The sequence below is a fragment of the Siniperca chuatsi genome, linkage group LG24 (assembly GCF_020085105.1).
Source record: "Siniperca chuatsi isolate FFG_IHB_CAS linkage group LG24, ASM2008510v1, whole genome shotgun sequence".
NCBI lineage: Eukaryota > Metazoa > Chordata > Actinopteri > Centrarchiformes > Sinipercidae > Siniperca > Siniperca chuatsi.
This window is the reverse complement of record NC_058065.1, coordinates 10,112,558-10,234,453: the sequence shown is the minus strand read 5'-3', so window position 1 is coordinate 10,234,453 and position 121,896 is coordinate 10,112,558. Positions and strand designations below refer to the sequence as shown.

Genomic DNA, 121,896 nt, shown 5'->3' with positions numbered 1-121,896 from the left:
GACACACACACACACACACACGAACATCCACACATCTCCATTTTCACTCTTCTCTCTCACTCCTACACACCCACAATCAGCTGAACAGTTATAAACCCAAGCAGCCCCCCCCCCTTGGAGTGTTAAAATCTTTCAACACACACACACACACACACACAATTCAAGAATAACACTTGTGTTTTGTACGACAACTATGTCATGAGAAACAATTCCCTTCAATGTGCGCCGATTTCCATAAGAAAGAGATAAGTGGAAGTGATTTGTCACATATTTTTACACATTTATTAAGCAAATAGTACAATTGGATGCATGTTAAAGTGTGTCTGTGTGTGTGGAAGGTTACACAGAGGTCGTTACTGGCTGGTCGGAGGAGTTGAGATAGGAGGAGAGGATGGAGTCACTTCTTCAGGTATCGACACCTCAACCTGTGCAAAAAAAACAAACAAAGAAAAAGCCACATGTTAATGATTATGTTAACAATTATTTGAATAATTGTTAAGTCCTCTTCTCTAACCTCTTTTCTGTCTTTGGTGAAGGTTTGATAAAGTAGAAATGACCTAAAATAATCTTTAAAAGGGACATTTCTACAGAGATGTTAGAGGGGAGTGGAGGCATCAGTTTGAAGCGTGGGTGGCCGTGTTTTGAGCGCCAGCTGGAGGCAGACAGGGGACACGCTTCCCTACTGCCTGCAGCCGGCTCACAAAATGCGCCTGCCCACGCATCGCTGCTTTTATAAACCTGTTTTTGGTGAGTTCTGTTCGGTAGCACATACAGAGGGTGGACAAAATGACACAAACCTTTCAACTTTACAATATGGCATATTACAACACCACAGCCTTAAAAATATAAAGTTGAATCAATCTCTCTTTAAAAACAGTCTCTATTGTAGGGCTACTGTACAGAATTGCATTAGATTCTAAGGTGTTCCTGTTATTTTGTCCACCTGGATCTAGCCTTTCAGGGGAAACACTTTTAACGTATGTAATCCAATGCTAATAACTGCAGATGCAATACAAAATGTATCAGCTCTGAAACATCTGATCCAATTCAAGCAACAACACAGATTTTGCCAATATAGTAATACAAACCAGGTGGACTCTGACATTTCTCTCTTCCAAACGTATTCAGAAGAGAAAACAAAAGGAGAACTGTGTAATAACAACTTTGACCTACTTACCATACTTTGCAGTTTTCCTGTGCATTGAGGGATTATCAGCAACATTTAACGTCCAAATAAAGTGGTTTAAAGCATTACCAAACATTTTTTGAATGCGGTGTTTGAATACCTGATATGAAGGCAGCCTTTCCAAAAGAAATTTATTTTGTAAATTACTCCAAGTCCGAGGGTGCACAGTACAAAAATGCAGTTTTTCCAAGTTAAGAACAGATTCTAGGGGAGTTTACCAAGAATGGCTTTAAAAATGAAAAAAGGTGCTAGTGAATCTTTCTCCATTTTTGAAATGATGGCCAAAACGACAAAATTGTAATACCTGGACTATTCTTAAATGTGTAAATATTTTCAAGTGAAATACATGAGACCATGTTTCAAACTGTGTTTTCATTCCAGTCCTCGCAGCTGTTTGTTAATGTAGCTTGATAACGCTCACTTGAGGAAGCGACAAGCCAGAGTCTTGTGGTTTTATAGAAAGAATGAAAACATCCATGTGGTCTTAATTGATCTCTGTCTACCAGCATGAGCTGTTGAAGAGAGGGATATTATGTGCATTAGGCTTGGTTTGCCTACATATACTGAAAATACTGCAGTATTAATGTCCTTCAGAAGCCCTGTTTCAGTTTATAGCTCTTCTACTGATTAGTGGTAGTGCTGCTCTGTTAACAAATGGGACAAAAAAGGACAGGACGGCTGCCCTCTATACACATCATATACACACTCAAAACAGCAAACATTAGTTTGTCAGGTGATAATATGGAACAGTGTCCTCTAAGACCATAAAACGGATGTCCTGTAGCTCCTGCAGCAGCTCTGCATGCTAATCCTGTGCTTGTAAAAACTCCAGAAAGACGTGATCCAAATATCCTCCGCATTGAAAGTCAGTCCAGCTCTGACGTCCATACTTTGTCTTTAATAAAGTGATATTTCTATTCCATGAATAACCGAATCTCTGTGAAAATAAAATGTAGGCCACAGAGCACAGTATGTCATCAGTTGCCAAATCAAGTGTCTATTAACGAGTACATTTTTTTTCTTCATTACGCAACCAGTGATGCACAGAGGATGCCAGAAAGGCTGCAGCAAAATATATTTCTCCTAGATGGCTCCATCCAAAATTAACTCGTAGCCTAGTTTGAATTTGAAGAATTTATGCTTCTCCTTTAGTGCTTGAGTCAAACTTGGTTATGCTCAGACAGAGCGGATTCAACTTTGGATCCATCTGAGTGTCACGATGTACAACGTCTAGAATAAAGAGCCTTGAACCTGTAGAGATTTAAAAATACTTCTTCCTTGGATCTCGAGTTAGCGTCTGTCTTTGATGTCGAGTTCAGAAAACAGCAGTTTGTCCTTCATGAGGAGGATGAGACCTGCTTTCTCCTGAACACTACAGCCCACGCTGCGTCTCCTCTCTCTTTTTTTTTTTTTTTTTGTTGCCAAAATATAGATGCAAAGCAATAAAAATAGCAGTGTTAAATCCTATCCTCTGGCTACTTCGTGAAATCTGAAGTGGTGGCTTCAGCCAGGGAGCAAGCTGGCTGAATGTGGAACAGGCGGTAATTTGGACAAGTATCCAACATCTAGACCAGACAACTGCCCCAAAACAGCCCTCCTTCTCTGAGTTGGCCTCAGTGCTTCAGCTTTGATGTCACTGCTGTTGGATGACTGTGTGAGGTAGAAAACCTCGTATTTAGATGTAGATATTTGCTGTTCTTACCAGTTTCTCTGCCCGCTGCCTCAGTTTCCTCCAGACTGTGTGGTGAGCCTGCAGAGAGGAAGACAACGTGACTAGCAGGCACATGGGAGACAACGATAAAGTACTTTTACTGCGCCATACAATTCTGTGCTGTTATTCAGGACAAGCTTTGATATCAGAAGAAGAATTAAATGTCATATATATGATCTGTTCTATGGCAACACTGGTTTTTATTAATAATCTCTCCTCTGCAGACTACTAAAGAATCACTTTTGTAAGTCAAATAAATTGACTTTTTTCTTGGTGACACTGAAACCTGTAACTGTCTAAAGTGAAGGTGCCAATAGAGGTAGGGTGAAACTAATCAAGATTTTAAAATACAACTAATAAACTGTTTCATCCTAGTGCAATCACAAAAAAAAAAAAAAAAACCTAATGCACTTAGTCCTTAGTTAAACCCCACACACACACACGTCCCTACCTGCAGCTGCAGGGCAGGGGGAGAGGCCCTGTGCACGACGGTGGAGGCCCCAGGATCCCTGTCCCAGGCTGTGGAGGGCTGTCACCTCGTACTGGGAGCAGAGGCCTGTCCTGGCCACCAGGGGGCCCACACTCAGCAGCACATGGTCACCACATCTACAAAAAAAGAAAAAGGTAAATCATTATGGGAGGTTAGGTGGGAGACGTACAAAATATTTAGAATATAAAATATATCCTTTAGATATACATAATGTGAAATGAAAGTGAACACTGGAAACATGTAGGCAGGAAATGAAGGTTTAAACCAAAATGTGTGCATGAAAAAAATTGAATTAAATTCACCTGTAGAGCATCACTTTGCCTTTGGGATTTTGTGCTGCCTTCTGTTCCACCTCTTCCTGTTTACACCTGGAAGAGAGACAGAAAAAGCTCAACAAGTGTCATCATGTGTTTGAGTATACCTGGGAGGGACAATCCAGGGTAAGGTACAGAAACAGACGGACAGCGGTGAAAGGCGCTATGAAAGACTATACTGAGCAGGAGTCAGGAGTCAGTCTACCTGCTGTGTGAGAAGACCTCCAGCGCCACAGAGGGTGCCACCTCCAGAGGCTCCCAGGCCAGGTCCTGGTGGATCAGCTGCTGGGCCCCTCGGGTCAGAGACCGCAACGACTCCTGCAGAGGAAAAACAGCCACGTTGGTTTACAAACGCAACTCACTTACAAAGGATCAGGTACAGCAAGAGATACAGGAGTTCAAAAAATTATATGAGATACTTGAAACACCCAACAAGACTTTAATGCTCTCAGTTTTGCCAAAATATGACTAAAGACAACATTAGGCAGAGTTTAAGGGACAGTGTTAGCACAGGACACAAATAACTGCATTTAGGCCAAATGATGACTGAAGGAGTGGTCTGAGAAGTTTCTTTGTCAGTGTAAAATCTTGTCACTATTGGACTCCATTTCAAACAACATAAGTCTAGCTGACCACAGCCTCTGTTGTGAAGGACACAACTTTAAACTTTGAAGTCTACACTGGGCGAGTGTTTGATTCTGAAAAGATTTATTTTGGGAGGAATATCACTTTAAAGAGAAACTTAACATCAGCTGAAAATTGTCAGTTTTTGCTGACCTCTAATGGTTAAAAGTCTCATCTTGCTGCAGTAGTGTAGCTGCTTACAGGCGCTACAGACTTGAAACTTTCTACCAGAATAAACTGGTGAAATGACTATCAAGCAGGAAATGTTTTTATGTTAAAGATATTCTATAAAGGATGACAGAAAAACATTTCAAATACATTTACATCTTAAAACAAAGCTCATGCACCAGCTGATGGAAACCTAGATATTCTATTGTTGTCAATACTGGAAAATGTTTGCTCAGTAATGACTGCAGAGGCTTTACTGTGCTTTTTACCAAACACACACACACACACCTCGGAGGGAGTCCATGAGTCCAGCTGAGGGTCGAGCACCACATCACAGCAGAAAGCCCCTGAAGTGACTGCAGGGAAGCACATGAAAATTGTAAACTAAGTTAAACTTAGTATTTACAGAAATATAACAAACATGACTGTTTTAATTATGTTCTACTGGATGTCTGACAACACGGAAAGATCCAACACTGCATCTAACTGAGTCTTTCAATTCAGTCTCAAAAAGTTCCTGGCAGTGTAGTGCAGGACCCTCAGTGATTTCTTGACCAAAGATAAATTCTACAGGTATCTAATGGCTGATCAGGGTAAATCTGAAGACATAAAAAGAAGCTCCTCTACCTGGCACCTCTGGTGTGCTGAGCAGCTCCACAGTAAAGTCGTCCTTGAACGCAGTCTCCAGCACCTGGCCTAGCAAGGCAGCGCAGGAACGCCAATAGGCCTGAGGGGAAACAAGAGGACACGCTGTATGCCAAACTCTTTTCATGATATCGCTTTCCTACTGCCATTTACATTACTGACATGTAGTTAAAAAAGCTGACAGAAGAATTTTGGAAGCTTTGAGACTGTTGAGGTATGGATTGTGCACAAAAGGTCTTTAAGGAAGATGTTCATAATATTTTGTGTAATCAGTGTGTACAGTATATTAGTTGGGCTTGTGTGGTATTATTGAGATCCAAGACAGCTGGAAAGCACAAGCCAATGTAAAGATGCCACAGATTTCACACAGTTCCTGTTGTAGGTGATTCACATTCTGTGAATTCATAGTGCAGATGGTGGCTTTAACACCTTCAGTTGGACTCATATACATTTGGATACAGAGATATTGCATATACCACTCCAGACGGAACTACTTTAGTGTCTATTAAGCACATTTTCACAGGATACATACATTTCTCACTTTGCTGTAAACCTCCATGACTTTTCCAAGACTTTCCATAACTAAGTCAGAGCACTTTATTACCCAAAAATACAATTCCTTCCTAGTTAGTTGATGTTTAAAGGATAGGGTCACATTTTTTCAAGTCTATCATCATACAATATTCACATACCCATATGTACAGTGAAAGAGTTATTAGAAACGCATTAGGATGGCATCTCTTTATGTACACGAGGAACAATTACAGCGACCAAAAACTATTTCATATGGACACAAGAGTATTGAATTAGATTTAAAAAAAATATGAATCCTTTAAGGTCAGACATATAAAAAGAGGAGTAAAAACTCTCACTAAAGCTGGGCTTGCTGTAAAACGGCCATCCAATCTATAAATACACAACCATGTACTAAAATAAATATATGGAAGAAACTGTGAGAGACATAACAATTACCCATTCTCCCTTACTTCCCCTGAAAATGTTCCCAGACTTTCCTCATTTCTCACTTTCCTAAATCACAGGGGAAAAAGCAGGAGATGCTTAACGTCCAAAACAATCTGAAATCCTATTAAATAAAATAGAATTTCCGTTGTAACAGTACCTGGTTGACCAGTGTTGGGTCACTGTCTTTAAATGTGAGCAGAGTGAGTGAGCAGGAGTGGGTGAGGGGCTGGTGGAGAGGCCACGGTTCCCCGTTCACCAGGGCCAGTACCGAGTTGGTCACATGATGCTCTGTCAGGTCTGAGGGAAACACAGAAGAGTTCATCTGAGAGAAATACAAGTGAAATATGTAGCAATACATTATTAATACATGCAAATGAAGCTGAGGTGTTTAGTTTCTCACAGGTTGTGGATTGTGTTTTACAGGAAAGGCTGACCTGACTTTATAAATGGTTACAAGAAGGGTTAAATCTGGGGAAAATTCAATTGAAGATTCCAAGTTTTCTTTATACAGTCGTGGCAATCACACACATTTCCTAAGTCCCCACAGAGATTAATCTTGCATCCACACTCCCTTTCACTCACGTCTGGCACAGCTCAGTGGCGTGGACATTCCTCTGTTCATGATGAGCAGTGTACCATCCAGCCCCGGGCCCTGCATGGACACCTCTATCTTCTCAATGCGAGGGTACAGAGCTCTCTGCCTGGCCTGCTCTCTGGAGAAAACGGCGTTGCGCTGGCTGCGGACCTCGGCGGCCGGAGGACGCGCAGCCGCCGCGACAGATGCAAGGCCTGTCGAGAGGGAAGAGGATGGATTGATGGATTCAAGCAGAAAAAAGGGATGCAGGAGGGACAAGAGGAACCAAAAGGACAGCAGACGATTCTCTCATCACTAAACTTGGAAATTCCCACCTACAGCAGCATACTGCTGATATGTTGACACCACTTTGTTATTGGTGTGACTATTACTTAAAGGGGTCCTCCACCTATTTTACATGTTGCAGTCTTGAAGAGTAGACTCAGCTTATTAACACAGTGTATAATGTCCTCTGTGGCTCTGGAGGAGCTTTGTGAAGTCTGAGAAATGAACCCTGATGATGTCATAGAGACAGACAGATTAATTTTCATGCAGACTTAAACATTAATGTAACGCTACTTATGCAATACTGAAAATAACTGGTTTCGGAAGCAGCTTGCTAACCGAAATTACCGCATCGTATTACAGTAGTCTTCTAACTTTGAGGTACTAGAGGCTAAAAATGTGCTGATATAACAAATCTTACAACTTTTAACGAACTTCTACGCCACCTGTGTGACGCCAAAGCTAGGCAACAGACCTGTTTGACGGCAGACATCTTGACATGTTATAGCAGAAAAAGCACAGGTGTGTTTAATAAATTAATGATGGCTGCCTTCCACTTCAGGGGAGGTCCTGGTATTGTGGACTCACTGGAATAACTGAGTGGGACACCATTCATGTACACATATGCTTGTCCTGCTATGTCAAGTCAAAATGTCTGCTGTGAAAAGGTTTATTTATCCAGACTCAACTGCAATATGAAGCTACAAACTGTCATTTCAACCTAGCTAGCTCCCATGCTAATGCTACCCGGTCAACGTTAGCTAACAGTTACTCACGGCGCTGGAGAACTTGACACACGGTCCTGGTCGCCATTGTGAAAAATATTTATACATCTACATAAAAAAACAACCTAAAATAGATACAGAAGCCAAATGGATAAATGTCTGTTACTTTTGACTCTGATTGAAGGACGCCATGCCTGTTTTGAGTGCAACGAATATTTAGGTCCGGGGAGGAACTGAAGACAGTGGATGGAAAGGTCCATGTGACCTAGAGGACGAAGTGCTGTTCCAGTTTGTGACAGCAGGTGTCGCTGTTGGTAGTCATTTCAATTAGGCTTGTGTCTGCAATCATAATTGTATTCTGTAGACAGACAGAAAAAAATTATATTATCTTTCAGCACCGATTTCGTCAAGTCCCTAACAACATAATATATCTCTGTGTAATACTTCTTTGATATTCCTATAGGCATTTGTACTAAAGTTTTTATATTTATGGCGTCCCTCTACAATTTATTTCTGAATTACCTCAGTCTCTGTTTCCTAAGTGTTGAAAGGCAGTTGCTCTTATGCTGATTGGATGGAATCCAAAGTTATGGTCTTGGCTCTAAAGTCTCACATGTCCCCAATTTCATCCTCTAATGGACTTTAATGGCACTCAGAATTTGACAAACGCTTGTTGGATTTTTCAGGACCAGAATCAGCAGTAAGTGTTGGCACTTTTGGCAGCAGCAGGACGCCGGGCCAGGGAACGCAGCCGCAAGACCAAAACATCATAAATCATCTCGACGCAGGCCAAGATGGAGCCAGATAATACTAAATAGCAATGCGGAAAGGCTATTTTCACAATGAGTGCAAATCTTATGACCTCTGAAGGTTTAAGTAAAAGGAGAGAGGTAACTTCAAAGTTGTAAATGACACTCACAGGAGGAACTGCTTTTACAAATAAAGAAAAATGTAAAGAGTTTCTTTACCATTAATTTACACAAAATGAATATTCAGCAATAAATACGCATGACACATTTGTGCATAAAGATTTATTTTTTGTTGAAAATAAGTGTTTCTCACATTGAACCACTAACATATCTGATGTGACTTAAGATAAATGATCTATACACTGACACTGATGTTCACTTCATACAATGTAACAAGGCATTTGTATCATCTGTAAGGTGTTAAGACAGGTGTCCGCACATTTTTAATGACTGATTGATCAGTTGATTGATTAATACTGTCTCTTTGGGTGAGATTGATTGTACTCAATGTCAGTGTGACAGTACAACTTCATGCATACATCATCCACAGTAATGTCAACATTTGGGATCTTCTGGATGAATTTCCCCAAAGGTGCGGTTTCCTTTTTAAACATTCGTTCATTTATTCATTCATAGTTAGGCGGGCCTGCTATAAAATTAACATCCAGTATGACTCCTTCACAGTGGTGTTACTTGACATCTGTTCAGATACATGGTGATTGGTCTTGCACTGTCGAAGAGTCCCAAAAGTGCAAAAAGAAAAACACAAGCAGAAGAAAAAAGGACCAATAAAACTGCTGAGCACACTGCCATCCCTGCTTGGACCTATGGCTGGTTTCCCAAAAGCATTTAGCACTATGATCCTCTTTGTCGATGGCTTTTAAGATGGTTTTGGCACCGTGCTGCTTTTGGGAAACCCCGAAAGGAGGTCGGTGATGAATGTGGGAGGTCAAGTGTTGTTTTTTTCTTTTAAGGGAAAATCCACCCTGTGTCCGAGGAGTGATGAATGTTGAAATTAAATTTTCCCTTAATCTGCTTTGTCCACTTCTGCTTCAGTTAATGATTTCCTACATTTCCCAGAATGCCTCTCGACCAGAGCACAGGCCTAAACTGCTAGATACAGAAAGCAGGTGGAAATAGTTTAAGAAAGAGTGGATTTTTCCTTTAAATCCCTCCATCTTCAATCTATATGACATGAATTCATTTGCATTCTAATTTCTAATCATCCTCCCATCCATCACCCCTCCAGCAGACTGATCAGCTGCTACTGTATGCTGCAGGCGGGGCAGCAGGTCTCTCTCCGGTCTGGCAGAGGGCAGAAGTCCATCTGCCTCACGATCTCGGCGAAAAGCTCGTCCACCATGGTCTTGCTCTTGGCCGACGTCTCCATGAAGGGGCAGCCCCAGTCTTCAGCCAGCGCCTGCCCCTCGCTGGGGGACACTTCCCTCTCCTCTTCCAGGTCCACCTTGTTTCCTACCAGCACCACCGGCACCTGCTGATACCTGTAAATGAGAGAGAAAGTAATATCAGAGGAGTGTGCATCTGAAATTTGCTGCCTTCTCCCCCGTTGGGTTTTGGGTTCAGTGACAGCATGTGAGTATGTGTGCATTGTTGGCCTACATACTGTATTTGTTAGATGCTGAAACAATAAGGGTTTTGAACAATGCACAATGGAGCGAGAGGAGAGGGATAAACACAGCTACATTCACTTCCAGCTTCCCAGGAGGCCTCCATCACTCCCCGGGTGTCTAATACCAGCAGGCAGTCCCATCACGAAAAAATAACTGCCTCTTTTGAATGCTGTGATGCTCTTTTTATCCCTGGATACATTATATATGCGTTTACATGGCATGCAAACTGTACATTTAATGGCTTCCAATTCTTGTTTAAAATCGTTAGCTCTCCACTCTGCACCATTTCCTTCATGCACTAAGCATGTTTTAACGGATCAAAACCTTTCTTCCCCAGCGTGTGGCTGACAATCCCAGTCCTCTTCCTTCTGAGCCATCAATACAAGGAAACCAGGCTGGGGAGAGTAATGGTAAGGGTTATTGAATAATTGAATATAGCTAATGTGCTGCTCTCACATGGGGGAGGGGGACATGAGCATTGTCCTCGTACCTTAGAAACAATGAATTAAATTAATATTCAGCTTTAGCTCTTGTGTGTCCCTTCATTTAAAACTCTAGTGTAGTAGTAGTAGTAAGTTTAAAGGGTCACTTCAATCAGATGGGTGATGTGTTGTTCCACCACACGCCTAAGAAGAGCTATATAGTATCTTTCAGCTCATAGTTTTAGTTTTACGGCCTGCAACTTTTCTGTTTTGGTTCATTCTTGTTGCTCTCATAGTGTTTTTTTTTCAGCAGCAGCAGCAGCAAAGGAGTGAAAAAGGTCTACAAAAGGTCTAAAAAAAACCCCACACTGTACGCCCCAAACAGCAGACAGACAAAGTTATCGAGAAAGTTAGCGACTAGCTGGTGATCAAGGAGCCAGGTTTTTAAATCAGGAGTTGGTGGAGACAGAGCTAAAAGGAAAATGAATATTGGACTTACATTCATGATGTTACCTGAAACATGACTCCAAATGAATGCTAACATTGTTCCGTATCTGCTGGATGTGTAAATAGGCAACTGTTTGCTAACAAGTTCACCACATCAACTTAAAAGGTAATAATATGGCAGTGTTGTGGTCACTGCTTGTGTCTGTTGCCCCCAAGTGGCCAAAAAAATCTGTTACTGCAGGTTTAATGCTACAACATACAATGATATTTTAGACAATAGTGTGCTTTCACCTTGTGGCAACAGTTGTCTCAGAAACGTGTTAGTACACCAAGGTTGTTATAGTACAAAGACAGTTACTTTGTTCAGGTACTAGATATTTCATTTCAGTTAGACGCCCTTCATGTTTTCTCTGATTAAATAACTAGAGAATATCAATTACAGAGGGTATATATTCTCACAATAGGTAATGGCACAGACCACGTAATAGCACCTAAAGTGCATTCTTAGCCCGGCTTATTGATCTGCTGGTGCTATTGAGAAATGAGCTCTTATCTACAAATTGGTGGCCTGCTGCCACACTGCTCAGCTGGGAGAAGAGCTGAGGCGTGGAAAAGAGCTGGCAAACGTCTCACTGAGCTAAAGAGGGCCAGAGAGCAGGAGGAAATGAGTGCAGGCAGCAGGGTGGAGGAATTAGCACAGAGAGGTGGAGGACACCTGAAGTGTCCTTGAGCTAGACAGTGAGATCGTACAAATTTCAAGGGTGCTGCTCTGTGGCTGAGCTTGACCTCTGACCTCCCAAAGGAATTCAAAAGAGAGAAAAGCTTCCCAAAAAGTGCAAATGGGAAATTATTACAAATAATGTCAGCAATTTCTTCCTAATTGGTCACCAAACATGCTTTAAAACTGTCAAGCAGGGAAAGCTCGCTCAGAAAGGCTCAAATGCCAAAGACCTCCTGCAGCTTGACATTTCCCCCCCACAGCCACTGCACTGTACAACACACACACACACACACACACACACACACACACACACACATACACACATACATACATACATACAGAAGCTGACCTCAGCAGGACAAGCATCTTGCATCTTGTGTGTTTGGAAAGCTGGAGTCTAGAGGGTGTGAAGTGTGAACAAGGAGAGCACCACGCAGACAAATGCAATCTGACAGCTTTGCAGGAGAAACTCTATATATAACTACAAAGACACAGGGAGAGCCGCTTCTCTAGGGTGGGGTGCGATGGGTGGGGAGTTTGTATAGAGATTGTTTGTTGCAGCATCAAACTGCAGCTCCCCCCTCGCCAGATGAGGAGAAACTGAAACTGCTCAACACAGTACGAAAAAAAGTTTCCCCGTGGCTGATGTCATGTATTGTTGTACATTACGGTTTTGCTAGCTGGGGTGGTCAATATCTCAGAACTATCTCTACCTACAGTATAACTCTTAACTATGTGCTAACTATGATCTTATGACTAAAATTTAAACTTTTTTAAATTTTTTTATTTACATTTTTCACAATGTCACCTTTTGGATGTTTTTTGTGTCTGCAGAGGCTCTTCCACTTTTTTGTCAGTGTGTGCCTTTATTTCTATATGATGGCACTTTACTTTGTAGTATTTCCATTTTCTGCTACTCTGTACTTCTATTATATTACATTTCAGAAGACAATATTGTACATTTTACTCCACTATTGTACATCTATTTTGCAGCTTAAGGTTTTACATACAAAACCCCTAATGAGCTTGTAAAATGTGATGTATTGTTATAGATTAAACTACTCAACTGTACATAAAATAGATAATATTCGCTCCACCTCGACCAGCTACAACATTAAAATACTGTTTACATGTTAATGCATCAGTAAGCCAATAATATAACGCTGACAGAGGCCATTTTTTTAATCAAACAAATTACTATGTGTAATATGAAAAGAGTCACTCGTAGTGACGAACCCACTGCTCTATGCAGCTTTAAGTATTCCTTTAGCCTTTTTAAGCCCATTGTTTTGGTTTAATGGCCTGCAACGTTACCATTTTGGTAACTCTTGCTTTGGTAAGCTCTGATAAACCCATTGTACACTACCTGCCCAGCACCAAACAGCAGATAGACAAAATTAGTGACTAGCTTTTGACGAAAGTGGAGGATTTAGCAGCTAAAGATCCAGATATTTCTCTCAGTAGTTGGTGGAGACCAAAAACGAGCTAAAAGAAGAATGAATATTGGACTTAGATTAGTCAGGTAGACAGAAACACAGCTCCAAATTAATGCTATTCACGTTTAGCAGATGTGTAAAAAGCCTTTGCTAACACGTTGGCCATATTAAGTTAAAAGGTGACAATATGTCAATATTGTGTTTTCAGCTTGTTCCGCTGCCCCCAAGTGGCCAAAATCAAATTGCAGCTTTAAATACATTATGCTAATAATATAAGTAAGACCTTTCTTGTTAAGTATGTTTACACTGGGGTATTGCAACTTTTACTTTAAATTATATGAATACTTTTTCCACCATTGATAAAAAAAGTGTTTCTACTCTACATACTGTATGAATATAAAGCAGGAGAAAGTCACAAACATTTCTAACTTGTTCCTGGTCCAGCACAAGAGTTGGCAGTCATGCATTATGGGAATTATCAGCACAGTTGGAATGTGTTTGGATTGTTTAGCTGAAACTACCAGCTGTATGAAATGCAGCTTTTTGTTTTCAAACTGCAGTGGGAGAGAAGTCGTGTTGGATTTTTGGAACTGACAACAGCAGGCGGCTGTCAGCTTACGAAATTATACGGAGATATGGATGTTAAAATCTGTATTGATTTCTACACTATTTAAAAAACCTCTTTCAGAATGATACTCAGAGAAGGGTACAAAGTGAGTCCATGTACTTTCACACTGCGCTCCAGTTTTTTGAAGCCATCATCTGTACGTCCATTTGTAGAAATCCACAGGTCGAAATGCTGCTTCCTCATTAATGGATGCGGAATCTTGAATAAGTTTTACTGATACACATTTGACCTTTACAACACACAAAAACTAGTTACTGCCATTTGCCTCTGCAGGGTGTTATTGCAACTGTTAGGAAAAAGGCAAACAGAAACCCTCCCACACACAGAGAATCAGTGTTTATAACTCACAAAAAAGATCGCCTCTACATTTTCCACTTAGCCTCAGGGTACAACAACCTTATTAAGGCTACCTGCTGTGCTAAACAGTGACTTCACTTAACTGTTTTCACAAGCCCCACAGCACCAGCAAACACACATGCAAATTACAAAAGAACAGTCAGGCATCTCCAACGTGAAGCCCTCCAACCCTGCAGCCGCCTCTTTGCTCTCTGCATCTGCTGTTAATTAGCAGTTGGAGCAGCTACACTGTGTGACAGCCAGCCTAATGCATGTATCTGCTTGTAAGACTGGACAGAAAAATCACAGAACCTATAGCGCCTACACTTTGTGTTAACTCCCCAAAGGGTGTTACCGCTGGAGAACAAAGCTTCCATAGCTAATGTTTCTGTAGCGCACTGGCATCCAGGATACACGAAGAAGAAAGCAAGGAAACAAAAAAACATAACCGCAAACATTCTTGTGATAAACAGACAAAGAGAGGGCCTGCACAGCAGATGGAGAAGGTCTTTAGAGTCTGTTTTTATGATGAAACCCCAAGCTTCATTTCCATCTTTAATGGTGCAGCCCAGCTCCTCTACATAATCTTATAATCTTTACTGCAGATACAAAGACAGTATAGGCAGTATGGGAGTTACCAGACAAGTCCTCATTAGTTTTAGTATTCCCGCTGTTCTGTGCAGTTAAATGAACACAAGAATTCAAAGTGAGAAATAAATAGGTGGGTTTTGTGCTGGTTTTAAAAAACGTAACAAGCCCAAATGGGAGTGTGAGGAAACGTAAATGTCATTAACGTTCCAAATTCCCTCTTCTGGTGTGTGTGTTGAGGCTGGAAGTGGAGGTTTAAATATCTGTGAGGTTTCTCTGGATGGAGGACTCAATCCAGTCCTCAGTTTGATATGTAACTTTGACTTTATTTTGTGTTCTTTTTCCCTAAATAATAAGTAGTGAGTGACGTACCCACAACGCATAGCTAGCGGTTGCTAGGAACTGTTAACTTAAAGGCCTGTGTAGTTTTCTTGTAAACAAACAAAGTTATGATTACTTTCATTGTTTCTTCCCCAAACACATGTGTATCCTTGAAGCCTAACACACTTGTTAAGCGCATTTGCTTACTCATAAAACACGACTTTAATAATTTGAATACTGCATGGTTTAAATCCATGTTTACTAGCTGGCAGTCTCAGTGGGATAGCATGAAATTGGCAGCAGGAATGTGTATCATGTCGCTCACAAGACACAAACAAAACAGGGACCCACTCATTAAAACATCTAGTAGAGGTGTAAAACTCTGCAGGGTGCCTTTAACGTTTGATTGTTTTTCCAACCAAGTCAACGTTTTCACAACACCAGACCTATTTGATATGCTGAAAAAACTTGGACTTATGGACAGCAATTAGAGGTCTGGAACTAGGCTATAATGACTACAATGTAAGAGTGCATGCTGACGTACAGTTGTGCAGAAAATACAGCCCCTTCAGTCCTCTGTAAACCCCTGTTAGCTTCCTGTTATACCAAAATACTTACTGATTTTCTCACTCTGTAAACATTCCCTTAGGATCTGGAATCACAACCAATCTCTGTTTGTCAGTTGTTTAGTTATGGCTAAAAGTGATAATCATCTAAATGTGGGAAATCCCAAATAGAGATCAAAGCAACATACTTTTTTCCTAAGGGGTCACAAGATCAATCTGAGGGGTCGCAAAGTTCAGGACTCTGTCTGGTAAAGGAACATCCCTCTTTGGTTGAACTATTTGCAGCTCAGTGACAGATTCAACCTGTGACGAGAGGTTGCAAGTATACATCGCTTTGCTTTCAAGAACCTAAAAAGTTGTGAAGGAGTGTATATTAGATTGGACTGGAACAATGCAGAGATGTGTTTTTGATAAATGGTTGAAATGGTGAAAACTGCAAGTGTAGCGCAGTAAATATGTTAAGGCCCAGCACTTTACACAGACTAACACACCAACAATGAGCACTTTACTGGTGGCTCTCCTTAACTCATTTTAAACCGAGCTGGCTGCTTTAACAACTTTCTCCTTCATGATGGCAAACACTAAAAGCCTGAGGTCAGGAAGTTGCTTTGTACCTACACCGACGTGCCCCCTGGGATACGTAATTTTGGTCTCTCCACCCTAGTCCCACTCAGCGGCGCGTGATGCTCACCTCCTGCTATTAGACACAGCATCAGTGCAGCGTGAAAACGCAGCTCGAGTGCTTTGAACGTGCTTCCTCCTCCTGGGTTGACAGAACAATAAATCTTTACACGCAAGCGAGGAGATTATTAGATTGTGAGGAGGGCTACACCCAGATGTTGTTTTCACAGATAGCAACTGACATGGGGTTTATTTGGTTAGTCTACAGAGAGTAAAGTACATCAGAGATGGTGTGTTCTAGCTAAAATATCAATAAAATAGCAATTATAAACATACGTAATGAAAAGCACAAAATTTCATCACGGCAGAGCGTCTAATGCAGATTTCCTTACACAGTCTTTCTGCTGGAAGAAGAAATTAACCATTTGGGTAGTTGCAGTGCAAAGCTAACGTGCTAACTTATTGACTCACTTTCTTGTTGTTAATGATGATTTATTTTAGCTAGCAATGATTTTAACATGACAGTGCTGGTTCTATTAAGCTCATATTAGCTGCTCTAAACAATTAAAAGTGTTACATTAATGTTACATCAATGCTGACATGTTGAGCTAAACAGTTATTGATATTTTTTTGTGTGTGAATTCTAATTAATTTGCAGTCTTGTCACGGTAGAGTCAAAACCTGGGACAAAAGTGCTAATTTCTATGAGAAATACACAGTTTGGAGGGGAGAGAAGTGGGGTAAAATGCTAACCATTTTAAAGGAATAGTTAGAAACTGACTTTCTTGCCGAGAGTTAGATGAGAGGATGATACCACTGTCATGTCTGTATGGTAAATACTGTATGTAGCTGGAGCTAGCAGCTGCTTAGCTTAGCATAAAAAAATGGAGCCTAGATTTTAACCTAGATTGTGTTACCATTAGACAAGACCAAGCTAGCTGTTTCCCCCTGTTTAAAGTCTTAATGCTAAGCTAAACTAACCACTAGCTCCAATTAAATATTTACAATACAGACATGAGAGTGGCATCAATCTTCTCATCTAACTCTTGGCAAGAAAGTGAAAAAGTGTATTTACCAAAATGTCGATCTATTACTCTTAAGTGTGTTTCCTGCTTCTCACTGCACCTCCTCATACATGTAAGTCAACACAATGAAGGTGATACATGTGGACTGCAGGAATATGAAAGCAAGAGGCCACGGCGTCACGGCACCTGCACCACACAGAGCAGTAACATGTAGGATCTCAATTCTTTCCCATGCTTCCCCCAACAGGAGCCCTGTATAAGCATAAGAGTTTATATGACTCCCTAATGGAGGCCTGATGTCTTCTTGGCTTCCAACCCAACACAATCCCATTAAGTTCTGGTGAGTGGGCACATACTATATCTCTGTGTGGTGCTTGTTGCTGCTGCTGGCTCAGCAAGAAGTTTGGGTGGAGGGAGGCCGATGTCCTGGAGACAGCTAATGGAGACCAAGAGCTGATTGTGCTGCTTGTTTTATTAAAGATGGACACCCACTGGGTGCCTGCATATGTTTAAATGACCAACTGAGCCTATCCATACTATGAACTGATGCATGTGTCTGCACTGAGCAATGATTTGGTTCTCTGAGACAGTCATCTTTGTTAAATGAGCTGTACAAGCTCAGGTTTATCATAATATCCAGCAAAAGCTACATCAGTGTAGTTTCAAGCCTGAGTTTTTTTTTTTTTTGGTCTAGAGGACAGAATTATTGGATTTTCTCTGGAAAAAATATAAATAACTTCTGTTTACATGAATACCATAGACTGGGCCCAGGATCAGCTGATAGTGTACTAAATGATGTGCTTGTATACTGTATATGAGTGAGAGAAGTTACTACTGTGCACTTATGTGGATAATAGCAAACATGCAAATAAATGTATTGAGCACAGAATAGATTTTTGTTTGCGTGATAATAATTTCTCTACAAAATGTGATTTATGTCCATACAAAAATATTTTTCCGTGCTCCCATCGCATGCCCAGAAATGAGACACAAATATAATGCAATAAAAACACCCCTCCCAATTTCCCAGAACCCAAGGGTGACGTCTTAAAATTGCTTGTTTTGTCCAACAGTCCAAAACCCCCAAAATATTCAATTTACGATTACATAACAGAGAAAAGCAGCAAATCCTCACATTAGAGAAGCTAGAACCAACGAATGTTTAGCACTTTTAGCTTGATAAAAAAAACTGAAAATGAATTAAGAAAAATGTAAATTAATTTTCTGTCGATCAACTAATCAATTAATCAACTGTTTTAGCACTAGTTACCTCCACACCACCATTCACCCAACATCTGTATATACATTGATTTTTAGAGCATTTTACTTATTTGCAGTTTTGCACATACAGTAACAGTCCCTACTTCAAACCCAGAGCATTGTGAAATAAAAGTATGAAATATTCATAGATATACACTTGAGGACAGTGGTGGCTGGTGCAGCGTAGGCAGCTGCATTGGGTGGCGGCTGGCTAGAGGCGGCAGAGCACAGTTTTAGCCATCATTATATTTTTCATTTCAAAGGAGTTCCCTCATGCACTCGTCCCTGCTGCCACTCGGCCCGTGACGTCTGGGCCACCGGAGCATTCAGTTCACTCCAGGGATGGAGGTGAAAGGCACTGCACCAAAACTACACTGGCTAAATTATAAATTATTACTGCACAATATGCAGTTAGATTAATAAATCTACTGCATCATTTGCACTCCAGTATTATGTACTGAATACTGCAATAACTAATCCACTGTACTGTTAACTATTACCATAAACTGTACAGCTTTATATTCATTGCACTACTGTTCTGGCCTGTCCAATTCATTATTGTACATATCCATCAGTATACTTCTGTTTATAGTAATGCCATCTGTATATAATGTCCATAGTACCACTTGTAAAATATTTTCATAATACTGCTCTATCCTGCATTTATGCACACACTTTATATCCTGCACTTCCTTATTACACTTCTGGTTAGACCTAAACTGCATTTTGTTGCCTTGTACTTGTACATGTGTAATGACAATAAAGTTGAATCTAATCTAATCTAATCTAAATGTGCTACGGCCTTGTTGCGTGATGTTCTAAAATTGTCTTTTTCAATGCTATTTTACTGATGAAAAGCTGCACTGAGAAGAGTAATAGGAGTAACACAGCAAGCGAGATAAGAAAAAGAAATGTTCAGAATGAGAGGTGGTGGGGAGCTTGTGTGGACTACCTTCTTTTCCAAAATTAGAAGGGTTTTTATTGGGTCTTTTTTCTAAAAATAATGACCCAAGCTGTTCACACAAGACACTGGAATGGGTTTCATAGAATGGGGGAGGTTATGTGCTGGACTATTCCTTGGCCGGGGGCAGTGACGTCCTGGAGCTGGTTGCCCGGCTGATTAAACATTTGCAATATAACATGTTAAGTAGTGCGCTTTAGAGGTGCTGGTAGGCTGATTTTTTTTTTAACCTTTGGACAGAGCCAGGCTAGCTGTTTCCCTCTGCTTCCAGTCTTTATGCTAAGCTAAGATAACCGTCTCCTTCATAGTTAACAGAGCGATATGAGAATGGTCTCATATTCCTATTCCTTTAAATGTATTCCCAAACTGTCCATTGTTAACATCCATCACAGTTTACAGAACGACTTCTGACCTGGTTCAACTTTCAACTACTTACGCATAAAACTACTCAAATAAGACCCATGGTGTACTAAAACTAAATAATCTTTGAAAATGTTCACAAATGTGGAGAGAGTGCAGACTCTACAAGCATTAGCTGTGTACTTTGGTCATCTCGTTGTACAAAATACTAATATAATACTAATACAACTAACACTAATACTGATACATTTTATTCTAGATACTTTGAGGCCCTTTGAGTTTGGGGCCCTGTAGGTAGTCCCCCACTGTGGGGCCCAGAAGGGACTACTCATCATTGGTCATCATACTGTCATAACTGTCCTGCATGTCCTCAAACTATATCTTATAGAAAATCAAACCTTATATCTCAACATGGGCTCTTTAATACTTTCACCTTTTTTGGTGTTTTATTTGAAGTATTTTTGGCATTATTTTAGTAGCGGAGCGTAACACGGGGCCCCAGGTGGACTCAAGCCAGGGGTGTCGTGATAACGTGATCAGTGGTGTCCCCTAGGCCTCCAGAATGTCCCAGATGAACTGTTTTTAATCTTAAACATCATTAAGTAAAACTGAAATCTAGGATCACAAGTGCAAGCATGAATGTCTCAGTTGTGATAAACCACATATCCTTCAGCTACCTTTGTCAGTTGTGCGACATGGCACCAAAACTTTTAGACTTAATCTATTCAAGCCCTTTTAATGTTAAAAAAAACAGCTTTTGCTCCCTAAAACCCACCAATCACTAGATTCTTAACTTGCAGACTGTAGTCAGAGCTGTAGTCTGTCAGTGTCATTAAACAAATGAAGGGAGGCGCTGGGCCAAAAACACCAATATGTCACGACCAAAAGGAAAGATCACAGTTTTTCCTTCCACTCTCTCTCTCTCTCTCTCCCAGCCATGCGATGAGCTCAGTGGATTTGCTGAGTAATGGCCTGAACTTATCAAAGCCATCCAGAGTTAGTCATGTGTGAGAGACAGAGAATATCAACCCCAGTGAGAGTTCAGCGGGTTGATATATGACAGGTGAGCCGCAGCTGGGCTCTCTTATGAAGAACATGTGAGCTGGTTGCAGCTTCTCACGCAGCGCTGGAGGAGAGGAAGAGGAGGGCGCAGGGAGGATGCAAGTTTGAGATGATCCCTGGGCCTAATTGTGAAAAAAAAAAAAATCATACATTTTTTGGTGGTTCTTCGACTGGTATTCATGGACTCCAGAGTTTCATTTCAATATAAATCAATTAGGGAATGTTAAGGAATGATTATGGTAATTATAACTTCCCTTCCCACCGACACAACCAACCTTTGGTGTCCATATTGCCCCTGGGATGTGACTATTTAAGGGGCCTAAAACATAATTAAAAGCCTCTTGCCTATTGCATCAGAATATATTTAGAACACAGCGGTGGTTTATATAATAGACAGTGTCTCACCTTTTCACCCTGATGATCTGGTCTCTCATGGGCTTTATGTCCTGAAAACTTTGCTGGTTGACCAGACTGTAGACCAGAATGAAGCCTTGGCCGTTCCTGATGTAAAGGTCCCTCATTGAGGCGAACTGCTCGGTGCCGGCTGTGTCGAGGATCTCCAGCACGGACGGAGAGGAGTCCACCTCGATCTCCTTTCTGTAGAAATCTTCAATGGTCGGGTCGTACTTCTCTATAAATGTTCCGGTGACAAACTGGACCGTCAGCGCGGACTTCCCCACCCCGCCGCTGCCGAGCACCACCACCTTATACTCCCGCATAGCGCTCCTTTGGAGTTAAATCCGGCATGCAGAGAATAAAGTCTACAGCAGCGGATAAAAGAAACGCATCCCCATGCACAGCAGCCTGGGCTCACACTACAGCCATGACACAGTAACAGCCTACGGTAAATGAGATGCTGTTGCAGCTATAGGCGGGCAAATTGAGAAGATGCTGGAGCATTTAGCCCTGAGATGCACAGCCACAGCCTCTACTGAAATATTCCCACGCTATCTTGCAGGGACACCATTCCAGAGGCATCCATAATGCAATAAGGCGTCGGTGTGGTAAAATAAGATTGGCTATTATTAGAAACAACTAGACGGCACATCTTTTTATGTGCCGACAAAACAGAAGGCTAACACTACATAGCCCATCTCTGCACAGTGGGGTACAGTCGACTTAAAGGCAAAGAGCCTATTTATCCTTAAAAAGACTACAGTGCTGGGAATCCACGCCTCTGGAGTCGGTGCATCCACTGGATGTTGCTACTTCCTGGAGCATATGGGGGGTGATTAGTGCCACAGACAAACAGTGGAAGGGTAAATGGAAGATATGGATGTTTGTGACAAAGATGTAAATCTACTAAGAGAAGCAACCTAATCATTATGGAAATTCATTTAAAAAATTTGAAGTGTGGTACTCAATCATCTTTTTGGTAAGGGAGCTTTTAATTGTAAGCAAACTGCCATTTGCTATTTTGGAAATTAACATTAACATATTTTTGAGACAACATAGCAAACTAATCTATTAAGAATGAGTGTTGCTACAAGACAAAGCACAGTTACAACAAGTCCTCCAAATTAAACAGCATTATTTTGCAATTTCACTCATTACATTGATTAGGTTTAGGCACCAAAAGGCAAAATCACAGTCAACATTGAGTGTTTTGGTAGGAAACTGGAAGCATGCCTCTTTGTAATCACCCATCCAACCACCTCCACCTCCTGCCTCTGCAGACTGGATGCTCTATGAAGTAACACCTTGTCCCTGACATGACTCATAATTCCTACGACCGCTTGGGGGCTTGGTCACTTCACTCATGTCCTTTAGTTGTCATGGGACGTGCCTGGAAACTATGTTAAGCAAAACAGAAGAATACTTCGCACATGTATTCCTTGAGACACGCAGGAGAGGGACAAGCAGATCCAGATGCAAATAAACTCGCGCTGAAATTTTACTTTAAGTAGGCTATCATATTTTTCTCCTAATTGCTTGATCCTAAAAGGTTTAAAAACTAGAATGGTGATCTTTCAACTTTGCAACTGTGTGTCTGCAATGACGTGCTTGTAATCTGTTAGTGTGTCTCAGCTATTCAGGACATACTGTAGCATTTCTACTTACTGTGTAAAGAACAATGAGAAGAGGAGAAACAGTTTTCATTCATTTCATATAGCCTCCTTCGGCTGTCTCCGTCAGTCACGTGATCACCTTTATCATCAAAGTTAGCTAGTGTACTAACTATACTATAGCCATTAAAATAGTGGTATTAATGACCCCTCATAAGATTTTTTTTGCTCCACTGCAGTAATAGGAAATGACATACAAAACAACAAATAAGAGTTTGCTTGTCCCAGTCCAAGGCCTTATCATTATGTTTGTCATCTGTGGCAAAAGCCTATTTCTGGAAAGCTCAGACCTACTTTTCTGCTTCCCAGAGTGGACTTCAGGGACCAACAGTGGCCGTTGAGAGGACCCTGAAGACAAACTAGTCTGGGACACTCAGTCTGGGGTCTTCAAATACACATAATGCATGTTTCCTTAAAAATTGTGATTCTTCAGTTTTATACTACACAAGCAGGACCTTCACATGACACAAATAAGGGATCCAGACAAAAAATCCTTTGATTTTCTTTATTTCTTTCTTTCAATAGATTTTACACTATCTTGCTGGAACCAAAGAAACATTTGACTATAGAAACATAAAATAGCACAAAATATATGCAAAAAGAATACATTTAAAAATGATTACATTAAAACCATAAATCCGATGAGGGTCTTCTTGACAATTAATCTTTATGTCTTTACTTTGTTGGTAGGGTACACTGCAACAATGATGGCACAGGCAGTCACAATTCATAACCTGCAGTCTCCAGTGTAGTGCCCTCTGCTGGCTAAAGCTGTGAATTACAAGCTCCAAACAGTTCCATTGTAAGGCAATGGGACAAAAAATATCTCACTACAGATTTGGGAGACCAGAAGTAAAGATCAATGACTGTTCACTCAGTTGCAGTCACCCCTTTTGGCCTTGCGATGCGCTCATTAAAACCTTAAAAAATGATTTTAGATATAAAGATACATATTTGAAATGAAACTGAGAAGGGATTTGAGATGAGAGACCCGTTCAAGTCTCTTTAATAAATTTCATAAGAGCTCTTAAAAACATAAAACCTTAAGCACGATGGACTCAAGATAAGGCAAAGTGTTAGGATAAGCTGAGTCTGCTCAGTTGACCAACTGCTCAGAAAGTGCTTACATTTTTCTTTTTACCATCAGTCAATCATTGCCAACACATTTGAAAAAACATGACATCTCAAGAGGATTCCATACACAAGGGCATTGTGGGTCACCAAATGAGGACATTTTTGTGTACAGACTTTTTTTTTTTCACTAGAAACATTCAGTACGTTATCATTTAGTAAGAAAAGAAAATATTGTTTTCTCATGCAACATGTTGAATTAAAGTTATTCACCGGTAGTATCTGCTTTTGATTTATAAACAGATTTACTGTACTAGGGGGGGCAGAAACCTCTAAACCCTTAAAGGAAATGAAAAACAGATCACATCCTTAAACAATATGAAAAGTGCAGTCCTTAACTCTAGTGATACATACGCCTCGCATAAAATGTCTGTGTGGAACCTAAAGGTCCTTTGTCAGGGGAAGAGTTGTACATCTGAACTTATTAATTTATAGATTATTTAGTTCTTATATATATATATATTTATATATAATCTATGTAACATTGATGACTTTAAATCTATTTAAGTGTTACAGTCACAGCACTATAGAGGCTGTTCTTTGCTAATGAAAATATTAGGTCATTGTCATAATCTCAGTGAAGAATAAGAAATGTTCATATCTTCTTTACAATCTACCTTGTGTACAGTGTTCTAGCAAAAAGAAACAGAAAATCAACTTAACAATGTCATTTACAAAAATACCGAACTTTAGTAATTGCAACATTTGGTTGCCACAGCAACAACTTAATATTGTTATGAAATACTATTATACTAGAGTGAAAAGTACATCTTTTTTGAAATTTTCTTCTCTTTTTTTTTGGTAAAATGTCATCTATACAATAAACATTTTTTTCCAACAACACAAGCAACTCTATAACTATGCTCATTACTGCAACACTGTGATCTTTTTATCGATGAGAAGGCAAGAAAGATCCAGTAGCTTTCTATTGGTGGGTTGACTTTTAAAACCCCACCCCACAGACATGTGCGACTTCTCATTCGCTGACCTGACGGGTTAGACCTTGAAATGACCAACCGTGCAGAATGTAGCACAGCTCAATAAATTACATTCATTTCAAAATAGAATAGTTAACAACATTGTTTTTGACTAAAATTTGACCAAGAGTAACATAAGATAAATTACAACAAAATAAAACTTTTACCACCTTCCACAAATATTACATACAAATCATAATGCATGTGAAGACAATCAGAGTGAATGAAACCAAAATGTGAAACCAGAGTGAAGCACTCTTGTTCCAAGGTATGATTGTGGATTGTCAATGTTAATCAAGCACCATGAAATTACATCAGAATTTTTGAAAAATGGAAAATAAGATTTAGTATCACGAGTTAAAACGCGCTATTCATAAAATGCAAAAAATAAAGAGAGGGTTGGTCTAAAATAATAAAATAACAATTTATGATCTTGGCTAAAAGACAAATGATTGTTCTGGGTGAAGGTGGAGATGGTGGAGGATTTGGGGAGGTTCAAACATACCTTGATAAAAGACACAACACAAATTTTAAATAACTTGAATACATTTCTAGAACCATGAATATAAACTCTCAAAATAAGAGACACTTTACATACATTACACAGTTTACAATACATTTTTTTTCTCACTCACGTTCCTCATGTAAACTACTCAAACCATGGTAAGAAACGATGGTACACCATGAAAGTCACCAAACATTCTACAAAGCTATTTTTGATTTGTCATTTCTTTAACTTCTTTTGTTTCGATAAAGTCACTTGTGATGTTAATGAACTGTTACTAGAAAACTGTTTCCAGTAACGATTCGCAAAATGTGATGTCTTTCCCGAAAAGTCCATGTAGCTTCTGACAGCCAGTGTGTTGTGTCTGTAACTTTTAGTGATACACTCTGGATGCATGTGTTGTTGATGAGCATTTTTTAGGCACTTCTACAGTTTTCTAAAATGGAACAGGATTATCGGTGATAGTAGGGTTGGACAGGACAACCGACGGTCACAGATAGCCCTCCAGTCGAAGTTCAAGTCATCTTTTGCTTGACGAGCGTCGTCAAATGCACCGTTTTTTTGTTTAGTCTTAGCACTTAAGTCCCTCACCCACCCCCCAAAACCTCTCCTACCAGGCCCGGTGTTGTCATCACCCGCTAGACCTCGCTTCAAGTCCCAGTCTGCCGGCAGACCATCCGTCTCCAGATACGAACACACATGCACACACACACACAAGGCTTGGTATGTCTGGAACGAACCCTCAAGCTTTGTAAAGCCCTTGGCACAGACCCGAGCCTTTAGGCTTTTCGGTAACGGCCACGACTATCTTCAGTCAACACTGGGCACTGTCTTCCCCAGTCCCGACTACATGCAAAAATCCGTGCACAATGTATCCCACCACTCCTCCTGAACAAAGAACTGAACCCAGCACCGAAACAAATACAGGGTGCGTTCTGAGCAGCTTTCACAATGGCAAAAGAGAAATAAAAAGAATTTATCAGGGTGTTAAAATGTGGCTCTACTTTCTGGCAGGTTGATTCCACCGACCTCTTCCAAGCCGCGACTTTGGCAAGATGTTTCCGAGATGAAAGGTTGGCAGGGGGAGGGGAGGAAAAGCTTCATCATGGCATCTGAACAGCAACTGGGGCAGATGAGGGTCACATAGGTACCCTCGCAGGGACAGTCACATTAAGAAAACATGAGCCTCTCTGCCCCAAGGACATTCAACTTTGTAGAGAGAAAAGCAAAGACCGCGAGACGAAAACCCTCTTGAAAGCGCCAAGTGCATTGGTGTGGTTGTGCACGGGTTTTTCTGTGACTCTTCCTGTTTTCCACTTCAACATTAAGCACTATATTTCTTGTATAGTGCAAATCAATCATCTTTTTTTTTTTTTTTTTACTAACCAAAGGGATGAACATTGTGCAGCGGTTTTAGAACAAATATGAAAGAGAGGGGATCCACAGTACTTAGGGTGAACAGTTGTTAAAATGACCTCTATAGTGTGTCTGCTATGTATGTAGTACTATACATAAGAATATTTTTGACTTTTTCATGTTAATAGTTTTTTTCTAGCAATACATACAGAATATATCTTTTTTTTTGTGTGTGTGTTACACCGGCACTGCAGTTCTTATGGTTAAATTGAAGTGTTACACTCTTAGCATGCAGGTTGCTGGACCTCTATGGGAGAGGTAAGGTAGTATTTACACAGGGGCTGTTCTGGGTTTCCTAGTGCAGCTTCGTGACACTCCATTCCCTTCCTGACACTTACTTCAGGATGATCTGGAGGAGAGAGACAGAAACAAGAAAATGAAGGAGAGAACACAAGGAGAGAAGAATTTAGTTTACTTGTAAGAGAGAGACTATATTTACTCACACACTGTATAATGTAAAGTAATATAGTGTGTACAAAATCTGCATTGCCGTGGCTCAGTACACGAGTGTGTGACAGTGAAATTTCAACTGATTTTGATTTATATACAAGAATATACATAACAACATAAGTATATAGAATTGATGCTGTTATTGTGTTTGGTGTCTCCTTAAGATCTAGGTCAAACAGTATTTGCCGTTTTTTCTTAAGACCTCGGTGTGTTTCAAACAAAGTGCTTGTCGGATCCTATAACAACGCCTGAAACCACCTCAACCTTGACAACGCAATATGTCCGACAACTTTTGTAACTTCCTGAAACAGACAATCCGACAATCACGCCCACTTTATGTAGCGACTGGCCAGGTGTGGAGGTGTGAAAGTAGGCAGAATTTGAACTTTTTCAAACCAAATCAGTGGATGAGTTGGTAACCTTGTTGTGTTTTCCCAGTTTCTTTTCACACAGAAAAAACTTTAAGCAAACCAAATAGTATCAAAAAACCCATGAGAGAATGTTCATTGGTTAGATGTGTCTGGGGTGTGTGTCCGACTCAACCAGACTAAACAACGCAGGTTTTTTTTCATTCTTCACATAACAACTTCAGTCACTATTTGTGTTTACAACTGAGTGCAACATCATGAATGCCTTCGGGTAGAGGCTGTCTGAAAGTGTTTGTTATTATTCCCATTTGTATGATACATTCGTCGAGACTATGAAGACATGCAAAAGACAGAGTTCTTGGAGAGAGATCAACACGGCAGTGGGATGCAGCCAGGAGGAGGCTATGACAGCAGGCTTTTCACACCACCATTGACTGTGACGATTCGCATAAACGTACAAAAGTATAAACACTTTTGCCTTTAGACGTGATCGCACAACACGTAGTTCGGCCCTGTTTGTATTTTGTTGAAGCATTCTGAGACATTTGGGCATCCGGTGGGTGGTGGGTACCACAACAACGCTGTCCCAGAATGCTGAGACAATCACAGATAAATATGTGTCAATGAATAGTACTTTTCTATCTTAGTTGTTGAGTTGTGGTTTCGCAACCGGCCTGGTGTTTCATGCAGATAAGAGCAAAAGCTTCTCATTTTTTGCAAATAGTATTTGACCCAGGTCTGGTCATCTTTGCGTGTATTATCTTTTTAGGAGATAAAGACTAATCTAACACATGACAAGAGAGAGAGAGAGAGAGAGAGAGAGAGAGAAGAAGAGAGAGAGATTGTCTATACATGGGGAAGACAGGTAGAAGAGCTGCTGGCTGCCATTACGTGGTTGCCACTGGCAGCAAGCCAACATAGAACAAAGCCACATGGTGCTTGTTAATAGACAATAGACAGCCAGCAAACGACAGAAGCCCCTGGTCACATCACACATCACAGAAGGTCACCACAGGTGGAGAGACTGTGATGTGCATGGGTTGAGAGGAAAGCCTGCTTCATAGTGCAGTATGGAAATAGGAAAATATTATTGGGTGCCAGATGGTTGGGATCAGCCAGATAGGATGGTACACCCCACCCGTCTGGTACCGCAGTTGGGTAAAAACAAACACTAAGAATTGTTTGCAGGTCCTATTTGTCTTAGATTTGGTGCAGTAATACTAGCAGCATTTTTCAGCAGCCCACAAGTCCGGAAGACGTGGTGTGATGTAGTGTGTGTTATAGAATCATGGTGGAGGTTTGAACTGTTGTAGCTTTTTGTTTTTTTTTTACATATTTATATCAGATTATGATTCTAATTGCATTGGCTCTTAGCCCCGTTCACACTGCAGGCAAAAGTGGCCCAAATCCGATTTTTTCAAATCAGATTTAGACCACATACATATGTGGTCCTGAATCAGACCCAGATCTGATTTTTTTTCAATGGGGCTGCAGTGTGAACAACCAAGGCGGATTTGATGCGACTTTTACGTCAATCTACGTCGACATTTGTCACAATTATGCGCCGGCGAGTTAGCCCTAGACACAACAGACACAGACAATAACATTAAAAACTTGACTAGATATGGAGAACAGCGATGGAGCGAGTCAATGGAGGGAGAGTGAGGTGTTAGACCTAATTAGTATATGGGGAGATACTTCAATTCAAGCTAAACTAGAAGGATCCTCCCCTAACCGCGAAAATGCTTACTTCCTCCATAACCTCCCGAACTTTAGTGCAACAGCGTGCTGCATCTGATGTCATTGTTATTTTGTGCATGCGGGTTAGTTTGAAACCTCAAACAGTTCACACTGGAATCAGATATAGGCCACATTTTAAAAGGTAATGTGAACAGCCAAACAAAAAATCGGATCTGAGCAAAAAATCAGATTTGAGCATTAAGACTTGCGGTGTGAACGGGGCCTTAGTGACCCAGTCTGTTAATTTGAATAAATGTGATAAGAATAATGACAGGTTCCCACAGGGAGGTGAGAGATTGAACCCTGGTCCTCTAGCTGAAGAGCTGCTCAAAATAACCATCTCTAATTCCATTTAATTCTAACAACTTATCTTCCTATCCTATCAGTAGCTGAGTGATTACAGCCTGTAAAATATGTGATGTAATGCCATATTCAGACAGTCGAGGGCACTGCAACTTCACAATCTCCAGCAAGAGCGGTGACGTTACTGGACACCCCATCAGTGTTAGCACATGGTTAAAATGAGCTGGAACATGGAATGATGCGATTGGTTGCTGCTTGTCATGTCACAATGGCAGTTCAGAGGGTCATGAGTTGACCAGACTCTAAACCTCTGCAACATCCTGTCCCTCTATGCATGTGTATTACTCACTATTTATCTCATTTTATTTACGTCTGAGGTAATCATCGCATTCATCTTGTAATGTTGAATTCTTTTAGCTCGAGATACAACAAATGTACATGATATTATTATCATCACTATGATCATTTAATTCTCCTTGCTCTGTTTTTTTTTCAAAATTGTCTTGGCCCAGGATACAGATGTAAGTAGCCACATAAACAATTAAAGATATGCTAATGGCTGATGCTAAGAAGCTAGCAATCATAATCTGGCTGTTTAATCTGAAAAACCATACGATGGGGATGACTGTAGTAAATGAGGCATGTACTGTATGCAGTACAGCTGGTGATTATAAGTGTTAACTGTGTCCTAGCTGGAGGGATCTTTATGCAGGGCGGGGAGGGGGCGAGAGAAACAGAGGGGGCCAGAAGGAGACAGACAGTGCTGGCTGACGTCAGTGTTTCTCCGGCTCCTTGTCCCACATGCATCTTTAAAGAGCAGCTCTGCTTCCTGCTGCTACTGCTGCTGCATGCCAATTACAGGAAGAGACGGTGACTCACAGGAAGTGCACACACTGCTGGCCTATGAGGGGCAATAAAGAACAAGGTACTGGGGCTGGATCCTTGGTTAATGATGGAAGGGGCATCATGGATACATTTATTTTCTTCTTTTTAATTTTAAAATGAACCTGTAATTTTTATTTTTTTACACTGAGCGCATCCATTCTCTTTTTTTTCCCATTCCAAACGGGATATAGGAACAGTTTGAAAAGGTTTTCTTAGAGACTTCAATTTTCTAAAATTGTTTAATTTATAAAAACTGATCTTCATTCTCGAACTTAAGTTGGTATTAATGTTTTCTCTGTACTTTGAGGCAGTAAGACCAAAGAAAAAAAGAACGATTAGTGAGAGGAAGTGGTAGGAAAATCAGGATATTGGTCCTTACAACTAGTACTAGTCAGTACTAACAATAATAATATGTTTAATTTTACACTATACATTTATTTGCACTTTGATTAAACACATACTAAGAGACTCAGTATATTTCTACATGTGGAACACTTCTCATCGGTGCGTCCTCAAAACACTTCTATGCTGACCTACCAGTAAATGATTACCAGCTGCGTGAGCCCAGAGTGCCAGCATTGTGCTGAAATTTCCAGGTTTAAAATGGGGCACACATGCGTCACTCTGGCATTCAAACCTGGCCCTGCTTCCCTGGCTCCTGCTGACATGCAGCAACAGGAGAGCCGCCGATCAGAGGCCATTTTTAGACAGCTTCTGTGATCATTCTTCCTGTGTCTGTCTCACCCTGGCAAGCGTGGCCCGTAACTGTTTCCTCACATGATTTATTCTCCCTTTTATCCCGTGACCAGAAAAAGGTAAAAAGGTGAAACCAGGAAAAAAATCCAACATGGCGGCTGTTCCAAACCAGCTGTAAGTGCTACAGAGATTGCCTGTATGTATTTGCTTGAATGTGTGTGTCTGCATAGCACACAAGCAGTACAAATGATTCCCCCTACTGCAGATGGAGAGGCTTATTTGACAACAAGAAAAGTGGAAAATAAAACAGAACATGCAAAACAAAACCAGGAAGTAGTGCAACACAACACAACTACTACTTTGCAAATGTGGGAGCTCTGAAGAAGTGCTTGTTAGGAGCGCCTAATGGGGCTAAGCATAGCGTTTTACAAGAAATACAATACAGTACACTGGCACCGGCTCACTCAGGTAGCCCCTCTGCTTTAGATTCTCTAGAATATACCCACTCACAGGCTTTCATGCCAGTGTGAGCTCGCCCAGTGCAGGCAGATGGATGGATGGGGAGGGGCTGAGCGTGGGCTAAGGCTGAGCTACAGGTTATTGCAGCTTACTATTAGAAGGCAGTACTTATTCAGAGCTCCAGGGACTGATGAAAGAAAGCTTTAAAAGGAGCAAACCTGATTGGCTGGTGCTGTTGCTGCGTAGGGGACACTTGTGGCAGGAGTTGTTGCTGCAGAGACAGTAGCAGGCGTAGCACTGTACATCATTGGGACTTTGTTTTGAGGGTGGGAAAGGGAAGAGGGAGGAGGGGGAGGAATGGGGGAGAGGGAAGGAGGTGGTAGCAATGGACAGGTAGGTGGAGCATTATGGTAACCATGGCAACCGTTGTGATGTGTGTGTGTCGACGGTATCGTTTGTTGTTGTTGTTGTTGATGGTGGTGGTAGCGGATGTTACAGAGAGCCAGCAAGCCATCGTTAGGGTTACACCGGCAGATGGCATGCAACCATTCACAATGCAAAGCAAGGAGGACAGAAAGAAAGAAAGAAAAAGAGAGCATGGGAGAAAAAAAAAACAAGAGGAGAGAAGCTGATTACAATCACAAATAAGGAAATTTTTACGGAAAATCAGTTTGCTGTTTTTCCCAGAGAAGTTGAGAGGCACAAGACACCAATTACAATGAATCAATGACATTTTTGGCAGCAGGGATGGGAATTTAATTTTTTAAATCCATGTGGGACAAGTTGAACAGCAGGAAGATGCAACGATGATGGATTGTTGTAATATTATGTTAAAAATCATTCCCAGTCCTAATTTTTCCATTTACTAATGTAGGACCTGCTGGTTAGCCGACTGGGACTTTTTGTATTTCCCATCCCCTTTAAGCAGAGACAAATGCTCCAGTTATGTGGCTGAAATAAGTTCTCTGGGAAACTGATTTAAATTTCCTGATCAACACAGCACAGCAAATAGACAGTCGCTATCCTACAGCTTAAGAACAGATCAGTCTGCAGTATTTTATCCACACTACCATTTTTAATCATAGACAAAGAGCCATTAGCGAGAAAGTCAGTAAAGAAATAATAACTCAAAGTCACAACTCTTTCAGGTGATACAAAACAGTTCAACAGTTTGCGGAAAATTTCCTAGAGCACATTTTAAAAAGTTTCACCACTGCCACAGGAGGTGATGCGGTGAAGCAATGACCTTTTGTCTCACCTGCAAGGGCCGTAGATATTGCCCACTCATCCCACTCCAACCCCCCACTCTTATATATCAAACAGTATATGTGAGAGAGCAAAGGGAAGGTCAAGACCTACCAAGACTGCTAGCAGGAGTCATGCAAAAGACTGACCCTGTTGTGTTCATGCAGAGAAAGACGGAGAGAGACAGAGAGGGAGAGAGAGGGAGGGTGACAGAGAGGGAGAGAGGTGGAAATAAATGGGTTAATTGAGGGAGGAGAACAACAAGGTTAGACAAGACAAAAAAAAAGCTTGAAGACTTCACTCAGCTCAGATGCTATTGTTACAGTGGTGCTGTCACCCAGTTATGAATGCAGTTAACAGTAGCAAGCAGAGGAATTCAGTATGGTTCAGTTATGGTATTGGTGAGAAAATACTGAATATATACTACTGCAGCTAAATCAAACATAAAGCAAACTTAGCTATTCTGTAGGATATGAAATTGTGGCCACATTTAGCATGCAAACTGGTTCAAAGAGTTTATTGGTTACTCTTTGCAGATGTGAAGGAAGGAAATGATAGATAGGAAGGATAACCAGTGACTTATTTACTTCACACTTACTTAATATTACATGATATGTACTTTATTTACTTAAAATTGTCATTCTCCAATTGTTTTTTTCCTTATCCGTATCTCAGGACAGAGGGTGTCATTTTTTGTACAGATTGTAAAGCCCAGTGTCACAAATTTGTGATTACAGGCTATATAAATAAATTGACTTGACTTGACCATGCTGGTGTCTGAGATCCAGCTGTTTATATAGATGATATAGTTCTGATCCACAAGCAGCCAAGCACATCTCTTCACACTTGATTGAATCTAAAAAAGAAGATTCTTTATATATTTCTAATCATTTTCTAGGTCTTCTGTGGCCACAAAAACCCTGCAATTAAATAGCTGCAACTAGTACATTTATATATACTGTATGTTATAAAAACTTTGAGGAAAAATAATTAAACAAAATCTAAATAAGTAATTTCTAGAAAAAGGGAGAAGACTAAATAATAGAGAGACTAAAACTAAAGAGGTGATAGAGCCAAACAGCATGCAGTGTCAGTACAATGATGTGCACAGGCTTCTATCCAGATTTGGGTCAAATGAAGATGGGAAGGGTTTACTGCATCAGAACCATTCAGATAAGTGTCCATCACAAAAATATTACAGTAAATTTCAACTATCTCCAATGTTTTCAATACCTACTGTTTTTGTCTACATGGATGGAGAAACCCCACCCACCTGAAACTTTGCAGATTTGTTGATAAAAAAATGTAAAAACAGATTTGCAAACACGACTTTAACCCAGGGCTACTTCCCCCACACAGATGGAGGGAGGGATGAGGGGTGGTCAGGCATCTCACACCACACAGAAACAAAAAGAGCAGGTAGAAAGAAGAGTGAGGGATGGGAGTCTCCTCCTCATGACTCAATGTGGCTACAGGCCACCGTATTAGCTGCAGTTAGCTCGTTTAGCGGGTGACCCCAGGGGGCTTCAGCTACTGTTAGTTTCTATGAGGAGTAGACAGAGAGAGCATTTTGTTTAGGGGGAAAGAACTGAAGAGGAATAAGGGAGCAGACTTGAATTAATTTGGGAAAATCTGAACAAAATTGCTTTTTTTTTTTTTAAATTGGATTTTTTTCAATATATATATATAAAATACACACTGAAAAGGCTGCATTTGCTCAAAACTATAAGTCATTATTTCCTTTAAAAGGCTTATAGTTTTATAGTAACATAGTTACAAAGCCTTTGCACAACTGGTCTTATTTTGCTCTTTTGTATGCTTGGGCGTCAGTAGAGTGGCAGGTGTATCATATTCAAGTGGTAATAGATCATAACTTTTATTACTCATGATCAAAGCCTGCACTGCCCTTCCACCTGGCAGCAGTTACGTGTTTATATTGGCAGGCTCTAGATCAAAGTTAAGGGATGGCACGGTGAATAGCTGAAACATTAGCACACACCATTTCAGAAACTCCAAAAAGATATATTTGTGATGGATAGAAGGTTAGCTGAGCTCATTCAGTGAGTGTATCTGTGTGTGCTTGCATGCTCCGCATACCTGAGTGCTTCTATTTGCATCTGTGTGCAGTGTGTATCGATTGAGAGCTCTTACCTGTGGGAAAGAAATGGTGCTGCTGGAGCTGTGCGTTTGCCAGCGCCTGCTGGTAGTGCAAAACACTGGGGTTGAACAGGGAGCTTGCTCCGTTGCTCTTCTCAAGTGCTTGTCTCTTTGGTAGGGGCTGGAGGACGCCGTGGGGGAACGCCTATCCACCGAAAACACACACACACACACACACACACACACACAACAGAAGCACAGTAGATTTGAACTGTATACTCATGCATGTCAACACCGATATTTGCAAATCTGTTATTTGTCTATGCACAGCACAACAAGGCAAAAATGGAAACTTGCTGTAACTATCACAAGGACAGTGAGAAACTACACCATAGCAAGGCAATCAACAACGAAAATAGTGTGATAACTGGAATTATTTTAACATTACAATGTAGTTGTTCATTTAATAAACGTACAGTACAATCTAGAATTGCCACTGGTGATCATAAATTATACAAATTTATACTTTAAAAGTGTCTTACAGGGTTTCACAAAAGCAGAAGAGCCAACTTAAATTTTGTGAGTGGCTACAGTACAATTAAAGAAGCTACATGCAAAGCAAAAGGTGAAAGGTCAAAGTACCAGGTCTACAGTTGCCTCGAGGGGTCGCTTCATTGCTTTGGCAGTCGACTGAGTCTTTAATTAGCAGGCAGCGAGCACATGATGGCAGTGGGCCAATGGGATTCAAGCGTATTAACATACAGGTAACAGCAAGCAGAGGTGCGTCATGGGGGACAGCATTGCATTGTGGATAGGTGAGAAGGAAAAAAACAAAAACAAAAATAATCTGAATGCAAGTATACCACATACAAAACAATAGACATGCACATAAACAAAAAATTGTTTTGTTTACTTTAAAGAAACATTGCTCCTTTTTGAATTAGTACAAAAGCAAAAAAAGCATCTATATTAACCTTTGGTTAAAAAAAGCAAGATTCTATGATGTACTTCAAAACTACTGGGAAAGCATTTAGTAGTAATGTAAACTATTTCTGAACAAGTAAATCATTTTTTTTAATATCTACGCAAGAAGAAAATGCAGTAAACACAACTGATTCAGACTATAAAAACTGGGCTGACACTTTATGTGAGATCTGAACACAGGTTCTCTACAGCTTTCAAAGAAGTACTACAGTCCTACACACACAATAATTACTGTGCTCCTGGAGTACTCTATTTGATGATGTGTGGTAGTTTTGGGCCTGAGAAATGTCTAAAACACCCACAACAGATAGGGATGTAAGTGAGCTCTGGTCAAAGCCTCTCAAATTATTGAACTCTGCCATCACAAGTGGCTGCAAGAAGTGGACACGTTTGTGTAGGCAGGATTTAAACTACAGGTAAACACTATTTCTACTGAGAGGGTGTTGAAATGCTGTCCTTCGTGTGGCAGCAACAATAAGTAGTCCTAACAATCCTAACAAAAAGTAGTTTAACGATCACATCCGGTGTCGATTCAGGTCTAGTGCTTGAAATAAGTGACAAATCCTCAAACTAAATCTGCATCATGAGCACATGTGGCTTGTTAGTGTGATCAATGAACTTGGGGAGGTGACACAATGTGAGGCAAAGTTAGAGTTTAATCACAGAATGTGGAGCTCTGTTTATTCTTACATTCCTCCTACAACTAATATCTTAAAATCTAGAAGCAATTTAAAAAGTGTTTACTAATCTAATATTAGTATGAAGCCAACCTAACAAGGTAATAATAAATAGTTTTATTTCAAGTTATTGCTTTTGTTAACTTTGCTAACTAATTAAAAACGTCCTTACATTTTATGTCACTGCTGAGAAGAAAAAAAGATGACATGGATGTGATGAGCACAGCACTTAAGGGGTCCATGCACAAGCCTCTTGCTTCATGTATGTGGATTTTCTAATAGTATATAACAATATGTATCCTATTAGAGAGCGACAATGCATTGCTGATGCACTGTAGTGTTAACAGACTTAAACACTTAGGTTAGTTAAAATGGAAGATGGTCTATTAAAGTGACATGAAAAGCAAAGATGACTGCATTTGACTTGCGATGAGGAAGAAGATCACAGCATGGCAAGCAACACATAATGTGGCACAGTAAAACAACATAATCTCAATAATAGGATCGTCTTACTGTAACTGTATCAGTTAATGTGTAACCTTATCTACAGTGCACTTTAGCCTATTTGCTTTAGATTTAAAAAAAAAGTGAATTATGGATAATGATATTACCTATTTGCAGCAGTGCAGCAATACAGGTTTTATGGGTCTCTGCTTAAAGGCTAAAAGAAAATTGGATTAAAGGTGCTGACTAAACAACTCATTGTCCTTAGGCTAACCCTGCTCACCTCTACCACAGCCTGTAACTGCTGTAAATTGGGAATTGGGTCATAAAGTTGATAAACTGGGGCATATGAGGAACATATACAAGAGGAGTACTGTAAAGAAAATGCATTAGCAAGATAAACTAAATCTTCTTGTTTGATGAAGTATTGTGTACTTGATGGGGAAGTTGTTGAGCTAAGGTAAGCGCTGACAGGTCAATATCAGGTTATAGGTCTCAGGCTCATTTTTGTTTATGCGTGTTTCAATTCCTTGTTGTTTTCCTGCTTTCATGCAGGTGCTACAATGTGCACAAACCAAACTAACCTGAAGTCATGGTCGCCTTATCATCCACACTGTGGACTTATGGAGGAAGGACAGGGAGAGCAAGCAGCAATGGAGCCAGCCAATGAGAGAGGTATGTGCAACGCATAAAGCATGCCCATGTCATGGAGGAAAAAAGTCAGTCAGCACACTGGCGCAGTACAAGGTGTGCGAGTGCAGCAGCCAAAGAACCATTCAAAAGAAGCCACTCAGAGCATGGGAGAGGGTGTGGCACAGCCAAAACACACTGCCAAACCCTTCTAACTGTCTGTCTGCCTGCATTTCTGTCTATCTTGCTATCTGTCTCTTCCTCAGCCTGTTGGGGGATTTTTCCAACTAAAGGCAGAGGAGTGTAAACCCCCACCCGTGAGGCTACAGCCTCATCCATCCCTGATTCAATTTGCACTGATCTGCAGAGAGGCGCACTTATCATTGAGAGCAGGGGGGGAGGTGGGATGGGGGGTGAGCCAGCACACTGTCTCTGTATGAACCAAGGGCATTGGAAAATAAAAGCAGACTGCAGTGAGATAATAACAGATTGTTCTTGCGGCATTATACTGATGCGTTTAGGTCTCACTAAACCCTGTTTATTGTATACAACGGCCTCACTTTGGGATGACTATTGTTGAGTTGTACACTGGAGTCCACTAGAATAAACCAGAAGTGGGTATGTTTTATACAGTAATAAAGCAGTGCTCCACATTTTATGTTACTGTGTGTGTCATCATCAACAGCATGTGTAAGCCAAGATGATTTGTAATAATGTCACATGTATTCAGTGAGCCTATGTGTGTTTACGTGTTTGTTAATTGGTACAAAGTTTATAATAGAAAGTGTTGGGATGTGTTTGATCAATTACAGTCTGTATTCCTGGACATACAACAATCTCAGATCTCCAATTGAAACAATCTGTGCTTTGTATAAAGTCAGGTAGCAATACCTAGGCATGGCAGCTTTGAACCAGAACCTCTGTGTTAATATGAATGTTATTTAGAGTGTAAATAATACTGTGTGTACTATGTTAACTTGCTCTTCCAACAACCATAATACCTCCAATAATTTATTTCTTCTTTGGTGCCCTATAAAAGCCTCCCTGGATATTATAATGAAAGCTCTTATTGAAAAGTTCAAGGTATACTGTATATAAGCGCTATAAAATAGCCTTATTGTCCCATCCAGACCTTACAAGCTCTTGCTCTATAAGTACTCTAAACAAGCAGAAACCTTGTGAGATTTGTTTGGTTACTACAAGGACAAGTATGTGTGTTTCCTGCTCTACCACTGTATAGGCACGGTGAACGGTAGGTAGGCTGTAGTGCTGTGCTCTCACCATGGCTGCAGCTGTGGCGGCGGCTTGCGCAGCCACAGCTGTCTGGTTGGCCTGGTGTTGGGCGGCCTTAATCTTGGCCTGCAGGTGGGCCGGGGGGTGAAAGTACTTGCACTTCTCACGGGAGCAGCGGCTCTTGATGTAGTCCATGCAGACGGTGACTGTGTTGTCGCTGGTGTCAATCATGGGGCTGTCGCTCGGGTGAGCGAAGCGGCAGTCAGTCTCCCCACGAGCACAGTTGCCCCGCTGGAACTCGCGGCAAACCTGTGAGCAGGAGAGCCAGGTGGACGAACACACAGATACACACACACACACACACACACACACACACACACACACACACACAGATGTGGACAGACACACAGATGTATGCATGCAAAAAGAGAAAACAAAGAAATACACACAAAGATATAACTGTGAATACTTGAGCTTTCAGTACATGTCAGGAAACAATATTAGTCAAAATCACAGTATTCACCAGGAACAGCATAATACTCATTGCATTGGCTGTATCCAATTCCATTTATTTTTTGTCATCCTCTTACTGTAGTGCATGATCAACCAACTAGCACAGTAACTCAGGCAGGCATCAAAATCTTGATGAAATTAGATTTTTTGAAAGTATTAGACATTTTGGTGTGTCCATGTTGGTTTGACTGTTTTGAAAATGAGATTCTTGATACATATTCAAATACTGCATGGTAGGGCCAACAAGACTTAAGGCCTTTTCACACCAGGTCCGATATTTTTGTACAAAAAAATGAAAAAGAACATATTGTTCTTTAAACAAACACACTCAAATATAGAATGTCTTGCACACAGAATTTGGGATTGTCGTGAGGCATTACATTTTTAAAAATGAGAGGCCAGTTCATTTTCTGTATTGTTCTTGTGTTGGATAATTTACATAACTGCTGTTCATGTGATGTGTCTATAACAAACATGGTGTCTGAGCAGCTAAAGGTTTGAGTGTTTGGTCACAAAGAGTTGTATGACAAGCAGGAAAGCGGGTTCAGAACATATGGCAGAACATCAAAGACAACAAATGAAATACTGTATCAATATTTGCTATGTTATAAATCTCTGTTGATGTGTGTGCTACTCTCCTGAGAAGTACCTTAAGTCTATAATTCTGCTCCAACCTTTGTTTACAGTGGAGGATGTGAAGAAACCTCCAAAAATCATATATCAGAAGAAAACAAACTACATGATATTAAAGGCAGGTGGAAGCAGGAAAGAAACACCAATACGAACATATGAAGGCTATACTGTTTTTAATCTAATCCACAGCATAAGAGGTGGAGTATTTGAAGGTTTTACTTTATTCTGTTGCACCAGACTCGCACCAACATTTTTTTAAAAATACAGATGATAAATTAGTTTTGGACTCTTGTGAAAAGGCCTTAGCACCTTGTAACTAAACTGCAATGTGTGCAAAACCCAAATGTTTGTGGAATCACTGAACCAGTCAGGGTTCAACTGTTCAGAGGTCTGGGCATAATCACAGGGGGATCTGCTTTTGACTTGTACTCTGGGACTGAGACATACACACACACACACACACACACACACACACACACACACACACACACACACACGTGTGCACACACATGCTGGTTTTGTGTGGGAGTGTCTCAGAGGGATACTGTTTCATTAGAGCCAACTTCATTCAGTTGCTAAGTGATAGCACTCCCGGAGAAAAACACATACAGGCATACACCTACGCATCACCTCCAGGTCTTAGGGAGATTACTGTTTATCTTTATAAATGTAGTGGAGAAAAAATAATCCCCTTTATGCACTCTTTCACAATCACCAAGCTATTCTCATTCAGAGTTGTTTACCAGGGGGCAGATGGAGATGGCTGAAGTTGTTGTAATTGTCCCAGTCTAACTGTGGCTGTCTAGCAAGTACCAGTTTGTGTTGAGCAAATTCCAATTTAAATCACTGTAATCTCACACTATCTCTTTTTTTCAAATTATGTTTCTGATACAAGCCTTAATTATTTCTGAAAGGGGGTAACACAATCAGATGTTCTTTAACTGAGCTCAAGGACAATGCAGAGGTAAAGACCTATCAAATGAGGAGCCTGATAGTGTTGTTTTGGAGGTACTTGGCAGTATAAACAATTACTGCAGTTACACATTTCACCAGGCCTTTTTTTGAAATTGTGATACAATACGTAGCATGATGTGAGATTAAATTATTTTAATACAGTGAAACAATGTCAGGTTTCTGTAAAAATCAAACTTTACTGCTTATTTGGGCTTATTCAAAGGCAACTTCAAAATGTATTTATTTAAGTCACTAATTACTTTCTTATGAAACATACTTTCTTTGCTTAAAGGGCAAAGGGTCTAAGGCAATTTTTACAACAAGTAAATTCAAAAAGTTGATTTAATGGTTAAAGATGTGTTTAGCGCTGCTAAGAATTCCCTTGTCCAGTAGCTGTATTTTATTTGTTGCTATGCCAACTCCTGTGGTAACCAAGGAGGTAGTATGTATTTTGTATTGTTTTCTTTCCTGTATTCACTCTACAGTATATAGAGAATCTTTTCAGACATTACACATGTATTTTTGACTATTATATCAAAACCATAATACCCAGAGGTTGTCCTGTAAATGCTCTGGAGCTATTAATGATACTCATTAGCACCACGTATATACTGCATCTCTTTCACATCCATAGTAAGATATTACCATAATTATACTTCACAACCTCAAAGAGAAAATTAGCTATGATTAGCCGTCATGCACGTCTTGTCTGAAAGAGGGAGGACTGTGATTGGGTGGGTCACCTCCAGCTTGTCGGTACGCAGCAGTTTCTGGTTGGAGGAAGAGCCGCCGGTCATGGAGACGGGCGGGCTGCCAGGGACGATAACGGGGGTGCTGGGCAGGATGTCTGTGGGCACCAGGCCCATGTTGTGGGACATGGGAGTCAGGTAGGGTGTGTAGCTCAAACCTGCGCTGGAACCCAGGCCCTGGCTGACTGGAAACGTCTGCTGTAGATGGAAAGAAAAGACAGTTTACCAATACTTATCTGAACAGCTCCTCTTTGTTGTCATGACTGCTCTTTATATATAAAGAGAGATATTCTGTCTGCTTTTCTTTTCTTGTTTTAGCTATTTTTCACATTCTTAATTAAAATGGTAGACAGGGACAAAAGAAATGGTTGAATGGCAAAGATGTAAAATGATAGCTGTAGGTAGGTACAGTGGGAAGTAGAGGGCGAAAGGCAGAAAGAGGGTACAGAGATGTAAAAGAGGGACAGAAGTTAGAGGGAAGAGACACAAGAGACAAACGAACAGAGGGCGCAGCTGTGCAGAGTGGTGGGTGAGAAAGATGAGACGTGAGGTGGGGAGAGGGTGTGACAGGTAGAGAGAGAGAACAGAGAGGGTAATAGGTTTCAGAGAAAAAGTGAGGGGGGGAAGAAACAAGAGAAGAGTTTGAGTTTTTTTTAACCTCTATGTATTCTGGGAAGATTTTGCTGTGCAAGCATGTTCTTTTTCAGCTACACCCAGCCTTATATTGATGCAGTTAAACACGTTCACACCTGGCAGCTGCCCAGCGCAACCACATTCTACCGCTGACTGCAGAGCAACTCATACAGAGTAGTTAGGGAGTTTTGCGCTTTGCTCAAGGGCATCTCAATTATTGTGAGAACAAATTCATGATCTTTCAAGCCTGACATGTAATCTGCAAACAGGGTAATCTGAGAGGAAAGACAATAGTCAAGTATCTAATAGAAAGCTGTATCAATGCACTGTAACAGAATTCTCATATTTTCTCAGTGAATCATGCACCGCTTGTCAGTTAAAGCTTAAACCAAGACCATGATACTGAAAGAAAATTACATTGGTATGAAGGTCAAAATAATGTAGGCAACATTTTGCACCAACTTTCTACGTAAACCAAAGATATGATATCATGATAATGCGCAAGTAAATCATCAAATATGTGATATTGCAAAATGTTGAATTCATTTTAACTGTTGTAACTTGATATGCAAAGATGTTTTAACAAGAACTAAGCCACATTTTTTACAGTGTAGCACAACAGCGTTCACTGCTATTTTCATAGTGAGTTACACTGCATTGCCAGTCAATTCCCACAGTAGAGCAGCCAGCACTGACCACAGGTTGCATGGTGGTGCCGGGGATCATGAATTGCATCTGTTGAGCCAACATGGCGGCCGCTGTCTTCTGCTGGATCAGGTTATTTCGCCCGTTGATCTCCAGCTGGGTCTTCAGGTGAGCGGGCGGGTGGAGGTATTTGCAGTTCTCTCGCGTGCAACGGCCCTGAGTGGGAAAACAAAGTTGATGGAAGAGCAATGGGGAGGTGGGGAGAGAGGGAGAGAGACAAACAAGGTCATTAACAGTCTTGTCTGAAAACTTCAAGTCTCTGATCAACAGAATGAACTGAAGAGCAGCTATCTTTTGATAATAAACCTGACGATGAACAGGTTGTGTGTCTGCCTGAGGACGTGGCAGAAATGTGGGCATTGATTTTGACACAGACTCCAAAACATTGAGTGCTTGAAGGCAGCATACATATTCATACTTGTTGAGTGTGAAACATATAAAATGATGAGAACTACGCATTGAGGAATGTTTGTGCTTGTCCAGTGGGGGTAGCAGGTAGCTCTCGGCTCTGAGTAGAAACAATGTTATGAAAGATGATTACCAGTTTCTGACTTGCTAGCTTGTTAACTCTGGCAGGTCTTGGTCCTGCCTGCACCCTGGACACAATAACTAGCCAGTATTCAGTGCAGACATGGAAATGAGGAATGGTAGACAACGACTAGGGCTCTAGCTATCTAGCCATCACGACTAAATCTCTGTAGCTTTTTGATGGACAGGTCATCCAGTATTCTCTGCGGAAATGCAAATGCAGAGTTGGCAGGGTCAAGCTTACAGAGACACTGGTGGATGAAGGCAATTACACTGTCAACCCAAAGGCTAATGGCAAACACAATAATCCAATATGGATCCACATTGCAGTGCTTATTGCGAGGAGAGTGGGTGGAAGAGAGGAGAGAGGTCAGGAGGGAGCAACATAGTGAAGGGTAGAATACAGTAGTGGGAAAAGAGACTGGAGCTGTGGGGGAAGATAGAAAGTAAAGGTGAGGAGAGGAGAGGAGCGGTGGAAAAGATGTGGGCAGAGTGGAGTGATATGAATTAGTACAGAGGGTAAAGGGGATAACAGGGAAAGGCCAAGACGACAAAAGGAGAGGACATAACATGGCCGGAATGACATGGCACATCTTGGTGAATGTGAAGGAGGGCAGAGGACGTGAAGCTAAATTAGAACCACTCTAGAATGAGGAGGTCCAAACACACCTTAACTCCATGACATGAAAGAGTCACAAGACAGTGGCCTGATTAGCAATTAACAATCATTTCTCTAATTTCCTCTCATAACAAAATATGACAGTTCTGCCTAGTGTCCACACGGTGATGAGCTATGAGTTTAATTACTCAAGTGCTGTACTCAAATACAGATTTAATTCCTAAATCAAACATACAAAATGACTAACTTGTTATTAAATAGAAAGCAGTCAGCTAGTAGTACATCGAGTCAGAACCAAACACGCTGAAGCTGCATTTAGCTAACATGGTGCTTCTATGCTATTATGCTTTCTGAAGATCTTAAATGTACCCTGACTGTTTTCCTGTCATAACAGGAAAAGCACAGGTAGAATTAATAACATTAATTCATTCAATTTAGATGTGTCAGTTCCAGGGTCCCAGTATTGTGCATGCTGTCTGACTGGCATGGCTTACTGGGAAACTTAATGGAACAGAGCCTTTTTCCTTTTTAATTGTGTTTTTGTAGTGTTGTTGTAATGCATTCGACACTTTGCGTTGCCTGTGTTTGACAGGTGCTATACTCGCCATGCGTAGTTATGCTGTATTTGCTAATTTAAGGAGCTGAAACTACTACCAATGCCTCTACGTGGTCTTTGGTCATCATATCCATGCTACTTTTGTTTGTATATGTTTTGAAAGCACACAATATTGATGGTTATGAAAAATGAGATGGGATCTGGAAGCAGCACGTGAAAAATAAAATCAATAAAATAATACATTATTCTTATATTATACTATTATTAGTAAAGCACGTGACTGGAACACATCCCATGGGTCTTGATGCAAATGAATGCAAAAGCATGATATGGGTTATTGAAAGCCCAGAGGGTCACTCACCATGCTACAGGGATTTGAAGTAGCTACTCAACCTATTCAAGGCTTTATAGCCCCACTGAGAGCTTTGCTTTTCTACGTTAGGTGGGCAGTCAAACAGAGAGGAACTTCAATCAAGCACAGCTCAAGGTATACGCCTGGCTCCCAGTGTAAATAACCAGTAATCTTCAAGTCTCATCAAAGGAAAAAACTAATAAAAACCTGGCTATCCTTTTCTTCCTGACAGATATTAAAGACACCCCACAGAGCATCAAATACACTATTGGTATTGTTACAATTACTTTTCTTTCAACTGATTTGAAGCTGCCACAAAGGATATTAGGTCTGTCGACATTATAGGATTCTTTTTGTCATTTTTGTTTTTACATTAATATACACACAAAGATATGAATTAAGGTGCTCTGCCTGTGAGTCACATACACTGGCAGTGTAATTGTGAGATAACAGGTTCGACATTCACAGAGACCCTGGGGCAGCTCTGTGACGATGAGAGTCACGAGTCAGATGGGACTGACCTCCACACCTTAGTGTTAAAGCTGTGGCGAGCCACTGATACCCCACCACTCCTTCACAGTTCACATGCTCAAAATCACACCTGCCCACACATATGCATACTAAATCACACAATCACAACAAGCACCGCCTGCACACACCGGCACAGGCATACATGCACACAGATAAACACACTGCTGCACACAAACACACACAGTTCTGTTAAGCCCTGTCCAGACCAGAGGAACAATGTTAGCACTGAACCCCGCAACCAAAAGCCTCAGATGTGTCAAAACTAATTGGAGCCTTATGCACCGCCGCCACTGGGAAAAGGTCTGTGTGTGCTATGAATATGTGTGTCTTGTGTATCTGCATCCACGAGAGAGAATGCGTAGGCAGGTGTAACAGTGCATGTGTGTGTGCAGGAGAAACTGTGTGGGCGGGTGTGACTCTGTGTGTGTGAGAGAGGGAGCCGGTGCTGAAGCTGAGCTCTGGACGGCATCCCAAAACTGAGTCTGCAGGGAAGCACAGCATCACCATTGCGCCCTACAGAGATCACAGACGGACACAAATAAAGACGCGTGCACACTACACATGCAAACACACACCACCACAGACCCTCAACACTCACTTTATTAGTTATGTGGACTTGGGGTGAAGCCATTACCTCCCCTTTTGCTGCATATTCAGTTCTTCTATAGCCTGTGAGTGACATATGCTTTTCGCAATTGCTCATCATTATTCCCCATTTAAAGTGATGAGGTAAATGGTGGTGAAGCTACTTGGGAGAGTGTTTCATAACGTACAGGCGCTGTCGCACTAAGTGCAGGCCTTGGACTCGTAAAACCTTCTCCTTTCATCCTGTCAAACTTTGTTTGAGAGCCTTTTCTCAGTGATGTATTCATAATCTATCACAGCATTATGCTTGGTCTTTGCATAAATGAGGTTAGATTTTTCTTCGGTCTTCCTTTTTGTCTAGTCTGTAGGTGGAGGAAGGAAATATATTAAGTACCGTCGCTAGGACTGTCATGGTAATGGAATTTCCAACTCTAATAAAAAACGGGGAAAGAATTTAGTGCAGCATTCAATTATATAAACATTCATTATTTGCATTAAATTTAATTATTGAATGTGTGGACTGAAGAATACTATACTACTTATACTATAAACTATATCCATCTCCACCCATATCCACATATCTAAAATTCTGTTTAAGGCAGGAAAGGCAGGGCACAGGTAACCAGTTTTCTTAACAGATCCATGGTTGCTACAGGTACAGATGAAAAGGTGAAATATGATCCAGGAAGTCCAGTTTGAGTGATAGATGAGTTTGATCAGATCAGACACTAAAACACTACTGCAACAATCTCCATCTTGATTATTGTGAGGTTAAGAGTAGGATGCTTGTAATGTTACTACCTGGACTGTACACTTGCACGGCTTCATTTTTAGACTCAGTGCTAATGCAGGTGTGAACATAGCCTCACTTTTAACATGAAAAGTGTCACATTCTGTACATACAGTGTTATTCACAGTGTCTTTTACTAGCTTAGACTCCTGGAAGTCTCAGTGCCTAATAGTGAAGAGGATATGGATTTGCTATAAATATGGTTAAAGGACATCTAAATGGCTGATATCCTTTGGGGGTGTTAAAACATTAGGTTGCACACAAACGAGGAGATCAGTTCATTTAGAAGAATTTCAGCTGTGTTCAGACTGGAGATATGAGGTCAGGTAGTCCAAGGCTACATTCTGGGCTAATCCTATCCTGGAAAAGACATCCAGGCATTCACAGCTGTCATCAAGGAACAATGCTGATAAAAATGCACATCCCCACATACACATATTATGATGCATTTATTAAACTAAGGGAGGTGTCAATTTATTGGTACCGTGCACAGCAGTTAAAAAGCTTTCACCCACGTCATGTCTCTCTGCTCCAAGTAAGGGTGAAAATCTAACATCTGCTTTATGGCAGAAGTAATTCTTGCATTAATAAAACACGGCAAGGCCAATTGCAAGAACTGCGTAGTGATGGCTATACAGGGCAGTTACAGTACATTTGGAGTGTGCAATTAATACTAATGATCATCAATGAAGGGTCCAGGCTGCAGTTTGCCAGACTTGGGGATTCAAAGCACATAAGATGAGGTAAGCTTTGTCGAAAGGCAGCACTGCATCACATATAAAAAATAGAAGTGTTTATGGCTCGTGGTTTAAGCAGTGAGGTGGTCCACTGACACGATGATGACGGTGCTAAAAAGCAGCATGCGTGGCTGATGACAACGCTGTGCCATCATTTGGTTTCAGACCTTTATCTTTTTGAGAGGGTGGCAGACACATGCAAACACACAAACACCCACACAGAAAGACACACACTGTGCCTTCTGTCTAAGCCACCCACTCGGAGCAGAGCAGAAATCCATTCATTGCGGGTATTGCCTCCGAGCAGTTGTCTATGAAAAGGATCTTTGAAAGTACCAAGGCACCTGTGATTCACGCGCCAGCCGCCGGTGTGTAGCCATAGCTACACGGTGAAATTATACCTTTCAGCAGGGTCGCTCACATGGCAACCTCTCATTGTAGGCTTGTGTGTATGAAATGCTATGAGCCGTGCTTTGGGATACACTAATAGCTGCTTTGATTCATATTGGATAATAATCTCCTTGAGTTGCATTGAAAAAGGAACAACAATAAAGGTGAGATCAAAGATAAATTATCGGTTGTTTTCACTTGAAATAGATCCTCTGTCCAAGAGACGTTACTGCTGGCACGTTCTTCAAATCCCCTCAGCCATCGCCAACAAGATAGCATTTATTGTTTGCCAAGTTTCCATATAGTAATAATATCAAGAAAAATGTGATCCATATTAGGGTCGATCCAGGGGGGAAGGGGATAAAGACAGCTAATTTCATAAACAGATTAGGATTACACTAACTTCATCCATCGAGGCTCCTTCAATTGTTTTTAGTTCTTGTAATTAGGGCCTATTAATAACGTCTGGAAATCCATTCTGGATCATCTGTTCATTTCATCATCTACAAAAAAGGCATCAATGGTGCAAACTTTTCCTTTAACATCTAACACTGTCCAGAGGCTTTTATATTATATATATATAGACATGTGCATTCCTTGATATTGGCTGCTGGTATGTGAATTTAAACTTATTCTGCTGCTTTTAGGCAATTTGGGTAAGTCCATATGCTAAATGCCCATTAGTCCATTAATGTTAGTCAATTAGTCGATCAACAGAAAATAATCAACAACAATTTTCATAATCAATCTATCTTTTCAGTTATTTATCAAGTAAAAAAAGTTTCCAGCTGTTTCCAGCCTCTCAAATGTTAGGATTTGCTGCTTTTCTCTGTTTTGGATCGTTGTAAGTTTGCATGAAGAATGGATTAATCGAAAAACAACCTACAGATTAATCTTTAAAGATATTTGTTATTTATAACCCTAAACTGTTTATCCTTATTGTCATGCGTGGTATCAAAAAGAAGGAAAACAGTTTTTTCTCAGCATTACACTGACCACACTCCAAATCAGACACAGGCACACAATGTTCAGTTGACAAACCTTTAGCAAAGAGAGAGGGGGAGAGAAAAAACAAGGCAAACTTTTACCACAGTAAACACACTGGCAAAGAACCCAATTCACCCAAACACACCAACAGAGCACTGAGGAGGGTACAACATTTCTCCTGCCCAAACACAACATAACTATCATGCTGCAACAGTCCAACTATGGCCCACAGACAGAAAAACACTTGCAGGAAAAACATTCATCCTCTGACCATATACATGTCTGTGACCCACTTCCTTGTTTTGTTCGCCTCTAATAAGGTTTTCATTGTCTGGATGTCTTTCCACTTTCCACAAACAACATTTTAGGAATAAATATGTTAATAATGTTAACAAGACACACAAACAAGGAGTATCTCTTGTGCTGTACCCTGTGAGTGCCTGATTCAGGGCTGATAAAGCTGTGATATTTCCCTTAAAGCAAGAACAATCTGACAGAAGGTGAAATCAAATGCATTTTTCTTGCAATTCCTATGATAAATACTACTGCAATTACAGCAAGACAGTCAATACATTAAAACAAACATTATTAAACTACAACCTCGTGGAACTGGCCCTGAGTCTGAGAAACATAAGTAGCCCCCCAGAATATAATATATATATTTACAGGGAACACTGGCCTAAATGGTCCATGTATAACTGGCATTAGCGTCCCCTGCCTGGGCTTTGCGCTGCTATCTTCATCAGTGGCAGAAACCCTTTCCCCGACCCCCCACCTCCTTCATCAGCCCGGCTGAATGGTCAGAGTGATGACTGTTGTGTGTCTGTGGGTGGCACAGACACAGAGGGCCAGTCTTCCACCCCCTCGGCAGAATAGCGCTTCAGTTGTGGGCCCCCCCGTTCACCACTGTAACATTTGCATTTTGCCCTCAATGGGCGCTCTATCCTCGGGCATGCTGGAAACAGAGAGTGGCTGCCTATAGACTGCAGCCAACAGAAGAGCTGTAAATGTCCTCGTAAAGGCAACTGGAAACATGCCTTTAGATTACATTCCTGTGGTTCCAATCGCACTTAATAAGGGATCTAGTGCCCTGGTGCTTATCCAAGATGGATATACTCAAAATGAGCCATTGCTTTTCTTTCCCACTGAGAAACAATATCGATGAATTACGTAGAGCCGAATCTTGGGAACCTGGGATGTGTGTGTGCATGCGTTTCTTCACTAAGCCCTGTTTTCTGCAGCAGCAGCTGAGAAGCTGGGTAGGCTTTACATATCTGAGCCCTCATGATGTCTTTCTGATGCTAGCGCAGCGCTCAGTGATGTGATCAATGGCAGCATGGCTGGCAGTATTGGCTGACTACAATCCAAAAAAAACAATCAGGGAGGTGCTTGTAGGGTCAGCACAAGACAGGCAACTTGTGATGGCTGAATGCACCATCAAGGCTGTGGAGGCACCCCAAAGGTCAGAAAAATAGGCTGTGAAATGAAAATTCTGAAAAAACATAACAAACTGTATATTTACCAAAGGGACAGACTTAGAGTACAATAACACATAGGCATTTATAGTGATTTGGCTGGTATAGTAAATCTTTGGATGGCTGTGCCCTACAGAGAAACTGTAACAAAGTCTTCTTCCCCTCCGTTTATCCGATTGTCCTTCTCAGCTTGAGAGGAGGAGGGCAGCTGTGAGAAACTGACACTAATTTTTCTGACATGAAGCCTGTGATATGTGTAATCCCCTTAGAGCATAGCCGAAGAACCTGTTGTATCCCCACTGACCAGCGAAGGCAGGGGGGTGGACAGGCGCTCGCTTTTTCTCCTTGTCTCTCAATGTTCCCTCATATCTCTTTCTTTCCTTTCTCCCTCAATGCCTTGTCCTCGCAGTGTGGCATTTACATCTTGCTATTAATGCTGTCATTTGCATTGTTGAGAAATACGCAAGGCTCATGCTCATCCTTTGGCTGGGTGTTTGTTTACAGATATTCGTATTTGTATTATATTAATATCCAAATAAGAGCATTTCTTGGCTTGCAACAACTACTGGAACTGATCCTGGAATGATCGGTTCCAGGAAGTTATGCCTCACCTCCACATCGAAGATGAAACATGAATGTTGGCTTTTCCTTTTACAACCTTGTCCCCCCTCTTTGCTTTGTCTCTGTCAGTCTTCACTCACTCTTAAACATTTTAGTTTGAAACCCAAATTTGCTGCATATTTTGCCTTTTACTAGGGAATGAATGAAAAAGAGTTGTTCTTCTTCTTCATAATGTCTGTCTTTCTTTCTCTTCTTTCTCAGTTTGCTCCAAAAGAGTCTCTTTTCCAGGGGCACTAACAGCTGGTTATGGGTCAGCCTATAACAGTTCACCAGGAAACCACTTCTGTGAAAGCCCCCAGCTATAAGACACCAACAGGACAGGCACTACAGTGCTCCCAAGGCTGCAAAAAAACAGACCCAGTGATCCTAGCACCCGGTAGAGTAGCGAGGCGTTGGATGCACATGGACAGGGCCTCCCTTCATCCTCAAACATGGAGAATGCTCCCTCTTAAGGATCCTGTTTTGTTTTTGGGCTCTAATGGATCCGATTGGACTAATGGATCTGTTAGAAGCGGTGAGGCTCCGGGACACCAGGAAACACTGAAAATCCATTATGAAATGATAGCCAAATGCTTTTTGCTTACATTTGGGCTGGTAATGGAGAACATGAATCAATGGTAAACAGTGAACAAGTCATTTAAAAGTAAAACTGTAGAGGTACCCTGGCTCCCAAATCCTTTTCAGCTCTGATTATATGTTGCGATCAGGTATATTTGGCCTGGCTATTAGACTACAGCACAATTAGTGATAATGTGAGTGAATGCAAACAAGAAAATATCCTTAGTGCAAAGGACAGAGACCAGATAATTTAGAAACACACACACACACACACACGTAAGACCGTGTTGCCTCAGCAGTAATTAAGTGCCTTTGTTTCACCAGCTGTAATCCCACAGATGGAGGAGTAGTGCTGCTGCTGACACGCCTAAGATTACCCAAGGAGAGAGGGAGGAGGAGAGCTAGGAGGAGATACTCACAGACAGGGGGAGAGTGGGATAAAGGTGAGATAAACAATGTTTGCCCCAAAAGTAAACACTCCCACCTCTATCTGAGATGTAAATAACAGCTGTCTGTGCTGATCATGTGTCCACACCCATCTTAATCAGTCTTTCCTTTGGCGCACATTTTCTCTTGCAAGTCTTGTGGTGACGAATAGTTGCCAGAGTGTTGTCCATCAGCTGGAAATCACATGCTAGTGTTGTCACTATGCAGCACTGGCACTGCAGTTAGTGATCAGTTAGCTCAAACTGCAGCTCAGGCGGTTCTAGGAGATGTGAAAGCAGTTTGTCTACACTAGTGATAATTAGAACTGTGCTATTTGTAAATGTCCATGATGTTAGCATTGGTACTGAATACAAGGCTGATTGCATGTAAATCTGTCACAGCGGCTGAAGGACTTCAACAAAGGAGCTTTTATGTAGTTGTGCAGTGGAAACAAGGCACAGGCAATTTAAAAGTACCAGCCACAAATTAAGGTTATCAGCTTTCAGGTGATCCCTGTGGTAACTACCCACGCTGGATGTGCACGTGTTCTTGTTGTAACTGTTTTTTTTGGGGAGGTGATGTTCAAAGTGCGGCTGCAGTGGCACCGTCGTTAGGCACCTGCAGAGTCCAGGTCCCTGCTGCTAATCCAGCTGGAGGCTGGAGCCCTGCTTCAGTTAATCTGATCATCTGTGACCTGCTGAGACATGAAACCCACCCTCCAGAGCTCCTCTAATCTGCACACACATCCACATAAACACATGCAGGAGCACAGGCATGTACCTGACAGGTACACACATTAACACTCATGCCAGCATGTGCTCACTCACATGTATACAGCACATTTGAAGTGAAGCAACTGTCTCACTCCCCCCCCACACACACACACACACACACACGTCTACAAATATACACCCTCAAGAAAGGCTCAGCTATGACAATGCCACCTCTCAGTCTGTTGATAGGTGAGTCACAGCTAAAATACTGAGGCATTAGCCTGCTTTCAACCAGCTGTCATCTCCCTATGCTGAGAAGATAGATCTTGTCAGCTTTGCACTGATATGACAGCAGTCCTATAGCCCACTGGAACTTCAACTAGCCATGCCAGTGATTTCATAGAAATAGGTTACATGATGTTGATGTCCTAGTTTGAGAAGAACTGTGCCACAGCCCCAAGAGGAAACAGCAGAAAGCCAGTAGGCCTTATTTCAATTTCCTAATTTTACATTTGTTAACAGATACCTCAATTTCAATCACTCTCTAGTGATCAAAGCTGCCACTACTCTGCAGCGCTCTAAAAATAACACAAACCCACTACAAATGCTAATGAGAGAAATTAAACAAACAATGCGAGAAAATAAAAAAGACTAGCCTACATCTTCTTTCCCCGCTGACACTATCGACTGCATGTCAGAGCGTGTTGAGGACTTGTGTAAATCCATAAAACAGATAAAGGAGGATAATGAGATGGAAGGGAGAGAGCAGATCTATTCATCAAAGCCTCTTTCTAACACACTCAGCAGATAGGGGCAGAAATGTTGTATGGCTGCTTACTCTCCAGTTTGGAGATTAAAGCTTTGGTTGCTGACAAAAAAAGTTGAGAGGTATAGTTTTATAATTCAAACTACAGAGAAACTGGAGAGCCCAGTTACTCCAGTAAGAATTTAGAAGCACACTAGTATTCCAGGTATGAACCTTACCTTGTCTTTGATCATATTTGGGTTATAATGCCTCACAGTTATTCATATCCTCGTATACATCATGAGAGATAATGATGTATACAACTAAAACAGTGTGCTGGTTTCTTGCAGCGTAGACACCAAGATATGAGGTTTACATGTACAAATAAACCAGAAACTGCAAAAACCTGGTAATAAATGGGAAACCACAAATGTACAAATGTCTACAGTTTTCAAACAGAGGCTTGTGCAATTTCATTTTGCAATATAATGGGGAGACGGGGAATAAGGTGCAGCATCGCCTGGATCGGCATGTTGTTTGTTGGTTGTGATGATAAGGCCTCTGAGGATGATCTCTCCCATGGGCTGAGGAGACTCTAAGGCCACATGGAGATGATGAAAACAGAGAGGGCTGAATTAGTGTGTATACTTGGTTAAGTGCCCTTTGTTCAAAGAGATGAGATCAATAAACCAGGGTACAGTGACTCAAACAGCCTTTGAGCCGCAGGGTGTGATTTATCTTAAAATTGTCGGATGCAGGTAAACATATTGATCTCACTATTCACCCATGTCATCACCCTGCTCTTTTTCCTGTTTTCTCTAAGGTGAGCCTTGGCTCTGTGGAGTGAATGAATCAAAAAGAGAGGAAACGCAAACAGAATGGGATTAGAGAGTAGTCTTCAGAGGCAACATCTGTTTGTTTACCAACCATGAAATGCCTTTTTTGGTAAAAAGAAAGCAAGAATAAATTGCTACCAGTACTGTGTGTGCCTGAGCCATGCAATCATTAAACCTGACACTCTCCCTATCATGGATGTTAATGGTTCGCAACAGCAAATGTGGTGCCAATTTATGCCCCCCACTGGTGCCACTTCTCTTTCCCTCTCATCCTCCCCTCCCTCTTTCATTCCCTCACCCACCATGGGTTCACGCTACTCTGTGACTGTGCGTGCTGCCAATTAGTGTCCCCCACCTGTCGCCGCAGGTCACTGGTGCAGGCATCTGCTGGGTGTGAAATTGTCCATCTCACTTTCGTCCATGAACCTTCCATGGCCCCCCAAACACACACACACACACACACTTACACACACACACAAACACACACACACACACACACACACACACACACACACAGATATGCCGCTATGACCCAAAGTTGACCTTTATGGTATGGCCACCCTGTGTGGTTGGGGCAAGGGGAAAGGGTATGATACAAATGATACCTCTAGCTTGGACTGGGTATTAAAAGACTGTCTCTACTAGAATAGTACACATTACCATGTATGTTTTGGGGTATCAAAAGATATTCAAAAGCTTTGACAGCTTGTATTCTTATTCTCTGTAGTTACATAACCACGTTCCCAGATCTCAGATGAATACAATGTTATTATTCCCATAGGAATAATGGCCAAAACTACAAAAGTAAGACCCAAGTAGTAATAAACCGGATGTATGCTTTAATAATAGACATCAAGTTTTATTGTTGTTGTGGGAATTTATACTGAGCTTAGCTGAACAAAAGAGGCATCAATAAAGCATAATTTAAGAACCAGTATCAAATCTGAATTAGCAGAGTGTGTATTGGTATGAAAACAACAAACAATACCCAGCTCTCCCTCTAACTAGACAGCTGTAAGCCTTTCATTCACTAATACAAGAGTCATTTACACTGACTGCAAGACTTTCATCCAGGCAAGCTTTATCAAAGTATCCCAATCTGAAGCAGCTACACTCTAGCCTATTAAACCTGATGTCTGTGAGCAAAGTTAGATTGGCCTTGAATAAATTGTCTACAGTAACCTGACTGCAACAGCAGTATTGTTTTTGGTAATCAGCCATTTTAGACCAGACAGAGGCACACCTACATTATTTTATCACTCTGATTCCATGCTTATTCTCAATCTAATGAGGTAAATGATTGCCTCTTCATTATGTGTATGGTGAGGGCGCAAATTAGAATTTAAAGTCAGTGTGTAGGAAGAAAGCACCAGCTTTTTAAGTGTTAGTTTTGAGATCAGCTCATCAGTATTTGCAGCACAGCAGACAGCATAGGGAGTGTTTCACAAGAAATTATGGCAGGCTCCACTTTTGCTGCGCAGTCCATCACTGCCACTCGTCAAGCCTGAATGGGATATGAGTCAGACGAGAAGGCTTCTAGGAGAAGGAATGAGTTCACACAGGGCACACTCCATTGTCACTTTAACATGCTTTTTAGAAGGCAGGCCCATGTCAATCACTGTCAGTGCAGTTTATACTCCTCACTTTATTAACACAGAATAATTTTGATACTGACATACCAACACATGGGCTTAGACATTTTCTGGACTGACACATCTTCACATGGGATTGGGATGTCATGCTAGGACTGGTTCACAACAGCTTGTTTGACACAAACCAATAGTCATTTAGACATAAAAGTGGAGGGAACCCATTCTGGTGTATGGCCCCTAAAGATTGCATTTCTGTTGCCTCATTAGATGGAGCCAATTAAGAAGATCTCTGTCTCATTATAAAGGCTGGCCCCTGGGAGACAGCTGGGCCTGTCTGTCTAACTGTTTGTAGCTCCCTAGGTATGTGTGTGTGTGTGTATGTGTGTGAATGAGAGCTGATGGTGGGAATTGTGGAGCATCTTAGCCCTGTGTCTTTGTAAGTTTGTCTATTTTATAATCACAAGAAAATTAAAAGAAGCCTGGGGGAGCAGTCAACACATGTCCTGAGCAACGATTCATTTCTATGTTTAATGTGGGCCACAGCAAACAGCATATGTTTCAGTATACTGGCAATACAAGGAACATACTGTGGCTAGCCTTTCCTTTCCAGGAAAAAAAACCACAAGGCTGAAGCTATTGATTTTCCAAGCATGATATACATTTTTAAATGAAATCATGTAAGGCGGGATTCGACTGAACACAGCAGACAAATAAATGCTACTCTCAGTAGGAATTAGATTGGGACAACCAGAGTCTGTCTCTGATGAGTGATGATGAAACTACGTATCAATAATTAATGAGACCAATACAAAAGGTCAAGCACGCAGCAAGCCTCCTGCCTGACTCGCCATAGATCTGCCTTCAACTTTACTGCAGAGGTGCTAACAACAGCAACGACTAATGCAGCAGTAAGTCAGTTTGAGTCCAGCTGGCTTTGAAATCACCAAATGTGAGGATGGCATTGACTCTGCAGTACTGATTTAAGTTGCTGTTTTTTACAGAGAGAGAGAAAAATTGCAGAGAATCTAGTACTTTATCAGCATTGTGGGCAGCAGATAGAGATGGAAAAAGAGGATGACTCAGAGGTAGTGGGTGGATTGAGACCAGGTGAGACACTGGTGCAGCAGATGGGCAGATTTTCAGTGCTTAGTCTCTCCATCATGTTGCAGGCATGGGTGGAGAGACCTACTATTCAAGCCTGAATACAAAGGGCTGATATTCTGTAACCAATGTTTTGACTTAAATGACATGAGTCACTTTGATATTATTATTATTAATAGTGGTAGTATGGAAGAAATAAGACATACTTTCAAATATTAAAAAAATATTATTTCTAACTGCAGTTTAACATGCAAGCTCATGCCTGATAGTTTGACATTTGTGTTTAATAAAGCTAAATGATGCTCTCTTTCCTCTTTCTGATGTCTATATGGAATATTCTTGCTTCATATTACACACAAAACTGCCTTCACATGTACCACTACCCAACTATTCTTAGTTGTCTCTGTGTTTTATTTTTAGTTTGGCTGCCCACATTAAAGGGCAAAATTGTTCACCAAAATTCCTGTTGCTAGAGGACAAGATTTGCTACCAAAAATGAGTCTAAACACTGTAAACCAGCAGTACCAACAGCACTCACAAGTTAATAAACTGTGATTTCACACTTTGTCAATAAAGCATTTCAAAACAGGAAACAAAACATATATAAATGATTTTGTGGAGTCAAAAAAATGTATTACAGTAGAGTATTATGGAAGCACTGCATTTTACTAATTTCCTGTATTCCTGAATATTCTTAGAATACTAGTGTCTCAATTGGCTTCGTTCCGATCTGCAACTAGACCCAGAGGGAGACAGTGAAATGTGGGGATCACAGCAGACGCTCTCTCTCTCTCTCTGTCTCTCTCTCTCTCTCTCTCGCACACACACACACACACACACACTGACACACAGATGTGGGTCAGAGCAGTGGCCCAATTAAAATGCCAGCATGTACACTATTGTATCAACTTCTCTGATCAACAGCGGCGCAGTGCAATGCTGCAAGTCTGTAGTAACATCAATAACCTTTGTAAATATGTTGTATTATATATTTTGTATCCCAAGTACAAAATACATTTACACAAAATGATAACACTAACATGAAAATGTTACATCAGAGGACTATGAACCTAATTACCACAAAGACAATCTTAATGTGAGCAAGACATGTCCTGGTAATGTGATGAGACTCATAATAAATAATAAATATGGAATGTAAAAGTTGAAAGAGAAAACGCTCCTACAGGTAATTTAGCTGTGAAAACACAACTTTCAACATGGCATCTATCCAAATGTATCCATTATAAATCATGTTGTCACACTGGTCTAAAACTGAAGTTAATGGTGGTTCAAATGCTTTCATTTACATAAAATAAATATTTTTGCGGTATCAACAATTTCCAGTGAGCCCCACACTACATAGGAGTGACTAACTGGACCTGGGTCATGAGACTTTAACAGTGAGCTGATCTGAATTCCTCCTCCCTCCCTCTTATTTCTTCCTATCTTTTTTTTTTTCAGATCAGCTAGACTGGGGCTGTGGGGTGTAGGGGGTGAAATCACATGGATCAAATGAAATTTGGCATGGTTTGCACTGGGAAGACAGTGAGAGTGTGTGCATGTGTTTGCGTACGATGAGGCCTGTTTAAGGAACGGTGGAGGTGGGGGTCCTAGGGGCTAATCAAAGCATGCCGCGTCCACTGCAGCCCCATGTTAAGCTCAAGTCAGTGCCTCATTGTGTCTGTGTGAATGACCCTGGGGGAACACCAACTCCCGCTGCGCTGCATGCATTCCCCTCCGCATGTTTGCTCTGCCCAGGGTGTGGCCCAGTTCGAGAGGATTACGCTGAGGAATGCAGCCCAGCCCATCTTTTAAAACAAGAGAGGAGAGGGGGGCTGAGGCCATGGGCACAAAGTTTATGTTCACGGAAGCTTTCTAAAGATCCAAAAAAATGCAAATGCAATAAGCCCAGAGGGAGGAAGTTACAGTTAAGTCAGAGGAATCTCTTAAAAAACCATTGGTAACCGTTAGCATTTATGTTTCACTGTCTGGTTTCTGTCTGGACTGGTAGCTATGAAGTAACAGATTAACTCAAGGTCGCAGGCACTTTCCTAGTGAATCTTAATAACAATCTTTGATAAATGTTGCTCTGGTTCCCTGCCTGGCTAGACCTGTCACTTACTTTCACCTTTATTTCTTAACTGCTTCGGCTGAAACCTTCCCTTCTTTCCATGTTCCCTTGTTTCTTTATTTACCTGTTTCAGCCATCCCACGCCCCCAAAAAACACTTATGCTCTTTTGAAACAGAGTCCGGATTAAGATGTTCTTACTAAGTGAGGAAAACCAGGGCGCCTCACCCCCAGGGGGACTGTGGCAAGTCTGTGACACAAATGAGAAAATACTCCACACACCTGAAAGTAGCTTCTATTGTTTCTCCTGCTTCACAACTTTCTTTTTGAAAACCGCAACTTGACGAAACATGATAGTGCCAGGATGCACCAGACTATCCCCCACCTCTCTGACTGTTGAAGCTCAGTCAGGCGTGGAGGTCACCTGGAAAATTGACTGGTACAAAACAAAATGTGGGGAAGAAAATCTTAACAGATCATGTTATCAGGAATCTGATCTGCTGTGTAAAGACTTGAAGGACTTGTGTTTTGCAAAGTAGACTCCTTGACACATCTAAAAACACTCTCTAGTATGTATGTGTAAAATAAATTTTCTGCAGTATGGAAAAATAGCTATTTAAATGACAATCTCTCCATGAGCTGCTTATTTTTACTCTTATTTTCTGCTTTATTTAAAATCTGTGTGTTATGTCATATTTGTGCAATGACAAGCAGTCAAAAACATCAATTGAGACAAACGCTCTGGCATGTCTTTTACTGCAGAGGGAAGAAATATAACCCAGTCAGCATGGTCAGAGACAGCACGAACGAGAAAAAACTAGAAAAGCAGAGAAATAAGCATCAACAAAAGGCTACAGTCAGAGGCACAGCCAATGTGACATCATCACATGACTGGTGTGATTGCATTTACTCTATTAACCTAGGTATTCTCACTCATTTCCTACCGCCCCCTCCTCCCCACCACCACTTTGTCATGGTTTCCATGGTCACAGTGCAACAAGTATCAAAGAGCTTAAAGGAAATGGCTTCAACCACGACACATCGTTTGTAACACTGCTGGAGAAGCTGCCTGTATTGATTATCTATCACCATCTGGAGTGAATGACGTTAAAGTTGCAAGGGAGTGTTTGGCCCAAATATGGATGATAGTTCAATTTCTATCAATGGAATAGATTTAGACTATCACAGTCCAGTCTGCTTGATTTTACTTCTGGTTCAAAATGATTCAAATTGATTAACTAATGGTGATGTGTCTTCACATGTTTAAATCGTCAACCTGTTGTCACACATTGTGCCTGGCAGCAACTGAACCTGTCTGCAAATGTTTAGTTTGCATGCAAATTTCCTAATTCAAAAGATAAAGCCGAGACAAACCTCAAATGTGTGGGAAAGTCACAAAATAATACCAACACTATTGAATTTGGACTATTCTGGATTTATAGAGAAGAGCTTAACTGTGACAGGCTCCATTAATGTGTATGAATGTGTTATCGGGACATTTGCCATTGCTGCTCCTGTTGTTGAGGTCACCACTGTCAAATGTTCATGTCAGGTCTCAATGGAAATGAATGATACCTGCTAAGCTATATCACATCTACCAACCAAATGTGAATACAGCTTTAGTTGGACAGAGATGAAGCAGCCTGTCCTATTTGACAAATGTAGCATAGAGAGACTATTTCTAAAGACCACAGTGTAGAGCAGGAGGACAAAAAAAATCCCCTAGACATTGCACTATAGAAATGATGAGAGCAGCGCAGTGGATTCGGGACGCTGCAAGCTTTATGATCGAGAAAGCAGGAGCAAACCTAGCAGGAATGATTCCTCATCGTCACTCGTCCCATGCAAGACACACTAACAGAAAATGCAAAACCATTGTCACTGGTGTCTTCCCAGGTCATTCCTCTGCTCCAGATGAATGGAACTTGTGCGAGTGGCCACTGTTTGGCTGCTCCCAAACCCCTCTACACCCGTCCCTATCCTTGCCGTGTGTCAGCCTCTGGTCTGGTGACATCACTGCCTGATCAGAAATCTGACATAGTTGTTCTCCAGGTCTCATCGATAAGGATGGATGCACACACTGGAGCAACTGAATTATGCTCTCAAATGTAATTTATACCCAACAATGATCTTATCTCTATTTCTTGCCATGAGCAATTACAGTAACCTTTCTGACTTTTCCCACTGCATTGTGTTTAAAATGAATAACACCTTTTAAAGACTGCATTGCAGAAGACGATTTCCAGTCAGAGACACGTATAATATACTAAAGATTTACTTAAAATGTATCATCTAAAATAATTTTTTAAATGTTGTGCAGCCCAAACACCCAGTAAATAGGCAAAAAAATAAATAAAATGAAGCCACAAGTGTGGCTCTGCTAAGCACAGCAGGGCACAAATTATTTTTAAAAACTTTTTGAACTCTGGATCAAGATTATAAATCATGTCAAAATCTAAAACAAACCTTGGTGCACAGACTAGAAAGAAATTATTTTATTTTGGCAATTGGCTGCATAATTTGAGATTTGGCTATAGGAGAATTCAATAGGAAGGTGCCATTGTCATCGCAGTCTGAAAACAACAACCAGAACAGTCAAATTCTCCACTGAGTTGGCATGCTTGCCTACCGCTGCCTGACAAGTGCAACAACAGAGTTACACCTCCTACTCTATTCCTCTCCTGAGCCGTACCTTTCACATGTTAATGAAAAGGACCCTTCTGATCATTGGCCAAGTCACGCCTGGCAGCACACAACCCTGGCACGATAACCCTATCAGATGAGAAGACCCAGGAAGACGATACGGGCGTAATGGGGTGGAAATCAGCCTGCCGTGGAGCGAAACACATTTCCTAATGCATAATAAAGCATTCATTCTCTTAGCTGTCACGAGGAAAGTCTTTGTGAGAGAGGGGGCGAGTTGGAGTTAAAAGTACAGAGAATCCTGTATTCTTGTTCTGTCACTGGGTTGTATGGTGAAAAGAGGGGGATATGAGAGAGTGAGAGAGAAAGAGTGGCTGCAATTAGAATCAGATTTGTCTATACATTTATACATTTTAATGGCTAATTTAACATCTGGCTACAGGACAACAGTTGAAAATTGGCCTTTTGTCAGTGGAGCTTTTCAAACAAGGACCTGATGGAGGTACCCATACATTACACCAAGTCATCCCCACACCAGCTGGGGAGATGAGATGGATTCTGTTGCTTAACAGATGATGCTGACAACAGCTATGAAGTTGCCTTGGTGATGCTCAAGAGGCTAGCAAAGACCTCCTTTTCAAATCCTTCAAAGGAGTGTCAGAACACCTTGTGTCAGACAAGGAAGATGACCCTTTTGTCCACTATGGTCCCTTGCAGAGAGCATTTCTCATAGTGAGATGCCTCATTCATATTATCAGAGAACAGGGGTTACAGGATAAGTAACCTCAAGTTCTTCTAGGTTTTACAGCTTCCTGTGTGAGACATCTTGAGTGCACACTGAATGCATAGGCTTTTCCTTCATTCTGTACATTAGGGTACAGATGATGCATGAATTGCCAGTGGATTGCCTCAAAGCCACTATTTGTAGTAAAACGTCATTGTGAATAGTCTAAATGAAAGGTGGCAGTAGTATATGGTTGAGCGCTCCGGTCATTTAGTTTCCTAAGTCAGGGATGACTGGTTGGAGTTTTCAAGGAACAGCAAAATCATGTCATGTGCAGAGGATCCATGTCAAGCCTTCCCTTGCACGGTTCAACAACAAATCAATCCCAACTGGAGTCAGCTGTTTGCCCGTTAAACCATAACAGCATAATAGCTTGCAAAATCTGGCAGCTGGGAAGGAATGTCACTCAATGACTGACTGCAAGCAATAACTTAGCCAGCCTTACCATGAGCTAAGTCTTAGCCAAGAAAACAGCTGATAGCACCATAAAGGCAGCTTGTTTTCATAGTGTCAAATAAATAATTGACCGTGAGTAACTTGTAATGAAGAGGGCTTTTACACACTCCAAACATTTCAATGGATTTCATGTACAAAAAATGTGAAAGTGTGGAAAGCTTGCCATGCGTTTCAAGAGGGATAGGGTCACAATTTAACAATGTCCCCTGCAAACCACCATTTTCTAGAATAAATTCGACATTTTCAGGTGTAGGAAAATGTACCACATCAGAATTAAGAACAACTCTGCATGGTGTGACTCTAGTCTCTCTCTTTCTTTACTGACCTCATACACAACCTTGAAAAATGTGACATCCACTCTCGACACACTGCACTGCTGTATATGTGAAATGCAGCTACAGTTTACATATAAAAAAAAAAATAAACTCTTCACAGTTGCAGTGTTCTGCTCTAGTTTCTTTGGCTATTTATCATTGTCACTGCTGTTTTTTTTTCCACACAGCTTAAAAATAATGGGTTTCTCTTCAATGCAGTCATTTTATTTGCTGCATGTGGGGGCTTGTGTGAAGCAACCTTGTTAGAATTGGGGAGACTTTCAAAGTGTCTGGTGTTAAGTTAATTTACCACTATTTAACCACTATGAAAAAGCTAATTGTGTGTAGTGAAGTGTATTGAACATAACAAATATAACAGTGACATAACTTCTGATAAGAGGGGTCAACAAATAAACTATAGGCAATTATTGAAGGAAAAACTACTTTTAGTGGATTTTCATACTAAATAACAATTAATAATAACAATTATATCCATTTAAAATTGAGATTCTGGTCTCAAGTCAGCATAAAAAAAGATAAACCGCATCATGAAAATGCAATACCTATACCTCTTCTTGGCTCTGTGAGAACCAAACATTACAAAACAAGCTCTGGCTGTTTATGTTGTTGGTTGGTTGTGTGTGTCAGCTGACATGCACCCAGGAATAGAAGCCCTGGAATGACTTCAGGCGATCAAATGTTCGCCCGCCAGTAAAGATGATGGACAAGGCATGGTAACATTAGAAGAACTTACCGTATAAAAAACCAAACGCACACACACGTGCATGCACACACACACACACACACACACACACACACACACACACACCTGTGGTGACGGTGAACATGACAACAGACCTCTCTGGCCTTTAGCTTCATAGGTCAGTCTGGTCTGCTAACTGCAGCACAGCATGGAGACCTGACACACATGCTAATTTAAGCAGACAACCTACATCCACCGACCATTAGGAACCACAAAGCTGTAACGTTTTACGTCAGATGCTATATTGGTACAGCTTGGATGTAATCAAATTATTCATATTTGCTTTACATCATTTGACAGTTCCCCAAGGTTGTGTAAAGAGAAATAAATTAATGAGTAGAATCCATGATGATTTCTGTAGTGTTACCTGTATGCCAGGCATTCATGACAACACATTAACCTCGTGAAAAGGTCTAAATAGGTATAGATTTTTCTATCTATTTGTATCCAACACTGTGTAGGAAAAAAAAATAGAATAAAAGTAGAGGATAGAGTGAAATTCATAAAATCCTAACAGAACACAGCAGTTACCGACTGTATTTAAAAGTCCTTACCTTTAACGAGTCAAAGCAGGCAATCACCCTCCCATTCTCTACCTGGCAGCTTTTGGGTGGGTGGGCAAATTTGCATTCCTCATCGCTGCGTGAACAAGTCCCTCTCTGAAACTGCCGGCACACTTCCAGGGTCAGCCATTTTGTGTCCCGTATCGAGGCAATGTTTAGAGCCATGTCAGCAGCACTGGCTGTGGAGCTGGGGTGGAGTGGAGCCACTTGGTTTAAGGAGGAGGCTATCCTCTGAGGAGGTGTTTTAGAGTGTTCCAGTAAAAAAAATAAAACACACAATAACTAAAACTGATGGAACATGTAGCTATAAATGATCAGTGGATGAGGTTTGTCCTTGCAGACAGGAGAGTGGAGGTAATGGACTGGCAAAGTCTCTGTGACCGGAGCATGGGACTGCACTGCCGTTTTGGAGTTTGTCAGTCAAACAGCTAATTGTTCATCAGTCAGTAAGTCTCAGGTGCAGACCTCTGACAAGGCAGAGGGGGCATGCTCAGAGCCAAGCTCTACTGGTTGTATCAATGTCCCCAAAATGTCCTTTGTATGAGTGATGATATCTGTGCAAGGGTGAATGTTGGGGAGCAGAAGTGGTGCTATTTTGAGGTGCAATGGCACAGTTTAGGACAACACAAAGTTTGTGGCTTTCTATTGTTTAAAAGTCTTCAGTACCTATTCTCTCTGAGCTTTGGCACCTTGGCCAGCAGTGCAATAGCTCCACCTCTTCACTTAGGTTTCCTTCACACTGAGCACAGGTAAGGACAAACCAAAAGGTCAGGGGTGTTTGCAGCTGAGCTATGTACTGTCACAACTGCAGAGGGAAAAATCTGGAGCTCTTCAGAAACGCCCAGGGATCTTCAGGAAAGGATGTTGTCTCACAAGGCACTTTCTGTCAGTGATCTGAAATGGAGAAGAGAAAGAGACAGAAAGAGAGAGACATGAAACAAACAGTGAGGTTATTTTCAGAGTGAGAAAATGGCTTGCTAAATATGATGGGCAACTATTTATCTAATAGGCCTCAACAGGTGTTAACAGTGCTTGTGTATGCATGTCAATCTGAATTTGTGTGCATACTGCCCCAGAGGGGTGCTCGCTCTAAAGGGTTCAGGGCTGATGAACCAGAGAAAAGGCAGTTGTGAGGTTTTTCAGAAGCCACTTGAGTTTAAGTCCCCCAATCACTGCTGTGTGCCATTGTATGGGGTGACTACAAGCCCACTGGCTCTCCAACATATTGCATACAAAGCAGTGAATGGCAAAAGCCTCTGTGCTATGAGACAGTGGACAAGAGCATCGAGTCAGAGCAGAGATAGAAAAATGCCCCAGGGTCCAACCCACCCTGTAGAGCCATGCACGGTGGGATGCTGCAGCCAATAGAAAACCGCGCAGCGCAGCACTATTCCGGGCAGCCATCCAGCAGCCACAGAGGGACCGAGACAGATGCATATGCCAGTGCCAGACACAATTATGACGCTACGCAGTGTCCTGCAATATTCACTGGTCGCCCACCGTCCAAATTAGATACCGGCTCATTGACAGCAGCCTGTCAAATTTACATCCATGGGGGGAATGTGTATGTGCTCCCTGCCTTGTCCTGTAACGGCGCTGGTCTCTGTGCCTGTTTGTTGTCTAGGGATAGAGCAGGGACAATTGATGGAGCAACAATCTGAGGAAGTGACCTTTAGCTTGAGTGTATGAAATCCATTACTAAGCTACTGCGCAGGGTGCTCTTTTCTTGGCACATCTGGAAATGTTTTTCTGCTAACTGGGGGTGGGGAAAGGGGGCTGAGGACACCAGACTAAGGGAGGAGAAGGGTTGTAAAAAAACCTACAGCTCTGGTTAAAAGATTCCCCCTTTATGGTTATACTAACCATATAAACTTATCTATGGAAAACAGAAAAGACCAGTAGCAATCACCAAGAATATGTTAAATAATGTGAGAACAATATCTTAAACAACCTCTAAAGGCATACCACAAGCTCCGGTGTTAATGAAGGCAAGTTGAGACTTGTACTCAAACCATCTATGCTACTGTTAAGGGAAGAAGAAATCACTTCACAAATTCCCTTCATAGAAACCCTCAGACAGTTGTCATACAGGTGTGCAGTCCTTCAGGTCTTGTCAGATTTGGGTTAGGCACAGTATTTTTGTCCTGCTGTCCTGTAGACCTAAACATCATCCCTTGTCTTGGTCTGTTAGTTGGTCTCTCCAATTGGAGACTTTTGATTTTCTGCTTGTAGTTTGATATATCAAAGAGAGAAAGTCAAAAAGACCATAAGGACGAGGCCATATATCCAAAACGATAAATGGCTCACGAAAAACAAATCTTCGTGACTGTGCTTGATTTTTTTTTTTTTTTTTTGCTGGTCACAAAGATAGGTAGATTTTCCTTAGACAACTAGCGGCTTCCCCTTGAAATCACCCACCAACACTATAATGTTCTAAGCCTACAGTTCCAGACCATTGTCTAGCTAATCATATTGTCCCACTTTAGTGCTGATCATGTGAAATGAGATGAGAAGCTTCCTTGCCCGATCATACTGACGCCCAGGCTCCACTCTCCAAGGCAGGATTTAATTTCACACCATCTCCCCAGGGAGAGAGCCAATCGCTGCAGAAGAGAAAGTCAGGTAAGAATCATGTCAGATCTGACCTTTAACAATTAATCCCTACTTATTTTTAGAAGCCATAAGAAGCCTGTGATCAAGCTAACCTACTTTGTCAGAATGTGTGAAGGGACGATGGCGCCATTTCTCTGTGAAAAATGACTTGGCCTAAAATGATGGAGCATTTTTATTTTTTGTAGAAAAAGCAGAGGTTTACTGCACTGAAAGCTTTCATTAAATTGAGTAGGCCAACAGTGTTGATAAGGGTTGGTTTGGGTCATCTGAAAAGCACCCAGGGGACTCAACAGGCAACATTAAAACAATGTTTGTCGTGAAAGATATTCAAAACAAATGGTGAGGACTGAAGATCAAAAAGATCCTCATGTGGGTGACGGTACGATAAAGATCATGCAGGAACATGACTGCATGTCTGTTCCCATACTGTATAGACTATATGTTTGTGCAATTTGCCAAGGGAATTTAGCAAAATCTGCATTGAGACTAGGCTTGAATCAATTTTTTAATTAACTATTTAGACAACTGATGAAAAAGAAATTTAATCAATTGCAATTTTGATAATCAATTCAGTCTTTCTGGCAATTGAATATCATATTATGACAAATATATTCGGTGTTTCTGCCAAGTAAAAAAAATCTTTAAAAACTCAAGCGATTAATCAACTGTGAAAATATTCAAAAGATGCAGCCCAAGTAGCTTGTCAAAGAACAAAGATGTACTGCAAACTATTAATAGACATAACTATATATAATGTGCAGTGTGTTGCATGTGCTTTACCAAACTAGCTTTAAAGAGATGGATGTGTAATATTGAAATGACGCTGTTTAGCAAAGACAACTGAGTCCTCTTACACTCTTGAAACATTCCAAAGCCCCTGCTGGAAAGCAAATGTATCCCATCTTAAGAGCATGAGAAACTCAAACACAGTGGAAGAAAAATGATTTGCAGTAATGACTGCTTTGGAAAACTCTAGCTGGTCTCAGAGGCAGTGCATGCAGTTTTGGTCTAACATGTCCTTGGACAGTGTGCCACTGGTTTGGCTCAGGCTAGTTTAGCTTCTGCTAGAGCATTACACCTACAGTACATGCAGCATGGCTTAGTTTACGCTGAGCTTAGCGGGTTGCGCTTCAAGCACAATGCAACTGATATAAAGGGAGGGAAAGACAGATAGTCAGCAGGTAGGAAGGGACCATACAGCACCCAATGTTTTGACCTCAGAGATTAGCCGTCCTGTACACCTTCATGACTGAACCAGGTTCTGTTACTGCAGTGTCCTTTCAGGGACAGAAATCTCAAGATTAGCATTTAACAGAAATATAGTCTAAGTGAAGGACTAGTCTAATAATCTGGCTCTGACAACACAGAAATATATTGTGTTTCAAGTTGTTGTAATGAAATGGATGCCATTTCATACCAGATGCCCTGGGTGTGTGGATGTTAATATGGCTGTTCACTTTGGCGACTGAATCTTTAATCCTGATCCATCCTTTATGGTTTCAGCTATACAATACCACATTTTAAATAAAACCTACAGAGCCAATCCTACACATCAGAGTATATCCTGTTTATCGTTAGTTCCTGAGTTCCTGCAAGAAGCCTTTGTCCCCTCTATGTCCTCAGTTCAAACAGAGAGGGACAGTGGACAGACAGGGTGACCTGATAAATCAGGGCAGAGATGTGAAGAAAAGCACCACAGTACTAGACTTTATGGATTACTGACGCTTACTAAAGCCAGCTGGCAGTGGCATTATCTTGGTCAGTCTGCTTAATTGAATGAGAGTCAGCGGGACTGGGGCATCTCAAGTGAAAGTCATTGGCTTGACCTCTGAATACCATGCATGTAACCCATTAGTCTGGTATCTGTGCACTCTGGCCGTGCAGTGCAGTTTATCTTAGCTGCTTGTATTTGTTCAGCAGAGACAATAAGCTACCTGGTTTCCATTGGTCATAAGCCTTGTGACAACGTTTACTGTGGCATCAGCCAGGTGTTGCCAGCAAAATAAAGTAGAAACACAAATGATTGTGACAGACAAGCACATGAGCTGGGTACCTGAGTGGCTGCATTTCCATTTATTACCATTTTATGCTGGCAAACCACGGTTCTATGGTCATTTGCATGGCCAAGAGGAACAAGTGGTCAATGTTTTTCAAGGCTGTGGAGAGAGGGCCTCATTGTAGAGGGGAAATAGGAAAATGTTCACTTTCCAGTGAGTAATGGAAAATGAGTGAGCCTTATAGTACAGGTTTTATCAAAATGTCCTCTATCCCTAACAAACCTAACTTAGCTTTCAGTGTGACATCACCAGCTTGTTGGCTTGCAAAATGTTCCTTTGCATCTTCCAGAGAGGATCAGAGCAGGGCTATACCCTGCAGCCTAATTCGTATTTAATACTATGGACGTTATGATGCTTATGAAATTGTCTTTGGCATAAGCTACGGCTCCTTGAGTTCAATATCATCAAGTACCATTAGCGATAAGGACGGGTGAGTGAGCTCAGCAGAGTCTATACCAGGACTAAGCTACTGTTCTGAGGCAACACAAGAAGCATTTCACAGAGTCAGCAGATAGGTGTTCCCCATATCATAATAGCCTTAGCTAAACCACAGTGACCCGAATGGCCCTGCTCATGATATGGGACTGGGGTTTTCTCTCCTGATCAGTGGCCCATTTCATAACACAGAACACATTACGTACCTTTTCCATCATTTGCTAGGTTTTTAGTAGTGTTAGTATCTGGGATTGATATCAACCCTGGCACTCAGTAAATGGACTTGTTTACTGTGTAAGTGTTCTTGTCTATTACCTGCTTAGCCACAGGACTCAGGCAAGTCATCAGCTAATTACAGTATAGTTGGCAGCCAGAGGTGAACAGTGCTGTTCAGATAATCATGATGATTACCAGGATACCCAAGTTTACTTAATCTAAAAGTCTGATGTGAGAATTGTAGAAGCACTGTACCTACTGTAACTGTTTTTGATAAGTTCCACTGACACTTTATATATCCTAGAATCAAGGATAGAAAATACTAGGTTAGATTAAAGCTCTTGTAGATTGAAATATTAAGTGAAAACTTACAAATTACAGCGCTTGAAAACATAAGAGCTGAATGATTCAGCAAACTCACCCTCGTGTCACGGAGCAATCAGACTCCCTCTTACATGCAGAAGAAAAACCTACCAACTACTAAATCCTTTTAATACCATCTCGAGGTGCAATTTGCATGAGAGTCAATTCAGAGAAAGGGGATTTCTGGCTGACAGGGTCTTGCAGTAAGGACTTGGTGCTTGTCTGAGACTTATCCCATTATTTTCTCAACAGGAAGGGCTGAACTGATGTTCCATTTTAGAAAACACCCACTTCCCCTTGATCCACGGCCAGACGTATGACACCACCCTGGCCTTTTCCATGCAGGCAGTGATGTCCACTACTTGACCACGCCAGGGCCAGCGTCTAGCCCAAAACTAAATCTAGATAGACAGCGAGATGCGAGGGACATGTCAACCATGCCCTATCTAACTCAAAAGGTTAATTATAATGTGGGCCTTATTAGAACTGTGAAGTTCCAGCTTATTCAGGCCATCATCTATTTGTGTGTACATACATAAAGAGCGTCAAAACATCAGACCCTGTTCTGAACAAACAATCTTTGCCATTGGCCTTGTTATTTGGATAATTTGCACACCAAGAGTTACGAAGAAAAACTTTGTGAGAACAACACAAAGAAAGACAGGGCAGATGCCACACAACATGACAAGTCTTTCTCTAGAGTGAAAAATATGTAGCCCATGTGGCAAAAGAGAGTTCCTGACATTTGCACTGAGGAAGGGGCAAGTCAACTGCTGTGATAATGCCTCTCCCTCAGGAGTCGAAAGAGAAAGTCCATTACAGTGCTGGAAACTGCAATAAGGGCAGTTACTGCCTGGCTGCAAACTCCCAACTCCTGTGCATTAATCCCACACACTCTATATCTTCTTCTCCTTTCTTCCCTCGTTTTTCTTCCCTCGTTTCCAGCCTCACACTCTTTCTCTCGCACAGATAAAACATTCCCTCTCCTCCCTCCCCACCCAGACTGGTATGCAGCATACTGCAGCAAAACTCCTGAAAGAAATCTTTAAAAAAAAAAAGAAAAAAGAAAAAGAAAAAGCCAGCCAATATGACGGTTCTTTCCCACCTCGTTTCACTGGGTTCCGTAGCTCTGCTGTGTGCCTCTGTCTGTCTGCTGTCCCGAACAGAGGAGGCACCCGGTGCTTCTGTGACACTGAGCTTCAGTACAGCTCTCCCTTCAGCCTCAGCGACTGGAGTTAATGACCATGTGAACTGTTGTCATTCCTCGCGAGCTGCCGAGTGCTGCAGCCGGAGGTCCATGCCTAGACTGGGATTTTCTCTCGATGTCTCTCTCTCTCTCTCAGCCACGGAGCAAGCAAGCGAGGCAGGCAGGCAGGCAGGAAGCAGAAGAGTGTCTACTCCAACTATCTGGCTGAAACACTTCCAGCCAACCCCCCCACACCCCTAAAGCCAGCCCCTTCCTGCCCACCAGCCTGTGGCAAGGCCCTGCCCCTTAACAGCTCCAGCCAATAGAAGGACAGCTACTCTGAATCACAGCTTTCTGTGCCTCTCGATTGGAACAGAGCAGACTAAGTGATGGGGCGAAAACTGTGCTTACAGTAACAACCTCTGAATGCTGATCTTAAAAGGTATTTCCCCAATTTCATGCCCTGCTCAATAGCTGTCACATTTATTATTTGTCCATCCTTCTCCTGGTGAATTTGATTATACTTAAATTCAAATCAGCCCAACCAGAACCAAGCTCAAGCATATAAAGTCTAGACGTGTTTCTCATACGACAAAGCAATACCAGTAGGCTATAATCAAAGAGTTGCTGCAGTCACATAATGAAGATCAGCCCTGTCCTTGTCTATGTTCTATCATCACATTTAACACCATCCCCCCAGGAAACAAGAGCACTGCATCTCCTCCCCCTCACGACTCTCCTCTACCTCCTCGCAGCATCCGTCCTCTAAAGTCATCTACCCCACCTTCCAGACACTCACCCCCCCCAACCTCTCCTCATCCCTCACCAGTATGTTCTAGCTCTATTTCAATCAAATTCCTTAGTTTACCAGACTGGAAAATTGCACAGTAGTGAACATTTCTGTTATTGTTATTGCATCAGAATTTGCTTGTGGGAAAAAAAGATTGGTGGTAACTGGGATCTGTCTCCTCCCCCACCCGTCCTCTCCCCTCCACCCAGCTGATGACATGCTGGTTGGCATCATATGAGCCATGAAACTGGAGCGTCACAGAACTGATGAGTCAGAGATCCAGCTTCATGACTTTTCGATCCAGATTCAATAGAACAGCTGTACCGCCTGTCTCTCCCTGTGTCTGTCTCTCTCTCTCTGCTTCTGTCTCATACAAAGGCTGTGAATGACGCGGCAGCCTGGGTGTTTCGTTGACATCAGTGAGGCTAAACATGCTTCACAGTTCCATGATAAACAAACCTTACTGTCTGATTATGCTTTAATAGCTACATATAATCTGATGTTCCACAGGCAATAGATTTGTCAAATGGTTTTGGGGAGATGGGGGTTGGGGGGGGATTAATCTCTCTAGCATGAAAAATTGTCTACCTCAGCAAATGACACTGAATACTGACGTCATCTTAGGCATCAGGGCACCTGTAATGAAATAACACAGACGAGTGCTCAGCCATTACATGAAGCACGACCAGGGAGGTGGGGGATATCAGCCTTTGTCAAAAGCAAAAGTGTCACCTTACACCTTCTGTCAATGTAGTCTCACTATGCTATATCATGTACACAGATGCAAGATATTCAAGGAGCAGGAATGCTCCTAGATGGCAACAACTGTATATTACTGCAGGATGAAACTTGACAGGTACGTCCAGAAAAAAAAAACCCTCAATATGTTATGATTCATCCTGAACAACAACAGTTGAACAGACAAACCTGCTACACCATTATTGATAGATGAAGCATATCAATTTCTCATTTGGCAACCAACTTCTCAATAACCACATTACTGAATAACTGTCAATAACTGTATAACAAGCCCTGCTTGAAGCTAATTTCCACCGGCAGGCCTCAGATAGCCTACCTCCTAAATAGATTTGTCCGACAGGAAAACAAACAAAAGCCTGGCAGACAAACAAGCTGAGCCACTTCCTTCCTACATGGTATACCCTCCCCTCTTATTATCCCCGTCCAGTTTGACCCCAAACAGCTTGGCTCACTCACACACAACCAGATTCTGTGGTTCAAAGTGGCTTTATTTTCAAATACAAAAGGAGTATTCTGAAACGCTGGCTAATTACAGCAAATGAAGATTGATGGGTTAAAACTGTGTTTGAAAATGCTACCCAGCACAGAATATTGTATTATAATATTATGTGTTATTACTACTGGATAGTTTAATGACAAGAAGAAAAAATAAAACAGGGCTCAGAAATAGGGCACCGAAGACAGATCAATGAAAAGGCAGCTGTCTTTTTCTATTATTAGCCGTAATCAAATATCAAGCGGCAGAGTGTGCTTCCTTCCGCTTGAAACCCATTCTGGTAAGTCTGTTACACACCAAGTCCACATGATGATTGAGAATAAACAAGTGCATAATGGATGCGTAGGCAAGTGGTCAACCAGTGTGTTTTGGAGCAAGTTCAAAGCTGTGCATTGAGACTGTGTTCTAAATTAAAGATAGAAAAAAGGATAAAAATCAACCAGGAAGTACTGGTTTCACTACATTAAAATTCCTACTGGCTTGGGATAAGTATTGTATATTTTCTCTAGGTTAATCTGATGCTAATTTGACCCTATATTCAATTCAATTCAATTTTATTTATATAGCGCCAATTCATAACAGAAGTTATCTCATTGCACTTTTCCTATAGAACAGGTCTAGACCGCACTCTTTATAATATTAATTACAGAGACCCAACAAATCCCACCATGAGCAAGCATTTGGCGACAGTGGCAAGGAAAAACTTCCTTTAAGAGGCAGAAACCTTGGACAGAACCAGACTCAATGGTGGGCGGCCATCCGCCGCTGCCATGTTAGGTTTTGAGAGAGAGAGAGACAGAGAGAGATGGGGGGGCACAATGCAAAATGTTATTGACCTATATAATGTTACTGACCAATGTTTCATACTGCTGATTATAATAAGCTCATTTCCTAACAATCATAGTGCACTGTGGATTGCTATGTCTTACTCAAGTGTACCATTTCTGTAATAGTCTTAATGAACACAATATATTCCATACAAATGGCAAACCAAAGTCCTAGTTACATTGTTATACTGATAGCTCATTTGAACTTAATGCTTGCTGCCTCTCTGCATCGTGCTTCCATTGGTGCAAGTCTGCTCTGAGATGGTAATTTGCATTTTCAGAAGGACCAATTACTGTACATGACCTAGCAGCTAGCCTGATCACAACTTGTTAACCTCACCCAGGTGAAGGCTCTTGCTCAGCCAACCTGCAGTAGATTAAAATGTGCCTCCACTTATGTCTCATTAGAACTGCTTTATTTTTTCTTGTACACAGCAATTAAATCTAACAATCCATTAATCAAGGTGCCATTACATTTATTGTGTTTTTATATTTGCATTCGAAAGTAACAGCATACAATAGTTAGTTCGTTGTACACTGGAATATGGGTGTAACTAGTGACAATGTCACAACGTAATATCTTAACTGTTAATACTGGTGACTGTTTATCATATATGGTATCAATAATAAATGAGTTATTATCATACCTATCCCCGAGTGATTTCGTTATGGCCATTAGCTACTTCACTAATAGCAAACAACATGTCCCAGAAAGTATTACATTAAACCGTGCGGGTGAGACACACAGGGACCACTACGACTACGTAATGCATGCTGATTTAATCTCTGTTTTTTATGTAGCTGCTTTCACTTGTTTTCATTAGCTATCTTGGCAGTGGTTATAAACTAGCATAGCAATCCAGACATCAGCGCATAATGTTTATGATACTGGAGTAGCATCATTAGAACTATGTTAGCCACCTATACTGTCCAAAGAGCCGCTATATTCACCATAACGCCGTATCAAGTGTGTAAAGACAAAGCCAGAGCCAAAGGGTGCTAGCTACTAAGCTAACTACCTGCAGCTTACCTGATGACGAACCTGTCACATCCAGCTGCACTTCAGCCGCCACCACCGCTTCACGAGAGCGCTATTTCGGTTGGAATGGGACGCAAGGTTCGGAACAGGACGGCAAAAATGGTCTTAGACTGAGACTTCTTAGTATTTCTTTTTAGCAGCAAACTTTTTCGCTTTCGAAATATATTTCAGAGAAAGGCAGAAGTAAGCTATCACTCGCTACACGCTAGCTCGCTAACTACTTTTAAGGCTAGGGTAGGAAGCAACAAGCGATTTTGACAGTTCGATGAAATGTTGAATGCGCTTCGCTAGGGGGTTAGTACTAAGGTATAAACATTAATAACGCACTTGTGAAAAACTATTTGAGATATTATAAGCTGCAACTGAAAGACAAATGGTATATCATTGCAATGTTTTGGTAATGTCGTTCAATTTAAACACGGAAATCTAGTTCTATTCGATAAACAACACAATTCCCACCCTACAGCAAAGGTGGTACTGTCCAGAGAAACCAAGGGTAAAGGGAGGGGGGGTGCTTGTTACCTAGGAAACAACAGTGAATCTCCCTGGGGGAAAAGATGTGGCCACTGATTTATGAACCAGTGCCTGTCTGTCTGTCAAAGTAGCCTGCCATCGTCAAGATGACAAAACCTACTGCAATTTATTCTGTGAAATACTGTATTAATCCCCATGAATTCAAACACTTTTATTTGACTAATCTACGCCATGATTTCCTAGATTAATATGGAAAATGTATATATGTTTATTACTGTAATCTAGTGGTATTGATACCAGAGTGATTTCATTGATTTGGCTTAAATAATTTGCCTGAATATACATCGAGATTTCTGTTGTGGCGCAACCTGAATCACCATTATACAAAGGATATGTCTTAATTCTTAGAACCATCATGATATAGATACTGTATGGTAACGTATTGACTTATTATATGTTGTTATTACTATTTCAAACCTGTTCAAATAACTAATAGCAAAAATGACAGAAAAGACATTTAATTTGATGTTTTAGCTGATCACAGACTAAATCAGCACATCGTCACCACTTGATGCTTTGCAGAGGTGCATGCAGATCCCCAGGATTTTGCAGCCTAATTGCATACAGCTGGCTGGATTTAGCAGTCTGTGACACACAGAGACCCATTGTCAGCAAGAAGTGCAACGAGTCAACAAGGAGCAAGTCACAAATATCCCCGGAATGAGCAGAGAGGCACAAATTTAGCCCCACTGACTGCTGCCCACGCCATGTGCTGCCTATTGAGCACATGAACAATGAACATAGCCATCACAGACTGCTCTGTCAGGGCCAAGGCCTGCTTCAGTGGAATGCTGGGAATTAAGGCATCATAGTTTGTCAGGACACAGGTCTTTGGCAGTGTCAGGGATGAAGACGTTATTAGTAGGCAATGGATTTACGTTAACTGTAATGTTTCATAAAGGAAATAACAGTTGTCTGGGGTCAGACTGGTGATGGTAACTGCTGAAATACATTATGTTATTGCCTTATGTCAGACTCACAGCATAATTCATGAGACACTTAACAGGCGTCACCCTGGTGGCAATGTACAAGTTCAAGTTTACTAAACATTATTCAATTCAAAGGGGCTTTATTGGCATGGGAAACAGACGTTTACATTGCCAAAGCATGTGTGAAATAAAAACAACAACAAAAAAAATGTACATTAATAGAAGAATTTTTGTTTTTGTGTGTTAGAAATATATATATATACAGCTAAGTAAAAAATCACTTAAAAATAAAATAGAAGAAAAAAATGTAGACTTGCAGTTAAAAAAATGCAAATACAAATAAGTGAGAGCTAAATAAACACTGAGGTAACTGACACAACTCAGGTAGACTGACAGTAAAGGTCTTAGAGAGAACCAAGAACGTTCTCTTTATTTTTTCTGTAAAATACTGATATTATCCCAGCCTGCTCATGTTCTTTTCAGCATTTAATTGAAAAATGTCATAGCCATTAGTCCTTATGTTATCTGTCCATATGGCATGTAAGCCTTTCATCCGAATATAGCAAGTGGAAAAGTAAAATACAACCCATCCAAGACAGCACCACTATGAGGGAAAACAGTATTTTCAAGACGTAAGTGATTATGAAAAACTGCTCACATGGGTCATGCTCATCCCCCAAGGCCTAACGTATTGATCTCAATGCAGAGGAGGCATTTGTAAAAACGCTGTTGCCGGCATACTTTTCTAAAAGTCCCTGAACGCCCACACACTTACAAGCAAACACACACTGGACTCACACTAATAAAAACACACAAACTACAGTACAAGCTGCAAAAAATATCAACTTAACAAGGCAGTTGTTTGAGGTTGATACACTGATGTAGGTGTAGGGTTGAAACATTTGTCTAATTTTTTCCTCCCTGTTTTAGACAAGACAAAGCAATTTAGCTGGAAGACTGTGTTTTACTTTAAAAACGAGTTGATTTGCATACGGAACAAATATAACTGTCTCACCTCCAACAGCAAAGTTATTACTTCTTTAGAAGAAAATGCAACATTGAGACTGAACACCACGCTTGTCACTGGCTGAGATGGATACGAGACACTCACATACACATCCAAGCACAAAATGTATTTCAAACACTCACACACGAGCAAAGGAAAACGCACCAGAGCAGATGTCTGTGTGTGCGTTGTGGTCATTAATGGGTTTTGACTCTACATTTGTTGCAGTAGGAGTCTGTAGAGTGGCCCTCGGGATCAACTGAGGGGGCGTCAGGCAGAAAAACAACCGCAGTATCTACAGAACACCACTGTTACTCAAACACAGAATGAAGAGATCACAGTAGGAAACGGTTTGCCCCCGCAGACAGAAGACAGTAAACAGACACTCAGACAGGCAAATACATGAACACATAGACTCACACACTAGGGCCAAAGCTCTGACTCTGATGTCCTTCTGCATACATACATGCACACCCACACACACCTACACACAGTGGGCAAAAATCTCACATCAAGGACAGTATTGATCTTGGAAATCTCTGTACACTAAATGAGAACACACCTGATTATGAAAGCTTTTAACCCAAAAGCTTAATGCAGCGCAGGTTTAATGGAAAGAGCTTATGGCTGACACAAAGCTCAGTAGAGAGAGAGCGAGAGAGTGTGTGAATGTGTGTGCACTTTCATTGGGGTTTAGTCAATTTGATTGATTGTAGGGAGACCACCTGGGCATTTTACTCCCACTATGACTTGGATGAGCATTTTATTAATCACAAGGCAAAGTAATGATGGATTGAAGATGGTCCCACTGTCATTAAACAAACTGATCCCCAAATGCGTGCACACTGCACAGGGAGAGCTTATTCAAAATGCTGAGAGGATCCATTTTGAGGCAGACTCATTTGTCCACTGAGAAAAGACTAGTTATGCATCACTATAAATCATCTGCTGCAGCTATTTGTTCATATTGCTTCATCCATTCCTCCTGGATCCATTTCAGCATAAAGGAAGATACTGTATAACTCATACTGAATCATATGTGAGTCACTTCAAAAGAATTAAACATTAGACTCACTTACTTACTTGTTCAGATATAAGAACTGTATGTATGTATTTTACAGTCAGTATTCCGATCCTTTACTTAAGTGTAAGTAGCAATACTGCAATGTAAATAGACAAAAAAAAACACTTTAATTCTCAATTATTAAGTATCATGGAAATACTCAAGTAATTACTTTTTGGTAAGGGTGCATTTCTTGTACTAAAAGCTGTATTAATTGATTTTTTTTGGCCATTTCGGGGCAGCGCAGAAAGCTGCAAACACAAGTGTAAACTGTAAACTTAGCTGAGCGAGACTTAACAAATAGTTGCAGATACAGAGCCACATTATCTCTCATTTCTAGTTGTGTGTCCGGCCACCTGACGAGTCCAAAATTCACTTTCCTTTTAGACCAGTTTTGGTCTTCATCAACTTCTGAAAAAAAATCTGGCTCTTTAGCTGCTAAATGCTCCCACATGTTCATCAGCTAGTTGCTAAACCTTGTTTGTCTACGGTTTGGTGCTGCGCCGTTAGCATACAGTGTTTATCTGAGCTTGAAGAAAACAGCTGCCTGCTGCAGCTGGAAACAAGGCTGATGATCAAAACAATGAACTGAAAGACATCAAAATGCTCTGTAGAGCTGAGGGGAACTAAAGAGGTGAGTGATAATTCTTTGTCAGTTCATCACTACAAGCGACCCCTTTCACATTACACAGTCATTTGATCCATCGTTAACATAAAATATTGATAAGTGCAGCTTTAAGTACTGTTAATATATCCTACTTAGTTACTTTCCACCACTGGTTTTCTGAATAGATTGAACAAACAGTGGCTCATATTTAAAACTTCAACCCTGGCATCTAGATCCATAAATTATACTGATGATAGATGCTCCATTTGTGTGAGTTTATTACCAAAATACAGTGTGTAGATTTTGGGAAAAACACACATTGGTCAGTGTCTCAGAAATATGTGTTACAGGCTGTGGAAGCAGACTTTCATTAACCAAGGATGTAAGTTTAAAGTGACATAGCTAGGTATAATAGTGTACTATTAAACCTTTGTTTGGACTAGTCACCTCCCTTATAAACTCAAAGGAATAATAGTAAATTACTTCATCATTACTCAGCCCAACAGAATTAGGATTTGCCTTAATTTTTTACAACAACTGTCTTATGTTTTAAGTATTTCACAATTGTAAGAGCTCGTCCCACAGCAGAGTAATTCTAATAATGAATGGTGGCATTACAGACACAAAAACCGACTGGCAGTAATTGTGAAAGATGAAAATCTTGGAAATGTCAGGAGAAATGGCATATTACCATGACAACACAGCTATTGTCTTGTCAAGGTTGCAGTGCGTGGAGTTTAGCGGCAACGAAACAAGACCCTGACTGTTGTTCTCCATCAGGAATAATGGCAATAAATCGTCTATTTTCCACAAGCCAATATTCTGCATTGAATTGACTTGTTCCCTGAAATTGCACGACCGAAAATCAATGTGGCGTCATCAGCTCCCCCCACAGTCCAAAGTGCTTCCAAATACAGTAAAGGAATTTATATTATTCATGAGCTCCAGGTTCACACAAGGCCAGCAGCTCGGCCCAGACTCCTTAATGGCTGAACCGCCCTTCATCACGTCCGAACCCACCCTGTGATCCCGACTTGGGAGTCACTTAGCCCAAAGGATTGAGACTCCTTTGAAATATTCAATAATGCATTAAGGATCAGTGAGAAGTCAGCTAATTATGTTCACACACAATCTCTCTCTCTCTGTTTCTCCCTTACACACACAAACACTCATAAACACAGAGTGAAGTTGGAGGTAGTAATTAAGTATTTTGCACTCTGACAAGCTGTAATGATGTTGGGCTTTTTGTGAATGAAAAATGTGTTTGGATTTTGCCTGTGATGACATGTTATTCTTTTTCTGTCTACGTCAAGTATGTGTAGATGTAACAGTAAGAAAAAAATGTTGGTGTATATGTGTTTCCGCAGTTGTGTATACGTGTTTCCCTTAGTGTAAGAGACAATAATAACCTATCTCAAGGCGACCCATCAGCTTGAAATATTAATGCTTCTGCTGCAAGGCTGCTGGCTGCCGCAGCAGGTTACAAGGACACTTCCAATGCCTCATAGAAGAGCAGGCAACCCCCTCCATTAGCAAAGAGATGGGACCTCCTAGACTGTGTAACAAACCATGGACGCCCCGCCTCTGTCTAGGTCTAACCCTGGTCTTTCTGTCTGGCTCTGTAATAGGATTTTTCCTTTTTAATAAAAGAATTTACTTCTTTTTAAGTACGCGTGATAAGAGATTTTTTTAATGAACATAGTATTAGAATGTGACTAAATTGGAAAATTGTGCACTTTCAAATTTCAAAGCAAGGCTTTCACAACTCACACACATGCACACAAACATATTCAAACATAAACACAGTCCTGCTATTAACTTACACAACAATTCCCCAGTCAGATGCTATTAGCTTCCTTTAACATATTTGTACCGCTGTAATTGTTCTGTTGTTTGTCTGTTTAAGTCATCTTTTACATCCCTTTTTGTACTTCTCACATTGTTATTTCATTTTAAAAAAAATAAGCTGTTTCACTGACAGTTGCACTGATGTCAGGGCTGAATTAACCCACTAGGGGGCCCCGGGGCAAAAATTTGCTGTGGGCCCCTGTAGAACCTCCTTTTCTTCCACTCTTTTGTTTTTGGTAACTTGATTAATCACAAATTTATTTAGTAAAATGCACCATGTAAGCACACATTATACTAAAATAATAAAGGGCCTAAAAATATTTAAACTCAGGGCTCCTCTACAAGATGGGGCCTCAAGATAAGGGAATAATGCAGTTGTTGCCTATCATAAGGTCCCTATCATTTCAGTTTATAATGTGTTTTTTTATTCATTACACATTTTACATATTATATTATAAATATTACATATTTATTATTTTTTTATTTCTTTATTTAAATGTCCTCAAATTACTTGCAGAACATAAATGAGATCATTAGTTTAATCTTACTACATTTTAAAACAAGATCATGAAGTAAGGATTTTGAAAAATATGAGTGACCTTAAATTTTGGCGTTTTCCAGTGAAGTCTGGCTTAGAAAGCAGCTTCTAAAAGAATAACATGTTGCAGATAACACTGGCATGGAACCCTCAGAAATAACAATCTAATAATTAAGAGAACTGAGCTGAGCAAGAGACACACACACTTACACACACACACACACACACTCCACTCTTATTTCCTGACATTCACATCTCGCTCTGTTTTCTGCACTCCATCCTGCTCAGTACATCAAACAGGAATTCGCACATTCATTCTGCTGCTAAATGAATTGCGCACGCCATATTTTCTCTGTAATTATCGATTTCTAAGTGGCCTTGCAAGCATCATCGGTCAGAGCCTCCTTCAAGTACAGCAATTATTATATTACTGTAACCATGGTGATTTATTTGCTGTGTGATTTGCAATGGAAATGTATTTATGGATGAGAGTGGGCAGAGGATCAGCGAGTGTGTGTTTATGTGTTTGTGCACGAGTAGTGTGCCAGTGGCAAATCAATTAAATACCTTGCCAACACACCCTTGCACACACACACACACACACACACACACACACACACATATACCTTGACCTCTGAGCAATAGGCACAGTTCTGACTATAACCCAGATAAGATACAGTCATATATGGCCTGCCTATGCAGTATATACAATACTTTGAAAAATAATAATATGATTGCTATTTCCAGATATTTTATTGGGAAGTAAAGGTTAAGTTCTCTATCTCTATGTATCGATTCAGATATAGACAAATAGGCAGATATCATATAAATGCTCTGACTTAATTATTCTGCTAAATTGCCTGTTTTTATTCTGTTAAATGTTCTATATCAGTAGTACAAAAGCTGGCATCCATTGAATTTCTTGAACTGCAATAAAGGTTTGACTGCTCCATCTAGTGGCCATGACTGGTACTGTAAAAAAAAAATCACCGGTAAGTCTAGTTTTCAACCACATGATAATGTGTGATTAAAAACTGTTTTGTTGTTACATTTTTGAGAGTAGACATAAATAATAATAACCGTAAGTTTAAGCTTATAATCACTGCTCACTCATTACAGATCACATAGTGGGTGGACGTGTTAATACAATGATTGCAGGTATTACATTTGTTTTAATGTGAGGTTGTAAGTCAAAAATGTTACATACAAGCTCCACACTGAAGTCAACCAGAGAAAAGCTGATTCACATGTAGCGTGGAAATCATCGAGCACATTCTTCAAAATGAAAATGTTTGTGCCATCCTGCTAAGTTGCAAGATCATCTTACGTTTTGTTCAAAACAAATCATACTTTTACCTGCTTTCTGTAAACAATGTGGCATCGCACACCTAAAAAAAGCTACTTCATAACCTTTCAACCACTTACAGGAACAAATGAACATACCTGACAAATGTAAATGTCACTAAAAGCAATAATCAGACTCTACATCAAGCAAACTTATCTCATAAATGATAACCTTTACATTCCAATAAATTACTCTCTCAAATTTACAGACTCCCGTTCTCTGATAAATACTTGTATTTCAAACTGTATCATAAATACCTACTAACAAATGGACAGCAGCCTCAGTTTGACTAATTACAACTTTCCCTGAAAAAATAAGTGTAAACACATTCAGCATATCATGTGATAGTCAGTGAAGGCTTGAATGAATTCATATCAGCAATCACGGAGTGTTTCCTTCTCCAAACTGAGGGTCTAAAGTCTGGTTTATGCTTGACCCAGCGTCCCTGGCACGAGGGTCCGCGGGCCAAAAATGACGTTATTGCACCATTTGCATTGAGCCGCAAGATGTCGCATCGAGCATAAACCAGGCTTAACTAGGATGCCAAAGGTAGACTGGCCGAGCAGGTTCCCCTCTACAAACACCTCTACGATCCTTTTTTGAGAGTCCACAGGGACGGCCAAATCACTCTCAATATATGGAGAAAGATCACCACCACCACACTGGCAAAATTACATTCTTCCGATAAAACTCGTTGACTATCCTGTGAATAAGCTATTTTGTTTGTACGCCCCCTCGCGTGTTGGAGAATGCTGCAATGAACAACGCGCTGAACATAAACTCCTCTGTGCATGCTTACAGCTCTGCGGCGTCTCACCTGAGTATAAACAAAGCTTGGATATGGGGTGTCATATGTTGTACAGATCATGAAGCCCTCGCAGGCCATTTTGTGATTTGTGATTTGGGGTTATACAAATAAAACTGACTTCACCTGACTTGATATGTAATCAGATGAATATACATTATGCACAAATAACCCATATGACCACCTCTATCACACTTTCTAACTTTGCACACATGCAGTCCTTATGGTCATTAAAAGGGTCCTCCACTGATTTAGTATTAATTTTCCATAAAGTTGGGAGACTCAAGTGAGACAGATTAAACAAGAAATGGTCAAAATTGAAGCAGCAGAGACCGAGATATCCTGACTCTAGCGTGGGTCAAACTTCAAAAATGAAAAGGCTGAGTTGTACTCCTCATGATGAGTAAACTAAACTTCATGTGTAAAATCGGTGGAGTGTCCCTTTAAGAGGCTGTCCTGTAATCTGGATCTTAGCTTTCATGACTTTTCACTAGTCTACCATTTTAATTAACCTGGGATTTCAGCCCTCCTAACCCACGCACCCCATCCATTTCATAATGTGTCCTACCCTAGATTGCCACAGGAGTGTGGCATAGCAAAAGGAATGGCCTCCATCTCGTACAGTCATAGTGAAACACCTCATTCACTGACACATGACTAGTAGCACAATAATGGATACAATAGTTCTAAAGTTCTAGCTCTTAACTAAATTTCATACAGGCAATAGAGAAAATAACAATAATTGGAAAATCTTTATAATAGTTTCAACTTGACTTCATAGGGACACATGTGACTTGCAGGAGGTCTACTCCTGTATCTTGGAGGTCAAAAGATGCTGGAAAAATGTGTGAAAAAATAAATGTAGGGAATCTTCCAAAAGAAACAAAAAAGTTCAGCTTAAAGCATAGACAGTTCTATTCTGTTTACATCTACTATTTAGACAATGACAAAAGCTGGATGAATCTCCATTTGAGCTCCCCGGAGTGAGCGTGTAGAACTGAGACGTCAGTGTGGTCACTTAAAGGAGCACACATGCTTAGCAAATCCACTCAGAGCAAGGTTAAAAACAATCTCCTCATATACCTCAAAAGACTTTATCTACGTTTGATTGAGCATGCCTGATAAGCCATGCTAACGTCCCTTTAAGCAGTTTATTGACTTCTATTGGCTGCAGGTGGCAGTGTTGCTCTGCAAGCTGAACAACTGTGTTGCCTCCCTTTTGTGAGCTTTTTTGTTTCTTTTGTTCCTTTGATGAATGGAAAAACCTGTAGAACAGAGACTTTATGAAGGCACACATCTTCAAAGGCTAACAGTGATTATTCTTGACAAATTGGTCTTGCCCTGTGTGAATTAGAAGATGTAGGACATTAAGAATTTAGCACTATGTACTGAATACATTTCTTATCTTGTTTTATTTCTAATTCAAGCATAAAGAATAAAATAAACCAAATCCAAGGCTCTACAGTACACAAAAACATTATAAATCATTAATAACAAGATCTAGGTTCTTGAAATACGGGCTGCAGATAAAACTAGGGTCGCAGCAGCTACAGGTGTGAAAACAGACATGGGTGTGATATAGGACGGCCATGGTGTAGAGACGAGTAATGGCAAATACATCTCACAAACAGGTTTAAAGGCTGACAATGTGGAAAATCCTGTTTTCTTTCCTCCTAACCTGGAAATTTCTGCAGCGTTGTAGATTTATCAGCTGCTGAAAGATATGGTCCCAGCGCCGAAGATAAGCAGGAAAGAGGGATCATATATGGATGGTGTGGCGGGACGCACACGTCTCACGCACATGGAGGGAAACGACTCTCTGGGGATTGAAAACCAGGAGGATGGATTGGAGAGAAAAACAGGATTCTGTCTCTGTATGAGGCAAAGGCAAACCAAAATAGAGGTGCTGACGGCTTCCTCCATCCAGACCCGGTGGGAGCGCTTATCCAGTTTTGCGTTGTGAGATAAGAAGGGGATTTATTTTTATTTATTCAGGTTGATAGCTCTGGCACACTTTGAATGATAAAGGAATGTGTTTGTGCGCTGTGTGCTCATCCACTTTCAGTGTGCCAATCAGGATTAAAGGTTATGGTTTATAGGACAAATATGTGTATATTAGAGTCCATAAATGAGAGGAGTGAGTTTCTTCATTTTTATTATCCTTTTGTCTGTGGCCTTGTTCCTCTTTCATGCACCTGAGAGCTGTGATCAAACATTGTTCAGCACATTCCCATTAAAGCACATGAAAAACACGAGAAGAAAAAAGTCCACATCAAACACGAAGGCCAGAATATTTTCATCCATTGTCTACCGAAAAAACCCACATCTAAAGCGGGAATAAACGGAAGGGGGGCCTTTTGTTGTGGTTATCCTCCTGGTGGTTAAAAGGAAGGTGTTGGGTTCACTATGGGATGGATATGATGTTATTTTAGTTAGAAAAGACATCTGTTCTGCAGTAAGTCACATCCGTGTTAACTTCCCTGGTGCAGATGCTTCCCAGCATGGTGATTCATTTCTCTCGTATGATGGCTGTTTGGGCCGGAGAGGTTCTGTACGATGCTGTTGGCACAGCTGATGAGGATCCATGGGAACACAGGCCTCCAAGAAATACTTTATTTTCATTTTGGGAGCTGTTGCATTTGGCTCATGTGGCACATCTACAGAAGAGTGCTGCTTTGGAACAACACAACTTGGGAGAAAGGGAGCTGCAACTTTAAGAAAAGGTTTCAGTGAATTAATCCTTCCTGAGCTCTTTCTATTTTGCAATATTTCGCTCTGAAAGGTCATCCAGAGGTAGAACATTGACACCCTAAGATCTGCTGGCAGGCTGCAGTGTTGTTATGAATCATATTCTAAGGCCAAAGTTTATAATCCTGTTTATTGAAACAAATCAATGGATTACAAGCTTTTTCATGAAGAATGGCTCAGATTTGTTCTCCTTTCTAATGCATTAGCCCCACACAAATAAGCCCATTCTATTACCTACAGCTACATGTAATTTAGAAATAGGCTACCACTACTTTTTCCTGATTATAATTTTGCAATGGTTTATTTTAAAACCTAAATGAAGGGCTGGACAATATGGCTGAAATCAGTAATGCAATATTGAAGGGAACTTCCGCCAATTTTATAGATAAAGGTCACTCAGCTTGTGAAAACAACTGTAAAATATGATCTGTGGCTCTGGAGGAGCTTTGAAAAATATGTGAAAATAACCCTGATGATGACATGGGTGTTTATCAGGCAGAGAGGGTCTAACTTAAGGATGCTCATGGTTGTTTTAAAAAAATCTTGCCCCAAGGCCCACTTTTTTCCCAGAGCTCTCAACTGCATCTCATGGTCTTCACCAGCAGATGGAACTTGAAGAAGGTTCGGAAAAAGCAGACTACTAACATACATAAATGAGTAATTTAAATAGTTTTTGATTAATTTGGACAAAATTATTTAGTAATACAAAAATTATATGTTCAAATCATCACAATGCGCTCGATAAGTTTCTAAGCGATAATATTGAATTATTGGCCAGCCTTACCTACATGGCAGATAGGGGACTTGTGCCACATAAAGCAATATGATGATTCGCAGCAAGCATTTATTCAGTTTCTTCAAAGTTATCTATTACAATCTGTTGTGATTTGGTAACTAGTAGTAGTCAATCAAGATTTAAAAAAGTAGGCTGGGAACCAAACAAAGGTCTGTCTGTCAGCTGCGTAGGTGGCCACATAAGACCCTTAGAACTTGGATGAAAAACAAATCTCACAATAGCATCAACTGGAAAACAGTGGAGATCAGAGGGACCCTGGCAGCCCTCATCAGGGATGTTTAGAGGTGGGGGGGTGAAGGTGTGGCTCCGCAGGTCAAGCCACCGCTTTCCTCTCTCCTCCTCTGGGAGGGGCCCCAGTGTCTGTTACAACAGGAAGAGACTGAAGGTCAAAGCCCAGACCTATTGTCTTCCTGCCTGTGTGACAGACGCCTGTCTATCTCATTTTACTATCTCTGTCTAAAACACACACAATTAGACAGATGGATTAAAAGGTAGTGATATATACATTAAAAAGGTTCAAGTTTATTGAGTCTTGTGGAGGAAATTTAGCCATAGCTGTAAAAGTAAAGGGACATAACTTGAATATTTTGAGCATGAACATTAAAAAATGAACTATGAAACATGATGAATAAACACACACGCAACAACTTTGCACTTTAATGGTACCAAGTTGCTGCATATAAAGTACTCATATAGTATGAGGTGGCCAAAATATTATAAACACCTTACAATGTAATGCTGATGTCTAGTAGGTATAGTGTTTGTGTTCACCGTCTTAGTTAAGTGTGTTAGCATGTTAACATTTGCTAATTAGCACTTAACACAGTAGCCAACTGCTGAGGCTAATGGGAATGTCGTTAGTTTTGCTCAGCCACGCTAGCTACTCTGTGAGACTGTACTTTGAGCTAAATGCTAACATCAACATGCTAACATGATCACAATGACAATGCTAACATGCTGATGTATGGCAGTTATAATGTTTGCCATGTTCACTATCTTAGTTTAGCATGTTAGCATGCTAACATTTGCTAGTTACCACAAGTACAGATGACATTAGCCCCAAAACTGCAACCTCCTCCTTAATTTCAGTAAAGTCACTGCAGGGTAATCTGGCTAAAAAGTTGCTCAAGTTTTACCGTCACGCAATGACACGTCATCCAGCACTGTGTTAGCTGATCAAATACATGCAAGCACACATTCCCAGTAGATTACTTTGTCACATGAACGGCACAATTCGACTGATGTTTGCATTGAAATTGCAGAGAACGAGGATGTCTTTCCAGGACTATTTAAATGCATGTACCTAAATCTAACTCACAGGGCTGCTTGTCAATTCAGATATGTTAAATGTTAAATATAAGCAATATATGTATAAATATGTGCTTAAATGTGATTAAAGGCTATAGAGACACAGATAGACAGATGACAGACCAACAGTTCCACAGGCCGGCAGGAACTTATTTGACTGAAAGCCAGCAGGGGTTGGTGGCACACAGTCAGACAAGCAGACAGATCTACAGCCCTACAGTCACCGTCAGTCCTCAGTCTATTATCTCGCCCCAATAAAGCCCTCAGCAGTTCAACTTCATGGGCATTTCCTCCCTGTAAAAGACACACGTGGCCTCCTTGATAAGATAAACTGCAGAAAATAAAGACATTGCAAAGCGAGGCCTCTTTTAGCTTCTCCAGCCAAACAATTCAAATGTCTATTTTAGCAGATAAGGTCGCGCAGACAGACTGCCCCACCCCTGAAACCTCAGAGACACACACTTGTCCCTTTGTGCCCTGATAAAGGAGACTGCTGGATGCATGTAATCAGCATATTATTGATAGTCTTAATGAGAAAGGCTCTGAGTCACTGAAGCCATTAGCCAGGATAAAAGAGGCTTAATTGTTTTGTGTGTGCGCGTGGGTGCACGTGTGTGTGTGTTTTATGGTGTGCACATGTGCCTCGGCTAAGACCAGGCTAATTAAATCCATTTCCTTCGTTAGCAACTTTTTTTCTCTCTTAATTAAGAGGGTTAATTATGGGCCTGGACAGAGGTTGCGTGCATGTTTGTGTGCACATGGATTCTAGACCAGACCCAGATGTAATATTGCAGTCTGTATCAGAGGTGTATAACAGAATGAGCATTCATGGCTTAAATGAAACAGCCTTTGATATTTATTTAAATTAAAAAAAGGAGTGAATATTTTAAGTCAGATAGTATCCCTAGTCAATGATAGAGTCATCTGCCTTGAATTTCAACGGCTCACAGTAATAACACAGCACCATCTCTTTGATAATGGTCACCTACGTCTGTCTTTGTTGGAAAAAAAACAACACGTAAATCCACTCTCCATTTGAAAATAACTGCAGTTTTCTTGTCTCGAGGAGGAATCCACATGTTGTGGTTTCTTGTAAAAAGCATCAACCAGCAAGTCTGGTGTTAATACCGACTTCTGTCATCACCACCGGTGTGTGATATGAGTGGACGTCTGCAGAATACCAATGGTGTGGAACAATATTCCCCAGCACGCTCCATCTACAGCAATAATATCGTTATGGCTGCCAGACATGAGAGGACTCTCCCTGCCTGACACTGGACACACACCATTACTTTTGATGGCCCGTGTGTGTGTGTGTGTGCATGAGAGTAAAAGTGTATGTGTGCTCTGTGTGTGTGCTTGTGCCCTCGGGGTCACACACATTCTGTTGGAGAAAATGGCTGATTCAGGACTCTCTGCCATTTTACTTGTCAACTTGGGTTCATGCCGCCATAACCGTTAGACATCTGTGGGTGGGCGACCATCTATGATGATGATGATGATGATGATGATCCTCTGCGGCCATAACAAGACATTAACACCTGTTACACTCTGTTGACTCCTCTTAAAGCTGCAGGCAAGTTTTGTATGTAAAAAAAACCCCACACTTGTCTTAGCAGCCTGCTTCCCAAAGTCAGGGTGTAATGGAGAAAAGCATCTCACCCCTCCTAAATGAAATGTTGTAGATGTGCCACATTCACCAAAATTAAATTGTGCAGGAAATGTTTTTGGTGCACATTAAGCACGAGTGTAGCTAGGATTTCTGGGCCATCTGATGAGATGATTCTAGGGTGCCACAGGTGGCAGCACTGACAAGAAGTGATACTCCTGTGTTCCCTTGGTATCCCTTAGTGTACACAAGTCAGTCTGGTTGTGGTTTACAATCATTAACGTTTGTGTTTCTGTGTTTTTTGGTGCCATCTCTTCAAATGCTTGCCTCTAACTGGGACTTCCATTAGGTGAAATTAGCTTATAAGCTAGTTTATAGCTTTAAAGCTGCACTAATCAATTTTTTATGGTAACAATGGGTCAAATAACTACTGTATGTGTAATGTGAAAGTGGTTACTAGTTGGTCCACCGCTCTTATCAACCTCAGTTCGAGCCACATCAGGTAGCTGTTTTCAGAGAAAAGCTCTGACAAACCCACCGTATGCTACCTGCCCTGCACCAAACAGCTGAAAGACAAAGTCAGCAAGTGTTGGTAAGCATAGTGGAGCACTCAGCAGCTAAAAACCCATCTTTCCCTCAGGAGTTGGTGGAGAGCAAAATAGAGCTAAAAGACTTACATTCACCAGGTGGCCATGATATACGACTCCAAATGAATGTTAAAGTTGCTCCATGTCTGCTAGATGTGTAAATATTTGCTAACATGTTCACCATGTCAACTTTATAAGGTGACAGTATGTCAGTGTTCTCTTTATAGCTTGTTCTGCTGCCCCCAAGTGGCCAAAATAATCAATGAATGCAGCTTTAACATGTCAAATGCGTTTATCAGTGAGTGTTGAGAAAATCATGCTTCCTCATCAGTAAAGCATTTGGACAGCCAATAATTTCTTGTTCTTATCTCTTTGTTGTTCTCTATTTTTTCTCCTCTATCTGAAAATCACAATCCTTTCCCCACATCCTCAACGATTCTTTTTAGGGAGAGACTTGTGGGTGCGTGTCTATCACTGTGCCTCCGAGTATGCATGCTTGTCGCTGTCATGCATCCTGCTGGTGCATCGTTAGGTATGGCTTTTTATTAGCCCCTGGTGTGTTGGAGATGGGAGGGGGTCAGCATCGCTCCTGCAGTAAACTAGTGCAGCCATCAGCCCTGCACACGGGAACAAACACCCCATTAAACCAAGGCCTTCACATATTACTGTAATAAAAGCCCCTGCTCTTGCCTTTATGGGCTTTTTAATTATGTCTATTCGTCTTCCTGGGCTTGTGAGCAACAGTTCATGATGAGCCCCATTTCACGAATACTCCGCCACTGGCAGAAAGCTGGAGGGGGTGAATTAAAGGGAAAAGCCGAAATGGCCTGAAGCTAAAATATGACTATTGTTACTGGGATGGTATTTTATGTTTTACTTCGCATCACGGAGCCAGTGACGCTGCTTTTCATCTCACTTTTTTTTGGGGGGGGGGGGTTCTTTGTTTTAGATGTGGATTAGTATAAAGATGGAAAAATATCATGCAGCTCCAGTGAATTACATGGCAGCTCAATTGTAATGATGTGTATTAAATTATCTCCCCAAGATCAGAGAAATGGCTGGACTAGCTGCAGGCTCCCTAAAAATTAACCATACAAATCATCCATGCATGAATTAAACATAAAGGCAAGCACTTTGGTTTATTTCATGCCTTGTACATTTGCATGCTTTTCTTGTCTTTGTTCAGTACCTGAATATTCACACTAATATGTGAGAAGGTCACTTAACGGCCACCCCCACCTGCCCCCCCCATTTAAAATGTTCCAAACGCCCCTTCACATTATGAAAACCTTAATCATATTCAGTAAGATATATATTTCTTGCACTATGCTTCAAAAAACAGTGTAAAACCCTGCCTGGTATTAAAGCAAGCTGATTGATGGAGCAATATACAGTGCCTCATTGTGTACGCAGCATACATTTTATGGCCAGGTCATTTTCTGCAAGGCTGGACACTACAGCTTAACCCCTATCAACCTATAACACTAAACCTTGAATACAGTGCAGAGGTACCTGAGCAACATACAGATGCAACCAAATAAAGCCATGTCCTGTAGAGAAATACAAAACTATTCTCAAAAGCAGAAAAACTGTCAGTTGAGCAAAGTCTTGATGGGCAAGTCAAAGTCTGCATTTTAGAATTTGTGCTTGTCACTTGAGATGGATTGGGGGGGGGGGGACCAAAGGAAAAATGAGGCTTGGTTTTAAATGTTTTATTGTCTTAAATCAGGTACAAACAGCATGTACAGAGGGTTTGTGTAGTCTGCTGCAAATGACAGTACCCATGAAAACAAGCAACACCACAGCCAGTGCTGTACCCACTCCACACAGCAGGGCTGTTGATGAATAGGAGGCTGAGCAGGGAGGAGGAAGAGCAGAAGACAAACATTTGGGCTCCATTAATTACAGCATTTAGCATGAGTAATTAAGAGACGAGAGCACAAAAAGGTGAAAAAGTGAATTTTGAATGCATTCCAGTCACGTTGTTGTACGTGTGTAAAAACCACTGGTGCCTTACCTGCTTGAGTCACTTCATGTGTTTGGAGCAGAGAAGCTGGCTCTGGTAGAAGCTCCGTCAGCTCCCCTTGCAGGATGTTCCCCTCCAGTAGGATGGGGCCCAGAGCAGCCGTCCCCTCCCACTGCAGATCTGCAAGTCCAATATTGGGAGGATGTGTGTGTGTGTGTGTGTGGGGGGGGGGAATCTACTTACAGTAGCACATTTAGCCAGCTGATTCAACCATTCACAATACGACTGATTGGTTGGACAATTTAAAAAAAAAAAAAAAGGGATCAGCTCAAAATCAATCCTCCAAAAGATGCATAAACAGCATGTGTGCCAAGTGAAAGCAAGTTAGCTTGTTTAAATATATGGGTGGAACCTCTCTTTGTTGCTAGCAATCATTTGGGTTCATTTCTAATATGAATGGGTGTGGCTTGCTACACCCTCCAGATAGTCTCAGACCAGTTAAGACATTCTAAAAATGCCAAATGGACATAAAAATAAAACTTAAATACTTTGCTCTGACAGCACTAGAGATGGTATCAAAACCCTGGGTCAGTATCAAATGTTCAGGATTCATCCCCGAGTGTAATGTAGTGTTGCTTCTGTAAACTGTACCAGCATCTGCTGCAAGACTCCTTTTCCATCTCCGCTCGCTGCAGCTGGTCTCACAGCAGCTACATACCTTATTGTCTCCACCTGATGCCACCCATCTGTCCAGAGCCAAAAATTCATTCTGTTACACAGGCTGAAGAAATCTCTTTATAGCATTAGAGTCATAGTAATGCGGGGGGAAAAAAACCCAACTTTTGCTTGTTACAGGATTAGGGGGTGAATGCCTGCATATATAAATTTAAACATAAGAAAAAAAAAATGTAATTAATTCAGCCAAATTAAAGAAATTAACCAAACAGTCCATTTGTTAAGTTTCACAGAAATCTCTTTGTGGGAACTAACCTGCTCGCTTCAGTTAAGAATGAACACGCTTTGTGTTGCGAGTCGATGGGATGGGAGACTGCTGTTGCTTGAAGGTGGCATGTAATGTAGAGCTATGAGGAAGTTAAAGGACATTGATATTCAGTATGTACAATATTAAATGACGATTACTGCTACTGAAAATATTGCACAGACTCCACTAATTAAATCTTTCTAAGATGTTCTCGTAGGTAGACCCGACATGTGTGCTAATGATGCTAGCTTCATAAGCACATGTTTATTTGAAATTTGCTCAGACGTTGGCCATGACTTGAGTAATACAGTATCTTAAAATCTAAAATCTTGTGTAGAAATTACTCACACCAGATCAAATTCTGCTGTTTTTGGTGAGAAAACTCAAATGTAGAAATAAGTAAAACATGCTGTTGTTTGTGACATTGTTAACATGTACATTAGACTGATTTTACTAAACCCGAAGCAGAAAGAATTAAATATCACTGAGAGGGAATTTAAGCTTCAAGTATTTAACCTGGCAACCCATTACTGTAGGACTAGTCCATGATAGTATGTGTTTGGCATTATATTTATGGCACATCTCCATCCTGGCTTCTTCAACCTATATTATAATTACTCAGTTTAATGTTACCTGAGTGCGCTATTCATTTCCGCAGTTGGAACGTATTTGAACCAAGCACAGATAGCAACTGAGAGTATTATGGCCTTCAAACAACACTTACTAATGTGTACATTATGTGCCAACTTAGCACGTAAGACACTAACAGCTGAAAAAAAAAAAAAAAGTTAAAGTGACACCTTGGCTGGCGCAAGTTAGCTTGTCACATCAAGACTCAGCAGTGATCAGATTACGTGAATAGAAAATAGAAGACGTAGGGAAGAAAAACTGCCTGAACAGTCAAATGTCTGACTATGATACATGATCAGTAGTTCTAAACTGTATAAACACATCTCGTACTAGCTGTACTTACTGAATTCCTGTGATCCTGGTGGAACCTGAAGGCTTTCAGCTGCAAATGAAGTTTATCCTCCTGGCTCCTCTGCATGAAGTAAGACTTGGCTCCTGTCAGCTTAGCATCAGTTAAACACCTTATATGGCAAAATACAGGCACAGGATTCATATTCATAAACACAGAAATGGCCAGTCATTCCAACTCTTCACAGGACAATAAATGCTCCTATAGGTACAGCATGATATGCATCTGTATCTTTCAAGCCTAAATCTGGACTATTATGACTAGCTGACTCTTTTAGACAAATACTACCACTTGAATGTTTATATTTAGCTGCAGTTTCTGGCTTGTTCACATGTACTGCACAGCCAATCCACAGCTTCTCACCCGTGGTTGTTGATGAAGGGGTATCTGGGTTGAGAATTGGGGTCGGGGGTAATTGTGGCCACACAGCTGTCCATGTAGACCCTATGTGGAACATGGTGACCCCGGAGGACCGCCGCCTCGATGTGCATCACGTCACTCAGGAAGTAAACACTAGAAGGCCTCTGTGACTGCCAGTCCTCTAATCAAATACAGAAGAAAAAAAGTGGAAAAGAAATGCTAGGGCCGTCAATCTGATTAGATGAAACTTAAATGATGCCCGTGGGGGAGTGCAGCAGCAGTGAATAGGATACAGGTACTGTAACAATAAGAGAAAAGTACTTTAAAGAAGCAATAAATGAATTACAGATTTAGCATCATTATTAACCTGGATAAGAAACAGATGAGGGTCTGTGCCTGCAAAAACTAGTTTAAAACTTTCATAATTTCCTTCATAACTTCATACAGTCATGGAAATTTTACAGTAAGTAACTCACAGGAGATGGGGTTCTGTTAGGCCAGCTTTTAAGATTAACAACAATTTGGTGTAGTCACTATCTGCAGCATGTAGCTTGGAATTAATTGGAAAACATAATCAGCTGTTTATTGATCACTTTTATTGTGCGAGTGACCCCGTTGGGTCAGCTGCAGCCTACAAGGCATGTAATTTCAGCTCATCACCATGCATCAAAAGTTTCACTCCTGTTTATCAAGTCACTGTTTAGCGTCTTTTTTAAAAAAAAAAAAAAAAAAAAAACCACAACAAGGCCTTGCGTGATTGCAATTACACCTGTCGCAGGGGAAATTAGCCAAACCGTCTGGCGCGAATCAAAGTTGTAACTGCAGAACATCAGCTCTAAGTTTGTCGTTTTTTGTGACGTGTCCCCACCTGTCATGAGACGCAGGGAGAAGTGCAGCTGCTGTTCTGTTAACATGTTGGAGGCAAACAGCCTCCAGGTAGGCCTCACAGCGTTGCTGCTCGCATAATGCCTCCTGTGAGGACAATTACAGGAAGGACGGGCATTTCACTAGAGAGAGGCTCATCGAGGAAGGATGCACCTCACTCACAAGGAAAGACACGAGTAGTGAGAGGAGAACATAACACAGGTAGACAGAGGTGAATATGACAATAACAGGGTTTCTGCAGGGTTCACAGAGATAATTCAAATTTTAAAAGACTTTTAATATTCCATAGAATGCAATTTAAAACCTGTTTGATGGTCATACCAGCCAAAGTATGAAGGAAAACCATATGATATGACTCAGACTTTTTTATTGTCATCACTTTTGTTTTTCAATATTTCTCTTTTCTAGTTTTTGAGCTTTGTTATGTAAATTAGTTTTTATTAGGCCTTTTTTGGGGAGGAAACTGAATTCCATGCTTTTTAAAGACTAAGACCTACAGATACCCTGAATGATCTGTAACAGCAGGGCTAGAATTGGACTTGGCAGGCTGAGGGGGAAAATGCCAAATAATGAGGCTTTACCTTCGATAGTGGCATTTAATTACCACCTCAGCAGGGTTGGTCTTTAAAATGAAGGTGTTGCCAATGGGTGTTGGGGAGTACATCAGAGAAAAGGAGTAGATGAGGGCCTCTTCAGTCATCTGAGGAAAACACAAAACAGTTACAGCGACTTCAAATACATAATATGAGAAGATGGACACTAAAGGAGGCAGAAAGCCACACACCATCACTGTGCTGCCACAGCCCTGTAACTCTGTCTGGAACTGCAGGATGTGGTCAGTGGTGCCCAGTGCAGCGCACCCTCCTAAGGTCAAATCACTTGGACGGATCGACTGACCGTTTCCTAAGAACAAAGAGGACAAGGCACAGCTTCAATCAGGACCATTACCTGAAGCCATTTCTTTTCCTGGTCCAGTCAATAACACTCACAGCAAGTGGAGGTTCAGCCACAGGACAAAAACGTTTCTTAATGCATCACTGTAAAGTCAGCATTTGGGCACTGAACAGCCATACAGAATGCTCTTCTTGGAGTGAAGAAATAAGAGGATACATAACATTGATCGCCGAGTCCATAGTCTGTGCCATTTGCAGTAATCAGCACTGAGTGTCCCATAGTCACCGTTCAATTCCAGCCTTTAACCTTTCTTTTTCAGACATCAGAGCAGAAGGCATGTTAAATGGACCGGTGCCATTGAACCCCCCCACCCCACAATCGATCAATTCAAGTAACTAGCAGCCATTACCTAAGAAGTTCTGGTTGACCGCTACGGTGACCTCTCCTTCCCCACAGCGCACTGCCACGCTGCTGGCTGGCACAGGCACCCGCTGCTCAAACACCTGCACCTTCATTCAAATTTAATTACACTGAACTTAAATGGTGCAGAAGATCAAAAAGGCTGCGTAGAAGTCATAAAGTTTTTAAAAGTACCTTTGATTCCTGCTTGACAGGTGGGTTCAGATCTGGGCCTCGAACAGGCAACTTTAACATCTCTTGTGCTTGGACACTTTCCCTTGGCTCCAGCTGCGCTGAGGTCAGCTTTCTGGCCTCCAATCTCTGCCTGTTTTGAGAAGTTTGCATCTGCACCACAAGAGGCCTGAGCGGTTTTTGTTTGTTGACAGCTGGGCTCCTGAGCTGGAAGCTCCTGAGCTGGAAGCTGACAGGAGAATGGACGGGATCACTGTGCTCTGTCCGGTTTGACTGATGATCTGCTGTCTGTGGTAATCTTGGCAGCTGTAAACTTGTTGTCACTTGTTGTGGAATTTGGTTCAGACTCTCATTGGTGCTAAAGTTAAACCAGTTTTGTGTAGCAGCACAAAGATTTGCACCTGAGAGGAGAAACACAAGCCCTAACAAAACCGCCTCTCGGAACCCCATTACAACTTATCACACAAAAACCTGATTTCTTGGTGTTTTAAGAGAGCAATGCTGCTTTTGTCTTCTGACCAAAACTAAGTTGTGGGAACTTGGCTCTGGCTCCACCTACTCCTAATGACTTGATTGGATTCCAGCCTGGAGGATTCAGTCTTTGAAGCTTTCCTTCCCTCTCTTCCCTTTCACTAAATAGAACTGCAGATTAGATGATAGCTGCTTGGCTGTGCACTCCAAAGGGCTCATTTACAGCCAGTTTAGTCAGCTTCAACCCTGTCTTTATGTCAAAGACTCATTTCATAAAGAAATTATTTAATTGAAGTAATCATGTGTACATTTCTGGTGAAAGCCATGGAAAGAGCGAAATTATTGTGCATTCTTGAAATGTTTTAAAGGCAAACCATCTGCCAAATCTCCACTTGTCATGATGTTAATGAACAAAGACTTTTATAAACAGAAACAAGCCTGACCCTAACAGTGAGTGGCTTTCACTGCCCCCATGAGGCAAATCAATCAATCCTTTCAGGGAGTTGGATTTTTTGTGCCGCCAGGTCTTGAATGTCAAGGTGACAGTCTGCAGAGTCGCTCATAAAAGTGAGATTTATGATCATCCTCTGTGAGACTTCACCAAATGTCACCACCAACAAATGTGTGTGTGTGTGTGTCATGTGACAGGAAGCAGCGGGAGTGTCTTGAACCTGTGCCAGCAGGCATGTCAATCACATGTTGACATACCTGTTATAAATCTTGCTGGTGAGACATTCAGTAATGACAGCACAGCAATATTTTAGGGTCTGCTTAACCTCTTAAACTCTTGATTTCCCCCACAAAATTCCACTTAAGTTTCCTTAAATTTAGAAAAAAGTTTTCTATACTATACGACACTACATGTAAAGTCACTATGCAGCTATCGGGTGAAATAGCCAAGATATATGGCTACTGGCAATTTGTTCCCACTAAAGTAAATCTTTAGAAATATATAGTTTTATTTTTTGAAATACTAACAACTGTAATTTTTAGCAAATATTACTATGATAGGAATTAATAGTGCATTTGTTGGGCACTATTTTCAGCAGCGGATTAATACACATTTGGTGCTAGTGAGTTTTTACAGCAGCAGGACAGTGTATGTGGGATTGACTCAAAATAAACTATAGTGCCCATGTTCATGATAACAATGTGACTCATTGATATGTTTTCAGTAGTTTTTGGGCAACAATGGAGCTCTTGTATGGCACAGAGGAATAATCTGTATCAGACTTTGGCCAATACTGGATATTAGGATCAACTAATTGTTGGCTTTGATCTTTTCATTGGATTTGTTGACAATAAGATAAATATAAATATTGGCAGCCTTATTCTTTGAAATATAATTGAATAGAGCTACCAGTATGGAAATCCTATTGGTAAAACCTCAACTTTCCTACCTTTCCTAATATAGAAATGGTGACTTTTTCCTCTTAGGTTCAGTTAGAATTAAAATAATTTGTTTTAATGTTGTTACCATTAATGATCCATTATACAGACATATATTTAGACTATGAAACACAAAAAATAGCATTTCTCATCATCCACAGCCAAACTTTTCCCAGTAAGAACATCAGGATAAAAAACATAATGAGATTTATTTTAAAGAAACTCCTATTCTAAAGGCTAAATTACTTTAAATCACTTCCCCTTGATACAGACACACTAATCCAGGCTGACCTACAGGAATACATTATAGCTCTTCCTCTCTGTCAGGATCTCCCTGCAGAATCCCCAACAGAGAGGCTGCTATTGTCAGGAACTGGCTTTTATCTTTTGCTGATCAGCGGCAAAACAAAGAGAGGAGGTGTGTGTGTGTGTGTGTGTGGTGTGTGTTAGTTCAGGGGGCTGGAGTGAAATCAGTCCATCCCTGCCAGTCAGGCCCCCTCTGCTGCCGATCTCTAACTTGGTTAGCTGCCTCTAATTTGGCCCCCGGAGGGCCCTAATTTGACCCCCGTGGGGGCTTCTGAAAGGGGCCTGGCAGCCTCTCCCTCTACACGCTCACATACACACACTGCCACCACTCCCATCAGCTTCTGTTTCCAATAATCCTGGTGCATTTTGAAACAAGCGCAGGATGATGCAGGTAAATAGGCCGATCCTCTGTTTAGACAATAAACACACACACACACACACACACACACACACACACACACACAACTTCCACCAGATGGAAAATCATCAACCAGGATGGCACACCGACAACGCAGATGCTCAGTGACAGCAACACGCACACATGTACACACACACACACACACACACACACACACGTCCCTCGTCACGTTTTGCTGACAGCACAAAGTCATGGAAACAGCTCGATTTGGCCCGCGCCGCACTGCAGCATACGGATAACGGTTATGGAGGCTCATTAAAAACATGTAGTGGGAGATGGATTAGTTATAGCCTGCTGTTGTGGTGGGCGAGCAGCGTTCAAGATCAGCGGATTTCTATGCGTTTTGTCAGCGAATAGATTTGCGTGGGACAGGGAGATATTTCTGAGGGAAATTTTGCCTTCCAACATGTACTGGCATGTGTTTTTAGACGCTGGCATCAGTTATGGTGCCACTGCTTAAAACTGTCTTGGTATGTTGGCAATTTTTAAAAGGGAGCAAATATGTGGATCCGTCAAGAGGGTGAAGTTGAAGATGAAAAAGGGAGAAGCAGGAGAATAAGTGTGAGTAGGGAAGAAGGAAGAAGTCATGGTATGTGGGGGAAGGGAAGTGAAAAGTGAAAATAAAGGAGGGAAAGAAGAAAAATATGGTTGGGGTCAGAGAACCTCGGGGTGAGGGATAACAGACAGCAGCCCGGCTGGTGCTCGGCCCGGCCCGGTGGGAGCAACATGAAATAACAGCATGCCGGGCTCTGATTCACGGCCTGTCAGTGGCCATTTCCAACACGTCTGCACACATTCTGTTTCCACACACTCACAGGGACACACACAAACACACACAAGTACGCCTAGGTACTGGCACTAGCCCATATACAAAGGAGATGCACACACACACACACACACACACGCAGAGAGCTAATGGACTGTTATTAAAGACATGCATCACACCACGTCACCTACCGACCACACACAAAGCCACACACACATCTGCACATTGCTTCCACACACTCCAGTGGGATAATGATCTCCCAGCACTGCAATAACAGCTGATGTATCATTTAGCAAAAAGCCACAGTGACACGGTGAGGTCGCAATGACACAAACACACTCCGACTCTAGTGGCTGGATTCTGACATCAGCCAAAAACACTCCACTCCCCTCACACTCCACACACGGCCGACCTCATTTTTATCACAACATCCATGACATTTCTCATGAAGGGGTCGTCGTCTTGCTCAATAGCCCGCGAGCGGCCTTTGTCACGATATAAAGGTCTTCAGCGCGGGTTGATTGACAGGTGTCATCGCCTCCTCTACAGGAACAATGCAGCAGTTGGAGAATCAGGAGCTGACCTTTAGACTCCTACCCCGCCCTACATCATAGGCTCCAAAGTTTCTCTCAATTTCCTGTTATCTGATCTGATCTGTGTGCTATGGAAGCTAATCTGATGATATTTAGCTGTTTGTTAGCTGTGTAACTTTTTTCATTTATTGTATTGTGCGATCTGCAAACCCTCTCAGCCAGGGGTGTAGCACAAAATTCTGGATCCTGTATATAGGCATTCTCTAAGGGCCCCTCTCCACATCCAAGGCTGTTTATTCTAGTAGTCTTTGTGGGGCCCTCCTCACATGGGGGCCCTGTATACCGAGTCTACTCCTCATGGTCAATCATGGTTCAATAAACAACTTACACAAGTGTGACGTTGAAACGTGAAACCTGCAGTGCACAAACACTGAGAATTGACTTTCAAGTGAAGTAGGAGACATCTTATGTCCAGCAGTTAAACTTTTGAAATGAACAGCATTTCAATGAGGGAGAATAAATTGATATAATTTTAAGATTTTTTTAACAAGTTAAGTGAACTTCTTTTGTGGAAAAATTATTATTCTAAGTAGAACAAAATGATGTATCTTAAAACATGTCTGGAGGGATTTTTTAAAAGTTACACCGCTACCTGTCTCTTCTGCAAAGCTGCTGTTCTCAAGGAATACAATCTCAAGCGGCAAACATGCAGAGCAGTATGTATGAGGGAGAGATTCAAAATGTGTGTGTAGTTTATTGTTGAATAAATGCACTGGAGTGTTTTTCTTCACCTTCTTTTCAAGTGCCCCCCCTAGGAGAGACCAACCTGGCCAGTAGCCCCCAGCTGATTTGAGTTTCAGAGTTTCAAAGGTGGATCTGAAAAGTTTGCTTCTTCGTGTACGATATAGGATCTATAGTCACCTCAAATTAACAAAAGTTACAATGAATCTCAATGGAGACCCGGAGGCACAGGGAATGAAGGTGACAAAACATAACAAAATGTCCACTGAAACTCAAACTACTCCTGCAAACAATCACTGTTTTGCTGATAAATCACTAAATACGCTAGGTGGAGCTATGAGGAGGCAATTGCACAACACAAAAGTAGTTGTTTAGCTATTTTGCTGAGAAATATTTTGACACATATTTGCAGTTTGGAAATAATTGCAACTGCAGTGAAGCAGTATACTATTCCTTTAAAATATCCAGCCTATGATCCATTCCACCGTAATGCCTTTTCAGAGGGTAAATCTATGAAATGATAAATGTTTGCATAATGGGCATCTTAGTACACGTCAACCTCTTCTGGGTGGAGTTTCCCACGTAAAACTTTGCCTTCGCTTCAAAATGCCTGCTATAGAATAAGATATGTAAATTATCCTTCTATGTGACCTGCAAGTTCCTCACTGTTAAATGCGCAACATGACAGGAAACAAATGATCTGAGCACATTAACATAACATATGGTGGATGCTTTTAACCAAAGTGCCATTTAACGTGGGTGGCCCCATTGGGAATCAAACACTAACAGTGCTAGTGCCATGCTCCACTCATGACCTCGCTGACATTGTTTTATTCCAGTGTTTGTATCCTCAGTGCATTTTTAAATGATAGCCGTGCCTGCTATTGTAGAAAAGGACATAAATGGTGTGTTTGCACGAATGAGGGTTAACATGAAAACCTGACTTCCTTACATGGGCATATAGTATGTGCGCGCAGTCACACACTTGCACATGAAAGTCTTGCAGCCCACACTTCTCTCGTCGCTTGAATCTTTCTCAGTTATGCTGCAATTCAAGCCTTTTGTTTAATAAACAATTTGTCAGTGATGTATCGAACACTAGCTCTAATTTGATTGTCTGTGAAATGTGTATGGAGGTGGCTGCCTGCTCTCTCTCTCTCTCTCTCTCTCTCTCTCTCTCTCTCTCTCTCTCTCTGTCTGCAGAACCAACAGTGATATTCTACCCTTTCTTTCCCCTGCAGGTGTGTGTGTGTGTGTGTGTGTGTGTGTGTGTGTGTGCTCGCCGTGTGTTATGTGTGTACATGTGCATTTGAGCGTGTGTGTCTATGCGTGCAGGGATGAGGGTGGAGGAGCAATCCTTAAGGGTTTGCAATTACATCTAAACGGCATAATCGGACATGATGGATGGCTATTGTCTTTCCACAATGTCTAGACCTCAGCTCCACCAGCGCAACAAGGTTATAGGAGAGTGGGAAATGATGAAAGATTTAATAGTTTTGTTCTGCTTTGCTCCGACCCAACTCCCCTTTTCTCCTTTAAAGTCCCCCTATGGTGACCTCACCAACATTTCAACATTTTCATCACAGACAGATCGGCTAGTTTTCTGGGTAAAATGGGCTGAATAACTTAATTCTGCCCTTTCACAGCAAAACAGGACAGGTTTAGAGGGGAGAGTGAATGTCTTGTTTTTCTTTGTTTTGTGGTTTAGTCCTCTTTATTACCTCTAGACAGGAAATAGTGCAAGAATGAACTGTGTGTCACAAGCACATAAAATATTAACCAGAATAATTTAGCTATCAAAAGCTTGAAAAAGACAATGCTGGGCTAAAATGACCCACTGCATATCTTACTGTAATTTCTTGAACTTGTTTTCGTCAATAGGTGGCACTGTGGGACCAAAAGTTCAGCGCACAGCACATGCTGGAGCCTGCAGCAGCTTCTAGAAGAACAAACCAAAAGCACATCCCAGTAAGTACAGGGCGACTGGCTGCATGAAGTGTGTTGTTCTGGTTCTTGAAGTTCGGCTCTTCTTCATCCCTGCTTAGTGCTCTTCAGCACAAAGACAGAACGACACGGTTTATTCCATCACAACAGCCTTGCAAATGAAAGCCTTGAAGATGCCAAAAGGATCTGGAGGTAAGGTGTTAAATGGACAGAATAATTGGGAGAATTTCGCTCGCGCAAGGTTCTTGCAATTATCGTGGACAATTGCATCCTTTGACTCGCCAGGTGCTTTAAGTGAAATGAGAGCAGTTACAATATAAGAGGGTGATTATGCATGGAAAACATTCATCTGTGAGAGTGGCGGTGCTAAAAGCTAGTGACTGTACAGTAGATTCACAGACGGAACGTGTCTGTGCTGTCAACAAGCTGAGTGGTAAATAAAAGGAGAGAGGTAGCTTTGTCAGCTGTACCTCGTAATTACCCAGATGGCAAAAAGTGAAAAGCTGCGGTGGGAAAAGCAGCTGGTAAATGTGAAGCGAAGACAAGAGGTTGTCAGACATGGAAAACAGACATCTTCCTTACAGAGGCAACGAATGAGGTCAGTCAGGAGCTGTCACCACTCGCAGTGTCACCAGCGAAGAAGAGAGGAAGGAGAGATATGATGGAAAAGCAACAACCGTACTCTTGCTTCCTGTCAAATGAATCTTTGATTGTGCTTGTTCATCTCGACGCTGTGACATCACCAAGCTGGCGACGGCGCCCAGCTTTCCCATGAGAGCCTCATTACCCACAATCCCAGAGGTTGACTGTGATGTTGTCATCACCTGAAATGCCACCATTTCTCTCTCTCTCTCTCTCCATCTCCCTCCTTCTCCTCCCTGTCTTTCTGCTTCGCTGATCATGTGGGCGAAGCTGTCGCTCGGGAGCATCACACAGATGTTCAGCAAGGAAAAAAAAACAACAAACAACTCAAAAATAGACATGATCCCCGGTAGATATACACATTTCATGTCCTGGGTGAGGCTGTTGTTGTTGTCACTGCTGATGTGTAAAACAGAGAAGAGAAGAGATGGAGGCATGTCTCGCCAGAGTCCGGCTCTCATTCTCATCTGATCAACAGGCCTCTCATGCAGCTGAGCCCACTTGAAATGAGCTCTAACTCAGCCTCTGAACCTGTTATGAATGCTTCCTACCTGCAGGCTGGCCATGTTCATTGAGTCCTTTGATCAGATCTATATTTTTCCACACACGACTGTCATCCACTTGATTTACCGGCCGTAGAGATGAGAAAGACTTGTGCAAGGCAGTGTGTAGATGGGAATGAGGCGGCCTCATTGCCTCATCTGATTGTTGGTTCATTTCTGCTGCTGTGGCAGCTGAGCTCAACAAAGGCGCTGCAAGGAGGAAGTTGTCCTCAGGCAACTGTAGTGGCCATGTGCAAAAGCATTGTGGCATACATGCACTAACACTTCACACAGTACCACTTTTCTCCCCCGCTCTCTGACCAGCTCTACCCTGATATTCCTTCTATTTCTCTTAAATGTTCCTTTTGCATTAAAAACTAGCGGCTCCTCCTTTGCAGCCTGCCATTAAAATGCACACAACCACGCCAGTATGATCATTGACAACACGGCAGAAACAAACGACTTTGTGAAATAGCTGCTGGCAGAGAAATCATTCTTGCCCTAATGTCGGCAGCTCGCAGGTCTGACAGTGAAAAACAGAGCGGAGAAGAAAAGTAGTTTCACCCCCCTCGACTCTCTGTGACATTCGGAGAGATATTTACCTTGTAAAGATCTTGACATTTTGCTGCGCGCTCTAATAACATCCTGAAATATGAATAAGAGTGCAGAGAGTGGAGAGGAGCCCCGCAAAGCTTTTGTTAACAGGTATTGATTGGTGCTGAGGGGGAAGGAAGGAAGGAGCGGGGGGGCCATTGGGGGGTGGGCCACAGGCGGCCACTCTTTACTGATCATCTGTTAACCTTGTCAAAAGATCTCAGCCTCTACCCCAAACTGGCCGGGGGCACCCTTAGTGGTCATCAGAGAGTCTGTGATTTCCTTATCAAAGCAAAACTCCAGCCTGAAGCATAATTCACATGTTAGTCATAAGATGTCAGACAGCTGAATCGATATTTGGATGCAGCAACTAGCAGCAGCAGTGACGTTATTGCTGTGAAAAGGCTGATGGCTTTCTTATCTGCACAGGTCAACCACTTAAAGGCGGTTTGAACTGATTCTTTAAACAACAAGGGACTCATTACTGCAATGCAAAAAGACTTCTTCTATAAGAACTTTATAATGACACGATGATACTTGTTATGTAATTATCTCCCATGTGTGGTCTTATCAGCAGTCGTTTTATGTTGTGGTGATTTGACATACACTTTGATTGTAGGTTTTCACTGTAAATCTGTCTTCAAAGCAAACCAAATGGCCTCGTTACAGAACAACATTTTGAACTGAATTGAGCAGAAATGAATTGGGTGAGTTTATCTGAGAGGCACACGCCTCTGAGCCAGGCTGCAGTTTCTGATGGCATCAAGAGGTCAAACCAGGAACTGACTGATCTTTGTTTGACTATGAATTTATTTACCATATATACATGCTAGATAATATATATCGTACTCTTGATATATTTATACGTTAGGACTAAAGACTTTCAGATGATGACCTCCTCCACCCTATAACAGAACAAACATGGAATATTAAATCATATTTTGACAATCGACCTTTAACTTGTCATCTTAGTTTTTTAAGCTTCTATATTATAAGTTTATACTTGCAAACTGTTTTGAAAGTTGGTCAGGTCTGTAAACTTTGTTTTTTCCCAGTTTGTGCATTCAGTTTAATGTCAACTTAATACAAGCTATGAAGCAAATCACAGGAGGATATGTCTGCGTGCTCACAGACATTTGTCTTTTGATCTTTAGCAAGAACCAAAGTTGGGTAATGTTTAACTTAATGTTGACTCTGTAGCATCATGCTAACATTATTAAGTTGCCAATCCCATCCATTATAAGGTTTATACAGATTTATATATGCACTTTTTAACACCAGCATGCTAACATGTTGTTACGGACAGATCAGGCCGGAGACACAAGGAGAATAGTGAGTACTTTATTAATACAAAAAGCGTGGATATAGAATGAGGGGAGAACTACTGTCCTTGGTCTGGAGTTGGCTGAGATCTGGCGAGGAGGGGGAAGTCCAGATGGTAGATCCAACTCGAACCAGGAGACTAGAGTAACACTCACTGTAGACGAGCGACACTCGAACCCAGGAGACGGAGTGGAAGACTCACGGGAGACGGGAGCTCAACGGGGACTGGAGCTGGAGTGATCACACACGGAAGACTGGAGATACACTGAGACTGGAGCTGAAGTGAACCACACAGATGACAGGAACACGAAGGAGCCAGGGAAGAGGTACTGAATAGCAGTAGCAGAAAAGGGGTAGGTTTCGGCGAAGGGAGTCCAAATTGTTCTAGGAGATAGGTGAACTAGCATTCTGTCCTCTACCATGAACGAGACCAGACACTGACTGAGGTGAGGAGCTGTGTTATATAGGGAGTAGAGTGGCTGATTATGTGCAGGTGTGCTATGGGTGACAGGTGCTGGGAATCAATAATCAGGTGAGGGAGTGCAGAGTGACGGGGAAAGAACAAGACAGACTGTGACACATGTTCAGCAGGTATAATGTTTACCATGTTCACCAGTTTAGTATGTTAGCATGCTAACACTTGCTAATTAGGGCTAAACACAAAGTACAGCTGAGGATGTACTAATGTCATTAGATTTGCAGAGATTTGGCCATAAAGCAGCGTAGTGGATTATAAAACATTTGACCTGATGATGGTGCCAGATAAAACAGTCAGTAAGATTCATCCCCTGGGTACCGTGAATGTCTTTGCCAACCTTGTAGGCCTAAAAGTTGAAATATTTCACTGGATAAGTTTGACGACATAGAACGGACAGCACAAACTTGCAGAAATGTAAATGTTCACACTTTCAAGCTTACAATGTCAAGATGACAAGTATAAATTATATTTGGAGGTATTTGGTGTCTTGCTCAAGGACACTTCAGTTGGGCAGATTCCTGCTGCAGTTTGAGTGCAGGGCTTTAACTAAGACACACTGCAGACAACAGTAAAAGCTAATCTTTATGATTGCTGTGATCAAGAAGAACCTCAGGGAATTCCAAATGAGTGCATACATTACTGCATTTTATTCAAAACCTCCAGGAGCTCAAGATGAGTGCATACATTAATATATTTTATTTTAATGACATGTAATTTGTTGCACACAGTAGCTCTGGCTAATTTCCCTTCCATGATACTAAAAAGCAGTTTAAGGTAATTACAAGAGATTGTTTTTAATGGAAGATAAATGGCTTACTGCAGGCTGCAGCTAAATCAATACTTTACTACAGTTTGAAACAGTGCTGCATCATTTGCTGAAATTACCACTATTGCTTGGTTGCCATCATTCATTTTAATTTCATTTTAAATGACTGTAAGGAAGAATGGAAAACTGACTGGGACATTTCTTTGTTTGACACTATATTGCTTTTCTTCCGAAGGATACTGGAGAGGAGCTACAGAAAAAAGTAAATTTCCTCCCTATAGCAATACTGAATAAACCCGAGTAATGAGTGAGCTTCAATTTTGCTTGATTCACTGTAATGTAATTACAATAGTGTTTGTTTTTCCTATTTTCTGTGAAGTCTTGTCAAGTTCGATTTGCTATACTGCAGTCGAATGTGTCAAAAACGGCCTTAATTAACAGATGAGTCCACTCAACTGAGCAATTTCTGCATAGCTCATTATCTGTTCTACCATATAGGATAAAAACTTTGAGAGTGGGATGGCAGGGTATAAGGTCAAATACTCAAGTCAAACGCTGTGCTAATGAGCTTGAATCATGCCATTGACTACCCACATGCTGTTGACTCTCAAGCGCTTATTGATTTTTCTGCTCGGACAAGTTGTTCCTCCTCTGACCTCACCACGACCTTCCATATACTCATCTTTTTCTTGATCTTTTTCTTATCTTTTAATGTTTTCACCAACCTTTTCTTTGTCTGTTTCCAACTTTCTCAAACATGACAGGCCTTTGATTTCTTGAGTTCTGCTCTGTCTTAGGGTGTAACTGCCAGAGTTAGAGAGGATATCAGATAACAAAAAAGCTGCTGATTCAGTCTTTGGCACCAGCAGTGTGTTCAATCTAGGATCACCTGGAGGGCAGCTGGTCTTACAGCAGTACTGCTAAAGTAATCAAGAAAGACATTCACTGTTCCACGGTGACACTCTGAACTCTGACCTCTAATGAAATGCATATCTGTGGAGGGACTATGTGTTCCTTACTGTTGCCCAGTGGAGGATACTTGCATTACAAAAAAGACTTCAAAGGGCAAACTTTAATGTATATGCAGTCAGATAAAACTATACAGCTTGGTCTCTTTAAAATGAGCGTGATGTGTCTCAGGTAGCAATGGCATGGTTTGGTGGAAAGTTCTGGATGCACCTGACTCATGCTGAAGTATTTCTTATCTAATTATGACAAAAGCCTATCTAAAAAATGTACTGAATATTTGTAGTTGCCTAATTGTAACCAAACCTTAGTGCCTAAATGTAAAGTTGCACTAATCAACATTTCAATGTGAAAGGGGTTGCTCATAGTGATGAATCCACCAAGAAACATAAACCAAATCTGCAGCTTTACACAGTTCTACAGAGCCTTTTAGCTTCTTTTAGCTCATCATTTTGTTTTTTGGGCCTGCAACTCCGCTTTCATTAACCTCATTTCCAGATGAAGCCCCCCGATGAACCCACTGTATGCTAAATGCCCAGCACCAAACAAAGTCAATGACTTTGTTGAACACAGAGGAGCATCTAGCGTGGTAAAGAGCCAGATATTTTTCTCAAGAGTTTGTGGAGACCAAAACATAGCAAAAACGAGGGTGAATATTAGACTTCAGGAGGTAGCCAGACTCCAGGTAAATGCTAATGATGCTACGAGTCTGCTGGATGTGTTAATAGGCAAATGTTTGCTGTAGCAAGTGGCCAAAAAAATCCATGAATGCAGCTTTAACTTACACTTTCCTAAACTTGAAGATTGAGCAGGCATGTAGTCGCCAGTGATCAGCTTTTTTTTTTTTTTTTTTTTTTTTTTTAATGATTGGCTTTTCATTAGGATTTTATCTAAGTTCATGGCACTTTTTTTGTAATTTATACTATGAATTGATCAATTCATATACTAATTTTAATTTTAGCAATTAGTGTTTAGTTTAGTTATGTATGTCTAACTTTTGATGTTACATTTATAATTTTATAAAAGACCATCTAAGGACAGGGGTTGCAAACTAGTTGGAGGTCATACCCTATACATTTTTATATACTGTACATATTTTCAATATAAATACATTGTAAATACTATTTAAACTTGCTAGCATATAACTTTGTCAACTCTATATCATGATGTTACTTGTCACTGGGCCTTGTGGATGCATGTGTGTGTGTGTGTGTGTGTGTGTTTATGTGTGTGTAGGATGAGTGTTGCTTTGACAGCCTGATTTACAGGCCATTGGTGTGTTTAATGGAGCCGATGAAGCAATGATCGCTCATCCAATCCTTTCTCGCTTTCTACCCTTTCTGCATGGGCCTGATACTACCAGCCATCTCTTAACACACACACACACACACACACACACACACACACACACACACACACACACACCATCTATGTGATGCAAGAAGGTGGTCACACATATACCCCAAAGTCTACCCACACACACAAACGCACTCACAAATCCTGCTTTATAGGGGATAATCCAATGACAGCCAATTTGCTGGAGGGATATACTTTTTTTTATTCCATTCTTTATTTATCCATCGCTTCTGCTTTTACAAGGCAATTTGTTAGGTGGCCAGTTGGAGGAGGGAAGTATTAACCTAGACTTCCATTACCCCACCCCCACCTCCTTCACTCCCCCATCCCCTGCTTCCCCTCACCCGCTCATTCTTTTAAGATTAAGCCGGCCCCAAAAACAGGGGGTCCAGTGTAATCATGAAAGTGTCACATTTCAGCTGAGAGAATAGGGAACAGTGGCTTCAGGGTCACTCTAAAATTCTCGACTCTTCACTCTCGCTTTTATTCTTTTTCTCTCTCTACCTCGTCCACCCACCCACGCTCTCTCCATCTCTTTATTTCACTCCCCCCTCACTCGTTCCTGTTCTTTATTTATTTATTTCAATCTGCATCACTCCTCTTTGCTCTTGTTACCCCTCGTCTTTCTCTTGATTTTGTCCTCTCTTTCTTTCTATCTTCTCTCCAGTCTCGTTATGCCTCTCCTGCTCTCTCTCTCTCTCTCTCTCTCTCTCTCTCTCTCTCTCTGACAGTGGTTCAATAAGCAGTGCCTCCAGAGTGGTCTTGCTCAGTCAGTGGCCAATTACCCAGTCACACTGCCTGTCCTCTGGGACAGACAGGATTAGCAGGATCTGTCGTCTGACCAGACACACACACACTCTCACATACACACACGCACTCGGTTTTGGACACCTGTCACTTAGACATGGACAGACAACCTGTGGGTTCTTTTTTGTCAGCGGTTTAAAAAAAAGCTCAGGCTCCACCATCTTTTCCTCCAACGGGCAATTTGACAGGCCAGTGAAGAGAGGCACAGAGAGCCTGTGGAGAGGAGGAAATGTATGCTGTATCAAATGCATAAAAGCTAAGTACAAGCTCCACTGATGCAGGTGGTCAGTGTGTGCTATGGTAACCAGTAGAGAAACACTGAGGGATCAGACCTCACCTGGAGCAGGTTTTTGCTTAGGGCAGCTAGCTCAGGGCAACTTGGATTTGCAACTTGATGGCCACAGCAGTGCAGCCATTAAAAGCAGCAACAGGAACTTAATGTCACTCACTTCTTCGTCCCCTCAAGGCTCATCTTTTTCCTTTTGCACAGCCCTTTCACCGTTGGGATGTCAGCTATACATGCTTGTGAACATCGAACATTTTAGATAAGCTGCTACAAGATGACCAATAATACATTATTTGACCAGCAAAGATCTTAAAATATTTTCTGTTGCTGCTGATGCTCCTATCAGCAGGACAACCTTCTGTTTTATAATGTGACAATGCTGTGACTAATATTTGGCTACAGGTAGGCATAGGCACAAAAAGGACTTGGTTAGGGAAAAATCATGGTATAGTTTAAAATAAGAACTTCATTAAGGCTACAGGACCTTTGTTGTCATGGTTACTATAATAATGACCTCCATGTTAAAGTTCGACGTTTTATTGACCCATCTGTCCATCGTGACCTCCTCTCTCTACTGTTGCTATGCCTAACAAGCTTACGTTCTCCCACGGCACATGTGCAGCCTACAATGATAACAGTGGCAGATTAACCACTTGAACTTTGTGGTCTGTCTTTGATTTCACAAGGCTTTTCATTTCTGTCTGACGACGATTTTGTCAACTGAAACTGTCAGTAACAGTGGGAAACCATAATGCTCCCAAACGAGAGATCTAAATGACACAGGAGGCTCTTCCAGCTCTGGTTTGTCATCAACGTCCACTATACCGCAGACACTCACCCACTGCCAAAACTTTACAGATGGAACTCACACTGTAGAATTCATGTTCAGCACGTGTTGTGATGTAGACCTAATTAGAGTGTACTGGGCTAATTTGACAGTAATTACTGTATTTGGTTCATGGGGTGTACTTAAGTAAAGAAAGTATACTGGAGGGTACATCCTGTACCAAATAGTTTGGGATGAATACAGCCCTAGTATCTAGCCATGCAGACTGTTTTGGTTTTGGAATTTCATTTGTGTTGCTCACAGCATTGAAATATTTCATGCTGTCAGCAGTTTGCATAGGGATTATTGCTTTGATTAAAAGTAGTTCCAATAAAAACTGTAGAAAAAAATACATCTGTGGATTACACATTAGAGGTAAGTAATACGTTTTTTTTTTTTGGTGAACTGGCCCTTTAAAAGCGCTTTATTACTAAGCATGCTAATTATTTTTTAATGGATGACAACTGTAGGAGATTCGACCATAAAAAGGGCTATATCTCAATTTTATCTAAAAGGAGACTGCTTCTTATAGTCCATGCTTTTGTGGTTGATATAATACCTAAACTGCAAAGCACAAGCCTATTCTTCATCACAGATACAATCACTGTCCTGTCCCCAGTATGAACCAGAGCTTTAGCCAGGGCTTGCACATTAGTCATGCGCCTAAACTTTCCCAAAAATAACACTTGCGTGATTATTGTAACGTTTTGTTTCCAGCAGTGAAAAAATTGCCAGCTTGGCTGTGGCTTAACCTCCTCAGCCCACACAGATCCACCAGTGGGTCCGTCGTTCAAGCACTTGGTGCGCAGCCAAGCTTTGTTCAAACCCACTGAACTTCATTTTGAATTCTAGTCAAGATCCTGAAGTTTCCAAAGATACCAAACATGTCAGGCTGAATTACAGTGAAATGTGTGTACAATGATACACAAGACATGTGGAATTTTCCATTTTAGCAGCCTTGTGCTCTTAAGTCTCCTGGGTTTTAATATTTCACTAACCCTTTTGTGATATACACCACATACAGAATATGTTTTTCTAACTTTGAAGGGAAACTGAAGACTATGTTCAGTCCAGAGTCAAAAGCCTGTCAAGCTTGTCCAGGAACCTGGCAAAACTGTTTGGCGCTGGAAACATGGCTGGTGACTTCTCGTCTTCCTGAGGTCAAGGTCAGAGTCAGATTTGTCCTCTTTGGGCCTGGTCACCTCAGTCCCGCAGTTCCACCGGCTCTTTGATTCCAATGATTGAGGGAGCTAAATGATGACAGCAGCATGATCTGGCTTACAGAAGGCAGAGGTGCATGATGGTATGGGGAGAAAGAAGGAAAGCCTAAAAGGAAAATTCCTGGTTTTTAGCTTTGTGACCGACCGCTTTTAGCTAGCGGTTGGTCCACCACTTTGGTCCCGAATAAAATATCTCAACTATTGGATGGATTGCCATGAAGTTTTGTACTGACATCCATGGCCTCCAGAGGATGTATCCTACTGAGTTTGGTAATCTCCTGACTTTTCCTCCAGCGCCACCAGCAGGTCAGAATTTCAATTTATACAGTGCAGTATTTCAACATATTCATTCATTCAACCTTTATTTAAATCCTGAGGAATCATTGAGGGCATGCCCTCACTTTCAATGATGTAGAGAGTACAAAACAAAAGAAATACACACAAAAATAAGTAACAAGAAAACTAAAAAACAAACAGCAACAGAACAGTTAAATGGACGGATAGATTAGCACAAACATTTTGTACGACATTCATGGTTCTCAAAGGATGGATCCTAATGACTTTTGTGATCTTCTGCCTTTTCCTTTAGCACCACCATGAGGTTGACATTTGTACCATAATCAGGTCAAAATGTGTCCAAAACTTTGGTTTATGACCAATACCTGCAAAACGCATGCTAACATGCTAAAATAAGATGGTGAATATCGTAAACGTTATACCTGCTAAACATCAGCATGTTAGCATTGTCATTATGACCAGGTTAGCATGCTGGTATAAGCATTTAGCTATGTACAACCTCATGGAGCCATTAGCTTTGGGTTTTATATTCATAGTTTTGGCCATCATTTCTGTTGGATATCATAAAATTTTACTCACCGGGTTAGTTGTAGAGATACAAGCTGGAGACTGCTCGACATGCATGTAAAGCTGATAAAACGATAAGGTAAAACATCATGTTTTTGACTTTGAACCCCGACTCTAGCTGCTCACTAATTGCAAGTCTTTCTGAAAAAGACAAAGACACAAAGATGTCAAAATGAAGAAACTGTTCAGAGATTTGTCTCTCCTTCCTTTTTTTGTCTGCCCTGCCCTCCCAGAATGAAGCAACCCAAATGTCTGAGTCACTCAGTCAGCTACAAACCTTCCAGGATTTTTTCTTTTTCCCCTCTCTTAGTGTTCGCTGACACGGTGGGAAATGAGGCTGGAAATGATCTGAGGAAGAGCTGGATTCCTTCCTCTGTTTCAAAATCCCTCCGTGGGTCCTTTTGAACTCGCCTGCGTCCAAGGCTGGCTTATCCAGCCACTTCAAAGACGCTGGAGACCACGTGTTACATCAGGGCTGCAGTGACCACTGATGCGCTCGCTACACGAGTGGAAACAGAGAGGAATGTCATCTAATCTCAGCCCTGCAGAGAGAGGCTTTCAAGTAAAGCCTGGCATTTTTTTACCTCTCTGGTTAGGGGAAAAAATACTTGCAGGGTTTCCAGCAGGTAAGTGGCACCCCGCCTTTTGTCGCCTCAAGGAGCCCATAGAGAGGACTTACAAATCCCCAAGGTTCACCTCACTCCGGTGGAGTTGTCATGTGATTTTTTTGTGTGTGTGTGTGGAGCAAGGTTGGGTGAAATTCACTTTCAACTCAAGCTTGTTTTCTTTAGATTTCAAGAACTTGTGAAGTGTATTTTTCTGTAAAAGCGTTATCACACTCTGAAAACTGAAGCTGTCTGAATTTTATTTCCAATTTACCTTCTGAATCAAATGAATTTAAAGTTAATTGCACCCATCTCAGGTCAACACAATGGCTGAAGGATATTAAGCAGACAGAAAGATGGGATCAATATTAGCTATTTCTACTATTATGGGATTTAAAGTGTATTTTTACCGAAGTCCTCAATCACTCTGTCATCGAGTGAAAAAGGCACAACAGACATATCTGACAACCTCTCATCTATAATCAATTTATTGCTCACAAGTAAAAAAAGCAGTGCTCCTTACAGCAGCCTAACTGCCTCAAAATTACTATCATTCCCTACCTCTTCTCCAGAAAAGCTGTTTTTGATATTGACTGAATCAAAGAGGCGTCTCTGAGTAATTAAGTGAATTATGGTTCGGCGGAATTGTAGACTTGGTTGAGAAACTTTGCTGTATGGATTCCTCTCTAATTACAATGGAGAGCTGGACAGAAATAGCTCTTCCTTTCATCCTCAACCTTGGTGTAGTCTAGATGAAGCAGCTGTAAGCCTGGATTTAGTCCCGCGATCGACCTGAGAGCCAGGAGAGCGAGAGCCAAGAGTTTTCCATGCTCTGACTGCGATACTCGATCCATATTTATACTATTCCATGGGAAAATGTAGTTTGGATTTAGTGAGATGAGAATACAAGACAGTACATTGTTGAATTAATGGCAATACATGGGCCTAGGATTAGAGGAAATTGATACTCACAAGATAACAGGACTTGTTTCCGTTTTTAATATTTAACCAAAACCACAATCTTTTCCTATCCTTAGTCAAACATTTTATTTAAAACAGAACAGAAAAAAATTAAAACAAAACAGAAATGCCGATCTTCTGTCCTGCGCTTTGTACGTCCCCCGTCTGACACCCTGACCACCTCCCTGTATGACTTCTGTATAATACGAAGAATAAGAATGTAACACTTCATTGACTGGGGAAAAAAACTAAATGTTGCCAGTGCACATAGTCTAGGAAGCCATCCTGTCTCCTTCAAAATATATATGGAAAAAGTCAAACAAAAAGAAAATAAAACCCTGCATTTATATAATATTAAATCAATCTACTTCCTGTTCCTCTGTATGATTTTCGGGAGAAACATCAAATATTAGATATATGTAACAAGACAGGCTATATTTTTAATTACAGTTAAATTAATCTAGCAAATTAAAAATTATGATGAAACTGGTAAAACTGGCAAAACTAAAAATAAAGATTAAATGATTTTTTCGGCCTTGAGTAGTGCCTGCAGGTCTTCCCTTCAGTTCCCATATGGCCCCAACAACCTCTGGAATTAAGGTAGGGCAGACTGCATGTAGCCTGGGAGGTGAAACTCCCAGAAATAATATAGAGCACCTAACCTCAATGGTAGCTTCAGTAGCTTCTGAAAAGGAGGTTCATGATGAGATTATTTGCAAAAATAAAAATGGGAATAATAAAAATGATCTCAAGCTATAAACAAACCCATTGATTAATTTATTCAGCACAAATTCACTTTTTAGTTGAATCAGCATGTTCTGTTTGGATTCTGCTCCATTTAATAAGGTTCACAGTGTATGAGCCTCTTAGGTATTAAATAATACTTTACTTATCCCCAGAAACAGGAAAATGCTGTATGCAAATCGCCTCCCCCCCAAAAGCAGGGCGCCAATCAACTAGTACAGTCGCCATAGCAACGGTTCTCCCAAATCAAATGGTGGAGCAGCTAGCTATGTAGCGGCTGCTGGGTGGTGTCTGTCAAAGCCACACAGTCATTACCTGTACCCTCGTCCCTTTGTATGACAGGCAATCACAGTCTATTCACAGTCTACAGAAATCACGACGCCTTTTCTCTCCTAGAAAGTGATCGAGCCTGGATTTTGAAAGAAACACAGCGTGACGCTTTCCCCGTGACAAGTTCAGACCACTTTCTCCTCCTTCCACCTCCTCCTTGTCATTGATCGGGGCTCCTTTCACCACACGAAGCGCCTCCCTGCTATAGAATCAGGTCCAGGCGGGTCAAGTGAATAACACCCTCTGTCTCGCAATCATGCACTGCAGCGAGACTGCTCTGTAATAATAGGAGAGACACCATCATCACCAAAATCTTCACTTATGGAGAGAGATTCAGATTAAGGGCATTTAGGTTAAAAAGAGCTTCATCACTCCATACTGTGCTAGCTGAAGGGATACAACAGTAATTTCTCCACTCACTGATCTTCCCCATCTTTCCCCAAAAGTATGAGGCAGTTCAAAAGTTCCAACAACGTGTATAACAGGGTGATGGAGCTCAATTTTTCGACTGAGATATTTTTCTCACCGTGTCATTTTTGCCTTGTTGAACTGCTCCTCTCTTGGACACTTATATCTATTTTTCAGTCGCCGGCACAGCCTGAGCCTCGTTCGGCATGATGGGAACATCTTGTGGATGTTCAAAGCCAGGCTTTTCTCCAATCCATTTCAGCATGCAAATCAAAGTTGGATCAATCTGGGATTGTCTGATGAACTAATTATGCAGTAATTGTTCTGGTCTAGACCACTGATCCATTGTGTGAGAGCCGCTCTTTGTGTCTTTCCAGTGCTGATTGAGAATGATAATTGGGTTTTTTGATTGGCAGAAGGGCAATTTTGATCTCTCTTTTCTTCTTTGCCCCTGCACATGTACATGCAGAAACACACACACACACCCTCCTCCTTTTCCTACACTCTCTTCCCATCAAACCCACCTTCTATTCATCCACTATTGAATGCCAGACAAATACATCTTACGAGCCAAACTGTAAGCTGGTATGGAAACCTTCAAACAGGTTACCAAGGGTTAAGTGATGAGACAGGAGCGCTATGCATTGGCAATTAGTGCATTTGCATAACTTAATTGGTTGCGTTTGGTCAATGAATTGTCATTAGCCCCACCCTCTCTGCTGGCACATGCAGGGAAGAGTTGTGATGACGGTGCCCTCGCACACCTACGCCCACAATAGAAGACCAGTGGACATGCATGCACAGACACAACACAGCAGCTCAGTGTGTCTGCTGACTTAACCTCCCCACACTTTGACCGGGGTCACTTAACTGCAACAGAACTCGACCGTGTCCCTTTGAAGCCAGGTCAGCCAAAACAAATGTCTGACCCCGATGGAAAGGTAATGACACCCCATAATGAGCTGGTGTTGCTACAGTAAAGCCTTTCTCAACTTTTTGACTCTTTGACCTTTGACCTCCGAGGCTACAACCAATCGGACGGCCACTCCTGCTTGTAATAAAACCCAGGTTGTTTTACTGCAGTGGTGTCACCGACCAGAGCTTGAAGCCTCTGTTATGAATAAACGGGCTAACAGGCCGGGTTTAAAGGGTCAGTCCACCAAAATCACAAAAATACATGGTTCATGTACCGTATCTCTTGTGCTATGTAGGTTGTGTGACTTGTGTGACTTTTACATCATGTGTAAGCTCATGTGTAAGCTATTCATTAGAAACTGGTGGTTGTGAGTGAGAAGTCATGGTATGCGTTGGACAGAAATTTGATGCTGGCACTACGTACTAGTGAGTACCGGCTCAATTCAATCATTGCTTTTTGCTTAAGAAAGGTTTCCCAAAAATGTTCGTATGACAGCAAAAATATATCAAAATCTCAGCAGATTAAACGGAAACTTTCTACACAGCTAGAATGAACTGACCCTTTAAAAGCAGAAACACATAAACTACAGTATGCAATTCTGGTTATACAGTAGGAGACCATGAAGATAAACAATAAGAATGTGGCGGTGCCTGATGTAAATGGAAATGTGCTCTTGGTTAAATTACTGGGTTGAATAAGCACAGAAGAAAAGTTCATGAGGCGGAGTCTAGATGAGCCACAGGATGTCAGTCAGATTGAAAAGAAAGACATCACTGGGACATTTACGAGCTGCAGACAGAGGAAAAGGTGCCATTTTAGAGCCATTAAACTATCTAGATATGTAGCCTCACTATGCTGCCCTCTCTCCTCTGCTCTCTCTTTCATTTCCCCTCCTGTAAGCACTTAAGTCTCACTCGGCCCCCTCCCCACTTCACCTTTCCCAACCATTGCCTCTGCCTGGTTTGCTTTTGTTGCAAATGTAGCCCCATAATTGTCCAAATCAATGTTTCTCAGTCTCTCTCGCTGTGATTAGGCAGAAAATGAGGTTATGTGGCAGTTTCCATGGTTTCAAGGCAGTAAATTTCTAAAAAAGATCTCCTGCGAAGCCAGAGACTGACATGGTATAATGAACTTAAATTAAAGCAACTTTTGTCTTAATGTCGATTTTAATTACCCAGTGATTGTCTCTGACAGAAGGAACGAGGGAAAAAAGGAGAAGAAATCGGAGAGAGAACAAGCGAGGGGGTGAAAGAACGGGTGGAAAACAGGGTTTATGTGCCAGAGCGCTAATTTGATCCATTAAGGAATGTGTGTGTGTGTGTGTGTGAGAGAGAGAGAGTGTGATGTGCTACCTGCCAGGTGAATATAAAATCTCATTCTCACCCATCAAGGAGCATGGTGCAAAGGGCGAGAGTCGTATCTTGTTAAATTCTAGGCTTCAGCTGAGAAAAATCTAATTAGTCTAATTAGGCATGTGCAACAGTCAAAGATGGAATGACTTCTCATTTGAGAAAATATGTTCCTCCCTTGAAAAGAGTGTGAAAATCTATGCAGACACGTTGATGTAATCGACAAATCCACATCTACCTACCTCTGACTGCAATCGCCTGTAACCTGCTCTATGGTCTTTTATGCTGCAGATGATATAATAACTCATTCCTGGTTTTTTTCCAATGGAGCTGCTCCAAAAGTAAATGATTAACAGAAAACCCTCATTCATCCGCTTGCATAACAAGATACATTCAGTCAGGCAGTCAGTCCTCTGGCACTTCCACAACAGCTTTCCTGGAGTGTTTCGATCAAAGAAAAGAATACATTTCTTCAAATAAATGCATGTCATTCAACAGCCAAGGGTTTTGTGTCCTCGGTCCAAAAATGTAACACACACACACACACACACACACACACACACACACACACACACACACACCAGCAGTTAGATCACAGATGTTTCTGATGTGTGTGAGGGGATGGTGATATGCAACTGAACTTGTACATGATGTTGAGGTAGTAGTGTTCATTTTGCATTTTGGGAATCTAGCTCGGGCTCTTATTTTGAAGGACTTCCAATGTGTGCAACAGTAGAATAGGACTTCCTGATTTAACTGCATTCCAAAGATTTATTACATAAAACTAAATATTACCTACAACACACATTTTGTTAGGTTCCTGTCTTTCTATGGACTTTCCAAACATTTCACTTGGAATGAGTCCAGCTGTACTCTCAATTGTCTGCCTTTATCTCACACTGAAGGTCCTTGTGCATAAAAGGTGGAAATCCTGTGAGGGAAGGTTTTATAAGAAATCCAATAAGATGTTTTTCAGTGCGACATGCAGTAAGTTATGCAGAGTAAGCTCAGGCTGAAATGATAAATGTACGTTTCATTGTAAATGCCAGAAGCAGAATTGAATTATAGGGCTAGTGCAAGTCACACAAATCAAATGGATGAAATATGCCATATAAAACACACATATAAGATAAAGTATG

General features: G+C 41.3%; 4 protein-coding genes across 23 annotated transcripts; all 4 read right to left on the bottom strand.

Moving 5' to 3' along the window:
- Nucleotides 1–256: 256 nt before the first annotated feature.
- On the bottom strand, nucleotides 257–7,931 carry mrpl39 (mitochondrial ribosomal protein L39). Of its 2 annotated transcripts, none has more exons than XM_044187182.1 (10): nucleotides 7,737–7,931; nucleotides 6,684–6,890; nucleotides 6,259–6,398; nucleotides 5,121–5,220; nucleotides 4,782–4,849; nucleotides 3,907–4,019; nucleotides 3,690–3,755; nucleotides 3,349–3,503; nucleotides 2,889–2,959; nucleotides 257–425 (listed from the first exon to the last, which is right to left on the bottom strand). In XM_044187182.1, the coding sequence occupies exons 1-10, from the start codon at nucleotides 7,771–7,773 to the stop codon at nucleotides 354–356; spliced, it is 1,029 nt and encodes a 342-aa protein (XP_044043117.1). In that variant the 5' UTR covers nucleotides 7,774–7,931; the 3' UTR covers nucleotides 257–353. The 2 variants fall into 2 exon arrangements, with proteins under 2 accessions (XP_044043117.1, XP_044043116.1); XM_044187181.1 differs by having other exon boundaries at nucleotides 2,889–2,936; nucleotides 7,737–7,929.
- Nucleotides 7,932–8,701: 770 nt separating this feature from the next.
- On the bottom strand, nucleotides 8,702–22,026 carry LOC122871796 (ras-related protein Rap-2a-like). The gene is made up of 2 exons (XM_044187186.1): nucleotides 21,225–22,026; nucleotides 8,702–9,936 (listed from the first exon to the last, which is right to left on the bottom strand). The coding sequence occupies exons 1-2, from the start codon at nucleotides 21,536–21,538 to the stop codon at nucleotides 9,699–9,701; spliced, it is 552 nt and encodes a 183-aa protein (XP_044043121.1). The 5' UTR covers nucleotides 21,539–22,026; the 3' UTR covers nucleotides 8,702–9,698.
- Nucleotides 22,027–23,376: 1,350 nt separating this feature from the next.
- On the bottom strand, nucleotides 23,377–76,083 carry mbnl2 (muscleblind-like splicing regulator 2). Of its 19 annotated transcripts, none has more exons than XM_044187344.1 (10): nucleotides 75,819–76,082; nucleotides 65,038–65,940; nucleotides 43,304–43,468; nucleotides 41,969–42,172; nucleotides 39,174–39,434; nucleotides 35,800–35,853; nucleotides 35,212–35,362; nucleotides 33,175–33,210; nucleotides 32,034–32,086; nucleotides 23,377–27,263 (listed from the first exon to the last, which is right to left on the bottom strand). In XM_044187344.1, the coding sequence occupies exons 2-10, from the start codon at nucleotides 65,209–65,211 to the stop codon at nucleotides 27,249–27,251; spliced, it is 1,113 nt and encodes a 370-aa protein (XP_044043279.1). In that variant the 5' UTR covers nucleotides 65,212–65,940; nucleotides 75,819–76,082; the 3' UTR covers nucleotides 23,377–27,248. The 19 variants fall into 19 exon arrangements, with proteins under 19 accessions (XP_044043279.1, XP_044043273.1, XP_044043274.1 ...); XM_044187338.1 differs by having other exon boundaries at nucleotides 32,034–32,128; nucleotides 75,819–76,081; XM_044187339.1 differs by lacking the exon at nucleotides 75,819–76,082 and adding an exon at nucleotides 71,836–73,578 and having other exon boundaries at nucleotides 32,034–32,128.
- A 17,164-nt stretch (nucleotides 76,084–93,247) lies between these two features.
- On the bottom strand, nucleotides 93,248–98,783 carry LOC122872391 (zona pellucida sperm-binding protein 3-like). Its single transcript, XM_044188579.1, has 11 exons — nucleotides 98,211–98,783; nucleotides 98,026–98,125; nucleotides 97,507–97,625; nucleotides 97,304–97,422; nucleotides 96,706–96,809; nucleotides 95,841–96,018; nucleotides 95,472–95,589; nucleotides 94,507–94,598; nucleotides 94,168–94,262; nucleotides 93,568–93,696; nucleotides 93,248–93,403 (listed from the first exon to the last, which is right to left on the bottom strand). The coding sequence occupies exons 1-11, from the start codon at nucleotides 98,655–98,657 to the stop codon at nucleotides 93,276–93,278; spliced, it is 1,629 nt and encodes a 542-aa protein (XP_044044514.1). The 5' UTR covers nucleotides 98,658–98,783; the 3' UTR covers nucleotides 93,248–93,275.
- Between the last annotated feature and the right edge of the window lie 23,113 nt (nucleotides 98,784–121,896).

Coding starts and splice junctions, on each gene's coding strand:
- mrpl39 (XM_044187182.1), bottom strand. CDS start 7,773: ATGGCGACCAGGACCGTGTGTCAAGTTCTCCAGCGCC. Junction 6,891..7,736: donor GTGTCAAGTTCTCCAGCGCC/GTGAGTAACTGT, acceptor CCCTCTCGACAG/GCCTTGCATCTGTCGCGGCG. Junction 4,020..4,781: donor ACTCATGGACTCCCTCCGAG/GTGTGTGTGTGT, acceptor TTTCCTCTGCAG/GAGTCGTTGCGGTCTCTGAC.
- mbnl2 (XM_044187332.1), bottom strand. CDS start 65,211: ATGGCTCTAAACATTGCCTCGATACGGGACACAAAATGGCTGACCCTG. Junction 39,435..41,968: donor TGCGTACCGACAAGCTGGAG/GTGACCCACCCA, acceptor TCCTGCTCACAG/GTTTGCCGCGAGTTCCAGCG. Junction 35,854..39,173: donor CCGCCACAGCTGCAGCCATG/GTGAGAGCACAG, acceptor TGCTAATTAAAG/ACTCAGTCGACTGCCAAAGC.
- LOC122872391 (XM_044188579.1), bottom strand. CDS start 98,657: ATGGGGTTCCGAGAGGCGGTTTTGTTAGGGCTTGTGTTTCTCCTCTCA. Junction 97,423..97,506: donor GCTGTGGCAGCACAGTGATG/GTGTGTGGCTTT, acceptor TGTTTTCCTCAG/ATGACTGAAGAGGCCCTCAT. Junction 96,810..97,303: donor ATTAAATGCCACTATCGAAG/GTAAAGCCTCAT, acceptor TTGTCCTCACAG/GAGGCATTATGCGAGCAGCA.
- LOC122871796 (XM_044187186.1), bottom strand. CDS start 21,538: ATGCGGGAGTATAAGGTGGTGGTGCTCGGCAGCGGCGGGGTGGGGAAG. Junction 9,937..21,224: donor CAGATCATCAGGGTGAAAAG/GTGAGACACTGT, acceptor TCTCATTTACAG/GTATCAGCAGGTGCCGGTGG.